Source organism: Gobius niger (assembly GCF_951799975.1).
Source record: "Gobius niger genome assembly, chromosome: 5".
NCBI classification, from domain to species: domain Eukaryota; kingdom Metazoa; phylum Chordata; class Actinopteri; order Gobiiformes; family Gobiidae; genus Gobius; species Gobius niger.
In genome coordinates, this window is record NC_136856.1 from 26,350,951 (window position 1) to 26,467,149 (window position 116,199).

At 41.3% G+C, this 116,199-nt stretch overlaps 4 protein-coding genes and 1 long non-coding RNA gene across 6 annotated transcripts in view; all 5 read left to right on the top strand.

Moving 5' to 3' along the window:
- Positions 1 to 3,774, top strand: part of LOC306963696 — an 11,429-nt gene extending 7,655 nt beyond the window's left edge. Inside the window, exons 2-3 of the long non-coding RNA XR_013792921.1 lie at positions 3,590 to 3,631; positions 3,745 to 3,774. This is a non-coding gene — a long non-coding RNA (uncharacterized lncRNA). The remainder of the gene's footprint in view (positions 1 to 3,589; positions 3,632 to 3,744) is intronic.
- A 52,141-nt stretch (positions 3,775 to 55,915) lies between these two features.
- On the top strand, positions 55,916 to 61,533 carry tmem33 (transmembrane protein 33). Of its 2 annotated transcripts, none has more exons than XM_079556728.1 (8): positions 55,916 to 56,048; positions 56,601 to 56,673; positions 58,615 to 58,709; positions 58,793 to 58,980; positions 59,115 to 59,182; positions 59,279 to 59,412; positions 60,426 to 60,509; positions 60,753 to 61,533. In XM_079556728.1, exons 2-8 carry the CDS (start codon positions 56,623 to 56,625, stop codon positions 60,880 to 60,882), a joined length of 750 nt encoding a protein of 249 aa, XP_079412854.1. In that variant the 5' UTR covers positions 55,916 to 56,048; positions 56,601 to 56,622; the 3' UTR covers positions 60,883 to 61,533. The 2 variants fall into 2 exon arrangements, with proteins under 2 accessions (XP_079412854.1, XP_079412855.1); XM_079556729.1 differs by having other exon boundaries at positions 55,932 to 56,048; positions 56,604 to 56,673.
- A 1,182-nt stretch (positions 61,534 to 62,715) lies between these two features.
- Positions 62,716 to 71,401, top strand: bbs7 (Bardet-Biedl syndrome 7; the record flags this gene model as incomplete). The annotated part of the gene is made up of 19 exons (XM_079557324.1): positions 62,716 to 62,751; positions 62,827 to 62,892; positions 64,164 to 64,226; positions 64,312 to 64,478; positions 64,564 to 64,750; positions 64,941 to 65,019; positions 65,861 to 65,968; positions 66,036 to 66,166; positions 66,267 to 66,351; positions 66,424 to 66,526; positions 67,874 to 68,066; positions 68,409 to 68,483; positions 68,557 to 68,625; positions 68,774 to 68,913; positions 68,994 to 69,158; positions 70,366 to 70,475; positions 70,541 to 70,644; positions 70,727 to 70,850; positions 70,938 to 71,401. The coding sequence occupies 19 exons, from the start codon at positions 62,716 to 62,718 to the stop codon at positions 71,069 to 71,071; spliced, it is 2,139 nt and encodes a 712-aa protein (XP_079413450.1). The 3' UTR covers positions 71,072 to 71,401.
- Positions 71,402 to 72,640: 1,239 nt separating this feature from the next.
- ccna2 (cyclin A2) lies at positions 72,641 to 75,279 on the top strand. Its single transcript, XM_079557200.1, has 8 exons — positions 72,641 to 72,925; positions 73,387 to 73,639; positions 73,714 to 73,820; positions 73,902 to 74,125; positions 74,380 to 74,584; positions 74,656 to 74,769; positions 74,844 to 74,977; positions 75,151 to 75,279. The coding sequence occupies exons 1-8, from the start codon at positions 72,728 to 72,730 to the stop codon at positions 75,200 to 75,202; spliced, it is 1,287 nt and encodes a 428-aa protein (XP_079413326.1). The 5' UTR covers positions 72,641 to 72,727; the 3' UTR covers positions 75,203 to 75,279.
- A 16,875-nt stretch (positions 75,280 to 92,154) lies between these two features.
- anxa5a (annexin A5a) lies at positions 92,155 to 112,781 on the top strand. The gene is made up of 11 exons (XM_079557322.1): positions 92,155 to 92,219; positions 95,996 to 96,090; positions 98,853 to 98,966; positions 99,655 to 99,745; positions 102,142 to 102,221; positions 102,523 to 102,573; positions 105,408 to 105,501; positions 107,883 to 107,978; positions 108,079 to 108,137; positions 108,338 to 108,460; positions 112,434 to 112,781. Exons 1-11 carry the CDS (start codon positions 92,207 to 92,209, stop codon positions 112,491 to 112,493), a joined length of 876 nt encoding a protein of 291 aa, XP_079413448.1. The 5' UTR covers positions 92,155 to 92,206; the 3' UTR covers positions 112,494 to 112,781.
- Positions 112,782 to 116,199: the final 3,418 nt, after the last annotated feature.

The window sequence follows — 116,199 nt, forward strand, 5'->3', positions numbered from 1 at the left end:
CTTCTTCTTTTTCTTCTTCTTCTTTTTCTTCTTCTTCTTCTTCTTCTTCTCCTTCTTCTTCTTTTTCTTCTTCTTCTTCTTTTTCTTCTTCTTCTTCTTCTTTTTCTTCTTCTTCTTCTTCTTCTTCTTCTTCTTCTTCTTGTTTTTCTTGTTTTTCTTCTTCTTCATCTTCTTTTTCTTCGTCTTTTTTTCTTTTTCTTCGTTTTTCTTTTCTTCTTTTTCTTAACTTTGTGTGCACTCTGTATTTGTTGTAAATTTTTGTAATTAGCACGTGGTGGGAATGTGAACATGGAAGCTGTTAATAAAGTTTTGGTTAAAATCTCAAATCTCTTTTTCTTTTTTCTTCTTCTCATACCAATACACATTTACAAAACACATGCCAATCCAGAGTATTATAAACATTATAATAAACACGTGTGCCCACTATTTTACAGATTGTTGGGTATCAATTATTTATTGATCATATTTGTTTTCTGCTTAAGATCTTACTAAAACAAAACTGTTTTTTTTTATTTATTTTTTTTATGGGAAAATACTTTTAGCCCATACGTTTAGCTTCCCTGCAAAACGTGTAAACAAACCGAACCAAAATACAGTTCGCCATGCTCGTCTCTCGATGATTTGCTTTTGATGGACCCACACTGGTCACTGATTGCTCTCGGAATGTGATTAGGGGGATTATAAAACGTAGCTCCTGGTTTTGTGCGCTCGTGTCACGGCACAGGCTGCGTAAATGATCACACTCTAACCAGACAGAGGGTCTCCACAAACAAGTGCCGTTGATCCACCGCGGTCCTGAACGCGCTGTCGCTCCGGTGGTGCAGACCCACGACATAGACTTGAGCGGCAGGCGACACGGAGGCGCTCGATCCGGATGATGGAGCGTTTTTTAATGTCCGCGCAGCTTCGAGAGGAAGACGAAGGGTGGGCGGCAATTACAGTACAGCCCCCTGTCCCCTCTCCATCCATCATAACGCGTCAAGGTCATTGTGCGAGATATTGATTATTATGGTTATTAAATATTACCCCCGAAAAAGCATTGTGATGTTGAGCAGCGCATTAGAATATGCAAAAGCGCGCGTGTAAACACCTGCTATGTATTTCTAAAGCTGCCAATTTGTCTCGCTTTTCTTTTTGTTTTGTCTCGCCAGCGCACCGCATAACCCTAATGTCATATTCCTTTGAATGCGTTATGACGCGCGCGGCACAGGGTGATGTAGCCCGCAGCCTCCATCTGCATAAAGGCACCGGTCCGCGCGCCTCCGCCCCGTTGTTCAAAGCGAAGGATTATTTACATTTAGGCAAAGGAGCGACGCTTGTTAATTCGCGACACGCTGAGAGACGTGCGCGCTTCGAAAAGAAACGCTGCAGACGTAATCACTCAAACGTGAGGAGCGTCATGTGCGTAAAGGATGCGCATTGTTTGAGAACATTGTTTCATTTAGCAATTTTGTGCATGTGTTGCCAGCCATAAAGCGCGTCGTCTGCTTCTGCAAATTGGAAACTTCCAGGTCTGGTTTAGGGGAGATTTGATGTTGCAAAGGTCCTTGGTTCAATGCCAGGTCACTTTGCACGTCTGCCTCCCAATGTCCAGGTGAATTTGCTCAAACATGTGCAATAGTCTAATCCAGGGGTGCTGTTAAAGCTATCAGTATAACTTCAAAGTGACCTCAAATAAATGACACAAATGTTTGGTTTTATGGTTCTATGACAAGTATAAGTATGGACAAAGTAAGGTTCAGGTATCGGTATCATAAACCAAATACTCTTAAAGTATATAGGCCTAGTGGTATCGAAAAAAATATATGCTTCCCATTCCTACAACTGGGTAAAATATACTTATTAATGATGTGACGTTCATGAGCGACCGGCTCTTTTGAACTGCTCTTTAAGGTGAACGGTTCAAACCGGATCTCAATTGTGAAAAAGAGCCCAATCCTTTTTTTTTCCACTCACATTTACTCAGGACTCCCCTGAACAAACACAAGAATCAGCCCAACAACGGAGCAGGCAACACAAAGCTTTTTGTGCTTAAGTGAAAGCTAAACGCACTAAAATGATTTGTCAGACAGTTGCAATCCCATTGTGATTAAAGATTATCTAAATTTAAAAAGTGTGCCTTTTGTTGATTGTGTTTTGGATAATGTGAGATATCTGGCTAACGTTATTCAAATTTGATATTAAAAAGAGCCATGATCCCAAAGGCTCGGCTCCCGGTGAAGAGACGTAAATCCCATCACTATTCATTATCAACATAAAATATGTCCTCTGCGTTTGACTCTGTCTAACATTTTGGGTTGGTTGGTTCACCAGAACATATTATCTTGGTGCGACTTGCTCCAATCTGGCTTAAATGCTGAAAATTCAACAATCCATTCACCATCTGTTCCATCCATTTATTTTCTTCTGCTTTCCTGGCTGGGCTGAGCAGAGATTCCTAGACTTCCATTTTCACGGGCACCTCTTAAGGCTCTTCGAGTCTTGAGAGAAAGAGATGTAGCCTATGCCGGTCCTGCTGTGGTGCGGATCAGCCCTTGCTAGGCCGTAAAACAAAATAAATGCACATGTTCACCCCCCACAACCCCCACAACCCCTTGCCCCTTCTCAGCCACGGAGTCTGGTTGGAGGAAAAGTGCCCTAAGTCTTCCCCGGGGCCTCCTCCCAATGGGACGTGCCCGAAACATCTCCCCACCAGGCGACCAGAAGGCATCCGAAACAGATGCCCGAGCCACCTCAGCTGGTTCCGCTAGGCGTGAAGGAGCAGCGCCTCTACTCCAAGCTCCTCACCCTATATCTCTGCCACCGTGCGAAGAAAACTCGACCTCTTCTATCCGCAATCTGTCCCTCCGGGCATTACCCAGATCAACGTGCAGTCGAGTCCTTCTTCACCTATGCTGTTAGTGATTTCAATTCATCTTCTATTGCTATAGTGTACAATTTTGTGTTTGTTTTTGACAATGAAAGCAAAGATATGGGCTTGCATTATGATTTTAGGTCAGGGGTGGAGGGCAAAGGATCCATGCCAGGGACCCACCCTGAGGCAAGGGGCCTTTTCTTTTCTGTTGCATCACAAGAACAACAAGAACAAAAAGCATTCTTCTGGTGAGGAAAAAAATACTCCTCAGTCAGCGTGATTATAATCCTGCACAGAGGCTTCCACTGCACCACGGTCACCGCTGCTCCAGAGAGGTGGCTACAGGGGGGCTGGGTCAAGGATCGGTCAAATACTGAGGACAGATTTCCATACTTGGATGGTAAGGTCTGTTAAAACCCTAAAACGGCTATTTAACATTCTCTGTAGAGGTTTGAAAACTTTGAAGCCAGAATCCACAGCTGAAAAAACACAGACTTTTAACACAGAGTATAGATGTTTTTTTTTTTTACAGCGTGCCTATAATTAGAAGGTACCCACTAATGAGAGCAATTATCCATATCCATAATAAGCATAATGCCGCTGATTCGATCTCAGTAACTCGGAATCGTGTTAACACTCATTACATTCAAGGTTCATATCGGAGATCTGTCATGTATTTAATGATCAAAGTCTTTACAACATCTAACTGTGTTACGGGCTCTGATGTGATTTCAGGAAGAGGAGCTCCGTCAAGGCAAGTCGGATACTATCCCCGCGGTAAGTACAGTACCATGCAATCGGTCTGTCTGCAGTGTTTGGACAGTTACTTTACTCACTTAAAGCATTTTCATACATCGTTGGTGACTTATTTGATTCAATATGTGCTACAGGTCAACAGTTGGAATCCAGCTCATCCTGAGAGAGGTTGTTTGGCCACGTCAGCATCAGTCTATCCACATGCGTAAGGCTGAGTGTGTGAATGAATAATGGGCCTTTGTGAAGGAATTAGGTTCACAAAATTCCCCAAATAATGTTTGCGTTGCTTAAGTTTTAACTGAGATTCGAGCCTTTGGTGATCAAATAATGACCTTTTAATGCTGTAGGAAGCATTTGTTTTTGCTGACAGAGATGAAGAGATGAGATGTATTTTGGAAGTAGGATCGAATTCAAACTTGGCCTCCATCTCATCATCACGGCTGCGTTCCAGTCAGATTCACAACCTGTAAATGTCAAATCCCTACTCAGAACCAGGGAGAAGGAAAAAAGACAAAAATAGAATGACAGCATCCCACATTTATAGAGCTGCCTGACTCCCATATTATGAATAAGGTAACACTTTATAATAACAGCACCTTATATAGCCTCAATAAATGATGAACTTAAACACTTAATTGATCATGAACAATTCATTAGTTAAGTGTGACTAACACTTAATAACTACTTAACTACTACGGTTAATGCCCACCTCATGAATAATTCTCCAGATACTTGACTGAGTCATTGTTAATTAAGTGTTAGTCACACTTAACTAATGAATTGTTCATAATGAATTAAGTGTCAACTCATCATTTATTAAGGCTAAACAAGGTGCAGTTATTTTAAAGCAATACTAGCAGTACTAAGCAACTTGTTTACCTTGATAAATCCTTTCCACAATGGGGGTCTTTCATCTCCCCCTGGTGTCTCTGGCCAGAAAACCACACTTGAAACTTCACTGCCACCGGGTAGGAGCCACCAATACACACTAATGGAATCACTAAGAAGAAGCTAACTGTGGGCTAGCGCCACTTAAACAGTATTTACAGCCAAGTTTGAGTGAAAAAAAATATCTATTTTTTATGAATTAATGAAATTGGTATTTTTCTAACCTTCAATATCAATATGTGAGTCAATATGTGATGAAAAAGGTAAACCTCCTTTAGTCACATATTGACTCTTGACTATATATATATCAACAAATCATAATACAATGCAAACTTCACATATCAGGCTTTTTTTTTTCTCACAAATTACTGCTTTTACAACATACTTTTATGGGGCCAAAAAAATGTTTCCCTACAAAAAGAAAAAAATGTCAGCAATCTTTTAAATCATTTGTATTTCTCTTTACGACTTGATAACTGGAACACAGAAACACGGATAAAGTGGCTTTCCCAGTTCTCTTGTGAGCACGAATGGAATATAGCATTAACTAAAGACACGTTTGAATGTCATTATGTGGCACGAACACATCCTATTCTATATCAGAATCAAAGTTATTATCCAAACCACATGATAATGATGAAAATATACCATAAACCTCCTTGTGTGTGTGTGTGTGTGTGTGTGTGTGTGTGTATGTGTGTGCGTGCGTGCGTGTGTGTGTGCGTGCGTGCGCGTGCGTACGTGCATGTGTGTGCATGTGTGTAGAAATCATCATCTGCATCATGCGCCAAATTGCAAAGTGTCAACATGGCAGAGAAAACTCGGATGCTCCGCTCGCTCTGTCACCAGCGTGCCCCGCCTGTAAACTCATCCACAATGGCAGCTTGGTGATTTATGTTGCCATGGCGACCATCCAGCGGGGCCGGCCTGTTGATCAATCTCCCATAATCCAATTGGAGTGAATCTTAAAGAAGAGCCAGATGGGAGCCATCAGAGCCCTCCAGTGCAGCCGGTGATTCACTTCCTGTTCCCAGAAGAACGCTCCGCAGCTCTGAAGGATGAGGCCGGCGCACGCAGCCGCCGCTTATGGACTCCACTCATTTTCACTCTGACTATAGACTCTGACTATAGATCTCACAATGTTATAACAATGGATTACAAAACATTGCAGATTTAAGATTGTCACAATGATTTTCAGCGTAAATGCAAAATGATGTTTTCAGTGCATTCATGAGGTTGTGTGGTGTGTCTTGAAAATGTTATTTATTTCTCTCATCAACTTCACACAGACATTGTTTTTAATAACTTATCATTATTGAGTGAGACACTTTTGAACCAGAGAAGTCACCAAACCTAAAGAGCCTGACACTGTGGCGCAGACATTAGAAACATACTGTAGAAGTGATGATTTAGATCAGACATGCAAAGGTTTTGATGCAGGGCCACATTAGGTTTTTGAACTTGCCAAGAGGGCCAGAGCAGGGCTGAAGGGGATGTTTCAAACAAGCACAGTTCTCAAATAACAAGTACAGTTCTCAAATAGACTGTAATTGCCTCAGCACATTTTAAGAAGCAGCAATCATCTTTTTTCATGTCAATGAAAATATCGGCATCTTTCCCACGTTTCAGGCTTTATCATCTATTGCGGGCCAGATTGAAAGGCCAGGCGGGCCGCATATGGTCTGTGTTTACCCTCCCCTGTTTTAGATGGTGGTGGGCCGCAGCATCTTTTAAGCTCCCCAAAAATTTGGAGTCAAAAGAAAGAAGGACACAAAAGGGCAAAAAACACAGCTGTATGTTAGATGTAAATTGTTGTTACTGTTTGTACTAAATGTACATTATTGGCCTTTATAAGCTGTTATTATATTATATTATATTATATTATATTATATTATATTATATTATATTATATTATATTATTAGGCCTGTCATGAAAACAAATTTGAAGTTCGATATATTGGGGCAGGAAAATATCACGATAAACGACATGTCAACTCTCAGGCATAGGCTTTGTTCTAAAAGTGCATCATCATATCCTAAAATACCACACAAGCTGCAATAAACATGAAATATAATATGACTCAATTTGCCTCACTTAGATTCAAAGTTTTACAAAGTAAAAATTGGGGGGTATGCTAATAATTGTACAGACAATAAATATCAAGCCCAAAAATGTATCGTTTATCTGTTTTTTACTGAACTAGTCAATATAGTAATTATCGTGACAGCCCCAGCTGTTATTGTGTATTGTTTGCTGCTGGCTCTACATCTTTCCCAGGGACTATGGTTCAAATAAATTAATAAAATCCTTGATCATTGCATATCGTGATTACGGCTGCTGCATGTGGTGGGGCACTGTTCCACCCACAGTATCGTGGGTTTGAGTCCCAACTCTGACAATAGAACTTAAGCATGTGATGTCATAACAACATTGAGTGGCTACCCGGAGGAAACCTACGCAGACACGGGAAGAACACACACACTCCACAGAAATGTCTGTTTGGTTTGTTCCTTAATGTGAGGTTCTATTTAAATAGAAGTAGAATCTGCATAACCTCAATAACCTGTGTTCACCACATTCTACAATGTCATGTCACCATTTCAGTCGGAGCAGGGGCCGATACAGCTCAACAGAAGGGACACAGTTTGGGAAAGAAATCTCCAAACAGAAAAGTTAATCTCCAAATATTGTCCCTTCATTATTATTTGGAAGTGATTGGATTGATAAACCTGCCACATCCATGTCATGGCCAAAAGTACTTTTGTCCTCAAGCACCTTAGTTCATTTGAACTGAGAGACATTGAACTTTTGCTTCATATTAGCCATAAACTAAGTGGAAAATTCATAGCTACCACATAGAATTCTTCGGTGCACCAACTCAATATTAACTTGTAGGCTGTTTAGAATGCTCTGATGTTAAAGGAATAGGCCACCGTTTTTACATACTGAGATATGTTCTTACCTAACCTTAGACGAGTTAATATATACCCGTCTGGTCTTTGTCCGTGCGCTCTGTCACGCAAAGAGAGCACATACGCAGCCTCTCCCACATGTCATATAGCTCCAAAAAAGCTCACGATAGAAGCTACCAAGCTCTTCCACGTGTTCCCTATTTAACCTATTTAAGAGGTGCTATATTGTGAGGCGTAATGATACGAGGAGCACAACATCCGCGCAGTAACTCCTAATAAAAAAGATTATAGAAAAAAAATAAAGACTTCCCCCCGCTCACTTCCGTCAATAACCTTTAGGAGTTACTGCGCGGACGTTGTGCTCCTCGTATCATTACGCCTCACAATATAGTCCCCCTTTTTATCTGCTTATAAAATCGACATGTTACATTTCTGTGTAAATATACTTCGCATGAAAATACTTCACGTAACTTTATTTAAATAGGGAACACGTGGAAGAGCTTGGTAGCTTCTATCGTGAGCTTTTTTGGAGCTATGTGACATGTGGGAGAGGCTGCGTATGTGCTCCGTTTGCGTGACAGAGCGCACGGACAAAGACCAGACGGGTATATATTAACTCGTCTAAGGTTAGGTAAGAACATATCTCAGTATGTAAAAACGGTGGCCTATTCCTTTAAGTGAACGCAGCCATTTTGCTGAATGTCTCTCCTCGTTTCCCTTGAAAACATATACTTTTATGCAATTATAGTAGAATAATTTTCTATTTTCATTAGGTCACCCATGTATAAGGTACCTTTGTTTTAACTTCTTCAGATACATTTTACTTCTATATTTTATTCCGACTTGGCTTTGGTCTGGTCCATCTATACAGCACAAGTATACGATACACATATACAGTACATTTACCCCTCCTCTGCCCTCTTCCCTTTACTCCCCGCCTTCCCTTCCGCTCCTCCCATGTGGAAGCTCGATGTGACAAATAGCTGGATCTGCACTTTTCTGGAGCAGAAAAAAACCCAAACCCAACATGGCCCTCATCATCACCGGGTGCAAATCCAATCAGAACACGCACTGCAGAGTCCCCCGGCCGCCGCATGATGAATTGGCATATTAGGCGTGATGTTTATGCATCAGGCCGGCGCTCTCCTGCAAATGACAGTAAATTGCCTCCCAGACAAATCTCTGGCCCTGGGATCCTCCTGACTGAGGGGAGGAATTGAAGCGCGCAGATCCCATGGGTTCCAGGAAATCTAGTCAAGGAGACGGGATGATGAGTTGGCCCTAATTGTCATGCGGGGGACCGAGAGTTTGCTTTCTGCAAGAATCGGACGAGTTTGGAGAATTTTGTACAGTCCTGAAGCTTCGGTGTGTCTTTGCTGAAATTAACACACACAAAAATCAAGAAAAAGTAAGGACATATACAGCGTACTTGTCCTGGTCCAGAACTGTTGATCAAATTGTCTTTTCATGCACTGCCTTTCCTTAACAAAAACGGAAGCAACTGTAAAGATAGTGAAGAAAATGCCACAGTCAGACACACTCAGTTATGTTTGCACAACTGTAACCCTAACCTTAAGTCCTAACACTAAGGGTCTCGGGTCCTATTACATTTTGTACTTACAAAGTACTAATACAAGTTATTCCATGTGTATCTAACCCATAGGTACAAGTTATTACACATTGTTACAGAGCACATTACATTGTACTAAATGTAGTTAAGTACAATGTATAAAGGTACGTAAAATAAAGTGAGGTAACACTTTATTTTACACTCCCCTTGATACATTGTACTTGTGTAACTAAATTTAGATACAGAGTGAAATAATATGTGTTTGTAGTTTGTAGGTACATAATGTAATAAGACATAATTCTAACTCTAACCCTAACCTTAAGCCCTAATCCTAAGGGTCTTATGTCCTATTACATTATGTACTTACAAAGTACTAATAAAGTTATTCCATTGTGTACGTACTATACCGCTGGTTCCAGCCATGTGACGGTTGCAACAGGAGAGGCATCAAAAAACCCTTATGCATTTATGCAGTATATGATCAGTATGTCTTATATCAGTAAATATAATTAATCATTTATAATAATATAATAATAATAATTTATTCAGAGTAAAGAAAATATTTCTTCTTTATGATGCCTATATCTTTCAAGATGAAATCTGTGTAATGGATGAAGCCAGGTTTAAGGCTTTTAAGTTGTTTTTTTTGACAAATTAAATACAAAGATCTTTTCTCAGAGGCGACTTTGTTTAGTGTTTAATATACTAGTTCAGGGTTTCCCAAAGTGGGGTCCTGGGCTCTCTGGAGGCCCTCAGAGGCACTGCAGGGGGGGCCTCAAAGCTTGTTTATGCAAAACAAGTTCATTGGCTTCGGGAGATTTTCAGATCAATAACTTGCATTGATTTTTTGGGGGGGTGTTCAAACCAAGTTATGAATGAAATAATTCTTCTAAAAATCATTAAAAGTACAAGAGAACATTTTAAGTGTACGTGTCATCACCACAGTATAGGGGAAAAAACATTTTGAGAATGAGCTTCTATGGAGAAACTCAATACATCATAAGATCGTAATGAGAAAAAAATGCAGTTGTTTGTTTCCTGATGACAGTTTATATTTTAAGAGCGTAAACTGGCCTTGAAAAAAATGAAAATGTTAAAAAATTTCATCCGAATTGTCTCCTATTAATTGATCATTTTAAATTCCAGAGCATTAGACCAACATCTTTGTGTGTGTTTCAATATATTTCACATACAGATAATGCACACCTATGTGGACCTTTACCATAATATAACTCATACTTCTTTATTGGATATGTTATGATGCAGTTTGTTATCTCATTCCGCTGCTAATCCACCTGGAAAGTGCCATTGGTGGAGCTCGCTGTTCATATAGGTTCAATATATAAGTTAGCGCCGGGGCATGTACGTAAAGTGGCCCTGGCCCATCCTTGCGCGGTCTCGGCCCATATTGGAGAGTGAAAACCGATCGCCCCGGGCTGATATAGAGACGACAGAAGACGGAGCGAACGGTAAGAGGAGCAATATCTCTAATGTGATCACAGAAAATGGAGGTGGGAGGAGAGAGAGCGGAGGGAGAGGGAGAGGGAGGGCGGTGTAGCAGAGCCGCCCCGGCCGAGCAGAGGTGACAGCATGATGAAGTTTTGATCGGATTTGCTGGCGCAGACGCAAAGTAGCCCTTAATCACTCGCGCTCGCATGTTGGATATGAAATTGATAGGCAATATGTTCATGCGGGGAATTGCATTGGTCGGAGCTGCGGCGGTGGCAGGGGGTATCGTGTTCGACGGTGGAGTTAAAACCACAACAAAGGGAGCTGGCAATACTGTGCGGCTTAAGTTCAAGTGCAGGGGGTATGCAGATGATATCGCAGAGTGGCTACGTCATAGCAACAGAAGCCAAATGAGGGTCAAGGTTTTAGTTAGGGAGTTTGTTATTAGTTGCTTTACAAACTGTTCAAAATGCAGTGTTCCATCAGAAATAGCTAAAATAAAAGCATTGAAAGTCATTGAATTGATGGTGCTTGAATCAAGACCGTAAAAGTCATTAACCCCTTTACTCCCACCTGAACCGAGCACATTTTCTCCAGTTTGGCTTTACCCCAGTCCAAAAGCTTCTGGAAAAAAGCTGTGGAAATAGCAACAAAACTGAGACGAAAACAATGATGGAAATGTGACAAAAAAGTGAGAAAACATTGACAAAAAAAGTGACGAAAAATGGATGAAAAAGTGGCAAAAATGTCACAAAAATGTCACAAGAAATTGACAAAAAATGGACGAAAAAAATTCAAAAATGTGACAAAAATTTGATAAAAAATCGACAAAAAAATGACTAAAAATGGACAAAAAATGACAAAAAATGGATTTAAAAAAATGACGAAAAAATGACAAAAATGTGACAAAATTTGACCAAAAAAATGACCAAAAAATGACAAAAAAGTTACAAAAATGAGTTGAATACCCAGCGAAAAAATGATGGAAAAAAATCTGATAACGTGAGGAAAAAGATCCTCTCGGTTCAGGCGGAAGTTAAGAGGTTAAAAAGTCAAACAGGATTAAAAAAAATAGACAGTGCTCTACTTTTTTTTTTTTTTTAACACCAGAAGATTTAAAATGACTTTAAGTAAACCTATAGATGGGTTTCACAGGGATGTAACAGGGGACGGTTGACAGAGCGATTGGGAATACAAAACAAAATACTTCAACTTGTTGTGAAAGGTCCTCAAAATGGCATCCATGACAGATAAACGTCATGTGACTGACTAAACCCATCTACAGTGGAATGGTATGGGCTCCGTGCACATGTTGTGTAGCAACATGATGCTAACTTCCAGTGCTAATGACTGTTTCCACCCTGTGTATTATTCGTATGGAGAGTTAGCTGCGTCTTAGCCTGGCCTTAGCCATCCGTAAACTCAATTATCATTTCCCTACATGTACGTCTGGGTTTGATCTCAGTGGCCGCGTTACCATTCAGCGAGAGGGGAGGCGGGTGTTGTAGGCGACTTCAAGCATTTGCGCCACATTTTCGGGTTGTAGTTCGGCAATGGCGGTAGATACGAAAGTAATGGAAGCTCTTCAGTCCGTTCTGACTCTCCCAAATATCCAGAAATTAAAATTGACGCCTTGGAATGCGCAAGGAATGTCCCCAAGAGTTATGAGCTGCTTCACTCACTCGGGCGCATTACATACGTCACGACCAATCGCTTCAAAGGAGTTCACCCCTCCCACCTGATAACGGAGCTCAATTGTGAAGGTCCAGACCCTCCGTTTGAAATGAGTACGAGGGTATGGTCAAACCAGGCTAGTTGTGTCTCAGTACATGGCTGAACACAAGCAGCCGTTGGATATTCACTTAAAACATGTTCAAAACTTTACTCGGGATTTAGCCTTGACCGTTAAGTTAACAAATGTTAGATTAGCTCAACATCTGAAAATATTTTTATGAAAGACATTTATCGACATTTTCCTGTTATTTACTTGAACTTTATTATTATTTTATTTTTAATTCACATTTAAATGTGGACAGGAAGTAGTCTTTAGTCTACACTGGCCAACAGAAAGTTAGCCAACAACATTCCGTACTACAAGTAGTAGCAGCATAAGTAGGCATTTTAAAATGCACTTATGTACATATTGTTGTACTTTGATTGTTTGTACTTTTGGGATGAAGGTGGTTGAACAGAGCTTGAGAGATTGGCTGCTGCTGAAGGCCCCCTCTGCTCCATTTAGAGCATGGTCGAGTAAGTGTTAAGGTAAACAACTTCATGGCTGCATTGATGTAGTCCCGATTGTTTTCATTTTCAGTGTGCTAACTTTTGTGCTTTATTGTCTTTTGCTGCATAACAGTTAGCCACTTTTGCTCTCAGAAACAGTGCGATGTTTTTATGCTCTGCCTGTGTATTTGTGTTGGTCAGCTATGAGCTGCTAGTTATTGTAGTGGGATGGGTATAATGTTTTTGTGTTGCATATCTCTAACTGTGCGAATTTGTATATTTTTATAGTTGCACATTTTAGCCCTTTGTGCAATGGACTATAGCACTTTTAGCATTTTTAAACAAAGTATTGCTGCTAGATGTCTAAATAAAGTGTTTTTTTTAATTGTAAACCTTAAATAAAATGTATATATTTTCCCACTATTCCTGCCTTTCCTCACTTATAAGCCAGACTTACCTGGTGCAGTTATGGGGGGATCCTGCCCCGCCCTCGGTGACAACTGTACGGCTGTGTTGGGAAATGTAACGTTGACTCAGCGATGTGCCAAAGTAAAAGTCTTCTAAGGATATAAATGAATAGACTGTGGTCCAAAAAATAAACACTGAATTTATACTGAGATGCATAAGCCAAACATATTTCTTGTTCAATTATTCTTCCTTTCAGCCTTGTGCTTATTCAGCGTGACATTTCTACAAAGAAGCTTCATCAGCAGAGCCCTGCCAAAACAACTCTTTATATTGGAGCAGTGCACACATAAGCAACTTACCTTCTTTGTACAGGAAGTTTTGCACGGGACCGGTTCGACAAGGAGGAGCTACACGTGGCCATACAGACTGAGGGAGAACGCACTGTTGAGACCTGAGCACTGGACTAATATGGTTGTATTTCCTGTTTTGTTTTTTTGGTCTAACTCAGTTGTTCCAAACCTTTGGCACTCCCCTTGGACCTTTCACTCACATACTGATGGCGTTGTGGGTTAAGTAGAAAGTTGCTAAAACTTAGATTTTCTCTCCAAACATGCATACCTTTTCTTTTCCATTGTTGCTCCATACTACTCCCCCTCCTCCCTCCCGCCCCTCGTCTGTCCTCCACATGGGCCGGCGCTGGCGTTTGTGCAGGTTTGCATGTGAATCAGTGGGGGGGGGCGGCGGGGGGCGAGCGCTCAGCCACGTGGAGCGGATTGATGTCATTGTCTCGGCACACTGACCTTTGCTGTAATACCCACGGCAGACATCACAAACTCTCACATCAATTTGGCCCAATTGGATGTGGCATGTCTTGGCTAACTCGATTTGCGGAGAAATGCACCTGTCTCTGCGCTCCCTCCCTATAGATTTACTCAGAGGTCTGGGGAGGGGAGGGGGGGCGCTGTGGTCCCGTGGAGGGCTTGCTCTTTTTTTTTTTTTTGCTGAGGAGTCCACTCTGTAAACAGCCCGCCTTCCTTTGCACGCGTTCACCTCAAAAACATGGAGGAGTAAGCAGATAAGTCTGGCATGAGCGCTTGGCCGTATGCAACAGGGACACACGAGCCAAACAATAGACTTACACAACAAAAGACTGCTGTTCATTTGCAATATGCCTCTCTGGACCGCGGAGTGTGAGCCTCGATCCGTTCCATGTACAACTGACTGAAGGACGGCTTCATCCACCAGGTTTTCAGGAAGCTAAACCCCCCTCGTCCCTCTACTGCCATCCATTGTGTACATTTACTTTGACATTGCTGCGTCTATAATGTGGTCACAATTGGTTTTGTTGCACCGAGGGTTTGAGACGTAATATTGAGTCTTAGTTCATGCTTTACATCAACAATAAAGCAAACTGAACTGTTTCTTAGCAAACAGACTGAATAGTAATGGCGAGCAACAGCCCTGCTGACCTGTACAATAAGCCACTTTAAAGCAGAAGTTCCCAACTTTATTTCATAAAACAAGCTCACAGGGGGTGAAAGGTGGACAATAATCACCATGCATATCCTAATGCATATAATTAAAATGCATTTTGCTATCTATCCGTTTGCTTCTAATACATTTTCTGAAATATTCAGGCCCAAGATGTTTGTTACATTTATATGGGTGCAACAGTTGGAAATTAGCCCACAATCTGGCAAGTCTGATATGTTCATTAAAGCAGTGGTTCTCAACCTTTTGGAGCCGCGACCCCTTTATAACAGTTTAAGGGGTTCGTGACACCGTGAGAAATAGGCCCACAAAATTTTTTATAAAAGAAAGAAAAGAAAACAATGGCTAAAATGAAATTCATCAAACAGCAACAAATAATGTCACTCTGGTAAAATAGCAAACATATGCCACAATAAAACATTAGATTACATGCTAATGAAAATATGGCTATTTTATCGAAATGATCTGGCGACCCCCCAGATTTGTCTCGTGACCTCCTTGGGGGTCCCGACCCCCAGGTTGAGAACCACTGCATTAAAGGAACAGGCCGCCATTTTTCCATACTGAGATATGTTCTTACATGAGCTTAGACGAGTTGATTCGTAACTGTCTGGTCTTGCGTGCGCTCGCTCAGTCACGTGCATGTTGTTAGCATTTAGCCTCTCTCAGCAAAGGTATAGCTCCAAACTGGGGTGAAGTTAGAATCTACCACTTCGATGTCCGTGCTGTAATATCGTCGAAGTACTCCAGGTGTTATTACGCCTCACAATATAGTAGAACTGTGTTTAATTAGGGAAAACGTGGCTTGGTAGCTTCTAACTTCACCCCATTTTGGAGCTATACCTATGCTGGGAGAGGCTAAATGTTAACAACATGTGCGTGACTGAGCGCACACGTAAAATACAGACAGGTACGCATTAATTTGTCTAGAACATATCTCAGTGTGGAAAAACGGTGGCCTATTCCTTTAACAGGTACTGTTCAGACAGAATAAATCTATTAAAATTCCATTTCCACAACCTGTAAAGATAAAAAAAAAATAGCACGTGTTTGTAATGTCTTCTTTGTGTAGCAGCATTTGCAACAACATCTATTTTAGCACAATAAAAAAGTCACTGTCTGTTTTTGCAATTGAACTCTTCAGACGGAAATAGATTTTTTTAAAAAGTCTTATTATTAAGAATAACAATGTTGTCTTCTAAAAATACATTAATAGTCAATTTAAAACGTGGTCAGTGACATAATAATCCTGCAAAAGCTATTGGTTTTATTCATCTCTCTCACTCTGCATCCCTCCTCATACTTGTTGTCATACCTTAAAAACATTGTGTGTGTGTGTGTGTTTATTCCTGGCTGTGTGCTGAGCGTCTGGAGGAGCAGAAGGAGAGCCATTAGCCGCGCACTAATCACATTTGGTGGATGTTAAAGGGGAAGTTATGTAGGGCCGCAGTTCGGAGCGGAGCGCCGGTGGAGGTGTGATGGAGCTAGGTCATTACAGGCGGGCCTCTCCGGTGAGCAGGGGGAGGCAGATGGAGGGGAGTGTCCTGCAAGGTCAGCTTTCACCCAGACTGTGCGGAAACTTTACTTCGCTAACTGTGTTTACATGGAAATGAGTGGGTAGGTTGTGTTCGGGAGGGATGCGTTTGATGATGTAAACATGATAACTTTTCACAGAACAACACAGAGCAGATTTTGGAGTAAACTATTTGGGGCCAATGTTTAACCCTGCCCTGAAGTCCTGCTTGAAAGTTTGGATGTGAACATTCCTGACCATTAAGACCACGGATGAAAGACCTAGTCCAGGTTTCCAACGAAGTGTCAGTCAAATACCTTTCAGTTTGAGTAGACAGGGGGTCTTCTTCTTCTTCTTTTTCTTTTTCTTTTTCTTTTTCTTTTTCTTTTTCTTTTTCTTTTTCTTTTTCTTCTTCTTCTTCTTCTTCTTCTTCTTCTTCTTCTTCTTCTTCTTCTTCTTCTTCTTCTTCTTCTTCTATTTAGCCAAATTGCTAGTGATATGTACAGCCACGGCCCGACCTCCAAGACCCAAGATTAAACGCCCTTTACCTGGTTTCTTTAAAACAAACCGTGAAAGAGGAAGCCACTAAACTATTATGTTAGTTGTGTCCAATCTCATTCCTAACTTTATATATACATATTTGTAATATCCTGATTCTTCACAGGGACGAGGCTATCAACACATTTCCCAACTTGCAGGATCACATTTCAGGGTCACTGCCACAGAAATGCTAAATAATTATTTTTTTTTAAACTCATGAAATTGATACAAATGCTTTGTAATTAGATGGACAGTGCTTTTCCTACAAATGTCTGAGATTACAATATATTAAAGGAGGACAGAACCAAATATGTTCCTGTGACTTTAACTCACTGCCTCTCTTCCACTTGTAATTTTCATCAACATTAACACTGATTAACCCACAATACAGTTATTTACCTTCTATTGTTTTGTGAGTGAAGTTGTTTATTGCTTTTTTTTTACCAGCTGTAGTTTGTTTAGAATAAAGAGTACGAGTAAAACAGTACATTCTAGCCTGTTGCCAAAGGTCATTATTTGCTGACGAAGCCTCTTGGATGAGAAGGGAAACGTCCAACACCTAAACTACCGAGCACAGGTTGTTAATGACGGATAACTGCAGTACGACTGACAGCTGAGACAAGCACAGTTCTATTGCTTTTAAACATAGTTGTGCTGTTTTTGAACAGTCATAAAGGTTTTGGGATGATGCTAAAAGATGAAGCGTCTATAATGGTTTGCAAATGCAAAGTTCCCCATTCCGTGCAGAACCCACTGTATATAAACAAATACAATCAAAAACAGCGTCCATAACTTCCCCATACCCAGAGCCTTTTGTTTTTCTGGAGCTACCCCATGCATTATCCGCGGGGATGTTTGCGTGTTTATGCAGAGTGCTGTCAGGGATGAGTAATCTGCACGGGGAGCTGAGCATTAGGTAATGAGCCTCCGCTGTGAGGTGAGACACTCTCTCCATCTGTGTGCACTGGTGAGCAGCGCACAAGCCGGGGCCGCTTTGTGACAGAGATCATGTTAGTTTACTGAAAAATGTGGTGTGTGAGAGAGTGAAAGTACAGGAGGTGGACAGGGAGGCGGATGGCAGCCTCGGGGGCAGCAGTGGCTACGACTTCGACAGCGGAAAAGGGGTGCTGTCAAGAATGCACTGTCACATTATCGAGTTATTAGATCATATAGTGTTTCTATTGCAGTGGTTATTCAGCAATGCCAGGCCATATGCAAAAGAAGCATCGAGAAAATAATCTGTGAAGGTATAAGCTAACAGTGACTAATGCTAAGCTAATGGTGGCTAATGCTATCAATTTGTGGAAATCACCTCTTACAACTGTGATGTGCAGTAAAATCTTAAATTGAATGGGATATTCCAGTTTCAGAAAGCTGCCTTGTCTCTCCTCTGATATTTCAGAGGCCAGCAGCCTGTTGAGGTCATGTTTTGTATCATCACAGCTCGCCTTGGCTCAGGGCGGAAAACAGTTCCACAGTAAAATGGTACCTGGTTGGCCTTGGTCCGAAAGGCTGGCACTAAACCGAACAAAATTAAGCTATGGCTGCTGTGACAGAGGAACAATGGAAGTGAGAGAAAGTCCTTATGTATATTATTCCTAACAAGCTAGTTTTACCAATTTGATCTGGCAACCCAGAGTGCATGGCTCATTCTTCTTGCTGATTGGATGATTGTCTTAAGAACTGATGATGTCAAAGCTCTGTATGTTTTGTCATGTTATGTGGCTTTGTAATTGCGGATAAACCAGCTTTACATTGTTATTAGCAAATCAGTTATTGATTGGAACATATTCACCCTTCATATCTGGCGAATTCTATGAAATATTTGTTAAAAAATCCTACCTATTGTCTCTTTAAATTTAAATATGTGTCTCTGGTCAAACAAAACAAATGTGCTTTTTTTGTAAGTTGAGGCTAAATCATTTAATCATCTTTTGAGGACACTTAGGATGTGTTATTATTATATTTTAGAGAATGTATTGACTGGTAAAAACACTTTCCCATTGACCTTGCGCGTGTCTCTCCTCGTGTTTACCTGTCCTCCATCCCCACATGGCCGCTGACGTTGGGGCGCATGCGCAGTCTCCCCTCCCGCCTCTCTGCCATCCATCCGCCCGAGCCGCTCTCCGAACTCACTTTTCATAATTATTAGATTACATTCCTGGCAACCCATTAAGCAGGACATTCTCTTCTTAACCACCTGCTCTTCCCCCCGCCCCCGTCCCATTTGACGCCATCAATCTTTCAGCGTTACCGGAGCCCCCTAAAAGCTTTCTGACTGCGCTATAATGGGGGGACAGCGCGGGGTCAGGGCGGTGCGGGAGGAGACCCTGATGCCTCAGCACTCCGGAGGGGACAAGGCAGGACACTGGGCTGGAGAAGGTCACTCGAAGCATGGACCTTTGGCTCGGAGCAGCCGTCTGAATGTAGAACTGTGTACTGTGTGGTGAACTGCAGGGTGGGGCTTCTGCGTGTGTCAGCTATAGAAAGGAATGTCAAAGTCTTAGCATCGTTTTCTCAATTTTTTTTAAAGCTACACTGTGGAACATTCTAGGTTTTGTTGCTACTGTATGTCACAAGAACCACTACAGGTCACACGCTGTCATATATTTGGTTGGGCCGCGTTAAGCTTTGATGACAGCTTGCTTCGCTGTGGCATTGTTTCAATAAGCAGTGTCAAAAGATCCAGTGTCGCATTCATTTTTCACCAAAATCTTGTAGTGATGATGGGAGAGTGTGACCACTGCACAAAGCCTTCTTCAGCACATCCCGAAGACTCTCAGTGGGGTTAAGATCTGGACTCTGTGGCGGCTAATCCACAATGTCCCATGCTCCCTAAACCACTCTTTCACAATGTGAGCCCGATTAATTTCTGGCATTATCATCTTGGAATACGCCTGTGGCATCAGGGAAGAGGAAATCTATTGATGGAATAACCTTGTCCTTCAGAAACTCATTCTTTATTCACATAGTGTTACTGCAGGTGGGAATCAAACCCGGGACCTTCTAGCTGTGAAGGTAACCGCTGCGTCGCCATGCCGTGGCTTTTTAAAATGTTTCTCTCTCACTACCTTTTTTTGTTGAACGAGTTTTTATTTGGTCCATGCATGCTTTCCGTTTCCTGTTTTATCTCAGGCACATTGCTTGTGCCTAAACCTTTTACATGTAACGTGTATTAAAAATACCAGGACTTATCCTTAATGTAAATAGCGGATGCAAGCTGTCTGGATTTTTATAAAACAAAGAGGAGCAGTGCCTCATGACATCAGCAGGGGAAGTGTTTTGAGCTCTGGGGAAAGACACTGACTGAAGAACCCAAACACGCGTGAATGAAACCAAACACAAGTGCGTTGCACGAGGGAATGGAGAATGGATTTTTAAGAATTAAAGACCCTTTGCCACACAATACAAAACTCCTGGAAGGCTGAGAGCGCACACTAATATTATACATGTGTTAAAATGTAGAAGAGAAACTATAAATTAGCAGATCTTGCAATGTAATACGTTCAAGTACCTAAAGCTCATCAACTACATTTTGAGCCACCTCCATCAAACCTTTGTTTACTCCTCTCTCAAATGGCATTGTGACATATAGAGCTGTGTTATTGGACTGACCATTACGGTGCATTGTTCAGGAAATCCACTTCTGGTCAATGTTAAGTGAATAGTAAGGTTACCCCGCTGCCTTATTGACTGAGCTGTCAATACCACTGCAGGGGAGATCCATATAACCGCAAATGTTATCTGGACCCGCCTCGAGACATTTGTGCACGCTATACAAACGCAATATATCAACACTCATTTAAGCGCGGTCGTCCAGGCATTTTCCATAGACTAGATTTTCTTTTCTTTTTTTTCAGTTAAGGTTACCATTCTCATCCTCTTTTCTCATCAAAGTTTGTTTCATTGGCAATTCATGGTCAAAGTTCAAATTAAAAAAAAATAGAAAAACCTTGTGCATGATGTAGCCATGTGTGCAGTCATTGGGTTATTGAAGATTCCACTGAATCATATTTTCATTACACCTTTGTTATTCAGAAGAAGGGTTCAAACATAACATAGCATTTGTTTTCTGTATATTTTAAGCGACATATCATGCATGATTCAAACTTTAAAGCGGACCTCAGCATTGATATTTTGTGTTTTAAAATTTGAAATCACGTCTTTGTCAAGAAAAGACAGTAATGAGTGAGAGAACGGGCTGGTCAGTAGTTTAAATCTGCCTGGATAGGTAGATACGGCATTACGTTGCACTAGGGGGCGTGGCCTAGCGAAGGGGGAAGGAAGTTTGATATGGAAATCACAATTTTCCCTCTTAAAAACACTCTTTTTACACGTTTTCAGGAGGACTATGATCATATTTAGCACACACAAGCAAAGTTGAGTTAAAATCCGGTCTGTATGAATGAGACACAAATGTTTTGTCTTATTCTTAGATGAGAAAATTAAGCAGATTTTCCAGTAGAAGTGAACAGCCTAGCAATTAGCATGAAGCTAACGTTAATATCATATGTTAGCATTCTCTGATACTTAAGTAGTATCTATGGGCTGTCGAACCACTTCACACTGCCGCATGTCTCTGTATCGTTATATCTAATACAACGATACTATCTAAGAAATACATAATTAATTCAGCATTTGTTAAAGTAGTTGTGTAGTTGTGTCTCCCCCTCTGGCAGCTATGCCGTCTGTTTTTATTGCCCTCTGCTGGCAGTTGTGGGTGTGACGTGTTCGAAAACAGTGAAAAACAAGATTTTGGCTAATTTAGCTAAAGCAGTAGCCTAAGTAACTCATGCCCCTAGAGGCCATAAGCGCCACCGCAGGTGACATAGCTTTAAAAATTGTCCGTGAGAGTAAATACTACACTAACAGACAAGACAAAGGGAGAGAGAGTTGTACATCCAATTCCACAATGGAAATATTTTTTTCACTCAAATTTGCCTGTAAATACTGTTAAAGTGGCGCTAGCCCGCAGCTAGCTTTGCCCGTTAGCCTGTTAGCTTCTTCTTCATGATTCCATTAGTGTGTATTGGGGCCTCCGACCTGATGGCAGCAAAGTTGGAATTGTGGTTTTCTGGCCAGAGACACCAGGGGGAGAGAAAAGATCCTCCAATCATCCCATTAACACTTGTTTTACCCCCATAGGTACTACGAAAAGGATTTATTAAGGTAAACAAGTTACGTAGTACTGCTTTAATGGAATGCTGGCAAGGTGTATAACAAGGTAATATCCATCAGTAACTTGTTTGGCACCGCAAGCTTTTAAAATATTGATTTATTTGTGATCACCCTCATTAGGGAAAGTAAAATTAGACAGGAAGTGGTTTCCATATCTGTGCCACCCCGTAGACACATCCCTGGCTTTCTCTGCCCTTTGAGTAAAACAGTAGAATTTATTTGCTTATACTTGTTTGGTTTGGGTCTTGTCGTATTTAAATTCTTGGAACTGACAATAATCACGTCTGTGTCCTTGAAAAATGCCACGATTGACAAGATACTGCTCCTGCATGTCTGAAACGCAGCCTTCCCGTTTGGCAGGCTGTTGTCTATTTGCTTGCTGTTCATGTCTCAAACATCTCAGCCCCCCGCCGCTTCCTCAAATCACATTTCAGGATGGATTTCCGTGTTTATGCTTTGGAGTTTGCAGATTGGATTAAGGCCTATTGCTCGCTCCCAAACTCTGTGTGTCATCAATATTTGAGCGGCGAGCGGATGCAAAGCTCTGCGGATCTGCTGCATCACGGAGCATCTGAAAGTCTAATGCCGGACCTGTCTCCGCCTGTCACAGCCCATCCTCGCGCTCGCACAAGCACGGTGACAGCAGCAACTTCTCTGGTAACTTCAGAACCGTTGACTTGGCGTTTATTTAAGTCACAAAGTTTGCCTTGTTTAATGATGAAGTGATCCTTGTGATTACGACTTGAAATGTGACTGAAATTAGCGGCACTTGATAATGGGTTTTAGTTATTTGCTTCAGTGCACATTCCCTTTCAGCCAAACAATGTGCAGTGTGTAGCTTTGCCTTCAACAAAACGGTCCCAGGTTCAAATTGCAGCGGGCCCGAGTTTGGACAGACCTCAAGGAGCAAATCACTTCAACCTGTCCCCAGGGGCGGACTGGGACTGAAAAACAGCCCTGGACTCTTAGTTTTTTGACTGGTATCATCAGCAAAAAGAACGGGAAAGGTGGTCGTAGAAACAGAAGCAAAATCATTAATATAAATAATAAATAATAATGGTCCCAAAATTGAACCTTGTGGTACGCCATACTCCACGGAATTCCTTTTAGATTCATGTTTTTTTATACTGGGCTTTACCCAAATCTAAAAGCTTCTCGACTGGAGATCAAAAATGTAACGCCTCATTTGAAAGCTAAGACCTACAAAAGTGATGGAAACTTTTCGTCACGTCGCCACATTTTTGTCATATTTTTGTTGTTTTTTAATTGTTTTTTCTATTATTTTTTGTTGTGTTTTTCTCACGTTTTTGTTGACTTTTCATCCTCTTTTTCTCGTTATTTTGATGCTTTTCTTTTTAGCTTTTAGATTTGGGTAAAGCTCGGTTGAGGCGGGACTGGTGGCCCTAGAGCCAGTGGCCCTTCTGTGCTCTTCCAGAATGGACATATGGCCAGTCCGCCCCTGCCTGTCCCCAATCTGCACCGTACCACCATCAAAATGCAGCTACAGTGGCTCTCTGCTTCCCAGCTTTTTCAAGTGCTAGCTATTATTGTGTGTATCTGCCTTGAGGTCAGCATCTGTGTTCATTGCTGCATGGAGGAAGGTGTGTGCGGGACAAAGGATGAGCTTGGAGTTTGAGTGGTTGGTGGTGGTTGGAGGCATAGGCGCTGATCCCGTGGGTGCTGCGGGGTCTTTAGGCACCCAGGCGAATTTGCCTTAATTACAAAATGATTCAATAAATATAGTAAAGCCGCTACTCAGTTTTCAGCAGGGCAGCTTGTAAACTTTGTCTTGCATGATATTGCATAACTAAAGAGAAGAATTGTTCTTCTGCAACTTTTGTTACAATTAAACGCTCCAGCTTTATGATTATTGTCAAAACTTGTACTTTTTTTTAGATTATAATTGCCTATATTTTCAACAGACAGATATTTAAAGGTAAATTAACAGCTACGTCATTTACTAATTACATGTAGAATAGACAGCCTAATTTGACAGTTAAATGAAAATATGTTATTTGCTGAAAAAGCAGAACTCGATGGCTGAATGTAAAATGACTCGATAGTTCTGCAAATGCGCAGCAACGAGAAGCAGTGCCAATCGACAGGTAGTGTGTTTTGATGATACACCAAGCTCCCAACCACAAGATCGCGAGATCGATCCCGACCCCAACCTTTTTTCCAATTTCTTTTTGATTTGGCACCCACTGGGAAGAGCATAAATCTATGGTTGGGGGGTCCATTGGTGCAGATATCTGCAGCCATGCTTCTGTCAGTCAACCAGTCTGAAAGGCAGACTACATGTGGCCAATCACTACTGTGCAGGGTGTGGTTAAAGAATGCGTCCCTTCAAAGCGCTTTGTGACCAAGTTTGCGAAATACAAATGTACAAATAGAGGATGGGTTCATTATGGTGGCCCTGAAGTGCAAGTCACAAACACATCATTAAAACGCAAAAACAAAACTGGAAACTACCACGCTTTAATGGAAACGACGACACAATTAAGACGAAAACAACAACACATTTCAGAAAACTACGACACATTCAGGAAACACATAAACACATGCAAGCAACTTCCAATACACAAAAGCAAACAACCATTCCTAAAGCTTTCCTCTGTGTATGGTTCAGACTAGCTCGGTTTTCTTCTTCTTGGCAGACTATAAGCCAAACAAAGGCACATGCCATCACGATTAAAGCGGTGAATACTGCAAAGCATCAAGCAGAGCTTCTTCATAAGTATTACTTCGAGCAGCGTAGACCCATGAGCAGAGCGCTTCATGCTAAAATCAGGAAGTAAAACAGGAAGTAGCTCACATCTGTCCAATCACAGTGAAGCCCTTTCCGTAATGGTTACTTGCTTATCCAGAAACATGTCACCATTTTCCTGAATGTGCTGTCGTTTACATAAATGTGTCGTTTACATAAACATGTTACCGTTTTCCTAATCGTGTTATCGTCATTGTTTTCTTAATTGTGTCGTCGCCATTGTTGTTGTTGTTTCCAAATTTGTTTTTGTGTTTTAGTGATATGTTTGTGACTTGCACTTCAGGGCCACCGTAGTCCATCGCAGGGGACTCATTTCCAACAATAAAGGGGCCTTAATATTCAACTTGGTGAGTTACAGGGACAGAGACGTGGGTGGAGTGTCCTGCTCGGTGACTAACAGTAGCAAAGGCTGAACCGCACTCAGCTGGAGCTCAGTCTTTCTGACAGATAAACAGAGGATGATACGACCAAACCACGTTAACCAAAAAAAAAAAAAAAGAGACATGCAATTTTATACACCCGCTTTTGCTGGCACTATTTTGACATAAACTACAGTGTATCTCTCATTCTAAAAACTCATGTTACTGTATCTACACTCACGATTGCAATCCCTCCATTATACGTCGAGAAGATTGACTACCTTCACAGTGTTAACCGCATTCTAGCATGATGAAAACTGCACATCGATATCTCCTTCAGCTTGTGTGTTTTGTGTTGTTTTTCCCCCCCTCCCTCGACAACAGCAGAAGCGGCGTTGTGCACTCTCCCCTCCCCGTATTCATCCAGCATTTCAATACACAGCCCCTTCACTCTTTTAACAAGCTCGCAATAAAGTAGCCTACACTACTTTGCAGTTGTGATGCGATTTCGCAAAGTGGAGCGCCGCACGTCTGACCCCTCGGATGTCAATAAATCCCATTGCCAGTTGGTGAAAGTCTCCTCATCATCTGCCGCCGCATCCTTCATCTGTTTCATCCCCTGCTTCCACCCAGGGTCTACTTTTGCTCCGTGTCTTCTTACTTTGGGCTCTCCGAGATGTATTGATAATTTCCCGGGCAGAAATACGATTTCGGTTTATTCTACAGAGCGAAAAATCTAATAGTTGACTCCTCAATTGAATTGTGTTTTGCCAGAGTGGAGAACAATAAACAGGGAGGAGCCTGGGCCAGCATCCAGACGTTTGGGCCAGGAGATTATATTGTTCAAAAAGAGCGCTGATATGATTACAGGAAGCAATAGATGATAATTGCATCAGAACATGACGTTTTCCTGGGCGAACACTTATATTCATCTGGGTTATGCATCGGGCCCCGGCGCAGATGTGGCAATGCATCGGAACAAGCATCATGGCCGCCGCTACCCACGCAGCGTCGGAAGCTGAGGAGGGGGAGGAGTGAGGGGGGGGGGGAAAGGGAGGGACGGAGTCAACGCCGGGTCAGGAGGACACAGAGCAGGCTCGGAACTTTACTTCAGCGTACTTGAGGATTTATTTGCAACCACGAGCGGACCGAACCGAATAATGTTAATAATGTTTCAATGTTATTCTTTGTCTAAGCTCTTAGTTGTCTCATATTCCATTGTCATTTTAAAATATATACAAATTTAGACTTAAAGGAACAGTGGAGGCACATTGGATCCTTTTGAAAGCAGATCAGTCAGGTGCTCACTGTATAGACAGGTGGGTGATTCCTTCTGCTTCATATTAAATGACAAATCTTTGCCAGATTCATGAAAACAGATGAAAATACTCCAAGCCACTCGGATGATTTAAAGATAAAAAAGCCTGTTTCACAAATTAGAAACGCAGGAACCCATAGGACCTGCCTCTAACATCAGCACTGATCATTTACAATGGAAAAACAATAACATGCTACAAGTCATCAACAAATGCATGGAGATGAATACAGATACAAAGTCAGAATGAAGTGAGTCAGTTTTACACAACACTCAACCGCAATCTTCAACTGTATTACAGAAATCTTCAGGCCTACTGATGAAAATAGAACTGTGCAAGCACTTAACCATACCCAAGATCTGGAACAAACTGGATTAATGCACATTGCCTGAAGAGACGAGCCATTACTTATTATTCATTACCTTATAGATTTAGAATAAACCTATTGAGATTGTTTTGTCAGGTTGTTCTTATCCAGAATACCATAGCTGTTTCAGTGTTCCTTTTTCCACTGAGTCACACAGCTTTACATCGCCCCACTATGGGTGACACAATGGCACAGTGGTTAGGTGTCTCAATTCAGAAAGTCCTGAAGCCCAACATGCTGTAAAGACCATGACGTCCGATCAAATTCCCATCGCAACTTTTTTTAAATGCCTTTTAAGCCGTGTCAAAGATGAATTTCTGCCTCTGTTGGGACAGACATTAAAGATCTCTTCTCATCTTATCTACTTTTCTTTTCCTCGTTTGAACTCCACTATCAGCAGAGGATGTGCACTTTATCATAAACTAACTGAACCACAATTATTTTATGGAAGTTAGTGTTGACTTGTGAAGACCAGGTTTGTTTTTCTAAAGGTAATTCTTAACATTTTTGGATGTTTCGTGTCACAATGTAATTAAAAATAATAGGGCAACAGTACTGCTGTTGGTTGGAGGTCAGTGGTTCGAATTCTAGCTCTGGTGCAGACTATCAAGACTCCTGTCAGTCCACCCCGGGGTGGGGCAAACGACTATACTTACCACCACTGAGTACAGAGTGAATGAACTAGTACTACCTGTCAACTCAAGCTGGTAAAGCGCAGTATGGATATAAGCCGTAAGTGTTATTAATGTGCTGCCATGCAATATCTGCGCGATACACCTTCAGTTGTTGATCACGTTCTAAAGTTATCACAACAAAGAGAAAAAAAACAGCAGGACACGGCCTAAACTAATGAGCGCGAGCGTGCCAGGGCGAGTGTTTGGTTTACCGAGGACGGTGGTGAGGGCCAGCGTTGAAAGATGACCGCTTTTACAAGGCACGACAATGCAAAAGAAAAATAACCAAAGCGGCCAACTTTGATGGGCCTGAATATATTGGGCACTCGGTGTGTGTGTGTGTGTGCGTGTGTGTGTGTGTGTGTGTGTGTGTGTGTGTGCGTGTAGCAGCAGCAGCGGGAGGGGGCAGAAGGGTTAAGTAGGATAGAAGGCACCCATACTTCAGATTGGCAGCAAGCAGCCGCACAGATAATCTAATCAGGAGGCGCAATTCAATTAGCGGAGGGGGGAGGGGGGTAGGGAGTTGGTGGGGGGGTCTCCGGGGCCACCAGGAGCAGCCGGTGGCAGTGTGCAGCGAGGGGCCGGCTCCTCCGCTCCGGCTCACTCACACGCCAAGCGCCAGCCCAGCGGCCAGCGCATGAATGCAGATGAAATTTGAAATATGAAAATATACTGTAATTTATGGAAGTTGTCAGGAGCTGCGGAGCCCAAGCTGCCACCGCTCGGTCGCTGAGGGACAAGAGAGGGGAAGGAGGTAGGAGGGCATGAGGGGAGAGAGGGGAGAGAAGATATAGGAAGGTGGGACGGGGGAAAGGAAAGACAGAAGAGGGAAAAGGGGAGGGAGAACACAGAAAGAGAGAAGAGAAAGAAGAGGATGAAGGGAAACGGGGAAGAAAAGGGGGTGGAGCTATTGATTGGTAATTGTCTTTGTATAAACAACAGTGAAAAACAGAAACATGCTGTCGACAGTTCTGAAGATTTTTTTTTTCTTTACATGTTCGAACGATGTAACAGATTCATTTTGTCTTCTTTTTTTTTATCGGACAGAGACCATTTGCCACTGCTCATCCAAGTTGCTTTCTATGATATTGCGATAAGAAGATCTTTATTTATTTATTATGAATATAGATGATATAGATAATAGATAAAGAGTTATTAACTGTCAAACACAGAAAAATCAACTGTGACAATGTGCCCCATGTGCGGGCTTGGGGTTGGTTGCCACTATTGTTTTAATGGAGTTTTGGATGTTAACATGAAATTTGAAAAACCTTTATAACTGTTTTGCTTTTTGAGATAAAAGGACAACATATGTTGTGTAATAGTCGCAATGCGAGGCCAGATGTGTTTGATAATGAGGTGTAAAATGTTCAAATTACCCAAACATACGGCCTCTATAAAAGCTAATATTGAAGATGCCTTTTGCAACTTTTTATGTGAAAAAAAAAGTCGATATGTGTGTGTATTTGACTTTGCAGTGACCCAACGGCGCCTATACTTACCATCATAGTGGATGCTCCAGGATCAGTTGTTTTGTAGTTTCTGGTGAGAGGGTCCGTCAGCAGTGAAATCCTTTAAAATTGTTCCTGGAGCGTCCTTGAGGCCACTGGGATGGAAAGTAAAGGCGCCATACTGACCATTCATGCAGCTGCTGGGTCACTACGCACTCATATCATATCTTATCTTTCTTTATCTCTCTTATCTCTCTTACTTTTCACCAAAAAAGTTTCATAATGCAACTTTAGAATAAAGTGATAATGAAGACATGCCCCATGTGACAACCAACCCCTCCGTGTGTGTGACATATAACCCTGAGTGTCCACTTTACAAACAATAAGCGAACTAACAAATGGATTTAGCATGTTAGCTCAAAAATGGCTCAAATTGTAGCTAACATCTCTGTCTTTTATGTTTTTGTTTGTTTTGTTTGTTTGTTTATGGCACTTACACAAGGAAAGCTCTACAAAAATCATAATGTCTTCAGTCCAAATGAGAAAATGATGATTGGAAGAGAAAAAGAATATCAATACACACTAACACGTTTTCACAACCAACTGAGATTTTGGTTGCGTCTTTAGGTATCATCAGCTTTGTCCATTTTCCCGAAAACCTTAAAACAGGACTTGGGCAATGATACGAGAATTCTAACTATTTGTAAAACTTGCAAAAAAGAAAGTTTGAAATAGGAGTCCAGTAGGGGGAGTCAAGAGCTTTATCTCAGTGATCAAACATCAACATGATTCTTTAAACATGGCTTAATTGTGGGAAATCTGAGCTTCATATGAGGTTAGGAATTGATTATGTGAATGTCATTGGCGCCTGAATGATGTAAATGATGTGGTGACTGCACACTCTCTGCAGCTACACCATGTGCTGGACATTATTACAATTTAAGTAACTGATTTAGACAGTTTTTATACCGGGGATGACAGCATTAGAGCCGTGGTGGCAGATATACTTCCAACAGTGTCCAAGGAAATACTGGCAACATCACTGTCATGGAATAAACTACAACTAAGCATTTACTTTGACTACATTGTCCCAGGACATACAAATCTAATGGTATGGAGCAGTAGATTATGGTCAGTGTATTGATTGAAACAAAACAACGTGAATTACTTTGTACTCTATATTCTCTCCTTTAAGTAAATCATCTTCTTGACAACACCTGGACATCACCATCACTGGATCAAGGGGGCACTTGACAATTGGAAACATTCCTCCAGGACAGCTGACCGGGGCCTTGGGATACGATACTGAATAAGACAAGACACCTGAGGTTCTGGAGTCTATCCCGGGGAGTTCAACCCGGTGGATGAAGTTGTTTGTTCACTGTCAAGACTATGTGATGGGTGTGACTCTGAAGGCTTTGTGGTTGAGACGGTGGAGTGAATGGAGGAGAGAGTGGCATCCCTCAATTTTACTCAACCTATGCTGTGTTGAGCAGTCACTGATGTATTTCAACCTGGATCAGTGTTAATTTCGTCGACTAAAATATTTAGTCTTAATTTTAGTCAAAGTGTTATTTTTGCAGACTAAAATTGGACTAAAACTAAATTAAAAGTTTCTCATGAGACTAAAACTATGACTAAAATGTCCAGATATTTTAGTCGACTAAAATAAGACTAAATAAAAATGAAAAAAGGAGAGACTAAAATCATCCAAACTTCTATTGACAGTCTGAAAAAGCCTCATATCTTTTAAATTCCCTGCCAAATGAACAGGTTTGTGCTTTTTTCATGTGGAAGCAGCCCCATGAAGTCGAGGACCACGATTAAATATGATTATAATGATTATTATAAATGCAAAGTCGACTAAATTAGTCTTAAATTTAGTCGACTAAATTGACATGCAATTTTAGTCGACTAAAACTAGACTAAAATTGAAAAGCTTGTTTTGACTAAATCGCGACTAAAATTAAATTACATTTTAGTCAAAAGACTAAGACTAAAACTAAAATAAAATATGTTGTCAAAATTAACACTGACCTGGATAGACTCACATCATCATAATCATAAAAGTGATTAGAAAAATGTGTTGACATATTTTTTTTGTGATCAGACCCCGGCAGTAGACATTGATATACAGATTAAAGTTAGAATGGATGGGTACGTTGACGTTAGGGATGTCTATCCACGGAGCCTGGACACTGGTGGTGGTATGAGAGGCGGTGAAGGATGTAACAGGGCGAAGCCGTGGATAGAAGAGGCGGTGAAGGGGTGGAGGTGGGTCACAGCATATCTGGGAAGTGGATGAGCCATGACACTGGAGGCTTAAAAGTGGGACCGAGGGCGATGATTGGCCGTGATGACAGTGTGGCTGTGCTCTGATAGACTGAGGTGGAGGTGTGGCCCTCGCAGATGCTTCATATGTGTGGATGCACCATCACATACATTAAAAAGGAAGGAATGTAAAGCAAAATGTTTATTTCAGAGCACATCCGAAACACACCTTGTTTGGGTCATTCATTGAATCTCCCGGAACAACTCTTCAAGTGCCTGTTTCAGTTTTAGCCTAGAATCAATTAAACTTTATTTATTATAACTTAAGATAAGATGAGATAAACCTTTATTGATCTCACAAAGGAATAATTCACTTGTTACAGTCGGCGTTCAAGAAGATCACTCAGAGTTAATAAAGTGCAGCTGATACAGAGACTATTGCACATGTTACTTTACAGTCTTATTGTACAGTCTTATAACTCTATCTTACAACTTATTTATGCTTTTCATACATTCATCCTCCCCAATCAGAACAGCAAGCAACGTGATGCAGCCGCTTTCTGATACTATCGACAATGCTCCAACCCTATGAAACACAACACCAAACCAGGAAAAGAAGCGAGGTTTGTTTAGATGGAGCGTAAGAGAAGGAGTGTCTTAAGGGGACTGATGTGTCCCATTATGTACGAGATGAGTTTGAAATCCTTATCAAATGCCTGAAAAAAAGCGTAATACTTCCATTCATCGTGCCAATTATCTAAGCACACATCATTCCTCCTCGGCAGAACTTTCAGCAGCCGAAGGCCCCCTAGTGGATGCGGGGCACCCTTCCATTTGCATTACGGCTATAAACGCCTCTGACCGGAGTGCTGAGAGCTGTTGGAAAGACAGGAGATGGAAGACGTAGACTCAGGCAGAGGCTCTTAGACAGATTATAGCTCATTAGACCCTGCCTCGCACCGTGCCGTAATGCCGGGCCGTATCCTTTTTCATTTGCACAAATTTGCTTGGAATTTTTCTTATTTAGCCCGGCCTCCATTATCAGAGCTGAAAATCGGATTAGCCTATGATTATTCTCCGGCTCGCTTGCCAACATTTCCCCATGTGGCCAGTGCCGGTGGCTTGGATGCTTCTTGGCCTTTTGTTAACCTCTGCCCACCAACAATGCACACAACAACAGGCCCATATGAGATAATTCCCATAATGGGCCAGCCTGAGCCCCGGCCTGATTCGATTTGCTCATGCTGCCCGTACAAGATGTTGGCGCGGTCAGCCACAGCGCATGGGCTCCCTCCGTACACACAGGCTGATAACAAGATGGCTGCAAACGGGGGTCTATAATATCGCCACGGAAAATACTGGAAAACATGGAATAAACAGAGCTGCAAAGTGGCAATGGCAAAAGAATCCAGGCACTCCTCACCTGGCTCAAAATCAAGGTCACTGTGGACGTCTGCTGCTCCAGATACTGAGGGTGTAAACTACAGGGCCCCACAAATATGCATCAAAAAAGACTTATGAACTTAATCATTTAAGTTTTGAAAACATAGATTTTTCATGCAGTCGTCAGATTTTTAGCATCTTAGTGTTAATGTAAAGAGTAAAACAAAGACTAAACTCACCATTGAAAAGGCTTATTTTACAACGTTTGTAGTAGCTCCTACAGACTCCAAATATTCCAGCCGTTTTTTCCAAAGGATATTTTAACATCTAATTCCCAGCCTGATTTATTGAGTTTTGAACCACAAAAAACAAGGCAAAATGTTATTTTATTGATTTTTTTCCACTAAGAAATAACTTATGCAAAAACTAACCTGAAAAAAAGGTTTTGTAAGTAAAAACGTACATTTAAACCTGGCTCAATCCATTATTTAGATTACATCACTGAAAATAGGTCATTTTTAATATATGAAAGCATGAAAGAAATGGTAAACTTGCAAAAGAAAAAATTCCCTCAAATTTATCACAGTAATCTACTGCGAACGTTTAAAATTGATATCAGTATTTCCCCCCCCCTCAATTCACCTGGAGGAAAGACTACAAATCATGACATCATTTTTTCCTCGTCAGATGTTGGAAATATCTAATATAGCTGCATGGAACAATTATTTACACCAGAAAAAAACAAAATGGCCTCTGTCTTAAAAAGAAAAGATCAACTAGCTGCTCTAAAAGCTTTCCCTCCAAAATAAAATTACTTTTTTTGGAAGTAGTTGCTGGAGCTGTCTGAACTCAATAAACCGGTCACACATTTCCCTTGGGCAGCACAGTGGCTGAGCGGTCAGCGCTCTTGACTCACGGCTGCAAAGTCCCGGGTTCGATCCCCGGCCGGACGGGGCCTTCTGTGTGGAGTTTGCATGTTAAAGGAACAGGCCACTGTTTTTCCATACTGAGATATGTTCTTATCCTTGGCTTTGATGATGAGGCGTACCTGTCTGGACTTTGTGCGTGCGCTCAGTCATACAAATAGACCAAAGATGTTGTTAGCATTCCGCCTCTCCTCCTCTCTTCTATGGGGCCAAACGGGCGTGAAGCTCTTCCACGGTTTCCGTATTTTCGTACGGTTACGTGAGAACTTACGCGATCCAAGTCTAGTTACACAAAAATTAACATGTCGATTTTTTAAGTGGAAAAAAGGGGCACTATATTGTTTTCATTTAATTTTGTGTAGCTTTACTTGGACTGTGTAACCTCATCATGGTATAATGACAAATAAAGCACTTACTTTCTGACTGGTCTGCACCTGATAATATTGTCAACAAAGTCTTCCTCAACAGTCCCTCTGAAGTCAAATGTATTTTCTCAAAGACACTAGAAAAGACCATAAAGAGATCAAAACATGCTCGGAGTCTAAGAGCCCTGAGCATCTCATGTTCTGAGAACAGGTGCTTTGGTTTCCCATTGCTAAATAATCCTTCATTAGGAGATTAAAATGTGTGTCAGAATCCGGTTATGGAGACCCCATGAATATGTGCCTGCGTTAATATCAAATCAATACAGACTGCTGTTGTTAACCAATTTCTTCTGATCTGCTCCCACAGATTTACCTGGCTCTAATTGTGTTCAAGGCAATAACATGCTCTGTGTTGTTAGATGGACAGTTTGGGGTTCATTAGTAAATAGTGCAAGTCGTTGATTGTAATTAAAAACTTAATTCAAACATTAGCATACCAACGAGCATGTTTATCAGGTCTACGGCGCTTTTCCACTGAGCCCAATCTTTGGGAACTAAAGGCTCATATTTACATTAATTTGCAGAAGCCAGCATCAATCAGATTATTGAGAATTTGGATTGAAATGGCATTTTTTGTTTTTTGTTGTTTTTTAGTCCTCCTGTGCTATGCTGCGTCAGTTACTTAATAATAAACTGAATAATAAAGAGCTGTCTCTTCTTACACATTAGATCTATCTAGACTCTTCATTCGGAAGAGTCGTTCATACCATATTGTCTCTTTGAATGTCGCAATTACTAATTTAACACATTATGTGTTACATATTGACACTGATAGTGGGCTTGGGTCTGGCACAAAAAGCATATAAAAGAGAATTCAGGAGACCTTTATTTCAGAGAAAGTGTGTTTATTCCCAAAAATCAAGAAAGTACAAGTTTAACATGATCTATTGCACATCAAAAATTATTGCTTTGTTCCCATTTTTCCAATCATTATACTTCAGATCAGGGATTCCTTTTCTCATTGACAAATTAAAATGCTTTTATTTTTTTATTAACAGCACAATAAATAGCCTGGTAATAAGATGAAACTAGTACAAAAGTGTATGATGTGTATTTGATAATATGACAAATCTCTCATCATAACTATTACCATGTGATCATTTCCCCGGCAGTCCAACAAACTCATCAGCCGTCAGGACGTCCCGGCCGCCTGGAGCCGCAGACAGCGGCCGGCGTGACGCTTGTGCCCATGCGGCTGCAGCAGATTGGAGCCTAATTGTGCTTTTGAGGGGCCGCAGTGGGCAGGGGACAGGGACAGGGGCGCCTCGGTCTGAGGGCCCAGCAGTCGACGTGCTCGTGATGGAATCCAGCCAGGAGCGGAGTTATTGATGAGCGCGGGCCTCTCTGTGTGAGCACGGTGGGAGAGGGATGACCACCACCCGAGAGGTCAGCGCCGCCAGGGTCACGTGGGCCTCGGCCACATTCTTTCCAACACGGCCAGCTTCTTTATGTGCGAGGGACTGTCACACTGTCGCTCATTCACTCCGAGCTTTGTTTGTACACTTCCGCCAACACGGCTTGACAGTAACAGTTTGGCACACTGGCTATAGTATTTTTTTCAAATGCAGCAAGTCAATTTAATTTGCTAGAATAATCAAAGCTTGTATTTGCTCAACAAAATGTGTTCCTTATTTTTATTGTGTATACACAATATACATAAAGTAACAATATTTTACTTTTGCTTCATTGAAATGACATTTACATTGGATTTTGGATTGAACATATTGCGATAAATGACCAGAAATTTTCCTGGATTTTCTCCAACATGTTTTTTACCAATTGGGGTTCATAGTTTTCAATAGACCCTTTCATTGTTTGTAAACATTGGAAGTGGTGGGCGGGACTTAGCAAGAGGCAGGAAGCTAAATGCTATATTCACAGAAATAAAAAGGCGTTTGATCCTAACGTGTGCAGACAGTTAGCAAGTCAGCTACTCCAGGAAGCTTTTCAGCGTTCGTTCCTTGCGTTTTTTCTATAGCCGTTAGCATTTTGCCATTAAACACACCAAATTATGAATGATTTGGATGTTTTCCGCTGTTATCAACCCATCCATGCTTTTTTGTGGGGTCGGAGACACCTCTAAACATCATCTTATAACATGTTAATGAGGGAGAAACCACAGATATCACATGGACATACCTAGCCATACTTTAATATAGGGCCTGGCTTCAACATATATCTGTATGGGGACAGAACACTCAATTAAAATAGGTCCGGGAAGTCGTTGGCTATAAAGCGCACATTTGTATTTACTAAAGCCATTTCTATGATTTTCTTACTATGTTGGGTTATGTTTGCTCCTGTGACGCGGCAACATCTCATCTGAAATGTTCCATAGTGTAGCTTTAATGATTCTTAAACCTCAATTTATTTCTTATCACATAGGATTTTCCCACATTAACTTCAGCCTGAACCATAGCTCAATGATGCCTATTATTGATGCAATCGTAGTCTTTGTATCACTGCCAGTATTTCCTTTTCCGTCTCTGTAGTTTTTCCATTAAGTGTCCGATTGCCAAAGGAACCAGCTCCTCCAGCCCTGCACCATGGGCCAGGTTCACCATTTTCACCCCGCACATATCCGCATCCCCGCCGCACTTATCTCCCCTCAGACGACTGCCGGGATAACTGGATTACCCTGTCCCACTTCTCTCCCTTTCTGTCTCTGTCTCTCCCTTAGAATGATTTTGTTTATTGAGGAATCGGGTTCAGGGGTTCACCAAATTTGACGCATTGAAGCCACACTGCGGAAACTGGTATAAAAGTCAAAACATAAACCAACATGTCAGTAACTCCAGACATGCTGCAACGCTATAAATGTAGTGGGAGGATTTAACATGTTTAAACTCCATGTTTAAATGGAGTCAATGCAAAGCGGCAACATCCAGAGACGAGCTTTTGATGTCCATCTCCCGGCATAGTTGTGTTTTATAAGAAAGACTGAGAGCAATAATAAAATGGTTGTACTTCATTCTATTTCTCGGTAAATGCAATGTGGCTTTATTCTTAGTGTGTCTGGGGCAGTTGAAAATCTACTTAAAGTCTATGAAAGCAGATAGGAGTGTTGAGAAATCCCATGGTGCAGTTGAAGCGTCCTGGGCATTGCGCTGAGGAATTTGGTGCAAAATGTTGGGAACATTCGTGCTTCTGACGTGCAGAGAGATCGTCCAAGGCTGGAGACGTAAAATACACCAATCAAAAACATAAATAAAAGTTGTCACCTGGATTTAACTGTGACCAAAGACTGAGATCAGCCGATGACCTGAACATCCTGAATGACCAGGTTATTCCATCAATGGATTTCTTCTTCCCTGATGACACGGGCATATTCCAAGACCATGATGCCAGGATTCTTCAGGCTCATGTTGTGAAAGAGTGGTACAGTTAGCATGAGACATCATTGTCACGCATGGATTGGCCACCACAGAGTCCAGATGTTGACCCCAGTGAGGTTCTTTGGGATGTGCTGGAGAAGGCTTTGTGCAGAGGTCACACTCTCCCATCATCAATACAAGCTGTTGGTGAAACAATTAGCTGATAGAAACAAAGCCACAGCGAATGTTTGCTGTAATCAAAGCTACTTTTTGGTTGGACAGTGAAAAATCTAAACATTTTGACCAAATTTGCTGCACGTCAATCAATCCGGAGCTCTTCCCAAAAGAGTGTTCACAACGTTAACAGCGAAAAGCAGTGGAAGATGTAAACCGTACTGGTGTATTAACTTTATCATGCTGTTGCGATAATGACATTACTTTTCAATACTATGAAAACACTCCACATTCACGTTAGCTCTTTTTTTGTTGTCATTGAACTTTATGCTAGTTTTTGCCTCACATGGACAGACCAGGCACCAGCCACATTGGCTTATCCGCCCTCAGACGACTGCCGGCTGCCTGGATAACTGGATTACCCCGTCCTGCTCCCCTTCACTCTCCTCTTCCCCTCTGTCGCGCGGGGGTCCGTGGAGGCGTGGGGGCCCTATTGAGCGGGGGCCCGGCTCTCTCCACTAGCCAGTCTCTTTATTGAGGCGTCTATGGAGCTTTATGCTGCTACTGCTCGGCCTTCGTGCCCCCGCCGTCATCAATCATCCCGGGGCTCCAGGGCTGCCATGAGCGCCCGGACCGGACGGCCAATCACAGACCCTGCCAGGAAGCGCGGTCTGTGGGAGAAGAACAAGCAGAGAATCAGCGCCGTCGTGGTATGGGTGCTCTCCGGGTGATTGACAGACGCTGTGGAGATGGCGGTGGCCTGTGCCTGCCAGTTTATTGAGACATGAATTGGAAGTCATGAAAGCAGCCGTAACCTTGTTAAAATTCGCAGTAATAACAGACATGATGGACATTCGGGGAGCAATAACTGTGAGGGATGGCAACAGATCAATTGTAATCCGGGAATTTTAGTATAGCAGCATAGTGAAAAAATAAATAAATAAAAGATAAAAGCATGACTATGACTATACATTTCACCAGAATACAATTATATGGAAGATTTTAAGTCCCAATTTTACTTTGCCACGCATCATTTTACTTATTGGAAAAGGGAACCAGATTGAGCATATGAAGTAATAGTCGCCTTGCAACCAAACAGTATAAAGCAGGGGTGCCAAAGATGCGGCCCGTGGGCCACATTCGGGCCCCTAGAGTTTTAATCCAGTCCCCAAAGCAATTCTCTTCAATTTATAAATGATATTTTTCTACTTTATTAAAATGATATTACAAAACAATTTCGCAGCCCAAGTGAAACCTTTTGCAATTATCTCTGCTGCCTATTAGATTTGAATTAGTTGTACTGCACATTTATGTCTGCTCTGGCAAATACATAGGTAAATGACGTACAAATAAATGATGTTATTGGTGAGTTATTGGTGGGGAAATTTGCAAAACAGCACAATTCATTTGAAATGCTCAAAATATGTTTTGCTGTTTATAATCTTGGAATGCAATGGGAGTTTCATTTATGATATCTGACCCGTGGGCACATCCTGAACGCAGTACACAAACCAAGATGAGTCTGGCTCAAGCAAATCCCAGTTCTATCTTTACATATGGAATTTTTGATTAAAAAAAAGAGATCTTCTTCATATAATCACCACTTCACTGGTAAATTTACCATTGGCTTTATTACATAATACTAATAAAGATAATATCTTGATAACCTGACTTTAAATTGTGTTTTGTGAAAGACTAAAATCAGCTTGGACTGCCACGCTTCTGAATGTGAGTCTTGTGTCATAGTTCAAAGCATATATACAGTATATGCAATGATACTTTTCATTTCAAACCACAGATTTTACAAATTATAGTCAAATTTGGTAAAGTGATTGAAGGTGCCTGGAGCAAAACAAGGCGTTCTACATCGCTTTTGTTTGTCATGCCTTCATTTTTCTTACATAGAATCGATATCTTAACTATGGCAAATATAGTCCTCATACTTCCTCACATTGTACCCATGATATTCAGTTATTAGCCTACAATATCAAACCATGGCCAAATCTAACTCCCGCCATGCATAGCCCCTTGAGATATCCAAAGTCACGCATAACCACATGCACCGTTGCCATAGAAATCCATTACAAAGTCGGGTTCCAGGAGCTGATAAACCCGCGTGTTCTTTTCTCATCAAACCTCAACACTATGTCGAATTTCTACTCCAGGCCTAACTTTTTTAATAACGATTTTTTTTTTTTTTTCTCCCCCTCTTGCCTTTTTTCCCCCTCCTTGTCTCTCCGTTGCGCGGCCCAGAGCTCTCATCCAGCTCCAGGAGGAATAGAGCCAATCTGATTACCGGCCTATTTTACAGCAGACGCCCGGGCGCAATAAAGGGAGAGAGCACGGAAACGGCGCTCGGACCATCAATTAGATGTCTATTAGCAGCCAATGCAGAGCTCACCTCAGGAAACGCCCGGGCCCCGAAATTAAACAATTCTTCAAGCACGACAAGGCACTCCACTTCAGCTCTATATGCGCTGAAGACCAATGAGGAGGAGGGGCCGCCATATATGATCCCATCCTACAACATGGCTGCGATTGTTCCAAATAATGTACTGATATATCCTGATCCCGATTAAAGCCACACTGCGGAACATTCCGTGTGATGCTTGTTGCTTTGTCACAGCAGCAAGTGAATTGTTTTAAAGCTCTAAACGTAAACAATGGCGCCAGCGATTCCAAAACTGCCACTAATGATCGCTGTAGACACAGACAATGGGATTTTTTGCTGTCGGTTATTAAAGCATAGAAACATGTCGGTGATGTCCCGCCCCCAGCGAAACAACAGTCAGGTTTGAGAACAGACGAGCCCGCTCGCAGTAAAGGCGCATTCTTAGGGCGTATTTTCCAACAAAATAAACCGTAGTGATGCACCGTGATAGCCAAAAGTGATTCCAACGTGGTTCCAACGTCGGCTATGTCCGGGAAGCATTTCAGAGTCCGTTAGGCTAACTGCTAATGCTAAATGCTAGGTGTTTGCATTTAGCCAGTCGACCATTAGCAGTTAGAAATCATGAATAACTGTACAGACCTTTTTAGAGTTTATTTTAGACAAGAATTGGCGAATAAATGGCCGCTGAGCTAAATACTAAATCATATTCAGTTAAAGAGACTAGATGCAGGTTGGCCATTTATACTCACTACTGCCACCTCAGGTCACACGTGTAACTGCAGGTTCTATATCAAGCTCGTGCATGGACCGAAGTAACAGCTTTTTGAGTGACAGTGCAGGATGTTAGAGGCAGTTGTGGTGAACAGGTCTGAGCTCATTCTACACCTTAGGACATTGTTGGAACATGTAGGGGGAGGAAAATACTTAATTCTAGCATTTTTAAACTCTGTATAGCCCCTTTAAGGTTCTGCTTTTTGTTACGTCGGATACACATCCAGTGCCCACTAAACATCATCTCATAATATGCCAATAGTAAAGTAGAGAAACCCCGGAAATTGATATGTAAATGCCATGAAACATACATTCCATACCTGACTATACTTTAGGGTAGAGACTGGCTTCACCGTTCATGTATATGGGGATGGACCTCTCAAGTCAAACAGGTCCAGGTGGCCACTGGCTAACAGGAGTAAGCATATGTAGTAGGCTGAAAGCTAACGTGTTTCTATAGTCTCTCCTTCTCTTCATACCTGTCTCTTTCTGCTGTTCTAGACAAAATAATCCTTAAAAAAAAAAAACTTTTTGTAATAAAGTTATTGTATTTAATCTATTGAGCGAAGTGTTATGCAGTATTGCTCTATATAAAATGTGCCAATTTGTGGCACCGTAAAGCAGAGAGGCCATATGGTGGTTTTGTATTGTAACCTCTGCATAAATCAAACTGACTTTTTGTTTTTTAAATTCTATGACATCACAAATCTGTGAGTGGAGTGTTGCTTTAGATACGTATCTTGTCCTTTAGCAGTTGACCTGTGACCGGAGGCGGGACATGTCAATAGTGGATAATTACCCTCAGCATTAGTGCCCTTTTCAAAGACACCTTCAAAGGCACCAGTGTTTTCATTTCAAACGCCACGGAGTCGCAGCACTGTCTTGAATCTGTAAGTCCTCCAGAGCTCTCAATTAGAAAACAGTACACATGCTGCAGTAACACAGATGCATACATGTGGAGAAGTATTCAGCAGGATGCTATGGTGCAGTGCAGCCCCACTCTCCTCAACCCTCCATTCATTTGGGATTTTTCTGTATTTTCGGTGCCTAGTTTTTGCACGTTCTCCCCGTGACCGCAAACTCCACACCGGGTGCTGCTCCGGTTTCCCCTACCACTAAAAACATGTACAATAGGCCAGGATGAATGAGAGAGTGTTTGTGTGTGCGACTGTGGAACAATGGATGAAATTATAACTACCAAAATCCGACGTGGCTCATTTACATGCACCGCCCCAACCAAATAAACAAATGAAATGAATGTTGAACAATTAGGCAGTGGCTACAAGTACAGTAATATTGTTGGTTGTAATTGTTTCTCTGTTTGGTCAGGTCCAGTGTTTATGCATATCTTTCGATTTATCTTAAACGGTGATATCTGGAACATAAACAGAGTATTTTTTTCTTGATCCAAGCATTGATCAACAGACAGAAAATAAAACCGTAAAATGTGTTTAATTTTTGACCAAGGTCAAACCAGTCTTTGACCCTGGTCCACCAGTTTCGAACCACTGGCCTATATTTGTTATATGGTGACACAAGGCCACAATAACATTCATGAGAATATGATTTATTTGGCCTATAGTTACTATAATGAATACGAATGACCAAACAAGAGACCTCTGGGACATTCCTGACTAAACAAAAGTTAAATACCCTAAAACTGGCAATGGGGCTCATGGAGGCCGATCCTGACAGCGCCTCCTCCAAACGCAGAGTGATCTTTATGGCTCTGATGCGGTTTGCACCTGCAGTAACCCGGTAAAGGGCAGCCTTTACCGAATCACAAGTGCACCGCAGCATCTCCCCCTGTCACTCACGCCACTCCTCTTCTTATCGCGGGGGTATGAATGATAGGTCTGCTGAGTTACATAATCTTTCCAATAAACAGATCTATAAGCCGTAATAAAGTTACTGGCATGTCCACTCTGTATCTGCTGCCTCATGGTTTTCTCAGAATGTGGGAAGTGGAGTTAAGTGCTCCAGCGATTCATTACATCTGACGCACTTGGTTCTCACTACTGTGGCACGTATTTCTCTATTTGCTCAATCAAAGGATGGCCATTTATCATCGAGAGGGACAGCTCCGTATTTTCTACCTTGCCCGTTCGGTTCCACGACCAAATTCAGCATTTTTATGGAAAACTGCAGTCATTTTGATTGATGAAATCCAAAGATGTCCAAAACAATCCAGGGGATCCCCAACTGTGGCGCACCGGCGGGGTGCTCCAGTGTTGTCATTGTTCCCCGCGAAGAAAGGAGCGCGTCCGGGGAACACCAGGGGGAGAAAAAAAAAAGTGTCGATTTCAGTTCAAAAGGCGCAGAAAAAGCAGCGTTTCTTTACAGGCAGTGGGAAAGTGGAGCGGAATCCTTTCCACTTGCACTCCCAGACAATGCGCGCCGGGCTTTTTCCTGCTCGTGCATTCAGTGCGTAAAAGACATGGCTTGATGGAAACAGGCCGCAGTAATGAAGCGTTTATTTTGACTGTGTGATGTTTCTCAATGGCTGCCCCTGTTCTCATCCACTTTGCGCGCACGGACTGTTACCCAAAAAGTAAAAAATAAATAAAGACATCTTTGTGTTTTAACAGCGGCGTCGTTTACCCACGCTTGTCTCGTTTGCGGTGATTCATAACGCCAGTGGAAATGTCAGCTGTCTGCCCTAATTGGAGCCTCGCGTTATTAATACCACCCGTGTGACTCCTGTTTGCACCCGCGGAAATAAGCCGATATTGCGTACTTAATACCGTGTGTACCCAAAGGGAGATTCAATAAATCTGCCTTTAACGGCTTCCCCTCCCAAACTCCTCGGGGCAGTGGCTGGTGCGCGCGACGCAGAGGGGGCGCCAGCTGCTCCCCGGACAGACACGGCCTTGTCAATTAGACAGTGACAAGCGGCTCATGGAGTGGCCGCGGGCGCCTCACCAGCCTCCAGCGTACAGTCCCCGCAATTAGTATCCATTTGTGTCCGGACCTCCCGAGAGCGCGCACACATTGGGCCGCCTAAGTGGGCAAACATTGTCCGAATAACACCGGGGAGCTCGGCGGATGACAGTGCGCAACGGGGCCGCGTTTTTAACACCGCAGTGCGCAACACCTCAGAGCGCAACACGAACCGCAAACTATTTGAAGTCAAGCGAAATTGAAATCGCAGCACCCTCGAGCCCGTGGTGTGCAATGGGTGTGGGTAGGATGGGGGTGAATGCAGATGGAGGCAAAGGGATGGAGTTCAGTTTGGGAGCTTCAGGTGAGACGGGTGGAGAAATGGCGCTGAATGGAGGGGAGAGGGGCACCGATGATCTCCAACGGCCGGATGCAACATCACCGTACAGTGATGCAGCTGGTTATAGGAGGATCATTTTCTTCAGTTCAGTTCTACCCAAATCTAAAAGCTTCCCGACTGGAGCTCTTTGAAAGCCTCATTTTTTGGTAATCTTTTTGTTGCCCTTTCATCACTCTTTTGTCGCCTGTCTGGTTGCGTTATTGTTGCATTTTTGCTGCCTTTAGATTTGGGTAAAGTCGAACTTGATGAAATGTGACTTGAACATGTCCTTGGTTGGGGGCTTAGAGGTTAAAGTCCCTCTGTAGAAGGTGCTCATGCAGTTAGAGATGCTGATGGCCTATCTATGTACGGACCAGAAGGAAACAGAGGATTATGCTGATTGTGCACTTCCTGAAAGTCCACAACAATATCATTGGTCTTCTCCACACAATTACAACATTACATGTGTTCTATGTCCTATTCTTAGCATCAAGACCTGTGTTAATCTGAAGTATTTGGTCTGGAAATGCCTCTAGGCGACGACAGGTAACGTAACAATGTCAAAAGAGCCTCTTTGGCCCAGTTCAAACCAAATAAAAGTCTCAAAGCGTCGCAATGGAGTGTTTTTTATCCTCAAAATGGTTTATTATGATAAAGAATTGCATATGCAAATTTATTGTGAAATCTTTGAAACTCCACTGATTCTTATGAAGGATCTGGGGGACCTTCTCAGAGATCATTTGAACAAATTATGGTAGACTTTTGAGATGGTTGCTTATCAGAACAAGAACATATATAGAATAGTGTCAATTTTACTCTTTCAACAAACATATTTTAGTTTTCAAATACTCTTGATATCATTGGATTCTAAACCGCACCGCATAAGATTACATGGCCATGTTGTCTTTCCAAAAAGCAGTGGCTAAAGAGTTCAGCTGCCTTGAATAGAAATCCAATAAAAAACACATTAATAATCATTCATTTTGCCACTATTGGCACATGTCGACTAATGGTTAACCTAATACCGCCCGCGTCACTGACTTGGAAGCAGCCAGATTATGCGCCGGTAGCCGGAGATGTCATTGACCAGAGGTTTTTGGGTGGCTGTGAGTAAATAAATGTCAGCACATACTGACACTACACTGACAGGCCACAGAAGGGAGTGTGTGCTGGCTCTTTGTGGTCAGTGTCAGTGCCAGCAGCTGGTGGTGGTGGATTCCCGGGCCTCGGACCCTGCTCTTTGACCTCCCGGGAAGGAGGGGGGTGGACTCCGGACAGGGCGGTCCAGGCCTCCCCACAGCCAGCTCAGGTCAGAGGGGCCAAGTTTCCTGCCGGACAGCCAAAGGCCAAAGCTCGGCAGGCCTGTGGGATCATTAGTAGCTGCGTTTGTTTAACTAATTATCGCGCTGGGCAGTCAGGGGGAGCCATGTAAGTAGTGGAGAGGGGGCAGGCAGATGTGGCATGGTGTGGGCATCAGTCAGTGGTTCTCAAATTGCGGGGTGGTTTGCTCTTCCAGTTCAAATTTTGGTTTAACTTACATATTATGTTTTTGTCCGATGGTTGATGACTGCACTTTGGCATTTGCAACACACATATTATAAAACTCAATCTGTTGAAGAGGAATAGAAACCTGCGGGGACTATGGATGGAAACAATATAATCTGGTGTGAATCTCTGTCTGCATGAGCTTAACGTCTGAGTATTGTCCTTCAAGGCACACTATGCAACATTTTGGATCACACCAATAACGCAATAGACATTTTTTCCTCCTGGACTGTTCTCTTGCGCAAGCAGAATCCAGTATTACCCCAACTTTTCTCATTTTGACCACAAGAGCGAGAAGAAGCTTCCGGAGATAGGATCAAAACTTCCTTGACTCAACTAACCCAGTCCAGTGGATGATATGTGAATATTTCGACTACGTGTTAGTAGTATTTCAGTGTTTTTCATTTGTGCACCACTGGTTTGGTTGTGTTCTCTTGATACCTGCTCCCCATGACCTCTGGACCCCCAGCACCGCCTCTGGTCATTGGGCTTAACTGACCGCATTTGACCCGCGCAAATTACACGAGTTACTTCAAAGATAAAGAAATATAACTGGACAATACAAATGCGCCATCGTCTCGCTCGGGAAGCTCTGGTGCCAAAATGTTTTCTGGTTTCTGTCTCCAGCTCAACGAACGGACAATCGGTGACTTTGTGGGATATGGCTCCGCTGGGGTTCAAAGCAGGTCTGCAGGACGGGGACATGGGGCGGCGCGCTGAAGTTCAAGAACAGTGCAAACAGCACATGCCCAACAAAAGGGGCCACAGAGCGCGGAGCGGCGGCCCGCGCGAAGCGAGTGGGAGGGCTCCCGCGTTAAATATGGGAAAGTTTGGGGAACAGGGTCGGCGGGTCAAGAAAAGTCAACAGCAGAGCAGTCTTGATGACAGAAGGAATTTGATATCAAAAATACATAAATCTTCAAGTGAGGGCAGGCGCACAATGGGCACAATGGAGGCGAGTGTTCGAGTCAACACACATTTGTTGTTGGCGATTAAATGGATCGGGCCAAGTTGTTAACATTTAACACAAAACCCTGGCACTAGAATGGAGGCGAGGAGAATGGAAGGGGCTTTCCTGGGCGCCGCCGTGCATGGGCCCGCCGCGGTGTGGAGAAATGTGGCGACAAACCCGATCATTCCACGTGTAGCAGAGCGAGGTTTTTGTTTTAACCTTAGCTTTAAGACACACAGATAAGTTCCATTGAAAAAGGGCACAAGTGTTCCATTGGTTAAATAGAATTTATTTGTTACAAAATGTTTTTCTTTCATTGCATTTCATAAGTATGCTTGATTTAAAACCTTTAGCACATATGTTTAGTCCATGAGATACAGATTCCACATTTAGGATAAGAGTCCTCCAACAAGTCCCCGCCGACCGCTGGACAGACCCAAATCACACACGGACATTTAGTGAAGACAAGACAGCGATGGGCAGTGCTGGTACTGCCTGCGCCTATTAAAAAGGAATGCATATGATTAATTACATATATGTTGGCCTTTGCTACCCGCCGCTAGAGTTGAAAACATACCAGTTAGCGCAACCTTTCGTGCGCTGTACCAGGGAACACGCTCATCAACAGGACCATCGGGGAACCGCACACCCAATCTACTGCGATGCTACAGCGTTGCGCCATGACGCGCTCCCGTGAAGGGACCCACAGCAACACTAGCACGAGGAAACACTAATCAGGGCGAGCGTAAAGATGAATTTAAAATAAATGTTGGAGATATATCTACCTGTCGGACAGAGCACACCAGCGCCAGCACCGGGTACAACAGGCAGCAGGAGATACACAAGGTCAGAGGGCAAGCAACACTAACCCGAGGCCTTTTATAGTGCGCCCCTAGTGGCGCGCACCGGAACACCACTACCACAAATTACTCACATCACCACATTCACCCCCCAGAAGTTGTATCGGCGTCCCGACGATATAAACACTAACACTTGTCGCGCGACAGCATACACGCCTAACGTCCGCTTGGAATGGACCATACATACATTTCTGCAGAGTAAAAACAGTCTTGGGCAACAGACACAACGCTGACTTGGGTGTGGTCCTATGACCCACTATAGTACCCTCAAGCTCGGTCTCCCAAAGAGATTCAGCTGCTCCAGCCAAAACAAGTTAACATTGGACGACTACCCCCACCCTCCCCATCGTACCACCCCTAAGGGCTAGATGAGGCTGCCCTGAAGGCTACATAAGGGGCTTGTCCAAATATGTAACTACATTAAAAACTAATTTGGGTTACCAGCTGCACAACTGGTCCTCGCTGACCATAGGTTTACAACAGCTTCACTCGACAGAATATGTAAGGGAGGCTTTCCCCATCTCACCTTACCACTACTGCTGTTGTTGGGGGTATGAGCCCACAGGAGGATACCACGTGCAGGAACCCAAAATGCAGTGACCTTGTGTAACTCCGCCCGGTGCGTCTATGCTACACCACCGCTGTCTTGTCTTGGAACACAGAGCAAACAACATTATTCTCTGGTCTACAACCAAAAACTAGTAGAACCATTAGCAGAATTGGCACTTTCTCAAATGAAAATACAATCAACCATGTCCTTAGCTTACCATGCTTGTCATTAAAACATAAATGAGCAGAAAAGCATGCAAAATATACAACACAAATTGCTACACAGCAACCAAAATGAAAACAAGGCTAGAAAAGACAGGTTTGTTGAACACATGAGAATGTTACTACCAATAGCTGCAAAACAAAACCAGAAAACAAAAATCAACCTAAATGGAACACAGGCCCAAATATTACAATAGATCCTGCCATAGACAACGCCAGAATGTAGCAGAGCGAGGTTTTTGTTTTAACCTTAGCTTTAAGACACACAGATAAGTTCCATTGAAAAAGGGCACAAGTGTTCCATTGGTTAAATAGAATTTATTTGTTACAAAATGTTTTTCTTTCATTGCATTTCATAAGTATGCTTGATTTAAAACCTTTAGCACATATGTTTAGTCCATGAGATACAGATTCCACATTTAGGATAAGAGTCCTCCAACAAGTCCCCGCCGACCGCTGGACAGACCCAAATCACACACGGACATTTAGTGAAGACAAGACAGCGATGGGCAGTGCTGGTACTGCCTGCGCCTATTAAAAAGGAATGCATATGATTAATTACATATATGTTGGCCTTTGCTACCCGCCGCTAGAGTTGAAAACATACCAGTTAGCGCAACCTTTCGTGCGCTGTACCAGGGAACACGCTCATCAACAGGACCATCGGGGAACCGCACACCCAATCTACTGCGATGCTACAGCGTTGCGCCATGACGCGCTCCCGTGAAGGGACCCACAGCAACACTAGCACGAGGAAACACTAATCAGGGCGAGCGTAAAGATGAATTTAAAATAAATGTTGGAGATATATCTACCTGTCGGACAGAGCACACCAGCGCCAGCACCGGGTACAACAGGCAGCAGGAGATACACAAGGTCAGAGGGCAAGCAACACTAACCCGAGGCCTTTTATAGTGCGCCCCTAGTGGCGCGCACCGGAACACCACTACCACAAATTACTCACATCACCACACACGCGTTATTTATCATCATGCAGCCTTTACGCACTGATACGCGCCCGGATCATTTGCGATAATCTGAGGAGGAGTCAGCTCTCTGCGGTTGGGGCAAGTAGCAGGGGACTGAGGTGATGCTCAGGCACCTCCCCCTCCAAGAAAGAGTAACAACACAAGCACTATATATAAGCTATACAAGTCTTTATTGCGCTATTCTTTGTGAAAACTGAGAAAACATAAACACAAATGGAGTTTTTGTGCAAATATGTGCACAAGACTGTTGTAATTCGAGAAGTATAAAGTGGATCCAAATTGCATGAGTGTTCATTCGCAATAACAGGGAAAGGTGTTGCCAGATGAGTGGAGAAATAATTTGTGTTTTATCCTTTGATTTTACAAAATAAGCATATATGGATGATCTCGTCCCCAACTGTGGTAGGCCTATCAAAAAGTGAATTATCTTTAGATAATAGTATAATTTTGGCCGTGCAGTTCCCTGTGTGGGAACGACATTTTTGGGGTATAGAGGAGGTGGTGACCCAAAACAATATAAGCGACTGTAACCACTGTACTATGCGTAACGCACGCTAATTGAAGGAAAACAATAGCCACAAAGAAAAGCGGCCCAGTGGTCCGAGCTGACGCGTTATGGGACATTATTGCTTTTATCCAATACAATCCAACGAGGAATTAATCACGGCGGTGCGTTCTGCATGTGGGCATTGTTTGTGCGTAATGGATGGCTTTAAAATCTGACGTTATTATTCCCCGTCATTTCTGGGAACAAATTGAACATTTATTGCATATATATTAAAAATTACACCGCGGCGGAGAGAGAGAGGGGCTGATGTCTCTTTTATTGAGGAGCACGGAGAGGTGAGGTCTCCCCGGATCAATTTCCCTGTCTTGTTACTCCCGCTTGAGGATGTTGGGGAGAATGCCTGCACTGCTAAATTGATTCGGAGTCGAATTCATAACTTGAGGCGGTTTAAGTCATTTTGAGACAGCCTGATATATATTCCGTTCTTTTGTTTTTTGTTTTATTCTCTTTTTTTTTTTTTTTTTTGGTGTGGGGGGATTGCCTTTAAATTCAAACAAGCACTTTGCTCCACGCGGGGCGAAGCACTACACTGTCTGCCTGCCTGCTCGTATCTCCGTCTTTACGCGCTGGAGACGCTTTTTTTTTTTTTTTTTTTTTTTTGGGGTGGCTTCGCAAACATAGCCATTAAGCAGTCACAATGCTTTTATTGTGCACTTGATCTGAAAATAGAGGCTCGGTCTGACGGCGGGGTCCAGACGAACCTACGGAGGGGAGGAAAAAAAGCGCGTTATTGTCTGCGCGCGCGGAGATGAATGGCCCGTGTCAAACAGATGATTAGTTTGCGCTATTAAATTGTCAAAAGGGAAAGATTTTGTGCCTAATAGTGGGCTTCTTTTTTTTTCTCTCTTCTTTTTTTTTTGGAGGGGTTGGGAGTAGATGAATTATGGAATTCAAGAGTTGTTGGCGACCGCTGAGAAACTGCGAGGGCCCAGGGCGAAGGTCACGGAGAGTTCTCAGCACAGAGCGGGGTCCAGTCCAGACACAGACATCGGCCTATTCCCGCCCGAACACAAGCGCTTCTCTATATCCGCCAATTATGTCCACGCTGCGATATGTCATATTTGAGTGGCAGGTGCTCCGGCGACATAATAGCAATTTGTTAAATGGGAAGTGGCAGTGTTGGATATGGATATTTGGGTGGCTCGCATGGTTCGGTTGTTGCTATAGGGGGTTAAAGGAGTTCGAACAGCCAGAGTGTGAGTTGGTTAAATTCACAATGTTGCTCTCAGTGGACAATGAAAAAAATATGTATGAAGAAACATAGTCTTCTCCTGTGCTGATTTTGACATAAACTGCACATTTTTAGATTGGTGGTTACTTTGTTAAAGATTTAACGTTTTTCCCATAGATTTATATGGGAAAAATTGAAAAGGGGTGTTTTCTTCCCCACAATATGGTAACAATATCTTCACAAAGAAAGTTGCACAGACACCACATTTTCTCTCTTTTAACAAGATTTTTTTCAGCAGGATTTTTTATTATAACATCTATACTTTTTCGCCACATACACTGACTAACCTCAATACACAATGTTGTCTCACAATGCCTTTAGCAACAATGAAGCATAGGAAAAATATGACTAATGCAAGTTCTAACCGAACAAAGCAATATATATATATGTGAACTGAAGTTGAACCAAAATAAACGCATGTATCACTCCATTTATATCGCTCTGTATAGCTCATTCATACTTCACAAGATGCAAGAGCTCCTTGTTCTTGCACCCTGAGCTGCAAGAACAAAATGAAGTCACTTTTGCCCTGTCGACATGGAACTGTCATTAGCTACAAACTGTTTCCATGGCTACAAGGCAAAAGTGACTTCATGTTGTTCTTGCAGCTCAGGGTACAAAGACAAGAAGTTCTTGCATCTTGTGAAGTATGAATGAGCCTTAAGGTTGCTTTGTCACCATTAGCCTATTGCTCATAATTCTTCGTCCTATTTAAAGCCAATAAAATGGAATCATTCATTTCACTGCGCGTGTTTTTATTTGTGTCTTTACTGTCAGCGGACTGGTGTCTCCTCAGACCTGACTCGTAACTCTGCTTGGAGAGGGACGGCTCCAGCTTGTCTCCATGGAGATGTGACTTTGCTAAAACAACATGCGGTAAATCTTCCGAATGCCTAATGTTGATAATCCATTGCAAAAACAATAGCTTCATCAGCGGTTTGTTGTGCAGATTATGCTTGTTCAGTTGTACAGTTCAGTTACTGTTGTTGGGTTGCAACATGTAACCTGAAATGTTCTGCAGTGTGGCTTTAAAGTGCACATGACAGCTTTTAATGCTTTTGAAAATATTTATTTAGACTTATTTAGATGGATAATATCAGTTGCAAGTAATAGTTATGTTGTTTCAGTGAAGCAGCAATTTTAATGAAGAAATGTTGGGCAGAAAATGTATTTTAATTTGACTTTTTAAGCTACTGACCGGAAGTGACATAGATAAAGGTAAAGTTCCACGTTTGGGTCACTCGTTTCCGATTGACATAACATGGATGCATGCCACTTCCTGTCAGGGTCAAAAAGGGAAGTGAAACTATAAACATCACAAAAATGGCCAAACTAAGGAAAGCTGGGCTAAATGTTTATCAAAATCTTTAATATAATTGTATTATATGTTTTAGCAAAAGTGTGTGGAATGTCTCATTATGCACTTTAAATAACCTCAAGAAGAGCTCGATGAGCTGTAGTATTCTCCCCTAACAAGTACTTTTTTATCTGATAGATAGCAAATTACTTTGTCTGCCTTAATGACCTTCAAATAGAATTGATTCCACTCCAAAATGGTTTAAATCGCATCGAAGCAATTATCGTAAGCCTATTAGATTACTATGAGTCTTTATGCCGCATTCACATCCTCAACTGCTCATATAATGAAATAAATGTAAGAATATGGAAAGGCTGATTCCTAAGCTGTTCTCTGTAACCACTGACTGCCCATCAGTTTAGTGCTTTTTTTTTTACCCCCTCCTGGTAAAGGTCATGGCGACTGGTGCATCAAACGAAAGCAGGAGATTACACCGTTGTCATGGGCCGACTCGATGCGTGCAGGTATGGGCTGTCTCTACAGGGGCGGGTCTGACGGGGAGGCTCAACGTAGGGCTGTAAGTCCATGACATAAAGTGCATTAAGTTGTGCCTGATCTCCCCTCTCTCTTTCTCCATTTGATTAATACGCCCCCATTCAAACCTCGGCGTGGAGCAAAGAGTGGAGGGACGTGACCAATGACATAATAGCCTGTGTCACCGTGGCCCGCAAAACGCCCAGACCATTTGTGGTGACAATTCTGAAGCCATCACTGCCATTATAAGCCCCCCCTTCCCTTTATCCAAGGCACAAACAAACATAGCCCCGAAAAGATCCAAGTCAGCTTTTTTGCGCAGTACCTTTTGGATTAATAAGCATATAGGGACCACTCAGAATATATGTAGGCTCACCTTTAAACATATCATATTTGCTGACCACGACAGAGTGCGTGTCATATAAGCAAACGAGCATAATATGTGTTTTTTTATAGGCATATCTTGCAAAGTTTGGGAACATTTTGCACAAAGGCAGCTATTATTATTTTTTATTAGTATCGTGCTTGGTTGAATTAAAACTGCAATATTTGTCTCAGTCTGTATTTTTAAAGGGGCATGTAGGTTAAATGAAATAATACATGTGTGTCGTAATATTTTTGGAAAGTGAAAACACTGTTATGACTTTTTTAAGGTATGCGTAATTGATTGAAGTCAGTCAATCCCGCATTACGCAAATGAAAATGCGTTGGATAAATGCGCAATAGGAGAACTTAGCTATTTTCCAACTCCTTTAAAGCCTATTGTTCGATCCAAACACTTGAAAAATAAATGACCGCTGAATCCACTGTAAAACAAAGGGAATGGTTTAATGTTGTGGCAAAGATCACACAGTGAACGCCTCCGAACATCCATCCACAAAGACATGAAAGGCGCGGGGCCCTATAACCGGCCCTTTTCTGTTTTTGTTTTGTTTTGTTTTGTTTGTTTCCCGGAGGATTCTCAGGCAAATCCACCGTGTCCTTCCGTTCCTCCCTATAACCCCAGCTCCTCTTTCGGCCGTCTTCCTCGCCTGTCGTGATTCTCCACACCTGTTTGTTTAGGCCCTAAAAGCGCTCTGAACTGGGACCGAGCCATTACAAGCGCATTCCTCAATGTGACCGCTTTGGTTTTTCAGATCTTTTCAGGCGCGTTCACTTTGGTGTGTCATTCATCCGCTTGTCTTTTCGTGTTTTTTTCCTTCTTTTTTTTTTTTTACTTCATGCCATGATCGCGTAAAAGGCGAGGTAAATAAGCGCACGGTGGTTTTGTTCATTCAGATGTGTGTGTAAACTGATAAAGCAGAGATTTATGCAGACCTGTTGGTCACGGGCGCGCGGCTGCACGGCTGTGCGTAAAAGCGGCTGTGCGTAAAAGCGACCGAAACATATGAATTGTCGTGACAAACAACTTGATGAAAATGAAACGAAATAAAATACCTAACAATAGTACGATAATACGAGCGGTTGTTCTCCTTATCCCTGCTGGATTCCAAAATAGACAACCTTCGCTGCGCAATGGAACAGCTCGTTACCTTTTCGCATTTGGACGAGACACTCTGTGAATTTGCCAAAGAGAATCTATCTGATTCTAATTTTTACTGTTGCAGTCGTCGTGGACATTGTGCGTATAGCGCCAGAGCAGTTGCCGATTACGCACAGTTTTGTTTTGATGATTTTTCATGGCAAAGCGCTACGTTCATAAAGCTCGTTTGGCTCTCAAGTGACTATATCCAGAGAGAAGCTGCCGCTTAAAAACATCAACCCTCATTCTCCCAGCAAGTCGCGCCGTGCACTTCTCTCAGGTTAACAAAACGCACACAGGCTAGACAATATTCTAAACCACAGAGAATTCCCCTAATGACCAGGCATTACATAGTAAGAAAATGCATGCATTACGCAGCAGCCAACTTACTCTGTGCAGTGCGGAATCCAAGCTTTATACTGTTATTACAAGCCTATAATCTCCGGTCGCACATCGTGTCAAAAAAGCAGCGACTATTTCTCTGAGATTCCCTTTAACAAGTGAAAACTTAGTGTCCTCCTGCACCATTTTATACATGATGAGCCGTCAGTAATGGGATTATTAAACAAAAACGTTTCAGGCGCTGGCGTTAACCTTTTTTAATGCCTAATTAGGTTTTGCAAAGAAATAATTAGATTCTACAGCGCTTACACTGCCTATATTTTCAAATGGCATGCAGCAAACACATCAACCCGCGACTCTTTGGACAATTCGGTGCGGATATACGCTGCGCACTGACCCAAAGTGTAACATTTTAAAACATGTTTGGACCAAATAAGGTGTAGTTTATGCTAAAACGATTATCTCACACAGCCGAAGGCTGTAATACACGAGTCTCCTGCACCCTCTAGTGGCAACATGTTAAATTACTCCTAAGGTCCTTGGCTCTCAAGTGACTTGCATTTTTCTGGTTTACACCCAGTATATTGATTCTTAATTCAATTTATATGTTTTTAATTCGGTCAGTCCTGATTAGGATCTTGATCTCGGCCTGGTGACACTAATTTTATGACGTGGTTACTCAGTGCGAACACGTTTAGTCGGCCTACCACTGTTATAAGCACTGGGTGACCACAAAAACACTAGGCCAGGGGTCTCCAACAGGCGGCCCTACTTGATTTAATAGGGTCCACGACTTGTAGAGCACAAATTCCCGAGTACGTTAAAAAAGCATGCTCATTCCAGCCACTAGGGGGCAGCTTAAATTAAAAAAAAAAGAAATAATTCCACATGTGTCCGGCAGAGGGCACTGACATAACAAGAGATAGGATATAAACAACACATTATACCCAAGTTGTAAATGGACTGCCCCAAGGCGGCTGTGACTACAATAATAGCTTACCACCACCAAGTGTGGGGTCAATGAATAATGACCACAGTGTAGTAGAAACTTGTAACATAGCCTTGTAAAGTGAAACACAAGCGTAATGTTTTTTGTTTTTTTTTGACCGAATCGGCAGTATTTTAAAATTACAGCTCATTATTATTAATTTATTGAAATCAATAGTATTTTCCTGATTACATTAGGCCTGTATGTATCGTGGATCTAGCCCGATTCACTGATTTCTTATTGCCATAAGAGAGCACTGTTATAGTTGATGAATGTTGTTTTTCACATTCAAGATAATATTTGCTCTTTAATAAACAGCAATAAAAACTTATTTTGTTGTCATTTTTGTTTATGGACCCCATCAATACACTATATTTACACACTACAATATATTTTGGCCTAGGGAACTTTACTTGGAGATCCCTGCACTAGGCTATGTTATCATCAGTGTTTTTTGTAGAACTACTAACAGGCTGCTATGTAAAATGTATGCTTGTATCAGTTTTCATCAGTTTTATACTTTACCTATTCAAGAAAATAGATAAACAAACAAAAAGAACAAACAAAAAAATGAATAAAACAAACAAAAGGGGAAGAATGATTAAATATTATTTCCTTACATATACTGGCCACTAGAGGGACACCTTTCCAACGCCTGAGCCTGTCGTGTCACATCTCGCGAGATCTAACTCCCCTTTGCTCGGGAAGGTCAGCTGATCATTTGCTCGCGCGTGTGTGTGTGTGTGAGCTGAGGAGCTGAGCCACTGACTGTCACTTTCTCTTTCTGTCTCTTTCGAGGTTCACACTTATTATTGAGGTATGTGACTATTTATGTTTTAGTTATATGTACTTACCTGTAAACACTATCCAATTCACAAGACGATTCATACTGCCTGTGTGTAAAATTGACATGCCCGGCGATTGCTAAGCTAGCCTGTCATGCTAAAGGCTAAGAGTAACGATGGTAACAGGAGGAAATTTCTAGAGCCACCTGCCGCTGTGCTGCCTTGTGCTAGCGCTGTTTGACGCCTCTTAAACGAGGCACTCGCATTATTTTGTTGTCACGTTATATTTCTTGTTAAAAAGTGGATCCTCGGAGGTAAATCGGTCGATGGCCATTCTTTCCCATTGAACTCATTTAATGCTAGCCTTCAAAGAGCTAGTAGCTTGCTGGCTATGTGTCTTAATGCACTGAGATATGTTGACATTCTGGGAAGGTTTTCGCGTCCATTGGGTTTGTCATCCAATATTTGTGACCCTGATATTTCTGTGTGTCGTGTTAGAGAGCCTCAACAACCAGATGCTTCTATCTTAAAAAGAAGACACGTCACGCCTCTTCTCCTGACTAACGTTTCTTTTGTTTTCTTAGCAGGTTAATCCAAAACACAAAGATGGCAGACACGAACCAACAAGCTCCCCCTCCTCCCACGCAGGGACCTGTGGTAAGTTACTTGTTTTGGGGAAGGTCAATGGTGGGATTCTTCTGTTTCTCTTGGGTCAACAATGAGCAGAATTAGATATTATTTTAAAAAAAATAACGTCACAAACAAATGTCTAGGGGGTAAACAAGCAATGTATTTTCAAACCATAGGCAATATGCAGAAATGTTACTTTACGCTTTATGTATTTTCAGCAGCTGTTATTGCTGAAGGTCTCGTTATTATCAGAAGTGACCTGGCAACTAACTTGATTTTTTTGCTACTTTTTAATTTTGTTTTTAGCCAATTTGCTATTTATATTATTAGTGTGTTTCCCCTTAAATGAAAATACAATAAAACGGTGGGTCTATCTTAAACTCTCCTCTACAAGTCAACATTTTGACTGTTGCAGTGGCTTCTCTCTCTAAAAAAACAGGCTCTAAAACAGCCCAAAATTGGACTAAATTGTGTCCAAATTGGGTGTAAAGTATCCACCTTATTCCTACGCCCCATGAGCCTTTGTGTGAAGGATGGGAGGGATTTCCAATATGACTGGGACCGCTGTTTGTTTGCCTATAGACCGTTTACTGTAATCTACTTTTTATGAGCTTTACAGCTGTAAACTATGTGGGAATACGAGCTGTCACAGAGATGAAACTACGAGCCGTGGTTAGCTGCTCACAATAAACTTATGACTGAAAATCGCTCTGTCGAAGAGTTTTCTGACACATGGGCCAAGTCGTCTCCACTTAACCTCTGTGGATATTTCTAATTCTGCAATCTTTCACAGAGGCTTTACTCAGATGTGGATACTTAAAGCATAGAGAATGGATTGTTGGCATAGAAACACTTTTTGTTTAGTGTTGATCAAATATCCATGGTAGGGCTGAACGATATGGACAAAATTTCATATCTCGATATTCATGCCAGATATCCCGATATTGATACGATATAACTATGGGTTAGGTGAAAACTAAGCATTTTTTCAGAAAAATAAAGTCAGAATACAAAAGAGTGCAGTTTTATTGATGAAAATCATTATCGTTTATCTCTTGCTTTTTCGATTTTAATATTTTGAACGTTCATATTTCAATATCGATACGATAACGATATATCTTTCAGCCCTAATCTACGGAGATCTTCACATTTTCACAGTCTTTATGAGCCTCCTTACATGCACCGCATTTAGTTTTATTAGATCAAAGGTTTTACTCAAAAACAATCAGAGACTAGTGGGAACGCTCTTTCCATAACTAAGAAATTTAAAATGCACTGTATTCAGACCCAGCTCGCTTGTATCGCCTCACGGGGCTCGGTTCATGTCACTGGTACAGTGCGAGCGAGGCCAGACGTGTGTGAACAGTGTTTGTTTACCTCCGTGAGGCTCTGGCTTTCTTTGTATGAGAGTCAGTCACATTTGGCATGTTTAAAATCGGCCCAAACATGTCACAGTTTAAGCCCAGCTTAGTCCACAAGCATGTTCCCAACACTTCCAGAATGGTACGGAGGCTGATCATTTAGAAAATCATCTTGAAATGTTGAAATGAACCGCTATGTGAAACAAAAACTTGCATCAATGAAATCTTCTTGAATTAAAATGAATAAGGTCTAAAATTGCAGATGACCCCGAGAACTACCTGAGGAAGCTGCCCAAGAGGGTGCACATTTTCAGGACAAATAAAAAGCCAAAACCAACAAATGTTTCACATGGACTGTGATCAACATTGCTGACAGTCTGCTGGATGTCATCTGACTTTTCATCAGAATCCAAATTTATTCCTCGATTGAATTATGTTGTTTTCCTGTCAGGCTAACGCTGGCTAATCCTCAGCAAACCCATTTTCCTGTAATGAGCCAATGTGGGATGTTTTCGGCTTGAGATGCTGATGTTGGTCGTGGATAAAAGCAAATCCCTGTTTTCTGAGTGTCATTTCTAACTTGCACATCTGTCGTTCTTTCCCACAGCCATTTTTATTAAGTAACAAATTGGAAACGGCCATGTGGTTGTCCAGACTCTTCACTGTCTACTGTTCAGTCATGTTTATACTTCCAATATTGGGGTAAGGAAAGATGTACGTTTAGCCCCTTTCTCTGGCAGTGTTACGAACCTCAATTACATGCTCTGTATTTGTTTGTGTTTCAGTCCTTACGCAGCTGCAAACTTCTACCAGCGAGCGTTGCTAGCTAATGCCCTCACCAGTGCCCTGCGCTTGCACCAAAGACTTCCACGCTTCCAGTTGAGTCGAGCTTTCCTGCAGCAGGCGCTTCAAGAGGACAGCTGCCACTATCTGCTCTACTCGCTCATTCTGGTCAACTCCTACCCCATCACGAGTATCCTTTTTTTCCCCCATTGAATTGCAGCCTAATCACATTTCCCCAGCGTCTCCTGTGTACAGACAGATATGTAACAGAAAGTTGTTTTTCTTTTAAGTTTTTTGATGTATGCCCTTAACTCATGTGTTCAGTGAGCATCTTTCCAGTCTTTCTTTTTTCTTTGCTCCATGCAACAACCTACACAAAGAAAGTTCTGGATGTAAGTACTTATACATTTTCAGAAAAGTGTCTTCTCGGCACAAAGCATCAAAGCATATTTTATATACCGTCGTAATGTTTGTTTCTTTTCTTACAGTCCATGGGGGCAAACAGTCTCATGTTTGTCAGAAATCTGCTCGATAAGCTGACTGCAAATCAGCAAAACATCCTGAAGTTCATCGCCTGCAATGAGATCTTTCTCATGCCCGCCACTGTTTTCATGCTGTTCAGGTACGAAACACACCACAGGATGCCAGATTTAGGTCCCAATGTGAGTTTTGGAGAGCGTGGCCCGAGTTTGGTTCATTCTATGGATTGTTTTGTGGTCTCGATGTTGGTTAAGACATTTTCAAATCCGTTCAGATCCTAAAAGCATGTTGTGGGTTCCAGGATTAGGTCAACAAAATGTACATGAAAATCTAAATATTCACTGAATGATAAAGCTCTTCATACTGTTTACTGCACATTAATCCTACCTTACATCTGTTACTGTATAGAGTTATGGGTAGTACCTATAAAACCAATAAAAAACCATACCTTAGTTCAGCTTATTTGATTTGGTTACATTTAAATCCTTACAAATAATGTTTAAGGTAAGATATCGATTGCTTCCAAACAATATTCAAAAATGTTCAGCAATAATGATGGCAGGTATAATCTGTGAGGTCCAATGAACTTTGAGAAGCAAACTATACAACCCTAAAAAGCAGGTTCATCACTCGCCGCGGGGTCGATCTATGGAATGAACTTGAGGAGGACTTAAAATGTTGTAGCTCACAGAGTAACTTTAAACATATGTACAAAGAAAAGGTGTTTAGAAACTATGCTAAAGAAAAACTCTAAATTAATACTGTACTAAAGAATCTGTTCTTTGGCTCTGCTAGACATTGTTTTGATAGATGTTTTGCTTCATTCTCTTCTGTGTACATTTTCTGTCGCCTGTTTTCTTTTTGTACATGCAACCTATGTTCTAATCTATAATGTATGCAGACATAACATTGACAAGATACAGTATGTACTTAATTTGTACAGCTTTAACCAATGTCTGTAAAAATTTTTAAAAAAAGCAATTGTCAATGAAAGTGAGAAAGGGGTAAGCGCCTCCTTTTGAGCTTTTTTGTTGTGTATGGTGCAAAATATGCCTGTTTATTTATTCTTACACAAATAGCTCAAATAAACAAAACAAACAGCAGTAAGGACTTGTAAAACACCATTTTGATTACTAAGTACAACGTCTTTTGCAGTGGCCAAGGAAGTTTGTTGCTGCCGTTCATTTACTACCGATTCCTCACTCTGCGCTACACATCCAGAAGAAACCCCTACTGCCGGTATGTTGTGAAACTGCTAATTTATGCTAATTAATGCCTTTGGATACAGGTTTTTTTGTTTGGTTTGTTTTTTAAGTTGAGGTTTCTATTCCCAGTCCCTCCTATTCCCAAACAAGGGAGGAGGTCGATTTCAAACCAGCTCAATTCAACAGCTTTCTCGCTAACACAAACCCTTCATATATCCTGAATACAAGAAGAAGAACATTTCTTTGATTGACAAGTTTCCTGCTGTTCTCTCCCCAGCACCTTGTTCACCGAGCTGCGGATCCTCCTCGAGCACTTTGCCATGAAGCCCGCCTGCCCCGTCATCTTCAGAAAGATGTGCCTCAGCAGCATCGCCTTCATCAGCCGCCTGGCACCCACCGGGGTCTGAGCCCTCACCTCCCCCTTTTGTTCCAACAGGACTCTACTATAACGGAAGCAGATGATGCCCCCCAACAGAAGGAACTGTTTTCTGAATGTCACTTTGTACTGCAGTCGTCCGAGATATTTGTGTCCAGGTCAAGACCAGCCAACAATGCACTGAATCATGGCAGAAATCCTTCATTTATTATTTTTCTCATTGTTCAAGCAGTGAACATCCTTCTGTTGTCCGTTCACTGAAGAGATTTGTCAGCGGTTGGTTTTTTCATGTCCTTATTTATTCATTATGTCTTATCATTTAGAGAATGACAATATTAATAAATTAAACATGTTAACGTTTTTTTTTTTTGTAATCACAAAATACTTGATTTGATGGAGGATGTAAGTTGAGCACAGTTTATACCTAGTTGTTTCTTTTTGTATTTCTGATTTTCCACATTGCCTACCTTGAGTTTTTTCTATCAATGCCTTTAATGTCTTATGTAAAAATTTATATTAATCTAGAAACAAGATCTGCTGTATTTTATAGAATATTTTAAAGTAACATTTCCCTGTAGGATGTATTTCAAACTACATCACCAATTGCATGCCATTTATGCGGTAAGCTCCATTATGTACTGCTTTTCAGTGCATTCAAGCGTGTCTAAAAAAAAAGATCCCTTTCTGCTGTTCCAGTGCATGCTCAACTTTTCTTTTTTTTTTTTGCCATGTTGTATGTTTGTTTGCCTCCAGTCAATCTAAGTTTTATGATAAGATTCAACTTTAACCTCAAAGGAATTAATAAATTATTAAAACATTGTACATTGTAGCAGATACGGTTATTCAAAGACCCTTATTTACTCTTTTACTATTGTGAGGAAATCAGCTCTGGTGAATGGGGTTATTTAAACCAGGAATTCAGAAGTTAGTGTTATTTTACCAGGTGATGCCCCAAATAAACGTTTTGTGTTAACAGTGACAATTTCCAATATAAAACTATAGAGGCAATTTTATTAACGTAGTACGTATGGAGACATAAAATTGGGAAGCTGTATATATTTTCGCCTGCAGTGTCTTGTCGTTATTAACAGATGCTGAAACTGTACATTTAAACAATGGATTTTTTATGTTTTTATTATTGAACAGTTATATTAATGTTACAAACATTTATGCCAGGGGTTTAAAAACAAAAAATACAAATAATAAAGAAAAAAATAACAAAAAAGACACAAAAATGACTGAGGCAGCCCTTAGCAGCAGCACTTAAAATTCTTATATTGCATCATTTCGAGCAAGTAGAGTTTAAAAGGGAATTTTACCGGAAAATTTACATTTATGAACATGAAATTTTGCAGAAATAATTAAAAAATTAATCACATAGAATTCTTTTCGTTTAGAGTCACAGGGATAATATTGAGTATTTTGCATTATTTGTCTCATTTGGTTCCGACAACACCACAGAAACCAATCATTGCGCAGCTTCAATTTCTGGCCTTCCCGCTCAACCAATGGCGTCCCAGTTTGTTTGACGAGAACACGTTGCTATTGACAACGACTCTTTGCTTTTCCAGGAGAGTGCATTATTGGCTTCATTGCGGCTTTGCTTCGGTTCAGCCTGTTTTATTCGCGTCGAAGGAAATCATTTCTATGTAGCAAAGGTTGATGAAATGCATATTCGTGCGCGTGTGTGTGTGTGAGCGTGCAAATAAAATCGCTTTAGACCAATTAGCCAGCTTGCTAACGTTAGCCCGGGTTGCTAATCTTCTTGCACAGGATAATCCAATTCTCTATTTGCCACCGTTTGATTCGCACATTTTAACCCTTGATAAACCAACAAAAGGTGCTGTGCTTCTAACGCTTTAGGATGGAGCTCCACTTAAACCGCGTTGATTATACACAGGTAAATCTCCTGAGCTTTTATGTTTTAAATGTATTTGTGTAACTTTCTCTTTGTGTCTCTCGGTATGCGTTACAGGTTGGGGTAACGTCCCAGAAAACTATGAGGCTGCTCCCAGCCCAGGGTAAAAAAGCCACTCAGAAGGTAATTCATCACGATTCAGAAATAGTGTGCTCCAAAACGTCCATGCAGGGGCGGACTGGGACTGAAAAACAGCCCTGGACTCTGGTCAGCCTGGCCCAAATTAGCGTAAATGTGACACTTCCACAAATACATATGTTAACCTCTTACCCCCCGCCTTAACCGAGCACATTTTCTCCAGTTTGGCTTTACCCCAGTCCAAAAGCTTCTGGAAAAAAGCTGCGAAATAGCAACAAAACTGAGACGAAAACAATGATGGAAATGTGACAAAAAAGTGAGAAAACGTGGATGAAAAAGTGGCAAAAACGTCACAAGAAATTGACGAAAATTTGCCCAAAAAAATGACATCAAAATGTGACAAAAAATTACAAAAATGTGACAAAAAAGTGACGAAAAATTGATGAAAAAGTGGCAAAAAAGTGACAAAAATTACAAAAAATGTGACAAAAAATAACCAAAATTTGATTAAAAATTGACGAAAAAATGACAAAAATGTGACTAAAAATTAGAAAAATGTGATTAAAAATTTGACCCAAAAAAAGACCAAAAAAAGACAAAAAAAATTACAAAAAAATGATGACGTGAGGAAAAAGATCCTCTCGGTTCAGGCGGGAGTAAAGAGGTTAAGCTTTTAGATTTGGGTAAAGCTCGGTTTCGCCTGGGGGTAAGGGTAAGGTAAAGTGAGGGGCCGGACCGGTGGCCCTAGAGCCGGTGGCCCTTCTGTGCTCTTCCAGAATGGACATATGGCCAGTCCGCCCCTGCTTCCATGGGAGGTTTTAATACAGTGTTCAGGGCTGTGAATTATTTATTTTTGTTAACTCTGAAGAAAATTATATTGGCTACATATTTTTTCTAATGGGTAAACCAAAAACTTTACCCATTGTAAAAAGCTTTCGTAGTATTCCTTCTCGTCATCAGGTGCTGTTTTTGAACATCCATGAAAGATTAGGCCTGTAGTGATAAAAGTTGGTTTAATGACCCATTTATATCTAAACTTGGGGATTCTTGTTGCTGTTTCTTTTATAAATTAAGGAGGAGAATAAATGTAGTTGCAAATCAATAATCTTGAATTTTTCGTATCAATCAATCAAAGTTTAATTTTCACAGAGTGTTTTACAGATTAAAATCACCCTAACCCACAAATAAACAGTAAATAACATCATAAACACACACTCTACTGCCACCCAGCTTAGCACAGGAAAAAAAAAAGTGTACGGTATATGTATTAAATAATTCCTGAAGCCACTGTATGTATCGTGTGTTTTTTTTCCCAGGTTGCTGTTGCTGACCATGATGGGATCGTCACATGTTTTGGGATGAAGAAGGGAGAGGCAGTGGTGTGTCATCAACTTCCAAATAAATCAGCGATGCTTTGATTTTAAACTCACAAATGTAACGGCAGCTTGTTTTGTGCCCCTCCAGCCTGTGTTCAAAACCCTCCCGGGGCCCAAGATTGCCAGAATGGATCTCGGTGGCTCTCAGCAGGAGAAAATCTATGTGTGCTCTGGCTCTCAGGTCCGCGGGTTCAATAAAAAAGGCAAGCAGTTCCTTACCTTCGACGCAAACCTCACCGAAAACATCAACGCCATGTAAGCAGCGTTTCGTCTCGGATTTCGTATTTCTGTTTTATTTTTTATTTTGTGTTGTTAACCGCTGTGACTTGTTTTCGTTCAGGCACGTCACTGGCGGTGACCTCTTTGTGTGCGCGAGTTACATCTACAACCATTACCTCGAATGCAAAGATCAAGACTACTTCCTATCGGGAGACAAGATCAATGATATTACCTACTTGTCATCTGAAAGCCTGGCCCGCCCACTCCCCATTCTGGCGTGCCAAGACCGAGTTCTTAGAGTCTTGAAGGTTAGGCTACTACGTCTGCATACACTGGCTTTTTATTCATATGAAAAATGACATTAGTTCAAGTTTGTAAACTATAAGGTATAAAAGGCAAATTCTGGCTTGTCCTCCACCACAGTATAACATTAATGGCTCTTTCGAATGTTGTGTACGGCTAATACGTGTAATAAAATGTTGTTTTTTGTTGTCTTAGGGATCGGAGCTCGCATATGGCATTGAAGTTCCTGGCCCTCCATCTGTTTTGGAACTGTACAATAAAGACGGAGGCAAGCGTTTAGATATTTACACACTGACATGCCATTTCTTATCTTCCATTATCAGCACAATGTGATTTACTTTCTAAAATACTAGCCATGTTTCCTGGTAATTTACATTCAAATTAGAGTGAGGTTGTGATTTACGATATTGCCATGAAATGAAATATAATGACACATGGCCTGTTTCCACAAGTAATACCATAATTTCAGTATTACACTTTTGTTATGGGGGTTGCAAGATATAAGAAAAAATGTGAGAAAAAATTACATTTGATCATAATCTAGAGCAGTGTTTCCCAGCCAGGGGTACAGGAACCCCTGGGGGTACTTGGAACTATTTCAGATAAAAAAAGAAGGTGAAACTGAATAGAATTTCAATATGAATTTCAAAGGAAAGTTAGTTTTAATTATGTTTTTCAGCAAATAGTTAGATTTTGAGAGTATTTTTGCTTAATGTTGAACACAACACACTGTTAAATACTGTATAATATTAATTTAGTTGGTCACTTTGTAATAATATTGGCAAAATCCTCAAGGTAGGGGGTACTCAGAGTATAAATCCACGACTCAAGGGGTGTGTGAGGCAAAAAAAGGTTGGAAACCACTGATCTAGAGTATTGTGATAATGATTTGCAATATTTTACAGAGCCATTTTATTTCAGTAGGTACATTACAAAAATGGTTTGTTTCAGTTACAGAAAAATGGAAGATTTTGCGATGTATTGTCACCTACTACATTGCAATAACGTTTTTTTGGCAACTATTGTGCAGCTCTATTTGTTTGTTACCCAGCTATACCCATCTCATCACTGTGCTGTAAAGTAACGTGCAACCATATGTATTGTTTTGTTTACAGGAGATGAAATCCTATACGGAACTACCGATGGTAAAATAGGATTGGTCCAGGTTGGTGAAGGCGCTTCTGCGATCAAATGGGAGATTGATAATGACAAAAAGAAAGGAGGTATTTTAGCATTACAAAAGCTATTTATCTGCCATTTCATTGGTGCATTAACCTGTCTTGTCCTCAGGAATTCTTTGCCTCGACACGTACGACATCATTGGGGATGGTGTGAGCGATGTCTTGGTGGGCAGAGATGACGGGACGGTCGAGGTGTATGGTTTTGACAGTGAAGGGGAACCCACGTTACGGTTTGAGCACGTAGGTATTCAGTATGTTTCATAAATCAATCTGTAGAGAGGACGTTTGTGTTATGTATATATTTTATGTGTTGTTTTCTTTTGTGGCTTTTCATCATTAGATGTTATCCGAAAGTGTGACATCAATTCAGGGCGGCTGTGTCGGGAAAGAGTCGTATGACGAAGTTGTGACTGCCACGTATACAGGTGTGACACTGAAAAGGATTTCTTTTTGTTTATGTCATAGCTTTGTAAATGATTGGGAGGTTTTCTCTCCAGGGTGGGTGACTGGTTTGACAACAGAACCTCAAAGAGCTGAAGTTCGTCCAGGTGATGAAGTCAAGATGAGCAAAGAGACACAATCTAAAGTAGAGGCATTAAAGTAAGTGAGATGAATTGACAATCTAAAATGTCAATTAAGTCAAATGCAATATGTATTGTTTGGTTTGTTGTTATTCACCCAGCATCATTTTTAAAAGGTCAAATAATGATAAGATATTGTTAAGAGCTTAATACTTCTAATATAATATTAATACATCATCATTTCTTCATGTTCTTCATTTTCTTCAGCAGCTAAGGTTTAAACTAAATAATTAACTAAGAAACTGCAAAGTTGTAAACCCTGTTATCTCTTCTTCTTACCTGCGTTGCCATATAAACCAATGGCCGCTGGTTGGACTGCTTTAAGACCGCGATGCTCGGGGCTGACATTGTCCGGCACTGCTGCAGTACCTCCATATGTGGGCGGTTTTCGATTAGCATTGCACTTTAGAAATGTTCTAAACAACTGTAAAGCCTGGTTTTAAAAACTTTCTACAGCTAGATATTGCTCCTATGATAGCGCTGGGTTAGCTCCAATTAAAGGGCCGTATACTAATGGGGGCCGGACTTTAAAGGAACAGGCCACCGTTTTTCCATACTAAGGTATGTTCTTAACTGAGCTTAGACAAGTTGATGCGTACCTGTCTGGTCTTTGTGCGTGCCCTTGAAAGAGCGTGGTAGCTTCCAACTTCACCCCTGTTTGGAGCTATAGCAATACATTGGGAGGGGCCAAATGCTAACAACATCTTTGGTCGTTTTGCGTGACTGAGGGCACGCACAAAGACCAGACAGGTACGCATCAACTCGTCTAAGCTCAGGTAAGAACATATCTCAGTATGGAAAAGCGGTGGCCCCACGAGGGCCGAGTCTGCAGAGAAGATCCCGCCCTCGTGACCTTTTTAGGAACATGCTCCGTCACAGATGGGAAGGAGAAGTCTGTAAATCCGCCATATTTTCCTTTCGAACGTGGTCATTATGGTAAACAGGGAGGGGTGAGCAGAAGCGGTCTATTAATTCTACAGTCTATGGTATAAACTAACCGATAACTAACAGATACAGCAGAATTGCATTCCACTGCCCTCTGCTGGCCGTTATTGAAAGCTTTTTCTTGTCATGAGCTTATACAAAACCGTCCTGGAGTTGACCAAGATTATAGTCATTCTAGCATACATTACATTTGTATTATGCTTTACAATCTTGGCAAGTTTCTCAAATTGCTGAACTATAGAAAATTCACAAATCCGTGCCATTGTTGATGAAATAATAACTAACCACTCACGCGCCCACCACATTCACTCAGGCTAGGTGGGTAAAGTGTCTTGCCCAAGAACTGCTGACTTTTGTTGTTATTGTTACACACAGTACATTGTAGTGTAGTGCGGGTAATCATTCCCCCTCTGTGTTCCAGGGCGGAGCTGGAGCAGCTGCAGCTGAAGGTGCTGCAGGGGAGGGAGCAGTACCAGCAGACGTCGCAGTCCAGCACGGCCGTCTCCGCCGTCCCCGTGTTCAGCGTCAACGACAAGTTCACCCTGTGCCAGGACGACGCCAGCTACAGCCTCACTCTGGAGGTGCAGACCGCCATCGACAACTTACTGCTGCAGGTACACGCGGCCGACCTCGCACAAAACACAAACGATCCTAGTTAAATGTTGGAGTCAATAGTAAAAGTTTTGAATCTGTGTTTGTGTGTGTGTGTAAAAGTTGGCGCACATGCTGCTCCCTCAACATATTTTTAACTCTACTCATTATAAGTCACCACAACATTGTTATTAGTCTAATGAGCAGCTTTCACATTCCAGTTGACATCTACTTTCTATGCAGCATTGAGTGGCATTTATGACATTATGCTAGCCAGAAATAAATACATTGGTTTTCGGCTTGTAGAAGGGCTGCATATTCCAATCTTTCTTTCTTTCAAATCATTTTTTTATTTCTTCCTCCAGAGCGATGTGCCCATTGATCTGCTGGACGTGGATAAGAATTCTGCCGTGGTCAGTTTCAGTGAATGTGACTCGGAGGTTAGTGGTTGTAATTACCAATGCACACGCTTTGAGCTAATTTGATCATGCTTGACTTGTTGCATTCTATCAGCAGCACAACGGGAACTTCCTCCTGGCCACATACAGATGTCAAGCCAACACGACTAGACTTGAACTGAAGGTAGCCCGACTCGCACTAGTCCGTCGCTTTGACCCTCCACAAATGACAACATAGGGCTGACCTAAGTTTCATCACACCTACATAATGTCCCATGTTTCTTATGCAAAACCTAAATGTCTGCTTTGGTTTTTTGGGTTTTTTTAATTAGGTGAGATCAATCGAAGGGCAGTATGGCACTCTGCAAGCCTACATCACCCCAAGACTCCAGCCCAAGACGTGCCAAGTTCGCCAATACCAGATCAAGCCTCTGTCCCTGCACCAGCGGACCCACAGCATAGATCAGGACAGGTTGCTGCCTCATGGATGATAACTATTACCAACTATGACTCTGACTGATTTGATTTCATTTTCATGTATTTTGTTCACAGGCCCATGAATAAGCTCAGCCTGGTGGGGCAGTTCAGTTTCGCGGAGATCCACTCCTGGGTGGTGTTTTGTTTGCCTGAGGTTCCTGAGAAAACGCCAGTAGGAGAGAGCGTCACCTTCTACTTTCACAACACTTTTCTCGGCACACAACTGGAAGCCACCTACTGGTAAATTCACACAGGCGCTTTATGAAAATGCGAATACAGTGGGTTCCGGAGGTGCTCATACTCCTCTAAGTTCCTTGTTAGAGGGTATGCAGATGATGTCTTGACATTTCAACGGAAGCCAAATGAGTGTTAGCATTAAAGCAGTACTAAGTAACGTGTTCACCTTAATAAATCCTTTTCGTAGTCCCTGTGGGGGTCATACAAGTGTTTATGGGATGATTGGAGGGTCTTTCATCTCCCCCTGGTGTCTCTGGTCAGAAAACCATGTTTGCAACTTGACTGCCACCGGTCCGGAGAAAGCAATACACACTAATGAAATCACAAAGAAGAAGCTAACATGCTAACGGGCAAAGCTAACTGCGGGCTAACGTCACTTTAAACAGTATTTACAGCAAAGTTTGAGTGGAAAAAAAAAATTTCCATTGTATAATTGGATGCACAGTATCCCTCTCTCCCTTCGCCTTTCCTGTCAGCGTAGTATTTACTCTTCAAGACAATTAATAAGTTAAAAAATCGTGACTTGCTACTACACCTGCAGTTGCACTAATGGCCTCTAGGGGGAAGAGTTACTTAGTACTGCTTTAAGTTAGTCATTTTTTTGTCGACACTGGAAGTTGAGAGTTCTGGTTTGAATGAAAATGGTGTAAGTGCACACAGTTGCCAGGATGCCATTTTGAGGACTTTTCACCATTCTAAAGATGTTGTTTTGAATCCTCTTTCTACCAATACATACATTTAAAGCCACACTGCATAGAATTTTACTCAAGAAATAGGATGGAAAAATTTGCATTTCTTTCTGACAGATATGTTCAATAGTGAAAAATAAAAATACAAACATGTGCTTTTGCAGTGAGCCTCTCCTAAGACATGACTAACTTTAACGGGAGTGGGTGCGTCTCCAGCTCGTCGCCATGGAGATGTTGATTAAAGTCAGCAGGATTTGAGATTTTATCAGGTTTGGTTCTCATCCAAATCCATTCTTTGATTGCCCACTGCAGAAACAGCATTTTCTGTGTCGAGCTGGTCATTCAGAGCATGTTTTGTACTTGTGGCAACAGTACAGTCCAAAATGTTACGCAGTGTGCCTTTAATAAAATCGAAAGAGGCCAAAAAAATGTCTCAACCCATTGTGCATTATCCGTTTGGTATCTGTGAATGTGTTCAATGATTTAACCCAGATTTCTAATCTAAATTTGTTCCAATTTAGCAAAGGAGAGGGACACTTCAAGTCAGACAACATCTCTACAATCTCCATACTCAGTGATGTGCTCTCTAAAGAAGCCACAAAGCGAAAAATCAATCTGAATATATCATCCGGTAGGTTTATGTTATGTGATGTTTTCACTGTAATCCATATGACTTTGTTTTATTTTTTTTTATAGATATTAATGAAGAATCTGTCAGCCACACTTTGCGGATGATCCACCCAAAACTTGAGTACCAATTAATGCTGGCGAGGAAGGTCCAGCTTATTGATGCGCTTAAAGTAAACATTTTAATTATTTTTCTTCTCCAGATGAAAGTCTAAGTCCGAGTCGACCACTGTGTTTATCCTCTTTGATCGGTAGGAGCTTCAAGTTCACGAGGGAAATGCTGACTTTCTTGTCCCCGAGTATCGTAACATTTTGGACGAGTCGGGGAATCTCCTGGAGGAGTACAAGAAGCAGCCGGCACATCTCGAGAGGCTTTACGGTCGGGGCTCATGATAACGCTTTTAATGCCTGAATTATATTGAATTATATAATCAGATTGAACAATGTTTTGATTTCTCTTCTTCAGGCATGATCACAGACCTCTTCATCGACAAATTCAAGTTTAAAGGGCAGAATGTTAAAACCAAAGTGTCCTCGCTGTTGGAGATACTTGATAATTATGATTTGAATTCCCTCTTGGACTTCTTCTGTAATGCATAACAGAGAGGGTGGTTAGTTTTTTACTGATTGTAAAACTGTCGAATGTCCAATCTTGTTATTATTTATTATGTTGTGTTTATACTTAAAGTGGGGAATATTTATTTTGTTAGAAAAAGATAACTGACCTTGGAAAGCCAAACGACAACAACGAATGTCGTAGAACTGTTTTTAAGAAGATTGTTATTTTGCTTAAAAGAGTATTTATTTATACAGTTTGCTTGTATGTACTTTATCAACATTTATCTAAAAAGCCAAATCTTGATCTTGAGAGGTGATGAACTGTAATTCTAATTCACAGAGACTGAAAAGGAGTCTAAACAATAAGCCGAACAGTAAAATGGAATGAAAAAAATAAATACCGTTTGGTTCTTCTTTTATCATAAACATATCAAATTAACAATACTAGTCATACTGCGTAACCTGACTCCTGATAAACGTAATGGAATAGAAGCTCAGTTTCATTCTTTGCGGTGAGCACGCTGGCCTATCCTCAGACCAGTGAGGCTTGATTTTGGATAACCCACTGCAGAATGTGTTTATTTATCAGACAAATAATTTGCTCTTGTGACAAGCAACGTATAACCTGGAAAGTGTGGCTTTAAAAGTATTCGTTTGTGTTCATATCACCCACAGTGTCAGTCAAATCTAAGCGAAAGTTTAATATTTTGTATCTCAAGTCGCGATATCGGATTTAACCGCTTAACCCCCACCTGAACAGAGCACATTTTGGCATTACCCAAATCTAAAAGGGAGAAGAAAACAAGGATGAGAAGGCGACAAAAAAAAAGCAATAAAGGGGCGAGAAAAGAGTGACAAAACCTTGACAAAAAAGCAATAACACCAACAGTGCAGCAAAAAAGTGACAAAAACTTAACAAAAAAAAAGTGGCACAACAATAACGGGAAATAAAGGAAAAATATCTGTTTAAATCAGTTTTGCAGGTCTTAGCTTTCAAATGAGGTGCTACACTGGCCTATAAGCTCTAAGCCCCAGTCAAGAAGCCTATAGATTTGGGTTTAGCCGAACTGGAGGAAATGCAGTGGGGGTTAAGAGGTTAACAAAATGTCAGCAAAAAAAACTAGCAATAAACTTTGAGCTGGTTTGTAATTGTTTTTGGTTTGTTGTCGTGAATTCTCGTTTTACTTTAAAACACAAACCGGTTTTGAATTCGCAATCAAGCCAGGAGTGTCCGCGTGGGGCTCCCGTACCCGGCATGCGTCACTCTCACGGCGCGCTCTGATTGGTTGGTTCAAGCCTCGCGGGCTACTTGAACTGAGAGAAAGCGACTCTACTACAGCAGCTCCAACCCTCCTGTACTAACATCTATGGGCTGATGCGGCTGCCTTGTCTGCAGGTTCGTACAGCGTATTTGTTCTGTGATTGTGGCCGCTTGAGCGCGTATATCTGTCCGATCGTCGCCCTGACGCTGAATCCTGTGCATCTTTTGTTTTCTCCTTGTCTTTACGCAGGTTTTCTCTGTATTGTGTTGCCATCTCAACTGTTTCGTTTTGATTGTGCGATTCTCATAAGCTTTCACGACAAGGCAGCGCAGCTCGGTCCCAGAGCCTTGTACGCCGAGTTTGACTCTTGAGTTGAGTAAAGCGCACATTAGTTTAAGCTTCGCAGGGATCGCCAGGCTCCTGCAGAACAGGAACAATGTCTGTGGCCAACAGAGGACAGGGGAGCGCGGCTGCTGAGCTTCACAACCAGGAAAACGTGCTCTCCAGATTGAGGGGCAAAGCTGCTCCAGTAGAGGACCAAGAAAACATTCCGCCAAAACCGGCAAACAGGACGGTACTGGGGGCTCTTCAGACCAACCAGAGGGCCAAGGCGAACCAGCGCGGCTTAAAACAGGTTTGTTTGGGCTCTGGCTGCTACATGCTAAGTCCGCTCTCATTGTACATTTTGGAGCCAAAGTAAATATTTTTTTGCTACTCAAACGCAAGCGTTCAATCCCAACCTCTAACACATCTGTGCTGACTCTAAATAATAATTCTGTCGCTCACTGATTTTCAAATGAGCAGCGTTTACCCAAATGTCCGCCATTTTTGACCCAGCTATTCTATTCCATTTGCACGCTTATTCAAGGGCGGTGTTTGACTCTACAAACAAATGCACCTTTAGTCAATGATGTCTAAAGGTATAAACGCATACTAGTTTAGAGCAGTGTTTCCCATAATACTGTCTCAAAATACTTTACAAACAGGCCTGCATCAGGACTAAACTGGGTCAAATACAATTCCTGTCTAAACTATGATTGAACCAGAAATGTGTTTTGCTGATTTTTGAATTTCAAATTCTGAACTTGTTTCTAGGATCCTTCATCTTGTAAAAATGAAGACTTTGCAAAAGGATGCTTGGAGAAGTCCTCTAAACTACCCGCTTTCCAAATTCACGTGGATGAGCCAGACAGTGCCTGCACCAAGAAGCCTCAGCCGCCAGCTGCAACGATCAAAGTAAAACCTGCAGCAGAGGACTCTCCGCTCATAATCCACAATGCTGTGGCACAGCTTAGGCAACCGCTGGCTCCTATTGACTTTCCCTCGGCAATGGACGTCAGCCTACTTGGTAACCTTCTGCCCTTTTATGTGAATTGTAATACAAAGGGAATCATCTGGTAATATGTCAACTTCTGTGGCCAGATTCTCCCATGGACATGTCTGTGATCGACGGTGAGGAGAAGGCTGTTAATGTAAATGACGTCCCAGAGTACGCCGCTGAAATCCACACGTATTTGAGGGAAATGGAGGTGAGAACTCGTTATGTGACTGTGAAACTCTTCCAGGCTACTGTTGACTTGATGCTGACTATGTGGGTGTTTTGTTTTAAGGAAAAAACCAGGCCGAAGGCGGGCTACATGAAGAAGCAGCCGGACATCACGACGAGCATGAGGGCCATCTTGGTAGACTGGCTCGTGGAGGTTGGAGAAGAGTACAAGCTTCAGAATGAAACCCTCTACCTCGCTGTGAATTACATCGATCGCTTCCTGTCCTCCATGTCTGTGCTGAGGGGGAAACTGCAGCTTGTTGGGACCGCCGCCATGTTGCTAGCTTCGTAAGTGTTTTTTAAAGAGTGTTCATGCTGCTGCTTTGTAGATTAAATATTTGATAGTTTCAGACTATCACGTATGTAATAGGAGCCCAGGACTTGGCTTTTACTATTTATGAACACTGACGAGATCAACATTTTTAAATATCAGTGCAATTTTTGAAAATATTTGGGAAAAAACCCTGAAAATATTGCTTTTTAGTCGATACATTTGAAAGAGAATGATCACCATTTTAACACATGGTACTGTTAATTTGCAGGAAATTTGAGGAAATCTATCCTCCAGAGGTTGCAGAGTTCGTCTACATCACAGACGACACCTACACCAAGAAGCAGGTGTTGAGGATGGAACATCTGGTGCTGAAGGTGCTCTCCTTTGACCTGGCGGCACCCACAATAAACCAGTTCCTCACGCAGTACGTGCTGAGCCACTCGGTCGGCAAACAAGTGGAGAGCCTAGCAATGGTAAGCACGTTTGTTTATTTTTAATTGTGTGTACAAGCCGTTTTTTAAAATGTCCCCCTTTTCTCCTCCAGTACCTCAGTGAGCTCAGTTTAGTCGACTCTGAGCCCTTCTTAAAGTACCTGCCATCGCAAACTGCTGCTGCGGCCTACATTCTAGCAAACCACACAGTGACCGGAGGCTCCTGGGTAGGTGTCGTTTTGACCTTCCAATAATTGACACGTTAGAAATTCCAAGCTTAATGCATTTCTTTTTTTTTCAGCCAAAGTCTCTAACCGAAATGAGCGGATACAGTCTAGAAGATCTGATGCCATGTGTTGAGGATCTCCACAAAATCTACCTCGGTGCCCCCCAGCACGCACAGCAGTCCATCAGGGAAAAGTACAAGGGTTCAAAGTAAGTATTGACCCATCAAGTTTATCACCAGGCCTAGATCGAATCTGGTCTACGCTGGAACACAATTGTCTAAACTGGGTCTTGGCGTAAAGCTTGACACTGATTTGGTGCCACAGATATGATTTTAAAATGGCTTGAGTTGATCTGTAATCAAGCACTAACATGTTTTTCAGGTATCATGAAGTTTCCCTCATCGATGCTCCAGCGAAGTTGCTCCTGAAGTAATTGAACCCCCGCGCCCCATGTAGATTACCCCAGTTTTTTTTAATATAACTGCCCAATGTTTTCAAAGGACATGACCTGCTCTTTTTGGAGTTGGCATATTGTGTAGAGTTTTTTTAAATATTTTTTATAAAATACAAAATCCTGGGTCTTTAAATGTTAATCAGGCAGTTTTATCTCACAAGGGACCTGTAAATGTTTCAATGTGGTTCTAGTTGTTTTGGCCATATTGAACACAATTAAACTTCATCGTCTGTCCAAGTCCATCTGTGTGTCACGTTCATGTCTAACCCCATAGACACTACTGCACTGTAAACTCTTGTAAATAAATTTCATCAAGACTTTCTCTATTCCTGTGTCTACTTTGGACTAAAGGGGGCAGTAGAGGATGGCAAACATGAGCGGATCCACAGGTTGGAGAAACAGAAATTTTAAGCAACTGCAAATATTCCGGGTTATGTGTTGCTACATCACGAAGCATGACTTAAATGGGAGACTAACCATCTTTGAAAATATTATAATTGCTTTTACAGCATAGTCAAAATACAAACTTCAACTACAGGTTTGAGTGACTCCCAATTGGAAGAACACGCAATTAATCAATTGGCAGCTCAAGACTGATTAAGGCAGGTAGTGCTCGATTACTGTGTATATATATATATATGTGTATATATATATATATACACACATACGCTTGAGTCAAAATTATACATTTTCCACTGAGTAAATCTTTAGCCTAAACGCTTCATTCTGATCTCTAAAATGAATATAGATCTTTAAAAATGTTGTTTGGGGGGTGGGGATTTTCTGCAGTTTCAAACAATTTATCGGATAGAAAACTTTTTTGCTAAACAGTTACTCGCAGTACTTGTAGCACTTTCTCCAAGTACTTGTACTTAAAGCCACACCACGTAGAATTTGACTCGATACACAAAATTGGTATACAAGCATTTTTGTTTTGTTTTACTTATTTTCATCATTGAATACCTCATAAATGCACAAACGTGCTTTTGCTGTGAGAGGCTCAGCTCTCCTAAAACATGACTAACTTTACCAGGAGTGAGTACGTCTCCATGGAGATGTGACTAAAGGCAGCAGAATTTTAGATTTAAAGAGGTCCTCATCCAAATCCATTCTTTGATTACCTGCTGCCGTAATAGTTTTTTCTGTGTCATGCTGGTCATTGGGAGCATGTTTTGTAGTGACTGCAACAGTATAGTCCAAAATGTTACACAGTGTGCCTTTACGTAAAATTATTTCAAAGTAACGTTACTCTTGAGTAAATACTTTGGCGACTCTACTCACCAAAACTGGTCATTCGATTAATACTCTAAAATGTTTTGTAAACTACAGAGTCTGGCTGGAAATGATTTTGGAAATGGAAACTCATTTGAGGTCATCTGGTCCATTTCCAGTTCTGTGTGGGGAAACGAGGCTAATTCTGATATTTACATTAATGTGCATTGCCCTTTAAATGAAAAAAGGCATTCTCAACTGCGAAAAACCTAAACAGCCTGGCGTGATCTTTTTTTTGTTCTTTTAAATTAAAGTAACTAATCAGATTACTTTTGGTTAAAAATGTGTTCTCATCAATGTCAATTTCTCATCTAAAACTAAGAGTAATCAGTAGAAGAAGAGGTGAGCTGTTTATAAGAGACTTGTTTTATAGGTCTTTGTCACCAACAAAAATGGCTGTAATGAAATATTTCATTGTGTGTGTGAAAATGAACAGCAAGGCTTTAAAATGAAGCTTTTTTTTTTAAAGTGAAGATAATGTGTGGATTTTGATCACCTCACTTTTGTGTGTGTGTTTTCCTCCCTTGGACTGAAATAGTAAAAAGATGTAGCCTAATTGACAAGTGGGAGCTGAAGAGTGGGGGGAAACCAATGGAGTTAAAGACTTGCCATCCTGCTCCTCCTCTCATAAAACAGGAGGATGGCTTTGTGTGGAGAGAGCGGTGGGAGAGGGAGCGCTGCCAGCTGCAAACATTTCCAATCTGCAACATGGACCGCTCACAGACCAGACGCACGCCTTCAACAGGTTTACCGCTTCATTTCGAACCAACCTGCGGATATTATTATTATTATGGACTCAAACAGGAATCCTCCTGCATTTACTGGAATACTTAATCCTGCAATGTCAGACCAGTGAAGAGTGGGAGAGCCTTTGACTACAGGACCAGTGTGTGCTTTCCTCACCTGATGACCCCATGCCTGCCCCCAGGAGATTTATGGTGGCGTCTACCACGCTGCCCCTGGCTCTCGGCTGGGGCTGGAACATTAGCCTGTATTTTGGCATGCTCTTCGGACTGCTCACGCTCATGATGCTGCTGCTGTGGATGCTCATGAAGCAGCTGAGGAACTCTGTGTCCAAGAGCATCCTCCAGCCGGTGCGCTCTTTCAGACAGCCCTGCGAGCCCAGATTTCATCATGTTTTGTGAACAGTGAGACTGTCTGACTCCAAACAGTGCCAGTGACTTTTACAGATGCATTTATGTCCGCTGTTTTTGAATGGATATTTGTTTATATTCCATTGCCACATAATAAAAAATGTTCTTATTTAGATATATTTCTGGTCTTTTTACTATTTCAGCCCAAGGTAAAAGAAAAGAAAACAATAGTAGTACAATAGTATTAAAAGGCGATTAAGTTCACATCTGGGGTTTGCCGAGAAGCTGAAAGACATTTAAATTGACGTTTGAAAGCACAAGCCAGGATCAAATCTGCATCTTGATTCATGCTGATTAAAGCAGCGCTTTCAGTGGGGCAATTTGCACTTGTCTCATCTCATCGCTGATTTGGCTGAAGCTACAGTCTGAACATATGCCGCCACTGGGAATGATAAAAGGGAGCTATGTGCCTCTTGCTTTTTCATTTCAAGTGTCACTCTCAAAGGGACAAACATAAAGACCTTCGTAAAAAAAATCCTTCAGCCTTAATAGTATTGTTTGTTTCAAAGATATTAAAAGATGCTGAAGTACTAATTTCCTATTTATTTATTAGGCGACTTTGAAATGATATTTTTAAGCCAAGATGTGGTACGCTGCCTTTGACTGAATGTCTCTCTAGGAAGAATGTTAATTACGCTACACTACAGCAGCCTCACAATAACAAAATGTGATGCCCCGGCGTTGTTAACAACACTCAGTGCCGGTGGGGATGGGGGGTCACTAACTATAATGAAAGCTGAGAAATTACCATTACAAAGATAGTTTTTAATTTCAGGAGATCTTAACAGCGGGTCTCAGACAAGATCGTGCGTGTAATATTGTAGCTTTTGTCCCTTAAGCAAAAGACACACGAGCTTAATGAGATCTGCTATCACGGACGCATCCCAGAACTGTGCGTCTCACTGTTGTGGAGCTCAAGATTGTATTCTGGCTCTAATATCCTCCCACTCTCCTCTTTCACTGCTATGATAAGTGGAGAACACCTAAAAGAAAAGTCATAATGTTTGGTGTAAACAGTGTCAAATGTGCGCCAAACAGGGCAGCATTGAAGCTGGTTGAAAATCTGTGTAAAATATAAAATGCTGGTGTGTGGCGTACAAGTCTACAATTTAAAGCTATTCTATTTATAGCAGAGGCCCCATTAAATCAGTATATACACTTGACATAGGCTATTTTTGAATCTGTAAGCTACTAGGGTTAGGGTTGTTGTATTCCTTACTCCAGCCAGGCCTGTTTCTGTAAACACCCGAGATTTCACAAGACTATAAAATCAGCACTTAGTCTCATAGCAGAGTGGAAAACAATGTAACTTCGAGCATACCTTTCCTGAACCTGTGACAAATTGACCTACTGGCCTGTTGGTGGCACCATTGGGTTACAGCCATTACATGACCTCATCGCTGTGTCAAAGGACAAAGTCTACACACTTTTTTACTTGGCCTGGAGAACACTCAAAAGCTTTATATTATCCAAGAAATATTAGGTTTTGTCTTGTAAAAAATATTTTGAGGGAGATGTCCTTGAACTTCATACAGCTAAAATGACGTAAACTTCTTAGCTAGGAAACCAATAGTGTACACTGTCCAAAATACAAACAAAAACACATATTAAGATTTTGTGAAAATTAATTAAATCTCTGAACTATACAATACGCTATAGGCTAGTACAATATAGCTATTATTGAGTTTTACTTTCACAAACATTAGCATGCTAGCCCAAAGTCTGTCTCGCTAGCTAGCTAAAAGAACTGGCATGCAGGATATTAATAACAAACTTCACATGCATTTTCAATTCTATTTCTTTCCTTTGGTGCTGAAAGTGTTACCTAAAAAGAAATACGTGAGTATAGTGCATATTAATCCGTGTACCTTTCGATCATTAGTTATTCCGTTTCAAAATAAAATCAGAAAAACAACATTTCCATTTGTTTTTTTGTTTTTTTCCCTTTCTAAACTTGAATTAGAAAAAGAAATCTTGTATACGTCAATGTCAATGTGTTTGTTTTGGTTCTAGTTGTTTTTAATTCCCTCCAAAATTATGAAGTTACTATTATTTCGTTTTATTATTGTTTTCGACACCGGAAGTGAGGAGAGACCTCAGCTCAGAGCCGCTCCTACACTTGTTTGGAAAGTTTTATGAAGATACTTTTTAAAAATTGGGCAACACATGCAGAGATCAGAGATGCTTTATATTACCACGGAGGGAATGGTTGCTCAGAAATATCCGTGAGGAGATTCTGCTTGGAAAACAACCATAAAAAGCTGGGCAGACACTGTGCGTCTCTGTCGTGCAGTGTACAGGGGGCTACGAGCCACGAAGAGCTGCTCACGACGAATGTACGAGTGAAAATCGCACGATCGCAAGGTTTTCAAACATGTTGATATTTTTTGCGAGTCGTGCGGTCCTGGCCCTGTGGCAGCGACACTGAAGCCGGTGGAAAGCAGCGCGAACACGGGGAAATGCAGCTGCAGGCGCCGGGAGGAGAGGACACACGCGTTATCAGTCCCGTCGCCAGACGTCAGTCATGGGGGCATGTGAAATCCACGGGGGGCACATTTACTATTAAATACATATTATTCATATGGTATTCACGTAGCCCTGGCGCACACTGATCATTACATTAAACATAATCAACAGCAAAAATGATCAGACCAACTACAGCTGCAACATGAGACCTCGTGGAGGAAACGTCAGTATGTTGCAGGTGGCATTTCTCCGAGTTGAACCTCATCAACACATCCTTCAACTCAAACTGAGAGTGAGGTCCTTTTCAAAAGCAGCTGAATGAGCTGGGCCTTGCGTCTGCGCAGAATACTGCGCCGATGCAACGAAAACACGTTTCTGAGTGTGGAAAACGACCGGACTCTGGGGCTGTAGAACGAGCGCCTGCACCCCCATACATCCCCACCCCCCTCACCACCGTTTTTGGACCATGAATATGGCTCGGTCAGTGCTGTGGCCGCGTCCACTTTTCAGTCTCTCTCAGCCTTCACTAAAGCTCCAATGTCTGAGTGTAAAACGCACACTTAGAACGCGGGCTCTTTTCGGTGGACTTCAGCGCTTTGTAGTAAAACACACACGAGCACCTGTCACTGCCTTTGCCTCTCACGAGCCGGGGAAATGAGCATAAAGAGGCCGACATCGTGGACTCTCAGAGCGGAGGTTGATCGTTAATACTCCTCTATCATATACTCAGCTAGGCTATATTTTATTTTGTGCCCAGACAACACGAGAGCCGTGCGCAATTGCGCACGAGCGCAGCTTAGAGGGAACCGTGCCAGAGAAAGAGAGAGAGGGATGAAATGCCTCGGTGTCAGGAGAGGAAATAGTTACTTGTTGTGGAGTTTGGGCTGGTCTCTAATCAGGCAGAAAGCGCAAAAGTAACAGTGATACGTAGCCTATCTTTGCCCAATTTGTAGTGGCTTCTCGTGGTTATACGGCGTATACCTGCGTTTCACGTAGACTACAACACATCTGCACGGCCCCCTATGGCCCGCCCATAGCGACGGGTATGCGCGTTATTATATATTTTTTATTCCTCTTCGTCACTTTAGTTGTGCATGATTACTTTGCAAAACAAAAGTCACTGCTGAAGTGGGACACGGAGAGAGGAGTGGCAGAGGGACAGTTTGGGAATGCAGCGCGGTTTTAGAGCGCGGCTCTGGGGAAACAGAGAGAGAGAGCTCCCGAACGCTCCCGGCACCAGCTCTCCCGGGCCATGGGAGAGAAAAAGGCGTGTGGAGTCCGTGAGTGACGAGACAGGAGCCCCGACACTCACATCTTCCACCTGTTCACTCAGCTCCGCTCTTGGCCGCCTCCGAAGCGACATCACCGCCCACTGCCTCCTCCTCCGCCCCGGTCACCTCGGCTGCTGCTGCTGCTGCTCCACGAGGAGCTCAAAATGAGCAGCAACGAGTTTGAGAAATAAAAGTCCTAATGACATAATAAACAACGGTTACAGAGGAGATCGCGTTGAAGCTCGACCTCTTTTGCTTAACCTCTTAAGTTTGTTTTTGTTTCCCTCTTGCGCGAGGGAGAGAGAGGCAGAGAAAAAGTTACTCATCATTTCCAGTAGCAAATCAAACCGAAGCAGTTGTGAACAAAATAACGGAAGTTGTTTTAGCAGAGTTTGTTTCCACTGCATAGCAAAGAAATGGGTCAATATTTTATTTAGAATTTTTTGCCTTTCCAATTTAATTTAGAAAATGGAAATACAATAAAACAACCACATAATTAGTTTTTCTGATTTTATTTTGAAACGGAATAACTAATGATCGAAAGGTACACGGATTCATATTAATGGTGCTTTCAAATACATTTCATCAATATACATGTATAGGCTAGAGGAAGTACTGGGAGATCAATAGAGTTTGGGAAAGTGATACTGTTTGAGTTATTGTTCACATTAAAATACTTGGACACCACAGTGTGTCAGATGTATTTACCAGCAGTAACTCAGCAGCTAACGGAGTTTTTTTCTCCACTTTTTATACTGTTTTTAGCTAGTCAATGGAAATGTATGCTAACAGCTGCAAAGATGGCGGATCTCCATGGTAACTGTGGAATTTCCCGGACTCTATAAAGTCTTCTCTTAATTTAAAGTTATGGGCAACATTTTCTGGTGAATAATAATCCATAACTTTCAAAACTGCTTTCTCATAAATAATGCAACAGAAACCAAGGCTTTATTACAAAAACCCATCTTTATTTTCACAGGACTCCAGTTACCAGATTGAGAATGTGTGATACAATGCGATTTTAATCGATGCCTTCAGGAGGTCCCGCTCATATCCCTCTGTCCGGAGCCGTCATGCAGAGATAACCTACTGCTGCCCTGGATTCTGCGGAGCTCGGCAAACAGGTGAGTGGCGACTGGAGAACAGTGCTGATTAATGATGGGGCGTATTGTTTCAGTCACGTTTTGACAAATAGAGCACTTCACACAGTGTTATACCAGATTGTCCCATTGCACATGAAGTGAGTTTGAGAAATTGCCAGAGCTAGTTAATAGAACCAGGGAATAGGCAGTCAGCAACTTGTCTGTAGCACATGGGGGAGTTTGATCGACGTTTTACAACAGATATGTGACAGCGCAGTAAAGAAAAGTCAAGTGGCAGAAAAGAATAGGCTACGGGTGTTAACACTATGGTGCACAATGTTCAAAGTGTGCTTTTTGCATAATTACAAAGGACTTTGTGAGTTTGGGGGCTGAAGACAACCAAATCCCAACTTCCCTTATTCACAGATTTGTGTGTTTTGTCGACACATTCCCAAGCCTACAGTTTAGGCCCAACATTAATAAGCAAAGAATAAGCAAAGGTCTGTTTCATGAAAAGCACTTCAGTCCAATTTTTAAGCCTGGGGGTGAATCGATCAACCTTTGGGGTTGTTTTGCAGCCAGTGGCACAGGGAACATTTCATGGGTAGAATGGAGTATTGAGTCAATTAAATTCCAACAAATTCTGGTGGAAAACATAACAGCATCTGTGGAAAAAGCTGATGTTGAAAAGCAGATGATGTACAAATGAAAATCCACTGTACATGTTTGAGGTTAAAGGAGGGGAAACTGGAGTGAGAGGAAATCTTCAGACTGATGTCATTCTTAGTTCGCTGAGACACATCTAATATATGCAGTTGCTGATATCCTATCAATATTTTTTTATTGAATTGAAATTTGACATGTCTGTGTCATCATTCGCTGAGTGTTTCTGTCATACTATTTGTGATGTTTACTGTAAACTTTTAGTGTTTCCTCTGTGCTCTCTGGGATTCCTCTGTACTCACCAGAGATGGCCTTATTTATTTCAAGTTCGATTTCTAACCTCAACCACTTGCATTGTATTGTGAGACAGAGCTGGCATTAAGGTTTTAAGCATAAATAAAGGTGTATGGCCCGGTTTAAACCTCTGCTAACTACACCCATGTATGCTTCAATATGCGGCCCTCCATGAAAAAAAGGTTTGGACACCCCTGCTATAGGGCTATACATTTTTTTTTAAGTGATCTCATTCCACATTTTTGGTGAACTACAGAGATGGCAATTTGTTTTGTGATTTACTGTGTCTTAAATTTACTGATAGTTTATGGGAGGTTTCATGAAGTGCTGAGGCATCTGTTTTAAAGCAGCACTGAAACTTTAAAGTTCAATATCACAGAGCTATCCCTTTTTAAAAAACATGATTCAGTTCACTGTGCACATTTTAAACATGTCTACGGGCGGTAACGGTAGGGCATGCAAGACTTATCTGTGTTCACAAATATGAGGTAAACAAGTTCAAGTCAAATATTGGTTTTAATATTAACAATTGCAATGTATGATGTAAAAATGTTGTAATGGTAAAAATGGTCTTGGTTCTCAAGATGAAGAGAAGCAGAATAAGCCTGACACTCAGGGTTGCCAGGTCTCATGGCTAAATCCAGCTTGGAAAAGTCCCAGCACCCGTCCCAATTTGTGCCTCCAATAGGCTGCGCTGGCTCAGTGAATGACTGAAACTTGTGCTTAAGGCAACTCAAGTTCAACTGCAGGTGTCATTAACACTATTAAAATGTTTATTCAAAGAGGAATAGAATAGCACTTAATGCACGTTGACAAATATCTTAATTAAATGCCGGCTTGATGTCTTGTGCGGATTACTGCAAAGCGCTTCACCGTTATGACTCCCTGATCTGGTCTGTGAGTTATTAGTCGACCTGCACTTGTTTGTATCCATTAAAGGAAATTGTGCCGCGCAGCGTCGTCAGCGGAGGCTGCGAGATGAAACTACGAGTATCCGTAACTGGATAACCTGTGTGCTATCTCCTCACAAGTGCTCAGCTTAATTAAAGTTTCCAAGGAAGATACCGATGATGATGCAACATGAGCTGCGGCACACTCTATACTGAGTGTACAGTAAAGACTCAAGCTGCTGGACTGTTTATCTGGAAGCTCTTTAAATATTAAGCTTTTAGCTGGGGGTGCCTGTCTGGTTGTAAACATAGTTAAGTTACACCAGGGGCCCCAATTTACGGCCCAGGGGCCAAATGCGGACCTCAGACCAATTTTTGGTGGCCCTTAATGTTTGATCATTCAACACGATTAAAACCTTTTATTCTATTTTATTTACTTACAATACAATACAATCAAATACAAGCATGTATTTTTATCACAGGTATTTTTATCATTTAGAAAGTCATGAAAAATTAACTAACAAACATGTCTTTGCCTAGACCTGACTTGTATTTTCTTTCGGATTTTCTTGTCAAATCATATGATGAGATAGATTTTTGTTAGAAAACTTGCCATGGTCGATTTACTCTGAATTGACTGCTCTTACCAACCAAACAACAACCAAACAACATTTCGAAATGTGTCAAGATTCCAGACTAGTTGTTTTGACACCCAACCGAGCACTCCTGAACATCCTGTTAGTCTGCGTAAAATGTGAAAAGTATGTTCAATCCCCATCCTGCCTGTCCACCACCGTGTGTTTCCTCCATAATGTTGTTTTCCATAGAACACCAGAGCAGAAAGCCTGCTTTGTTAACAGTACAATACAAGTGGCATCGAGAAAAATACAGACAGCGCCCTTAAGCGAGACGAGCAGACAGTTCAGATTTTGCTTTGTTTTTTTGACGGCAACAAACAACTGAAGATGTTTTAGTCTATTGAGTGACTTCTTTGTGCTGGATTCTTCATCTGGCAGACAGAAAGAGGCTTTTACAAAGGTGCAATTTGTTGCTGTGTTCAACTCAACTTTACTCTATTGTTTCTCAACTTTCCTAATGCTGTTGTTCAAAACAGCAATTATGACCTTAAGGTGCTGTTTGTTTCAAGTTTGCATTTTTTTTGGCTGCAAGGCTATATTGTTTCTTTTTATATATATATACATTTTTGTGCACCACTTTGGAAATGTCAGTTTCATGGCATTTATGTGATTCCTGTGGTTTTCTATCATTAACATATCATAAGATACTGTACCGTTGGATGTGGATCTGACTCCACAAAAAGCTGAAACTTACCAGAATATGATTTAGCATTTAGCTCAGAGGACACTTTTATAAACTAATACGAGCGATCGCGCTGTCGTCACATCCGTTGGCCGTGGTAGGCATTTTACATTTTCATATTTGATAAACATTTTATTAAAATCCTATGATCAGCAAAAAACAATGTCCATAAACAGTGCATTGCTTCTCTTGCGCTGTAACAGATCTATCATTTTATAAAACCGAGTTAGAGGCCTGTGTGCATCAGCTGTTGCCGACCATTCACCAAAACATCCGGCGAAAATTGCTGAAGTAAACAATAACAGCGATCGCTCGTACACTATCTAAAGTAAAATCTAAAAAGATCTGTGCATTCATTAATGATTTCTAACTCGGCTTTGACCTCACCTAAATGTGTTTAATGGGTTGGTGACTGCTGAAAACATCTCAGTTGTTCACAATTTGGGATGTTTGATAGTATTGTGAGCAGGCTAACTAGCTGAAAAGATTCCCGGATGCTAACTGTCCACACACAGGAAGTTAGGATTGAACGCCGCTTCCCCTTTTTATTCTGTGGAGTTTTTTCATCAAAATGAGTCAAAACAAGGCTTAAAACTTAAGTCATGACTAAAATGAGGTACCTCTGGACATTCTTGGGTCGGCTATTTGGCTGTATTAACATAAATGTTCAAGTTTATTTCGATGCCTCATCATCCAATATCGCAATGGTTGTAGTTTCTAGGCCTCTTCCCTCCATCCATAGAACAACATGTTTGCCATTTCTCAATTATTCATCCGCGCGTGATTTACGGCTAACGGAAACAATATACTGGAAAAGCCATTAAGTGGCTGAAGTTGAGAGGCGTTTAAACCCTCTGCTTTTCTGAAGGTGTAACAAAGCGTGGCGGAGCGCGTGAAGCCGTGACTGACTCCGAGTGAAAGATGACTCCGTGCTCTCCGCGGGGAAGTCCATCTCGTCACCTGCCCCGAGAGACACCTCCACCCCACACCCCCGTGAGCAGAAGAGGAAGAGCCACACGGGACAGCAGGTAGACACACCGTCCCAAAGGAGAACACAGGCACGCAGCTGTCCGTGAGTATCTCGCCTGCAGCTCTTTTGTAGGTGCATTGAACGTTTCTCATCAATACTGTGTTGTTGTTGTTGTTTTTTTTTATCTTTTCAGGCTTTCAATTGGGTGAAAATGGTGAGTAATTTTCTAAATCGAAACTCATTATCATCATATGTGTCTTTACCAGCTTAGATTCCAGGTAAAGGTCTGGTCAGTAGTGTAGAAGTGAGAGCATTGCTCCTAATAGAAAACTATCAAAACAACAAAAAGATAATGCATTACTTTTATAGCATATACACCGCGTTCCAAATTGTTATGCAAATTGTATTTCAGTGTCAAAAAAGCTAAAAAAGTTAAGGGAAAAACTACTGAAAAAGGATGTTCCACAATATTAAGCAGATCATCATTTTCAAACAATAAGGGAAAAGAAAGAAAAAGGATCTCACTGCTGATGAAAAGCGTGAAATAGTTGAATGCCTTGGTCTAGGTATGAAAACCTTCGATATTTCATGAAAGATTAAGTGTAATCATCGTACTGATAAAAGATTTGTGGATGATTCAGAGCACACTCCAGTTTGTGCAGATAAAGGCACGATGTGGACGGTTTCAGCCAGACAAACACATCAGATGAATAGAACAGCTGGCTCTGGGAGGCTATTCTAACATCCAATCCAATCAGAAACTCTCCAAAAACTCACAAGTTTAATGGATTTAAGAATTTTGAAGCTGCTATCAAAGAAGGGCTCCTATGTTAAAATATAACTTGACCTGTCAAGATGTTTTTGATTGAAATAGCGTTTTAAATCACCTAATGCTACAAAGTCAACAAATGACTGTTTTCAACCATTTTAATTACAAGCTTTAAAATGTATTGAAGCCCTGAGTTACATAACAATTTGGAACAGTAGATTTTGAGTTTTTTACTATATTTATTTTTGAAAAAAATACTTTTTTCACTGGGAGATTTTTTCAACCACATTCAAATGATCCTCTACCAGTTAAAGACTTGAAAATGACTCTCATTTGAGTTGACAATTTAGAAAATCAGAGAAAAATGTCATTTGTATAATAAATGGAACGCGGTGTAGAGACTCCCCTAAATTTGATGATGATGTCCCCTCCCATAAATTACAAATAATAATAATAAGCATCAAACTGAAAAAGCGTTTGAAGTAAATACTATACTGCACAGCATGCTTTGTCATCCTACCAGCATAATCGTCATGCTTTAAGACAAGGCTTCCAGGTGATTCTGTGGATGTCATAAGGCTTCTGATTGGCTGGGAAACCGTACAATGACAGCTAAAGATACAGCAGTGTTTGGAGGGAAGAATGAACGGAAAAACTCAATTTGGCCAAAGAAAAGAACGCAGTTCTTTTTAGTACTGGATTAATGAGATCATTTAAAAGTCCACGTCACAAGAGCACCATATTTCTAAATTAAGAAGTGACACGTTTCCTATGAGCTGTGTGTTGTAGTGACACGGACTGTGCCTTACCACTAAGAGCAAATAGGTGGCCACTTGGCAGTATGCTTGATGCTTGTGTAATGAAGTGTACCATGAGCTCTAAAGGTCAGTGCGTCTGCAAGCAGCAGCCAGAACTGTGTACATGAACACTCTCAGACAATCGCACACCAATGTGTCACATTTGCATCCACGTCTAAACATCTTTATTCATAAATGTTAAAGTTGTTTGCTCTCAACTCATCAAGCATCCTTTCTGTTCTTTTTTTCCCCGCCAATGCCTTTTGTTCCTGCTGTGAAGGTCTGCGGTGACTCAGACGTATGCTAGAATGTTTTCACTCATTACAAAGACATTAGCGTATTGTCTTCACGTCTGCTTCTAAAGGAGACAGCGGCACTTCATTTGATATCATTGATTTGATTTGGTCCTCAGACTGTCTGATGAGGCGAAGATTTCAGTCTTTCTCAGTTTCACGGCAGCGGAGGTTTAATTTGGACCCATATTACATTACAACATCTTCGGAAACTGCGGATACGGGAGCCCGTTGTCGCCTCAAACGGTTACACTTTCATGCCTGTTGGGAGTTTAATGAGAAAATACCGCCGGGAGCCACTTGAGCTACTCTGAAGGCACTACTAATCTTCCTTTAAAAAAAAAAAAAAAAGGCATATTTATGAATGTGCGTTAGCAACAGCCAAGAAAGCATTGACACCTTTTCAGGGATCACCCATATTAGGACCTTGCATAATTGCACACAGTCCCTAAGCTTGGATCCAATTAAATGTGTTAAAGTGAGTGTGATGTGAGCACTCGCAGTTTCTTCAGGAATTCTAGCTGTGGCTCAAATACTAATTTTACACTGTATTGTATGTGGGTCTATATCAATCAAATTAAAGCGAGATTCCATCAGATTCTTAACATATTTTCAGTTAGCAAGCGGGATATTCAAGGGAACATTTGTTTTGTTGTCTGTTCAATGTATTTTCCCATAGCTGTTAGCAGCTCTCACCATCGCAAATTATGATCAATGCTGCACATTTACTCAATGTCATAGCCTGGTTAAAAGCCATTACAGAATGTGTACAGACCCTGTGAAATTTAATTTTAGATTATGCTCCGCGAGTACAAGAGGCCCCTGAATGCTAATGATGGACTGGCGTCCACTGACCACTAAACCTCCTCTAGATTTCAACCTGGAGAAACTCGGAAACAAAGACAGCAATTAGAAAAGCTTTATTGGTATGCATGAGTTTAAGCTTTGGCGCTCAGATCCCGGCAGCAGAGAGGTGTTATGAATTGATGTTAATATATAGACACTGGTGGTGGAATGGGAGGTTGAAGGGGCAGTGAGGGGCTAGAGGTGGGTCGCAGCACAGCTGGCAAGTGGACGATGCGAGGCGGAGGTGAGGCTGCAATGAGGCTTCCATGTTCTGTAAATAATGAAGAAACCTAAAACAGAAATTGGCAGAGGCACCGTCTGGCATCATGAATCTATTGTCTCAGAGGAATTGAGAAATAGAAATACAGGAAAACTAGCCTGCAAGTTCATGAAATTGATATGCTTAATAATTAGATGCAAAGTAACTTTCCCACAATTATTTCAGTGTTTATCCTGGAAGAAGACATAACATTTTTTTTGTTCCACTTCTAGAAAAAAATGTTTGGTCCTTTCAATTGACCACTTTTTCTTTTAATGATTCGAACACTGTTATGGGAAAATAGTACAAATCATTTGAATAGAAGAGACATTAAGCAGTTGTTTCAACATCTCCATTGTCACAGTTAAAAGGCAAACTTTTAAGCAATATGCAACATATGGTTAACATTTAACATGATTTCTCTCTCACAACTTTTCTGTGTAGTTTTTGGACTTGTAAGATATATTTAATATTTCAGAGAATTGGCTGGAAGCTCTTGTGTGTCTACATGGTCCACCAAACAGAATAAAGTAGTTGTTTGTACAAATCCAGCGGTGTTTCCAAGCAGAGTGAACTTAAGACCTATGCTTGTAAATATTTCATGTTGCTATTAATAAGAACTCTAGTCATAATAACAAATACAAAATCAGCAGTTTTTGTGATGCGCAAAATGTATTTTCACCATTTCTAAATTGTTGCCTACACACATTTCTCCCCCAAAATAGATCAATTTGTGTAGCTGTATTTCACAAGTGGCTTAAGTACAGACCCTGAAAAAGTCACTCAGACATATTTTCGTGCTCTTCCAGTTAGACCAAACTAGCTACAATAAAAGTTTAACTTGTCAATCTCCTTTTAAAAAAAGACTCTTCACTGACACTATCCCATCATCGCTCGTGTGTTTTTCTTCTTCTGAGTACACTCTGTCACAGTTCTGACTTCTCGGATGAGTAACAAGCCAATAGAAAATAACACTAAACTCTGAAAGTCCTTTGTCATCCGCACGGCACCAGCTCCGTCCTGTTCACTTGGGCACTTTCTACCCGTCGCTTGAGTCGCACTTGTTTAAATTGCCTGTGACAATATCTGTGACTGGTCTTGATTTAGTGCACACTCAGAAGAGCCCACAGTTGGGACGACCCCAGTGGCCTTGGGTAAAATTTTGCATATTGCAGCAGCCTTCATGTGGCAATATTCAGGGCGCTAAAAAATTTATGAGGAGATTAAGTGTATCTGCTCGGGTTTTATTCTTTTGAGGGAAGAACCTCTTGGAGCAAACAAGAGACAGTATCTTTAAGTTTTGCAATTGTGTGTCTTCTTTTCCAATGCTAAAAAGCTTGTATTGAAAAGTGCGATGACACATTTATATTGTTGACATCAGCGAAAAGTCCTGATCATAATTCAGACTTTGAAATGCAAATCTACACAGATCGCAATGGAAAAAACATAGAAATGATATAAGCGCCATGAAACAGACATACCACACCTCGCCATACTTTAAAGTGATAGTCTGTAAGTTTGCACAGTGAGGAGACACAGAGTGAAATGTGAAAGTCAACAATCAAATTCCTCCCCCTTTAACCAGAAAGCCCTTTAGTTTGCAAAACGAGGAGAGCAGGAACACAACTTTCAAAAGTAAACAATCAAGCTCCTCCCCCTCCCTCCTAATTGGACCTGACAGGCTGGTTCACAAGAAAAGCTTGTCTCATTGGTCAAAACAGGAGGATACTAGACTCTGATTAGTTGCTGAGATTCGGGAAGGAGGGACTTTATATTAAAGCAAAACCAGGTGGTTGATTTTGCTCATTTTACAAAATTTATAAAACATTTAGACTTCCAGACTATCACTTTAATATAAGGACTGGCTTCACAATTCATTTGAATGAAGATAGAAACAGGTTCGGAAATCTGTTAACTAGTTAATGCCCGGACTTCAATTGATCATTTTCTAGTTCAGGGGTAAATGCTTCTTATCCTAACCAAGACTGACCAATTTTTTAAAAATATATCAACAATTCAAAGCAAAAAGAAAACGCTCATATTTGTAGTAGTCTAATGCTTGAATCTTATACATGTATATTTTGGTATATACTGTATATATATATTGGTATTGGTCTATTTCAAAAATGTAAAATAAATGTATAATAATTTATCAAAAATTAAATAGAGAGAGAAAAAAAGTCATATGGTATCATAGTATTCAGACTCCAATTACTGTATATATTTGTGCTGTTTTGGAACATTCGTAATGGTTCAGGTGAATCCCATTCGTGTCGGTAAATTTCAGTCATTGCCCCTGATTCTGGTACAGCCTCTATATCGTTAGCCACATAGCATAATTGCCTAACTCATTTTTGTTTTGATTTTGGAAAACATGTAAAAAGACATTTATAGGAAACACATTGTTTTTCTCTTATTGCCATTTTAACAATACAAAATGACTGGCAATTATGCTATGTGGCTAACGATATAAGACTGATAATCAGGTCAGCAGTGTTAATACTTTCTTAGACTGTGCAGCAGCATGAAACTGATGGAGCGGCTTTGCTTTGTGCTTCCCCACAGGCTTACAGAGGCAGCGTCAAACCCTACGTCAACTTCGACGCAAAACATGACGCGGAAGTCCTGCGCAAAGCCATGAAGGGAATCGGTCAGTGCTCCATGATGACCTCCATTCACTCTGCGAAATTACGACTGTTACTTCTCCTTTTGCGGCAGGAGATAGTTCTGTATCGGGCCGGGCGAACCATTCATGTATAATTGCAAGGATAAGGGATTAATAGTTCTGACTATTTCCACATAAAGAATAGGCGTTTCAACATCATTTGACTTTTAAGCTTTACCAAGATCTTTGATTTTGAAATTATGTGAGGCTACAAGGGGAACATTTTCCATAGTTCCACTGGGGATGCACAGAAGCCAAATGCAGCTTCGCCATATTTGTTTTCCGATCTTCTGGGAGCGTTAATATTTGAATACAAACGAAAATGAGATGAAAACGAGGATGAAAATGCAACTAAAGTCCGACCAAAACGTGACGAAAAAGTGATGAAAAAGGGACAAAAATGTGTGACAAAAAAGCCAAAAGAGAGCAACAATAAAGTGACAAAAACACAATGAAAAAAGTGACAAAAAACAATGAAAAAGTGGCAAAAATATGTGACAAAAAAGCCAAAAGAGAGCAACAACAAAGTGACAAAAACACAATGAAAAAAGTGACAAAAAACAATGAAAAAGTGGCAAAAATATGTGACAAAAAAGCCAAAAGAGAGCAACAACAAAGTGACAATAACACAATGAAAAAAGTGACAAAAAACAATGAAAATGTGGCAAAAATATGTGACAAAAAAGCCAAAAGAGAGCAACAATAAAGTGACAAAAACGCAATGAAAAAAGTGACAAAAAACAATGAAAATGTGGCAAAAATGTGATGAAAAATGTAAAAAAAGTGGAGGTCTTAACTGTCGAATGAGCCGTTACACTGGCCTATAGGCTGTAATCTTTTAGGTTTGGGTAAAGCTGACCTGTAGACAATGTGTTCGGTTCTTTGCCGTCCTCTTTACTCTCTATGCTAATCCAGCGCTAGAATCACATGCATTTCAGAACATGTTTGTAGAGCTATGGGGTAAAAGACCGTATACTCACTGAACAATATTGCAGTTAATAGCCAATTATTTCTTGATTCAGTATATTATGCATCCGCCTTTCCATAACTGCACAACCGAATGCCGACCTTTTTTTTGTTTTTGTTTTTGGGGCTGTTACTAATTTGGTTCTCTAAATACAGTCAGGAAGCAACATCTTCCTTTTCGTATCTGTTAAACGCTAGTCACTAATTAGCGTTTATGGGATGAAATGTTTTGGCATTTTCAACGTGCTTGGACTAATTAAAATGGTAAATACGCTGCAGAGCTTTTCCCTTGTACTAATTAATACGACAACTGTAATGATGTCTCGGGAGAATGTAAAAATGGTACAACTTAAAGGCATTTCGTCGTTTTTTTTACGTATTTTTTGTGGGATTTGATTGACGTTTCTTTCTGTCTTTGTTCAACTTGATGCTTTTTGAAACAGAACTTGCAAGTATTCTGGGAAAAAGAAAAGGAGCCGGAGCATCTGTGCCTTCAGTGAAAACAACACCCGCTTTAATCCCAGAGCTTTGACACTTGCATTATTCACGTGTTTGTTGAGGGGGACATTTGCCACTTCGAGAACAATCTCCATAAATACTTAATTTCCTTGTATTACTTTCTCCACAACGCAAGGAAACAAACGTGATATTTCGGTTAGATGGCTCTCATTAGCGTCGTCTAATTGCTAATCATTATCTTGCGCGGCGTGTCCTTTGGCTATACCTTTGAAACTGCATTGGAGAGTCGATCAAAGGAAACAAACGGAAGGGTAAGTTCTTTGAGAAATGAGGTCATCTTCGTCATGTGACACTGGAGCGGGCAGTTCGTTACCATAATGCTACGCTGACCTGTATTCCTACCCTTTGCTCCGCCCCCCTGAGTGTAACATAAAACTTCAAAACAAGTCACAACAGAAGGATGTGCCATGTATCGGGCACATTTGTCAAAGTCCCTGGACCTATTTTTGCACTTGTTTATTTTAAATTGTTAGTTGTGATCCAAACGTATTCCTAACTTTACTACCGCACTACTAACACTACGATTCTTCACGGGAATGTGTTTATCAGCACAGCTTTCAGCATTGGCCTGCACCGGGTTAATTGTTTTTAGCATTGGTACTAAAAGAAGTGAACAGTGAACAGTTTTGTGACAATTATTATCTATTTTAACATGATGGATTTTTTTCTTCCTTCAAAATATTTGCCGAGCCCCACTCTAGTTGGTGGGCCATGTGGTGCGGATACAGGCTTCAGCTCTCGTATTAGGGATACAGTAGTGTCGGCCATTGAAATCACGGGTCTTGGGTGCTAGTCAGAGGGAAAACTCAAAAAAATTGCTTAAAAACTGACCTCTCTGATTATTGGCACGGTCAAATCGGTCGTCAAAAATGACCTTATCATTCATGTTATGGTAAACTAGTGACTTTTATGTTTTGAGAATGAAACACATTCATCTCTACTACTTCGAAGGTGCTGGTTCCAAATTCTTGCGTTAACATGGTCTAATCGGTCCTCAAAGATGCCCATATATGGTAAACGAGTTAGTTTAAAAAAAAAAGGCCAATGTTAGACTCACATTTCCTTTTTTGTGTTCATACATTTTTTGGAGATGTGGATGATAAAGTCAGTATCAATGATCATAAAGCAATACAACAATTCATGTTAACACAAGAATTGGGCAACATATATTTTTTAAATCAGTGTCCTTGAATTAGTGGAAGTAGCTGTGTTGCCAAAAATCAGAAAGAAATGCCAGAAGATGTCACAGTTTTCCATTTTTCCCGCATCAAACATCAAAACAGCGACGAAAACGAGGATGAAAACGCAACAAAAAAAAGGGACAAAAGAGCGGCGCAAAACAATCCGGAAACACAATGAAAATGTGGCAAAAACACAACAATAAAAGCAATTTTTAAAAAGCGATGAAAAAGCAACAAAAAAGCCACAGTGACAAAAACGCGAGGCAACCAAAAAAGGAATAAAAACTAACAAAAACAACAAAAAGGAGACAAATTCGCTGCAAAAACGCCACGACAATGTGACAACAGAGTGACGATCACTTTTGTAGGTCTCGACTTTCAAAGGAGGCGTTACGCTGTTGCTCTCCAGTCAAGAAGCTTTTAGATTGGGGTAAAGATGATGGAGAAAATGTGTTCGGATCTAGGGCATATTGCTTTATATATATAGTATAGTGTGGATGCAATGTTGTGGCAATGACATCAAACATATAGATGTGTTTTTCTTCATTTGGTGTTAAAGTCCTTAACTGAAAATTAAAATGTGTGCAGTGACAATCAACAACTGAAATAAACAATATAGTAGTTCAGTCTAAATTATGCGCAGGCACAGGAAAGGACAAACTGCCCCGGCTGTGGAAAACCAGACAGGAAAACACAGCATCGTTAAAATTCCTCACGCTTTGTCTCAATAAACAGGTGCAGGGAAATATGAAGGCACCGCAGGAGGAAATAAAAATTATATATGACTAGGAGCAGGCATTACTGTACATCAGTCGACTGGGCTCTATAATCACATTGGCTCATTTGCATCCCCACCACACACAGCTCTTATTCTCTCTGAGCTGTGTTATATCCAAACGAGAATCAATATTGGCTCAAAGTCCATTCCCAATCCTCATCTCTGGCTTTAGAGGTTGACGTTTCATTAAGGCGAGCGGCTAATTTATGGGCTTTTTCTATCTGTTTATTCACTTTACTTCCTGTACATGATGTTTTGTGGTGAGTGGAGTGTGGAGCGTTGGCAGATGGTGGTGTTTTATGCTTGTTTGAATTCAGGAACGGATGAAGACGCCATCCTGATGCTGCTGACGTCACGCACCAACGAGCAGCGCCAGCAAATTAAGGCGGCCTACAAAAAGGCGCACGGGAAGGTAAGAAGAACTCCTACAGACTTTAGTGTTGTGACATAAACCGCGTCATGTCCCAATGTTGTCGTCGCGCTCTTTTCCTATGTCAAACTGTCCCGTCCAAAACGCCCAAAACATATATAAAATGATGATAAAACTAAATAACATACATTTTGCTTGTAAATTTAATTGGCAGTTTGTTTGTCTTTTCACTCTTTTAAAGCAGTAGTAAGTAACTTGTGCCCCGAGAGGCCATTAGCGCCACTGCAGGTGTCGTAGCATGTTGCATTTTTTTACTTCTACTTGTCCGTGAGAGTAAATACTACACTGACAGAAAAGACAGAGGGAGAGACAGGATATGGTACATCCAATTACACAATGGAAACTTTTTTTTTTTCACTCAAACTTGGCTGTAAATACTGTTTAAGTGGTGCTAGCTCTCAGTTAGCTTTGCCCGTTAGCCTGTCAGCTTCGTCTTAGTGATTCTATTAGTGTGCATTGGTGACTCTGACCCAGTGGCAGCGAAGTTGCAATTGTGGTTTTCTGGCCAGAGACACCGGGGGAGATGAAAGACCCCCCAATCATCCCATTAACACTTGCATTACCACCAGAGGGACTACGAAAAGGATTTCTTAAGGTAGACAAGTTACTTAGTACTGCTTTAAAAGTTTGGTAATAATATCCGTTATTTCGGTCTCATGAAGAGGCAGAATTTCCATGACTTTCGCCGTGCAAACCGTACCAATGGGGCATTTTTCAAGAATGTATCAGAGGTAATCAGTCAATCAATTAAAAAAATAAATAGATAAATAAATAGAAAACAAGCAAAAGGAACAGCTAAAAAGGCAATAATATTAGAAATAGTGAAGTAAAAAATAAAAAGTGAGATTGTGCCCCATTTGAGTTCAATACATTTATGTCAGGTATGACACACACCTGATGCAGTATATACTTTAAAGTGATAGTCTGTAAGTTTCAGTGTTTTGCAAATTCAGGAGACTGTGTATAATTATGGGCCTACAATTATTATATTTCATGTGTTTGTATTGTTTAACGTCCTTCACTTTGCTGATCTCAGCAACCAATAAGAATCCCCGGTGCCATAACTTTGACCAATGAGACTGTCGGGTCCAACTCTTGAAATTTCTTTCTCTCTGCCCATTTTGCAGTGTATGGCTATAAACAAAAAGTAATAACAAAAAGCAATGGAAACAAGGATATAATTGCACTAAAAAGTGTGTGCGTACATTGAATAAAGTGCGGGCAAGAACATGAATAAGAAATCAAACTGTCCGAAAAGGTAACCAGCTTTAGAAAATGTATTGTCTAATATCTAGATAAAATGGAGAAAGCTGAAAGTGAATCAAAGCCAGTCCCAGTTCTACTCTTGGATTATGGAACTTCCCCTCTCCTAAAGTCAGTATTGCTATGTTGAACTTAAAAAAAACATTGCAAATTGTTATCTTCATTGGTGTCACACTACGAATCAAACCAATCATTAACCCAAGAGATAATTAGAAAAGCTACTGAAGTAGGACCTTTATATAACCTAAACTTCACCATTCAAGGCAAGGCAAGGCAACTTTATTTATACCGCGCATTTCGTACACAAGGCAACTCAATGCAAACACTCACGTACGTACGTCCATGTGATTTATTTTTTTTTCCTTTCTTTCTCTCTTTGCCCCTGCTGTTCATCCGCTCTGTCAGGTTATTTTATGACCACCTGTGGATTGAAAGCTCCAAGTTAATTTGCTTTCTGCCCAGGTTATTGAAAAGCGCTGTGGCAAACGTAATTGCCGCCAGAAGAATAAATAGATGAAGTGGCTCGAGGGGGGAAAGGGGACACATCAGAGAATCACAGAGTAGCTCCTGAAATATCAATGCTTTGAGCTTTGAGGAAAATGTACTGAATCGAAGCTTTGCAGTCTACAGATAAAGACTGGTTTGAACAAAATACCCATCGACATTAGGGATACTTCTTTTTTTCTGCAAAAGAAAGTTCCAGGCCATATTTGTGAATGTGGAAATTCAGCGCACGCACACACACACACACACACTGTTTTGCCTCTTAGTGACACATTCAATTTTAATTAGCAGTTATTGAAAAACCGGATGCTTGCTCTTTGCCGTGACTCATAGTTTTCGTCATGATTAAGCCTTTCAGCATCACAAACTTCCTACTAAACTTTCCCAAATACTTTGAGAGAAAAAAGAGAACCCTCCGTTTCTAGCTGTATTTTGGTAAAGCAATGTGAGTTTATGGAAGGACATAATTATGGTGTAGAGGCCTATAGCGTAGGCCTGTCACAATAATGACTATATTGAATTATCGTTCAATAAACAACGTAAGAACTTAAAGGGACTAGATCAGGGGTCTCCAACTGACGGACCTGGGTCCAAATCCGGACCTCCAGGGGCTTTAGTTCAGACCCCAAAGCCTTTTCATTCTCTCTATATACTTAATTTCTATGGCTGAATTAAAAATTATGTAAACAATTTGAATAACATTGAATTAACATTGTAAATAGACGACCTGTGTTCATGTTCATTGTTTAAGGTCTTGTCTTACTGTCAGACCAAACATCATCCTATAAGTATTATATCAGAGTGCACACATTTAAGGTATTTACTTATTTGTTTATTTATTTGTTTACCATTCCGATAAACCCACAGCCCATAGCTTACTATCAAAATATCACTGCAAAACACTGTAAATTCAATGTTTCGTTTTTTTAAATTTGCATGTCCAAAACAATGTCAGCCAATTGTCAATGTTGCTGTAGGATCTGGTGAGTGCTCTCAAATCCGAGCTGGGTGGTCTCTTTGAGGACCTGATCGTGGCTTTGATGACCCCGCGCACCCTCTACGATGCGACCCAGCTCCACAAGGCTCTCAAGGTAAAAAGAAAATGGAAATGAATTTGTGTTTTTTCAGTATTGTTTGGCCACAGATGTTCAAACAAATATAAACGGAAGTCTTGCCAGAGCTGACAATGTGAACTCTGATTCCGCAGTCCAATTTATCCTCGTCTCTCTCTCTGACTATTCAGGCTAGAAAAGGCACCATAATGGATCTGATTCACACTGGTTAATTGTATTTATTGTTTCCACTGGTGCTCAAGGCAACTTTTGACAGCTGTCACAAAAGCAGAAGTCTCACAGAAATCCCATCATAGTTTCATCTAATTTGTTTACTGTAACAGAACTGTAAAGAAAACCTTGATGTCAGTCGCTAAATGGAGTGAACTTACAGCAAAACAGAAATGAACAAGCTGCTGAACCTTCAAGTTTATTTTTACTTTCACATCTGTGTTTAGATCACCAAACTTTCAGGTCTCCCAATAAGATAAAAAAGAAAAAGAAAAAGAAGACTTGGGAAGCACATCCTTTCTGATGGTGGAAAAGAATGACATCTGCTGTACCATTAACTTGCTTGATTGAGTCTTATTCCTATTCATCTTCTCCACACCTTTCCAGGGTAAAGGCCAGAATCTGGACATCCAGTGCGATTGCCGTGAGACCACCTGACACGAGCTGATCCCATTTGTGCCGATCACCTGGATAACACTGCGTTTGTGTTCCCCAGGGCGCGGGGACTAATGACGAAGTGCTGATCGAAATCCTGGCCTCCAGAACTGCGGATGAAATCAAAGACATAATCAAAGTGTACAAAAAAGGTGACCAGCGGAACGACGGGGGGGAATGGATAAATATGTCTGCGTTCGAAAAGGTTGCCGCCTCTGTGTGAAGTAATAACTGCCACGTGAAGTTATTGTGCCTGTGCTCCGGTCACACTGTGGGTTTTTAAAATGAAATGATTGTGGTTTACATAAGAGCCATGTTTGGAAATGTAGTTCTGCAGGATGTAAATTGGTTTGAACATATTAGCATCGATTGGTCTTAAAGCAATAGTGTTGCTGCTTATAGAGCTGCGTCAGTTCATTTGTTTTATTTTTATTTTTTTGTTTAAGATTGGTCTCACTTGTGTGCTGCACATTTCATGTCCTTGACAACAACACAAAAACACACACAAAAACAACAAAATAAGAATTTTAAAACAGAAGTTAAGAAAGATTGATAAAAACGCCAGACTGTTGTGTGTCTGTTGTGTGCGCTCGAATCATTTCGAACTGCACAGCAGCCTGGGGACCATGGCTGAAATTTTCGCATGGATTTGGGAACCAATCACAGAACGAGGAGGGACGGCAAGACGATGACGAGCTATTCAATGTACGGAAGCTTGTAGTTTATTTACGGATTTATTATTTTATTTATATATTTATTATTATTACTTATTTACTGATCAAAAATGACAGCAGCAGACGCGACGCTATTTTTCGATCAAGCTTTAGGATGTGTTCTAAATAGTTGAGCTCGAAAGTTTACAGCGGGTACGTCATACGTCACGGATACAATGACACGATTGGCTGTGGCTACGTGCAGACGCATGATAGACATTCATAGCGCCCAATAAACGGCTATGGGTGTAAACCACACCTCTGCTACGAGAAAATTAATTGGTGGTCCCTGGCGTTAGCCAGGCTAAAAAACTAATATATTCTGAGCAAAGCCAGTGTAGAGACCTGAGCACTGGACTAATATAGTGCTATTTCCTGGTTCTGGTCAGGACTCGAGCAGCAGCGTTCTGTATGTACTCTATTGCAGGTGTCTAACAGTGAGCAGGCCGGGTTCATTGTTTTCCAACCAGGACCTGGGAGTGCTTGAGCACCTAGCAGGGGGTACTTGGAACTCTTTCAGATTAAAAAAAAACTAAAGGAAATTGAGTATCATTTGAATATTATTTTCAAAGGTTAGTTAGGTTAGTTTTAAGATAATAATGGCTACTGATGTTATAGACTTAAAGTGATAGTCTGGAAGTTTAAATGTTTTGCAATTTTTTGCAAGTACTAATAACATATATTATTATTTTGTAAAGTTTTCACAGGTTACACTTCCCGGATATCTGCAGTTAATCAGAGCCTAGTACGGTCCCACATTGACCAATGAGACAAGCTTTTCCTGCCTGTCAGGTCCAATCAGGAGGGAGGGGGAGGAGCTTTATTGTTCACTTTTGAAAATTCTGTTCCTGCTCTCCTCATTTTGCAAACTAAGAATGACTTTCTGGTCCAAGAGGGGAGGAATTTCAAATATCACTCTTTCGCTCCTCACTTTGCAAACTTACAGACTATCACTTTAATATGACGTTTAGTATTTAGGTTTATGTCCATTATTACGTCTAGATGTTCTATTGAGAGGACATTACGGACGTCAAAAGACACTGAGCCTTTTCCACTATATGAGTTACATCACAGACTATTCAGATTCCCAGGCTGGTGCCAATGTCTTCTTTCCTGAGGGCAGTGGCGTTGAATGATGTCAGGAGATCCCTGCAGAATATTCTAGTGGTTTTTGCCACCAATGTGCCAAGAAGTTCCGACCTCATGAAGTGACACCACAACAGGGTCCAAACTATTCGTGTTTCATAATCTAATCTCATCATTCAATTGGCTCACAGACTCAGGTGCTGCTTTGGGGGGTTTATTTTGTTCAACTCGCTTCAACTACAGTCGATCTGTGAATTGATTTTCAAAGGAGAATCAGTGTGATGGATCCAGTGGCCCCAAAAGTGTAACCTGTGACACCTTTTGCACATATGTATTACAGCTTTACTTCTTTTGTAACCTTTTGCATACTCTATATTTGTGCAAAAACAGTTTTAGCACGTTGGCTTTGAATTAAAGGATTATCTTATCTTATATTATCTTAAAACCTTTCCTCTATCGGAAAATGCATGTGCAAACAGAAGCTGAAGGTGATCACAGCATCCATTAGTGCACAATGTATCGCCAAATTATTAGGTGAGGCAGTATTTGCGTAAAAAGGAAAATATGTGCAAAAGGTGATTTCCCAAATGTCAAAATGGTTTCGTAAAATATTGCAATAATATCGTACACAATATTCAAGACAAGCCTTTGAATATTGTAATTATTATTCATACCGTGCAGCCCTGATGAGAATCACATACTAGTGTAAACAATCATGTGACACTCCTCTCCTCTTTCTGTCCCTCCAGAGTTCGGCGGAAAACTGGAGAAGGATGTCTGCGGTGACACTTCGGGCCACTATCAGAAGATGCTGGTGATCCTCCTGCAGGTAGACAGGGACTTATGTTTCCCTTTCCAGATAATGAGAGCTTCTGGTGAAGCCATTACCAAATCATGAGAGGTTTAGATTGTTTTGTTGCCGGGTACGAGGGACAAGGTTCGCGCTCTTCTCACCCACGCCTGCTCCATGCAGTAAAATGCAATAAGGGCGATGATACATTGTTAAGGGGTTATAAGAGTCGAGGGAGGCTTGGGGATTGCTATGTTTCCAGCATCCACACTAACCTACTTTTGCTCTCTGTTTGTCCTCCTGTCTGCCTGCCTCTCACTTCGCTCGTGTGGGAGAGTAGGCGAGTAGAGAGGAAGGAGTGGATGAAGGAAAGATCGAGAAAGATGCAAAGGTAAGTCTGAAATAGGAAACTGTTCAACATTTGCCAAAACATGAAGCAGCACTTTTAAATAGATCGAATTCCTCAAGATGCGTAAAACAGGCTAGTACAAAAATAAAAATCAATCATCTATCATTACACTTCCTGGATCTTGGCAAACGCACACACTGCTGTCATCCTTGGTGGATTTGTTAAACTGCTCCTTTATGGCATAGAGCCCTGTTGCAAAGGTAAGAAAAAGAACTTCCAGGTGAAGACAGAACTATAAACAATGGATCTTAAAGTAACTAGTGCTAACTTCTCGAGTCCATATTAGCCAGCTTTCACTTTGGCTTAGACTAACTACATTGGTCCATCAAGCTGCTGTCACTGTGACTCAATAACAATATTAAAAACTGAATAAAGTAAATCGAATATTAAAGAGCAAACTAAGGATCTAATATGTAAAGCAACATTCGTCATAGATGTAAGAAATCCAGTATGTAAAAGATTTTAAAGAGCTTTGTAGATCAATGGAGTACAATATGAGCACTTACTGTACATATAGCTTCAAGTTGGAAAGCGTTAGTCTAAACCTACAGTTAATACAAACTAAGCTCTTAAGTAGTGTATAATCTGCAGTTACATGTGGAAGGAGAAAGTCTAAATCTTGTAGCCATATGACAGCCAATCCGAAAGCCAATCCGAAAGCCAAATCACAGTTCCCACGTAAGCTCCTCTGCCCCGGAAGCTGAATATCAGGCTGTCAAAAGGAACATTGTGATAGCTACTAGTCCAACGAGGATGACAGGAGAGCTAACTTTAGTTTCTGTGTCGGTGTTGAGAATGTGACTATAACAGAGGAGTCCTATAGCTAGCTACGATCAGTCGTGTGAAAACAAGAAGCAGGCACCAATAAAGTCAATAAAACCATCATTTTATTTATTTATTTGTTGACCTTTATTTAACCAGGATAGTCCCACTGAGATTAAGAATCTCTTTCAGGGGAGTCCTGGCCCCAGAGGGGCATCTATTGTGCATGTTTTTAGTTACATATAAAGCAGCCTTTTAAAGTGACTGCACACTAAGTTGACTGCACACTTGTTGAATTTATAGTTTAACCCCATCAAATAAGAAGAACCTGGTGGAGCCAAACGTAGCATAGCATCTTAGCATTCAGCCTCTGTTCAAAAGTTTAGGTGGATTTAGGCATAAAAACTGCGTGGGGTCTCTGGTGTCTGTTAATGCAGATCCATAGGGCATCACAGTTAGCCCCAAACAGAAGTTTTGAACGCACTTTTTGAACTTCCACAACATGAGCGAGACAAAGCTAAACTAAAAATTATCTGCATAATCAGCCTGCCAGGAGTTGCTGCTCCCAGGGGCAATTTGTATTTTGTATTTATTTATTTAAACAGGACAATGCATGGGACTGTGTGAGTGAGTGCATGGGTGTATGTGCACAATAGATGTTGACGACTGATGCTTTGCTGAGTGAGGGGTGTGTGGTCTGGTTGGGGACAGAGGATGGAAATTAGCTTTAGCTATAATCCTGCATTTTAAAGGAATAGGCCACCGTTTTTACATACTGAGATATGTTCTTACCTTAGCTTTGACGAGTTCTTTAGGACCTGTCTGATCTTCACCCGTGCCCTCAGTCACGTAAACACAGCACAGACGGCGTTAGCATTTAGCCTCTCCCTCTCTCCTCTATAGCGCCAAAACAGGTCAAGATAGAAGCTACCAAGCTCTTCCACGTTTTCCCTATTTAAATATGGTTACGTGAAGTGTTCCACTACAAAGTATAATTACACAAAATTAAACAATGTGGATTTTCTAAGCGGATAAAAGGGGGAACTATATTGTAAGGCGTAATAATACCAGGAGTAATTTGGCATCCGCACAGTAAAGTGAAGATTACTGCGCAGTAAAGTGAAGATTACTGCGCGGATTTCGAACTACTCCTGGTATTATTACGCCTTACAATATAGTTCCCCATTTTATCCGCTTAGAAAATCCACATTGTTTAATTTTGTGTAATTATACTTTGTAGTGGAACACTTCACGTAACCATATTTAAATAGGGAAAGCGTGGAAGAGCTTGGTAGCTTCTATCTTGACCTGTTTTGGAGCTATAGTGGAGAGGGGGAGAGGCTAGATGCTAACGCTGTCTGTGTTGTGTTTACGTGATAGAAGGTACGGGGGAAGACCAGACAGGTCCTAAAGAACTCTTCAAAGCTAAGGTAAGAACATATCTCAGTATGGAAAAAACGGTGGCCTATTCCTTTAAAATGCAGGATTATAGCTAAAGCTAATTTCCATCCTCTGTCCCCAACCAGACCACACACCCCTCACTCAGCAAAGCATCAGTCGTCAACATCTGTTCTGCACAGTCATACACCCATGCCCTCACTCACACAGTCCTATACCCTCTAAAACCTTCACCCATCCCCCACATCCAACCCCATATCCACAAACTTTCCATCCGCACCAGCCCGCCTTCCCATACCCAATTTGGATCGGACTAGACTTTTCGTGTAAATGACAAAACATGCCCCTCTGATCAATAACCGTTAGACCAAATGGTCTAGTATCACCAAATGTCAACAACATCAGGTTTGTATGTGATCTAATTCTAAAATCGATGCTCCTTTAATCTGCAATGGGTTGAAACCTCATTTATTTTGCCTTCTCTCTGAGGTGGAGAGACATTTGGTAGGGAAAAAAAACAAAAGTCCCTGCTCTGCTCTGGCACTGTACAAGGTCTTACATCAGCGCTGTCACTCGCGCTCTGCCGGTGTGTCCCGAAAAGTCCTGTCTGCAGAGCGCGTGTGCACAGCTGCTCCACTGTCTAACTGCCATTATAGGACTTGTACGCTGCCGGTGAGGGGAAGTTTGGCACAGATGAGGATAAATTCATCAACATCCTTGGCAACCGCAGCACCGAGCATCTCCTCGAAGGTAATGAGTGATTTAGCTTTTAATTTAAAGTGTGCGGTTTTTTCTCAAACAATCTTAGTTACTTCCATGACAACCCTGTATATTTGATCATCTTTAAAAACATGGCCTAACTTAAAAAATATGTCTTCTAAAAAAAAGTGTCATGTGACCTCAAGAGGGCAGCGGAGTGTCGTTGAAAATGATCACTTACTTAGACGTGACATGAAAAAATTTGATAAATATGAAAGAGTTGATTGGAGGTTCTTCCTGAGTCACTGCTTCCTGGTTTGTGCCAGCTCTCAATCGTACATCACAGATAAAGGTTCTTTAGCCGTCATCTGTGCTGGGTTGTTTTAGTGATGCATACGCTTCAGTGCTCACGTCAAGAAGCTTCATCAGCTTCTAACAACAGGTAAACCCTTGGCGTCTGGGTCAGTATATACAGGAATCAACCTGCTGCTAAAAGACCATTCGTTGCTGATGAAGTTTCTTGAGGTGAGAGGGGAAACAGCCGCTAAAGCACTAAAAAAAAAACAGTTCAACATCAGAACTTTTGCTGACACTTTCACATTTACTATTAACATGCAACACAGGTTTTCAGAAAGTCGTTATTTTACAAGGTTATTTTAGAGTATAGATATTGCAGTTGTCAGTTCTTAACTTCCCACTTGCGAGATAGCTAGACCTTGCTAGCGGGAATTTGCGAATTTACTACAGTTTACAGATGAGCAGCATATGTAACTCGATAATAGCCAAGGCCAGATAACTTTTAGTTTTGTGCTGAAGATGTTTCGCCTTTCGTCCAAGAAGATGTGCCTTTTCTGAAGTTCCCTCTGGCCAGGAGTTGGATTTAAACCCTTATGAGGATCCAGCTCTCTCGTCAGTGGGAACTTACATACTGACACAGGGAAACTCTGAGGCGAACTCTCCAAAACTCTGCTGCATCTTTAGGTATCACTGGCTGTGTCCTCAAACAATTAGAAGGCATGTTTACAGCCAAAAAATACTTTATCCTGCTACAAAGGCAAGCAATACGTTATTAAACAAGAATGCCATGGACGAGTCAACACACAAACTCTAGGTATGTTTTTGATGAAGACACAACTTTATGAATAGGGTTGTTGTTTTTTTTATTTTTATCCCCCCGTTTAATCTCTCACAGACAGACTAAACCATGCATTATTTAGCAGCGCAGGTAAGAAGCTAGTGCAAAACCTAGAGCTGAATAACAAGGCGAGAAGAGCCATTTACCTTCTATTGACAGAGTGATGGGACCGGCATGTCGCACCTGCTCTTTACTCTGCTCTGTCCGGGGGGTTAAAAAAAAAAGCCACTGCTGGGTGTGGAGAGGATCAATGACTGCCAGCCTCTGGATATCTGTACATCCAGGTCGATAGAGGGTATAGATCGTGGAGATGAGATCAACTTTCTGAAAGCGTGTTCCGAAAGCAGCCCTGCCTCCACGGGATTTATGGGACGTAAAGCTAACGCCTAACGCTATTGCTAGGTTATAGAGGGCGTCTGCGGCCTGAGTTTTCAGGCAATACTTGGGGTTTCCAGGGGCCAAGACTAAAGCAGAAGGCAGGAACCATTAGGAACAAGATAGCAGCCGTTTATTTTGACAACATATTTTATTTTAGTTTTAGTCTTTTGACTAAAATGTAATTTAATTTTAGTCAAGATTTAGTCAAAAAAAATGTTTCAATTTTAGTCTAGTTTTAGTCGACTAAAATTGCATGTCAATTTAGTCGACTTATATTTGTAATATTCATTATAATCATATTTAATCGTGGTCCTCGACTTCATGGAGCTGCTCCCACATGAATAAAGCCCAGACCTGTTTATTTGACAGTGAATTTAAATGATATGAAGCTCTTTCAGATCAGGTCAATAGACGTTTGTATGATTTTAGTCTCTCCTTTTCATTTTTATTTAGTCTTATTTTATTCGACTAAAATATCTGGACATTTTAGTCATAGATTTAGTCTCATGAGAAACTTTAAGTTTAGTTTTAGTCCAATTTTAGTCGTCAAAAATATCACTTTGACTAAAATTAAGACTAAATATTTTAGTTGACGAAATTAACACTGATAGCAGCATCTCTTAACTTTACATAAGAATGCAGTGGCAAAAATAGGAACGCAATAGAAGAATGAATGCATACAAATGTATTTTTAAACCTATTAAGACTGAACAGTTTTGGCAACATGTCTAATTTTGTTGTGTGATTTCAGGTAGATATTCTTAAGGCACTTATAAAACATCGCCAAGCTAAGGAAGCAAATGAAAGCGGTGCTGAACAATTATACCTGAAGCCACAGCATTTTAGAGACAAAAGCTTTTTTTCCTGTGTGGACATTTGCCTCGTCACCTGCTTCTTGTCATTATGTCTGCTTTCCCAGTCTTCGCCGCCTACAAGAAGATTGCCGGCTGTGATATTGAGGAGAGCGTTGAAGGCGAAACCACGGGGAATCTTGAAAACCTGCTCGTTGCTGTTGGTGAGCTTTTATATTGAAGCAGATTACTTCGAAAGGAGGAGAATGCACAATCTCTTTCCTGCTACATGATTCATTCAATTGTCTCTTCTTTTCTTTTCAGTAAAATGTACCAGAAGTGTCCCAGCCTTCTTTGCTGAATCCCTGTACCAGTCAATGAGGGTAGGTAAAGTACTGGACAATATGGGAACCTAAAGCAAATAATTACTCCGAAAAGGTCTGCTGGATCTGTGTTTTACTGCATTTGGTCAAAGTGAAAACCAAATCACAAAAGAATATTGACTCAAAAATGAAGATCGATCAATATGGGGGAAAATATCTCACAACAAATCCCCTAAATTACATTACAACAACTTCTTCAGCGCGCAGGAACAGACGACGAAACCTTGATGCGAGTCATGGTGTCCCGAAGCGAAGTGGACATGTTGGACATCAGGGCGGTCTTCAAGAAGAAGTATGGCGCATCCCTGTATACCACTATCCAGGTACGTGTTACTGTACAGCGGCGAGTGATTCGAGTTTCCCCATGTACAGGCACCATCTGTGCGCGCGCTATACTGGGGCTGCTTATACACTATTCATGGCAGCGCGCTGATGGAGTGGAGATTAATGATTTGCTTTAAATGCCTTGTTTATCGTAATGAGGCTGCCTTTCATAGAGGCCCGTGTGTCTATTCTCCTGAGGCCAGATGTTCTTACAGTGGAGAAAAGTTTGTTGCCGCCTTTCAATAGCACTCCCTAATGGCCAGAACTGAATGGATGAGAGAGTTGAAGAGGCACGTAGGAATAAGGCAAACATGTGTGCAATTCAGAGGTCTTTTTACAGGCTTTTTACGATGCTTTTGCCCATATAGATTGGCCTTTTATATTTATAACTATAAATATGGTAAATGCATCTACAGACCCCAGTGATGGGAGAAGAATTGTTGCGCACACTTCCTGGATTGCAGATTCTTTTAACGCAAAAGCAAAAGTATAAACATAGGCCTGAATTTTGAATAGTTGTTTATGTTTTGTTAACATTTACATCAGAAAATAGCCCAAGCTTCAAGATTTGACTTCCAGCTCCTATGTCTGCTCAGGTTTCCTCTCATCTGCCCCCGTCTCACCTGCTCAGAGTACATCTACATTGAAGCGACCCAAACCAAGCAGCAAAGTGCACGATGTTCTAGCTCTTTTAAAGGGACTACAAGGAGTTTTAAAAATTATCTAATTTCCTCCCCCTAAATGTTCCAACAATGTCCTAAGGTGTAGAATGAGCTCAGACATGTTCACCACAACTGCCTCTAAAATCCTGCACTGTCACTCAAAAAGGTGTCACTTCGGTCCGAATTGCCATCATGCACGAGCTTAATATAGAAGCTGCAGTTACGCATAAGACCTGAGGTGGCAGTAGTGAGTACAAACTTGCATCTAGCCCCTTTAACTGTTTATAACGCTCGGTCCCCGTTCAAACACAGCATAGGCAGTCTCTGGTGAATTGTGTTCTCAGAATCCCTTCGCTTTTTTATTTATTTTGCTGTCACAAAGAAGTTTGCACATTTAAGCACGACACTTGTAACTAAATGAGCGTCCGGGAGCCCAATTCAGTGAGTCCGACAATTCTAAAACACAGTAGAAACATTTCCTTCTAATATCCAGCTGATTCACTCGCGAGCCGCAAACGCCAGGCCCCTCACAGTGCTCCTAGTGCGGCGACTGAGAGACACCGACTCAAAACAAACGTGGTCGCCCGAAACTAGCTCCTCTGGGCCCCACAGAACGCCATCTACGCCCCATGGTGATGTCCACACCAAGCACCCGTGTTCCGAATGGGCCTCAGTGTGAGCTTATCAAAGTACGGTTTGAGGATTTGTGCTGTTTGTTCAGAGCTTCTAACTTTACTCACGTGTGGTGAATGGTCATCAGTCAGCTTTAGCCTTAATATTGCAGACGATTTACTTACAAACTGGAAGGATCCAAAGGGAAAACGAGGCATAAAAATCAGGTTAATCACAAAAGACTGACCAACTTCTCATTCGCTGGCAGAGGGGAGAGAGTTTTTGTAAAGGACTACAAACAATAGATGCGAGCTGTAGGTGGCACATGCTTTGTAGTGGAGGGAGATTATTTATCTGTCCTGAATTTTGCTTTTTTTTTTGGCTTTCTGTGCCAGTAGGTCACAATTGGTATTGGTCGAGTGTGTGTGCTTACTTAAGCTCTATGTCTTCTGAAGGAATACAGTATGTGGGGAACTGGATGTTTGAATAACCCGACTGACTAAGAGATTCCTAGACATATCAAAATGTTGTAATGTTTATTTAGATTAGTCTAATAGCAAAAAGGAACAAAAGACGCTTTACTTTCGCTGTGCTTTTCGAGACACTGAAAGATGCTTCACAGTGGATCAGCGTTGGACAAACAAAAGATCCGGTCTTTAATGGGCTTTGTGAAACTTTTTGAAGACAGTGAGAGGATTTATTTTGTGCTTCGGAGTTTGCTTTGGGAGTTTCAAATCAGCTTGGCTTGAGTCAACATTGAAAAAAGTCCTGCGGCATCCTGAGACTTCATGTCAGCCTGAGCCTTCTGGGTTTTGGGCCAGCCCACATTTCGATTGTAGTTTAGCTCACCCGGGTAATCACTTGACTCATGAGGGGATGACTCGAGTTTGTGACTGTGTGTTGTTACTTTTTTTACCCAGCATGCCACTGAATAAGGGGCAAAAAATGGGCAATTACTTTTCGGATTCATCTCCTTACTAACAGTGTATCTACACTTTCAATTGGCCTGAAAAACAAACAAATGTGATTTGAACCATTGATGGGTGAACACAGTCTTGTAATGCAATATATCTCTCAGGCTGCCATGTTTTAGTAATTTCTCTGACTTGACATCAAATTCATGTGTAGCTTGTAACCTTAAGTCTGTGTAGCTGTAATTGATGCTATAAATAAAACACATATTTATGTCACGGTACATTGTTCTCTACCTGGCTTTGAAATCGAACATCTGTTAGTGTTGGCCAATTACTGAAGTTGGGATTATGTAATGTAGCTCTGCACACAAAATCAAAGGTCATGAAAACATTCTTAACCTTAGCACATTGACATTTAGTTCGATGATGGCATGTGTTGCTTTAAGCTACGTTTGTGGACTTTTAATGAACACTGGGTTTTAATAATTAAACATCGCATTATCTATGACCCCAATGCTTTTCTGATGAACAATCATTTGTTTTACAATGCAATCACCCTCTGGCTACATGAGCTTGACAAGCTTGACAAGCTTCTCCATGTTCTTTACAACAGCCCATCGTTTACTTCTCTGGCACCACAATAGAGCCGCCAATGTGGAAATTATTATCATACCTTTTGTAGGGATATGCATGGGCCATATTATGCATACAACCTGATAGCCTTGTAGTTTAGATCTCTACAAACATGACCTGTTTACATACGGTAGCCTATTTCAGTCTCAAAGCTCAATACGAACGATCGCTGTTATTGTTTACTTCCGCAATTTTCGCCGGATGTTTTGGTGAATGGTAGGCAACAGCTGATGCATCCAGCCAGATAATCACAGGGTTTTTTTCTGTGTGGCGTTTGCATGTTCTCTCAGTGTGTGAGAGCACTGTTTTCCCACAATCGAATATGCGGGACCCTCTCATGGTCTGATTCACCTCAAGAGTCTATAAACCAGTGCTCCCATAGCCTGAGCAGAAATCTATGACAAACACTGGGTGGGTTTCCTCTAGGTGCTCCGGTTTTGCCCCATCAATATAAAAAACACATCCTCTTTTGATGGTGGGGTTCCCCAGGGATCTATCCTGGGACCCCTGTTATTCAACCTATACCTGCTTCCATTGGGTCAGCTATAACGTGTCCTATCACAACTATGCAGATAGCACTCAGATGTATGTCTCAATGGCGGCAGGTGAACATGGACCTGTAGACACACCCTGTCATTACATCGAACAGATCAGTTTGTGTGTGCTGATTTGTTCAATCTGCATACACACAAACTCCAACTGCAACTGTCTCCAACTAAACAAAAACAAAAGAAATCATTGTTTTTGGCCCACAGACACAAAGAGAAAGTGTTGTCAGTCACCTCGAGTCTGTCTCTCTAAAACTTAAAAACAATATTAACAATCTAGGGGTAATCATGGACCAGCCGCATCAAAGCAATAACATCAGCAGCTTTCTACCATCTAAAAAACATTACCGAGATCAAAGGTGTAGTAGAGACTAATCCATGCTTGTTTCTCTTCACGGTTTAGCACCATAGCACATCTCTGACATGTTAGCCTCCTGGTGGCTCCCAGAGTCAGGTTTAGGCAGTGCCTCAGCTGTATTTTAATAGATTGATTTTCTCTGCCTTCCTGTGGTTTTATAGCTGTGAAGCACTTTGAATTGCCTTCAGCATGAATTGTGCTCTACCAATAAACTTGATTGTCTTGCCACGGTTTTGCTCTTCCAGGAGGACACCACCGGAGACTACCAGAAGGCCCTGCTGTACCTGTGCGGCGGTCAGGATTAATACAGGGAGAGGACGTGGCGCCGAGCGATGAACCTCAGCTCCGGCGCCGCTCCCAGACAAAGCTACTCCCAGATGAGCCTATCGATTTACAGTTGCTGATTGTTTATGACTATGGCGTGCTATCGATTGAATTAGTGTGAATTACTGTGGCTTGTGACTTACCACGTCATCTTGGTGCAGAACAACGGCACACAAGAGAGAAGCCGTATTGATGAAACATGTACCGCTATACGCTTTTAAATTGATTGTTTGTTTTTTTTTCGTATGTGAATAATAGAAACCTGAATCTGTTGCAATAATAAGTGATGGAGTCGTTTGCTGATAATAGACAAAAAGCTGGAACTGGAGTAAATTGTATCATAGTGTTAGACTAAATCTATAACCTACTCTTACAACTGAATAAATGAGTTTCAATTCAGATACTCATGTTGTTTGTTTTTAACTGAAGAATTATTACTGATTTATCTATTTGTTAATCCCTTATTTCTTTAACAGGCGCATCAATCTTCACAGATAATACAGTAATACAGACCTCGACCGGCTTTCTGTGCGACGTTTAAAGTTGTTTACGTGTTTGCACTGTTCCTTGCGTATGTTAAATGGAGCTTAAAGAACACAATCCTCCTAATGCATATTTAAAGCAGACATGTCGACATGGCTCACGCTACTCTCATTAATGACCAATGTTTGGAAGTCGCAACACATCTGTCGCTGATCAATAAGTGATGGGACACTAATAGACAGTTGTTGACAAATATAAAAGACGTCCGTGGTCTCAGTGGCGCTCCGTGTTGGCCCTGGAGTCAGTTGAGTGTCGGTTTGTCCGGGGGTGGTCATGCCCAGAAGGTGGCAGCAGATCTCAGACTGAAGCGTACTGGACAGTTTGGCCAAATAGAGAAATATTTGAAGTTGTACTTTGGATGCAGGTACAACAATACAGCACAACTTTGCCTACGTTGGTTAGGATTCATATATTTTCTATGTTCTATGTTACGATGTCGAAGTAGCTTTATTCCTTTAAAAAAAAATCTACTCTTTTATGTATTATACTAGATTTTTTACATTTGTTCAATCTGCTCTGTGTTATGTGAAATGAAATAGTTTGATAACCTTCCAGACATGGCACACACAAATAATGCTTAGTGTGTAATGTGCGTCAAGCGAAGACTCCATACAATGTTACGCTGACGCAGGAGTGGACATCTGACCTGCGGCTGGAGCGTCTGGTGTTTGTGGCCCTATGGGTGCTGGGTAAGTGCGGCAGATCAAATAGCTACCGGTGCTGCTGGAGGCTTTCATCTCATGATCCGCTTGGGTTTCTCTTCTCTGCTGCATGTGTGGAGCACCCTGCCAGGTTCCACTTGAGCTTTATATCAAAACTTTTAGCTTTTAATATATACAACACAACAGTCAAAGTGAATGTTTCTTAATGATAGTAATTCTATTTTAGATATAGATGAATAAGAGCTACCGCCAATATAAACACATATTCTGCCTGTGTCTGGGTGAGCTACTTTTCAGTTTGCCCTTTTACTCCATTAATCTAAAACATGCATAATAGTTTCATCCCGTTGTGCGCCTACTTTTCATACAATATTTGACCATCTTAGGACCAACTTACCATGGAAAACCTGAAGGGATAGGTAGTGAGACAAGTTCTCAGTTTTGGTGCATTTATTGTCTAGACAAGAAGAGCCGATCCAAAGCAAAAAGAGGTAAAAGTGGGCGGGGCGGAATAAGGTAAATATATCCATTTACAAAAAATCCAGGAAGACCATTATGCTTCACAGAAAGATAAAACAATTGAAAAATACAATATGATTACATCCTAGACATATTTCCTTGAGTCCTAAAGCCAGCTCAGCTGGGGCAATGTAGAGTTAAAATCTTAGTTTAATTAAGTTTTTAATTTTATTTCACATTCAAAGCATCACTCTCCACATAAGATCCAAATCATTACAACCAAAGAAGAGTTGGGCAGACGTCCGTAAACTCAACAACATGAAAACAAACTTTTTACATCAAATTCACATTCTATAACAATATTAACTGTTATACGATGCTCAATTTGACAAGTCCAGTACATATTCATAAAGAGCAAAATTAGCCTAATTATACATAATCACATAATTAATATGAATTAGTTATGTCCCATTTCATTATTTCATTGCCTTTTTAAATCTAGACAGGATGGAGGATTTATCAACTTATGTTTAAGTGAATTTCTCTCAGCAATCTGACGACTATGAGCCAACTGAGCCAGAGAACAGAACAAAAACGTATAAGGCAGAAGCTATTGATACTAGGCCAGTAAGCAACGCCCTGATTAGATCGTTTTTGTACCTCAGACAGTCGTCATATGTAGTTGTCTACAGTGCCTCTCGTTAGTATTCATACACCTTGAACTTTTGCACATTTTGTCATGTTTACAACCCTAAACATAAAGATTTTATTTTGATTTTTTTACTTAACGTTCACACACAAGTAACCGACAACTTTGAAGTGAAAGCGAAATGATACATGATTCTGTTATTTTTCAAAAAATAGAAAAGTGAAAAGTGGGGCTTGCATAAGTAATCATACAGCGTGAATGAATACTTTGTGGAACCCCCTTTTGCTGCAATAACAGCACAAATCTTTTGGGTTTGACTCTACAAGATCTGCACATGTAGAGACTGACATTTTAGCCCATTCATCTTTAAAAAAAACAACTCCAGCTCTGTCACATTAGAAGGAGAGCGTTTGTGAACAGCAGTTTTCAGATTATTCCACAGATTTTCAATAGGATTTAGGTCAGGACTTTGACTGGGCCATTCTAACACATTAATATGTTTGTCTTTAAACCATTCCATTGTAGATTTATCTTTGTGTTTAGGGTCATTGTCCTGCTGAAGGTGAATCACCGCCCCAGCCTCAGTTCTCTTGTGACTCCAGCAGGTTTTCCTCCAAAATTTCTCTGTATTTGGCTCCATCCATCTTCACAACTATTCTTACAGTCTCCCCAGTCCCCGCTGAGGAAAAGCAGCCCCACATCATGATGTTCCCCCCCGTATATTTGACATTGGGGATGGTGCACTCAGGACGATGAGCAGTGTTAGGTTTGCTCCATACATAATGTTTTGCATTTGGGCCAAAAAGTTACATTTTTCTCTCATCTGACCAAAGCACCTTCTTCCACATGGAGCTGTGTCCTCCATATGACTTCTAGCAAACTTCAAACGGGATTTCTTATGGCCTCCTTTCAATAATGGCTTTCTTCTTCCACTCGTCCATGAAGGCCAGATTTGTGTAGATACGACTTATAGTTGTCCCATGTACAGATTCCTCCAGCTCAGCGGCAGGACTTCACAGCTCCTCCAGAGTTATCTTGGGGCACTTGGTTGCCTTTCTGACCAGTGTTCTCCTTGTTCGCTCTGATATTTTAGATGGGTGACCGTGTCTTGGTAAGTTGGCAGTGGTGCTTTAATCTTTCCATTTCCGAACAATGGATTGAACAGTTGCTCCGGGAGATGTTTAAATCTTGGGAAATCTTTGTATAACTTAAGGCTGCTCTAAACTTCTCCACAGCTTTATCCCTGACCTCTCTGGTGCTCCTTGACCTTCATTATGCTGTTCAGTGACCAACACACTCCGACCATAGCTCTGAGGGCCTAAAAGAACAGCTGTAATTATACTGAGAGTAGATTACACACAGGTGCCTCTATTT

Bases quoted from the DNA above. Each gene is read 5' to 3' on its own strand.
- tmem33 (XM_079556728.1), top strand. From the start codon at position 56,623: ATGGCAGACACGAACCAACAAGCTCCCCCTCCTCCCACGCAGGGACCT. The intron at 58,710-58,792 runs GTAAGGAAAGAT...TTTGTGTTTCAG, and splicing joins TTTATACTTCCAATATTGGG to TCCTTACGCAGCTGCAAACT. The intron at 59,413-60,425 runs GTACGAAACACA...CGTCTTTTGCAG, and splicing joins ACTGTTTTCATGCTGTTCAG to TGGCCAAGGAAGTTTGTTGC.
- anxa5a (XM_079557322.1), top strand. The intron at 99,746-102,141 runs GTGACCAGCGGA...CTGTCCCTCCAG, and splicing joins AATCAAAGTGTACAAAAAAG to AGTTCGGCGGAAAACTGGAG. The intron at 102,574-105,407 runs GTAAGTCTGAAA...CTGCCATTATAG, and splicing joins AGATCGAGAAAGATGCAAAG to GACTTGTACGCTGCCGGTGA.
- ccna2 (XM_079557200.1), top strand. From the start codon at position 72,728: ATGTCTGTGGCCAACAGAGGACAGGGGAGCGCGGCTGCTGAGCTTCAC. The intron at 73,640-73,713 runs GTAACCTTCTGC...TTCTGTGGCCAG, and splicing joins AATGGACGTCAGCCTACTTG to ATTCTCCCATGGACATGTCT. The intron at 74,585-74,655 runs GTAAGCACGTTT...TTTCTCCTCCAG, and splicing joins AAGTGGAGAGCCTAGCAATG to TACCTCAGTGAGCTCAGTTT.